The 121,915-nt window shown below is 36.0% G+C and overlaps 7 protein-coding genes across 9 annotated transcripts; 6 read left to right on the top strand and 1 right to left on the bottom strand.

The window, feature by feature from the left end:
- Positions 1–15,541: 15,541 nt before the first annotated feature.
- On the top strand, positions 15,542–26,156 carry LOC117332918. The gene is made up of 12 exons (XM_033891987.1): positions 15,542–15,666; positions 15,862–16,023; positions 16,120–16,191; positions 16,349–16,420; positions 16,529–16,597; positions 16,708–16,776; positions 17,106–17,162; positions 17,671–17,716; positions 18,749–19,170; positions 19,478–19,563; positions 20,360–20,487; positions 25,831–26,156. The coding sequence occupies exons 1-12, from the start codon at positions 15,562–15,564 to the stop codon at positions 26,154–26,156; spliced, it is 1,614 nt and encodes a 537-aa protein (XP_033747878.1). The 5' UTR covers positions 15,542–15,561.
- A 3,947-nt stretch (positions 26,157–30,103) lies between these two features.
- On the top strand, positions 30,104–65,664 carry LOC117333117 (oxysterol-binding protein 1-like). 3 transcript variants are annotated; one of them, XM_033892250.1, is made up of 13 exons: positions 30,104–30,293; positions 34,958–34,972; positions 37,646–37,845; positions 39,058–39,302; positions 44,822–45,008; positions 45,946–46,039; positions 48,081–48,216; positions 48,616–48,795; positions 53,687–54,050; positions 54,958–55,157; positions 56,240–56,409; positions 57,414–57,634; positions 58,583–65,664. In XM_033892250.1, exons 1-13 carry the CDS (start codon positions 30,169–30,171, stop codon positions 58,723–58,725), a joined length of 2,280 nt encoding a protein of 759 aa, XP_033748141.1. In that variant the 5' UTR covers positions 30,104–30,168; the 3' UTR covers positions 58,726–65,664. The 3 variants fall into 3 exon arrangements, with proteins under 3 accessions (XP_033748141.1, XP_033748140.1, XP_033748142.1); XM_033892249.1 differs by having other exon boundaries at positions 48,078–48,216; XM_033892251.1 differs by lacking the exon at positions 34,958–34,972 and having other exon boundaries at positions 48,078–48,216.
- A 3,094-nt stretch (positions 65,665–68,758) lies between these two features.
- On the bottom strand, positions 68,759–71,840 carry LOC117333118 (uncharacterized protein SPEM3-like). The gene has a single exon (XM_033892252.1). It carries the CDS (start codon positions 71,017–71,019, stop codon positions 68,818–68,820), a length of 2,202 nt encoding a protein of 733 aa, XP_033748143.1. The 5' UTR covers positions 71,020–71,840; the 3' UTR covers positions 68,759–68,817.
- LOC117332917 (UDP-3-O-acylglucosamine N-acyltransferase-like) lies at positions 71,063–71,479 on the top strand. Its single transcript, XM_033891986.1, has one exon. The coding sequence runs from the start codon at positions 71,063–71,065 to the stop codon at positions 71,477–71,479; it is 417 nt and encodes a 138-aa protein (XP_033747877.1).
- A 7,348-nt stretch (positions 71,841–79,188) lies between the features above and the next one.
- LOC117332916 lies at positions 79,189–80,232 on the top strand. Its single transcript, XM_033891984.1, has one exon. It carries the CDS (start codon positions 79,189–79,191, stop codon positions 80,230–80,232), a length of 1,044 nt encoding a protein of 347 aa, XP_033747875.1.
- Positions 80,233–94,363: 14,131 nt separating this feature from the next.
- On the top strand, positions 94,364–95,723 carry LOC117333122 (zinc finger protein 664-like). Its single transcript, XM_033892259.1, has one exon. The coding sequence runs from the start codon at positions 94,422–94,424 to the stop codon at positions 95,691–95,693; it is 1,272 nt and encodes a 423-aa protein (XP_033748150.1). The 5' UTR covers positions 94,364–94,421; the 3' UTR covers positions 95,694–95,723.
- Positions 95,724–110,145: 14,422 nt separating this feature from the next.
- On the top strand, positions 110,146–119,248 carry LOC117333115 (zinc finger protein 208-like). The gene is made up of 2 exons (XM_033892247.1): positions 110,146–110,235; positions 113,680–119,248. The coding sequence occupies exon 2, from the start codon at positions 113,812–113,814 to the stop codon at positions 116,710–116,712; it is 2,901 nt and encodes a 966-aa protein (XP_033748138.1). The 5' UTR covers positions 110,146–110,235; positions 113,680–113,811; the 3' UTR covers positions 116,713–119,248.
- Positions 119,249–121,915: the final 2,667 nt, after the last annotated feature.

Below are 121,915 nucleotides of genomic sequence, written 5' to 3'. Positions count from 1 at the left end.
CTTGTTGTCAATATTTCTAATATTCTACACAAACAAAGCATTTAACTGTTGTTGATATAATTGAATCTCCTTAATCACTTGTTAACGACCAATGAATAGAACAGTAAAATATAAGATCAACTACATTTTACTTCTTGGTTCAGTAACATTACAAAGATATGCCAAGCCATAGATTTACAGACACTTTCAGAAATTTCCAATTAATTGCCTTTTCAAAATCTTCATTGATGCTCGGTTTTAAACTTTTTTTTTCTTTACTGATTTTCCATTATTTTTATTACCTGCCCAACACGAAATATCATCATAACCTTTTATGTTTTTATTTTGGGACGAATATATCAAATCAATGTAAAATGCATACAGGATATCTACATTGTATTTGAATTCTTTGATCTTTCCTCTTACATTTACTGTAATGTCCTGATAGATAGAACATTAAAGTATTGTCAAACCGTAAAACCTCCCTGTATATTACAAAACCTGTCAATAAAGGCCACTTGTATATTACTAAACCTGTCTATAAATGCCACTTGTATATTACAAAAACTGTCCATAAAGGTCACTTGTATATAACAAAACCTGTCTATAAAGGCCACTTGTATATAACAAACCTGTCTATAAAGGCCACTTGTATATAACAAAACCTGTCTATAAAGGCCACTTGTATATTACAAGACCTGTCTATAAAGGCCACTTGTATATTACAAAACCTGTCTATAAATGCCACTTGTATATTACAAAACCTGTCTATAGAGGCCACTTGTATATTCCAAAACCTGTCTATAAAGGCCACTTGTATATTACAAAACCTGTCTATAAATGCCACTTGTATATTACAAGACCTGTCTATAAAAGCCACCTGTATATTACAAAACCTGTCTATAAAGGTCACTTGTATATAACAAAACCTGTCTATAAAGGCCACTTGTATATAACAAAACCTGTCTATAAAGACTACATATCCTGTGCCCCAATGTAACACAAGTCACAGTATATGACTCTTAACAGGTCCACTCACTGATAGATACTTGTGAGGAAACAGGAAATTGGCCAATGAAAATCTAGCAAACATTCCAGCCATATATAACACTATATATATATAAAGACCACCTGCCTATGAAGACCACTTTTCTTACTTTCCTGCATGGCCTATTTAGACAGGGTTGACTGTTTGTATTTCAGTTGTAGAAATCTCTCCCTTCCCTAGAGTGGCCTATTTAGATAGGGTTGACTGTGTGTATTTCAATTCAAGAAATATCTCCCCTCCCTAGAGTGGCCATTTTAGATAGGGTTGACTTTGTGTATTTCAGTTGTAGAAATCTCTCCTTTCTCTAGAGTGGCCTCTTTAGACAGGGTTGACTGTGTACAAACCACAAGTTAGGTGTAGAGAAACTGCTAAATTTTTGTTGTAAAAAAAAGATTTTCTAATTCATTTTCAGCTGTAGAAATATAATGCCTTTTCCTGTTTGCAGATTTGCCACATTCAATGTGTATTATATTAAGCTTGACTGAAGAAAGATGTTGGTGAAATGTTACTGTTATATATACAGTGTTCTCATTTACATTTTGTATACAGTACCTACACCAATGTAAAAACAATGATGTTTTATCCAGTGATAGTTACATTTCCATATCATTAATGCCAATATATCTTCTTCCATAACTTATTCCATCTGAATGTTGAAATGTTTTATTTATATTTTGTTAAAATCTGTTGGATCCGACTTCATTTTCATTCCTAAGATTTTTTTTTTGATTTTTTTTTGGGTTTTTTTCATGAATTTGATCAGTGGAGTGTCTGTGATTTCACTACCATATTTAACCCATTCCTCATAAATACAGTCAAACTATTTTTTTTTTATTTTAACAACTTTTCTCGATCACCAAGAGGGGTTAGATAAGCTTAAATCATTTCTCGATAGCCAAGAGACTCCGAGACCTGATATTAGGCCAATAGCATGTTGGAAAGAAGGGCTAGAAAATGTATTGACATGAAAATAAACCTAGTCTTCTCTCTGATATTTGAATAAAGTGGTAATCAACTTGGTATCTGCAGAAATTACCTAGATCAACTTCAAAGTTGATGTAAAATAAGGTGAGCGATGCAGGCCCATTGGACCTCTTGCTGTTTTTTTTGTTTTTTTTTTAGGTTTTTTATTTTTATTTGTTAATGTGAGATTCACCAACGCATAAACCAAGATAAAATGTTTAATAAAAACAATTGTAAGTTATAAATTGTTGTAAATTATTGAGAAAGTCAAAGAATAATTCAATATGCAATAACCTATGTGTTCATCTTTCATTTCATATGACTTGTATTATATAAACATTTATAGATTTAGCCAAATTGAAACATATCCTACGTTTGATGAATAATTGCAGCCTTTGTGAGATGCCTCAAAACATCTAAAACTGTTTTTATTTTGTTTCCAAGAAAATGTTGTTTTTTTCTATCAATGATTTAATATCCGCATAAATGTAAACTTGATTTATTTTACAACAATTGCAAAATAAGTTGTATCATTTTATATTAATCTTGTTAGCCTGGATGGAAGTGTGTGAGAGGTCTTACTGTGGGAGGAAACAGGATTACCCGGGGAAAACCCACTGTGGTCGGGCAGGTGACCCCATACCTTTTTACGTCCGATCGGGGGAATCAAACCCCGACTGCATAGGTGAAGTGCAAGTGGTTACCACCCGACCACCCACAAAATAAATGTGACTCTGTGATTGCTTTCTCTGTAAAATTTGTTTTAACTTTTTGTACCACTACGACAAAGCAATAAATTAATTGATGTAGTCTCCATGTTAAATCTTGATATTTTATAAGGTGCTGTTATGGATTTTATACTGCGATAGCACATATTTAAGTGGTAATCTCATTTTAGCGGTTTTTACACTGAAAGCCTTGTGCTAAATGCTGCTTGTGCTCATTACATTTCTGTACACTAGTACTATAGCGGATGCGCTAATTCTTCATTGCGCTAATCTTTTATTCTCTAATGCGTGGAAACTTGAGTGCAGGGAATGATATGTGCAGTAAGTTGACGGTATACTAATGATAAATCTTTTCAACTTTAGTTAAATTGTCATCTAGAAGTACCTGTAATTATGACCCTTTTTATGTGATATTTTGTGTTACAATCGAATCCATTGAAGATTTTAATCTGCTTGTATTTAGTATTGTTAACTATCAGAAAGGAATAGTGTTGATGTAATTTTACACTTGTAACAGATGAATATTGAATACTCTGATTATGATTTTCATTATTTTATATTTCTCCAATGTTTCACAGGGGAAACTTTTTGGTTTGGAAAAGACAAATCTGTATCTGTGGTTAAAGACAGTTGACACACACTATAATGTCATGATAATGACATGACATCATATTGTTTTAGTGATGTCATACAATTAAGTTGTGAATAGGGAGTCTTAACTCTTAAAATTTGTTTGTTTGTGTGTGTGTTGTTTTTTTTGGATGAAAAAGATTGATGTGTATTCCGATCTGAATTTGTTTATTTCTAAGTATTTGAGAAAAATAGCTAATATGCGTCCGTTCCGTTGACAGAGATATCTCAACTCATGTGTACGAAATTGGCCGGCAAGCACTTGGCAAACCTTCGAGTCAAGATTATATCTCTGTCCACGGAACAGACCCATGTAAGATTCTATAAGTCAAATGTGTTCCATCAAGATATTTTAAATGTATTTTTACATTCCCAAACCTTTTTATCTGAACATGTTTAATAGTGCTTTTTCATTGAAATAAAAACAATTGTTTATTGCTTTTATACTAGTCGAATATCAGAATTTATTGATTCGATAAAAAACTAACATCATTGCAGTAATTGTCACTTGTGATGATAATGCTTTTTTTGACCAATCAGAGCTGTGTTTTCTATTTACTGCATTGAAATTCACCCAAAATTTGGCCGACCGCTTACCCCCCAATTTTTGTTCTAGATGCAAATGAAACTGATTTTTATTCTGCATCTCCGCAGCATACAATGCAATTTTTAATCACATACAACAGTTCATGCAAACTTACCAGCTTACATGTACATGTATATCAGAAAACGCTAAAATTGATTTCCTTGTCAAGCATCATAAAAAACAAAACATTTAATTAAAATATTGTACATATCTTGAGAACCCCTCGACAGATCCGGTTCCTGATTACATAACATTATAATATCTTAAGTTCTTCACCTGATCACATTCTTGTGTCATTAGCCAAGGTCAGAATGGACAGGTAACACTCACTGTAGATCCCCAGGGTGTCAGAGTTGACAGGTAACTTACTGTAGATCCCCAGGGTGTCGGAGTACACAGGTAACTTACTGTAGATCCACAGGGTGTCGGAGTAGACAGGTGACTCACTGTAGACCCCCAGGGTGTCGGAGTTGACAGGTAACTTACTGTAGATCCCCAGGGTGTCGGAGTAGACAGGTAACTTACTGTAGATCCCCAGGGTGTCGGAGTAGGCAGGTAACTTACTGTAGACCCCAAGGGTGTCGGAGTTGACAGGTAACTCACTGTAGATCCCCAGGGTGTCGGAGTTGACAGGTAACTCACTGTAGACCCCCAGGGTGTCGGAGTAGACAGGTAACTCACTGTAGATCCCCAGGGTGTCAGAGTAGACAGGTAACTCACTGTAGATCCCCAGCGTGTCGGAGTAGACAGGTAACTCACTGTAGATCCCCGGGGTGTCGGAGTAGACAGGTAACTTACTGTAGATCCCCAGGGTGTCGGAGTAGACAGGTACACTCACTGTAGATCCCCAGGGTGTCGGAGTAGACAGGTAACTTACTGTAGATCCCCAGGGTGTCGGAGTAGACAGGTGACTCACTGTAGGTCCCCATGGTGTCGGAGTAGACAGGTAACTTACTGTAGATCCCCGGGGTGTCGGAGTAGACAGGTAACTCACTGTAGATCCCCAGGGTGTCGGAGTAGACATGTAACTCACTGTAGATCCCCAGGGTGTCGGAGTAGACAGGTAACTTACTGTAGATCCCCAGGGTGTCGGAGTAGACAGGTAACTCACTGTAGATCCCCAGGGTGTCGGAGTAGACAGGTAACTTACTGTAGATCCCCAGGGTGTCGGAGTTGACAGGTAACTCACTGTAGATCCCCAGGGTGTCGTAGTAGACATGAAACTCACTGTTGATCCCCAGGGTGTCGGAGTAGACAGGTAACTCACTGTAGATCCCCAGGGTGTCGGAGTAGACAGGTAACTCACTGTTGATCCCCGGGGTGTCGGAGTAGACTGGTAACTCAATGTTAGATCCCCAGGGTGTCGGAGTAGACAGGTGACTCACTGTAAATCTCCAGGGTGTCGTAGTAGACATGAAACTCACTGTTGATCCCCAGGGTGTCTGAGTCGACAGGTAACTTACTGTAGATCCCCAGGGTGTCTGAGTTGACAGGTAACTCACTGTAAATCTCCAGTGTGTCGGAGTATACAGGTAACTCACTGTAGATCCCCAGGGTGTCGGAGTAGACAGGTAACTCACTGTAGATCCCCAGGGTGTCGGAGTTGACAGGTAACTCACTGTAGATCCCCAGGGTGTCTGAGTCGACAGGTAACTCACTGTAGATCCCCAGGGTGTCGGAGTAGACAGGTAACTTACTGTAGACCCCAAGGGTGTCAGAGTTGACAGGTAACTCACTGTAGATCCCCGGGGTGTCGGAGTAGACAGGTAACTCACTGTAGATCCCCAGGGTGTCAGAGTTGACAGGTAACTCACTGTAGACCCCAAGGGTGTCGGAGTTGACAGGTAACTCACTGTAGATCCCAAGGGTGTCGGAGTAGACAGGTAACTCACTGTATATCCCAAGGGTGTCAGAGTAGACAGGTAACTTACTGTAGATCCCCAGGGTGTCGGAGTAGACAGGTAACTTACTGTAGATCCCCAGGGTGTCGGAGTAGACAGGTAACTTACTGTAGATCCCCAGGGTGTCAGAGTAGACATGTAACTCACTAGATCCCCAGGGTGTTGGAGTAGACAGGTAACTCACTGTAGATCCCAAGGGTGTCAGAGTAGACAGGTAACTTACTGTAGATCCCCAGGGTGTCAGAGTAGACAGGTAACTCACTAGATCCCCAGGGTGTTGGAGTAGACAGGTAACTCACTAGATCCCCAGGGTGTTGGAGTAGACAGGTAACTTACTGTAGATCCCCAGGGTGTCGGAGTAGACAGGTAACACTCACTGTAGATCCCCAGGGTGTTGGAGTAGACAGGTAACTTACTGTAGATCCCCAGGGTGTCGGAGTAGACAGGTAACTTACTGTAGATCCCCAGGGTGTCAGAGTAGACAGGTAGCTCACTAGATCCCCAGGGTGTTGGAGTAGACAGGTAACTCACTGTAGATCCCAAGGGTGTCAGAGTAGACAGGTAACTTACTGTAGATCCTCTTGGTGTCGGAGTAGACAGGTAACTCACTGTAGATCCCCAGGGTGTCGAAGTAGACAGGTAACTCACTGTAGACCCCAAGGGTGTCGGAGTAGACAGGTAACTCACTGTAGATCCCCAGGGTGTCGGAGTAGACAGGTAACTCACTGTAGACCCCCAGGGTGTCGGAGTAGACAGGTAACTCACTGTAAATCTCCAGGGTGTCAGAGTAGACAGGTAACTCACTGTAGATCCCCAGGGTGTCGGAGTTGACAGGTAACTCACTGTAGAGCCCCAGGGTGTCAGAGTAGACAGATAACTCACTGTAGATCCCCAGGGTGTCGGAGTAGACAGGTAACTCACTGTATCTCCAGGGTGTTGGAGTAGACAGGTAACTCACTGTAGATCCCAAGGGTGTCAGAGTAGACAGGTAACTTACTGTAGACCCCAAGGGTGTCTGAGTAGACAGGTAACTCACTGTAGATCCCCAGGGTGTCGGAGTAGACAGGTGACTCACTGTTGATCCCCAGGGTGTCGGAGTAGACAGGTAACTTTCTGTAGATCCCCAGGGTGTCGGGGTAGACAGGTGACTCACTGTAGATCCCCAGGGTGTCAGAGTAGACAGGTAACTCACTAGATCCCCAGGGTGTCTGAGTCGACAGGTAACTCACTGTTTATCCCCAGGGTGTCGGAGTAGACAGGTTACTCACTGTTGATCCCCATGGTGTCGAAGTACACAGGTTACTGGTTGTCGGAGTAGACAGGTTACTCACTGTAGATCCCCATGGTGTCGAAGTACACAGGTTACTCACTGTAGATCCCCAGGGTGTTGTAGTAGACAGGTAACACTCACTGTAGATCCCCGGGGTGTCGGGAGTAGACAGGTAACTCACTGTAGATCCCCAGGGTGTCGGAGTAGACAGGTGACTCACTGTTGATCCCCAGGGTGTCGGAGTAGACAGGTAACTTACTGTAGATCCCCAGGGTGTCGGAGTAGACAGGTGACTCACTGTAGATCCCCAGGGTGTCAGAGTAGACAGGTAACTCACTAGATCCCCAGGGTGTCTGAGTCGACAGGTAACTCACTGTTGATCCCCAGGGTGTCGGGAGTAGACAGGTTACTCACTGTTGATCCCCATGGTGTCGAAGTACACAGGTTACTGGTTGTCGGAGTAGACAGGTTACTCACTGTAGATCCCCATGGTGTCGAAGTACACAGGTTACTGATTGTCAGAGTAGACAGGTGACTCACTGTAGGTCTCCATGGTGTCGGAGTAGACAGGTAACTTACTGTAGACCCCCAGGGTGTCGGAGTTGACAGGTAACTCACTGTAGATCCCCGGGGTGTCGGAGTAGACAGGTAACTCACTAGATCCCCAGGGTGTCTGAGTCGACAGGTAACTCACTGTTTATCCCCAGGGTGTCGGAGTAGACAGGTTACTCACTGTTGATCCCCATGGTGTCGAAGTACACAGGTTACTGGTTGTCGGAGTAGACAGGTTACTCACTGTAGATCCCCATGGTGTCGAAGTACACAGGTTACTCACTGTAGATCCCCAGGGTGTCGTAGTAGACAGGTAACACTCACTGTAGATCCCCGGGGTGTCGGGAGTAGACAGGTAACTCACTGTAGATCCCCAGGGTGTCGGAGTAGACAGGTGACTCACTGTTGATCCCCAGGGTGTCGGAGTAGACAGGTAACTTACTGTAGATCCCCAGGGTGTCGGAGTAGACAGGTGACTCACTGTAGATCCCCAGGGTGTCAGAGTAGACAGGTAACTCACTAGATCCCCAGGGTGTCTGAGTCGACAGGTAACTCACTGTTGATCCCCAGGGTGTCGGAGTAGACAGGTTACTCACTGTTGATCCCCATGGTGTCGAAGTACACAGGTTACTGATTGTCAGAGTAGACAGGTGACTCACTGTAGGTCTCCATGGTGTCGGAGTAGACAGGTAACTTACTGTAGACCCCCAGGGTGTCGGAGTTGACAGGTAACTCACTGTAGATCCCCGGGGTGTCGGAGTAGACAGGTAACTCACTGTAGATCCCCAGGGTGTCGGAGTAAACAGGTAACACTCACTGTAGATCCCCAGGGTGTCGGAGTAGACAGGTAACACTCACTGTAGATCCCCAGGGTGTCGGAGTAGACAGGTAACTCACTGTAGACCCCAAGGGTGTCTGAGTAGACAGGTAACTCACTGTAGATCCCCAGGGTGTCGGAGTAGACAGGTTAACTCACTGTAGATCCCCGGGGTGTCGGAGTAGACAGGTGACTCACTGTAGGTCCCCATGGTGTCGGAGTAGACAGGTAACTCACTGTAGATCCCCAGGGTGTCGGAGTAGACAGGTAACTCACTGTTGATCCCCAGGGTGTCGGAGTAGACAGGTTACTCACTGTAGATCCCCAGGGTGTCGGAGTAGACAGGTTACTCACTGTAGATCCCCTTTATCCTATAGATTTTTCTTGACAATACAAACACATAGTTTTCTGTTATCACATTGAAAAAAATGGCCACTTTCTGTTATCACATTGAAAAAAAATGGCCACATTTTCCTCGCCGCTGATTGGTCAAATTTTGATATTTTTCAATTCTGATTGAAATAGGTATGCGTGTGATTCATCACACTGCAAGTTTTGAAAATAGATTGCGGTCGATGCTTCCACTACTGCTGAAATTGTTGTTACCACCCTGAATATCACCTTTACAAAAAAAATCACCTTTCGTCAGTCAAGCGTTTTACTGATGATGAAGACTTGTACCTCTACTGTTGTCACAACAAATATGAAATGATTCCTTTTTATGATTCCTGTTATTTTAAAGGTTGGTAAATCTTTGAATAAACATGTTAAAACTAAAATTGTGGTTGTTGTATTTTATTGTTGACTTCAGACTCAGAAAACGTGAAAAGCTATATTCATTTGTGGTTCGATGACCCGAGTGGTTAAGGTGTCCCGATACTTTATCACTAGCCCTCCACCTCTGGGTTGCGAGTTCGAAACCTACGCGGGGCAGTTGCAAGGTACTGACCGGAGGCCGGTGGTTTTTCTCTGGGTACTCCGGCTTTCCTCCACCTCCAAACCCTGGCAAGTCCTGAAATGACCCTGACTGTTAATAGGACGTTAAACAAAACAAACCAAGGTTCTAATTGACCGTCTTGTATGTGTGTGAATCTGGAAGTTCTGTTTAAGACCACTCTTCAAAAGGCCAATAAGGCATGTATTATACGGTAGCTACAACCCCGTGCAGCGGGAGAGTTTTCTCCTAAATTACACAAAACCTGTAAATAGGTACCATAACGGTGCATGTGCCTGATTTTCATAATAATGATAATTGACAACTTAAAGTTTTCTATACCGATATATCACAGAACATATATAACCTCGCACATGTCACGTGTTATTGGTTAGATTGAGGAAAATTAAAAGCATTATGGGTATTATTTTGCCATGTGATTATCTGGCCAGTAAGATTGACACGTGTCGGGGAGATTGTAATAAGTTCCTGGCAATCATGTAGAAAAACAGACAGTAATTCCTTAATGGTTCATCCATAAAAAAATAATATTATTTAAGTAAACAGCGATATAGTTTCGTCGAGCTTTCACTTTTTCACTTGAATATTAGAAGCGTTCGAAATAAATTAGAATATGTGGAAGATATAATCAGTGAATATGACGTAATATGTTTAAAGAGGCTTGCCCGCAGAGAGATCAGAAAAATTGGCTAATAGAAAAAGATTTTTTACACATGACAGATTGTTGGAATTGTTGAGTTTTTCATTTTATTTTCCTTATAAAACGCTGAAAAGTGATATTAAAACCTCATTTTTAGATATTATTTATTTAATCGCAACCCGCAATAAGTCTAATTTGATTGACACATCAAAGAAACAAGCACGTGCACAGTGCCGCACAGTGATAACTTCAAAGGCAGCGGCGATTTACAAAGAAGATTTGCCGTTATATTCCATACATTTCCCTCTCAGGGTTGAGTTTTAAAACGTCTTTTAAATACATATTCTGTAATTGTTTTCAAGAAATAAAGTCGGAAAGCCTCTAATTTTGTCACATAGAAACGTGTACTGAAGTTTATTTAGTGATCGGAGATGTGCCGTTTACCGGTCCGTCTGCGGGTAAGCCTCTTTAACCGAAACCCATCTTGATGACAGAATATCGTCTGACGATTTGACAATCGAAGGTTTTCATGCCCCTTTTAGACGTGATAGAAACTACGCGGGTGGGGGGATTCTTGTGTACGTTAAAAATTATTAAATGTTACTAGGTTACATCATCTAGAAAATCCAGAGGATGAAACAGTTTGAGTTCAGATTAATTAAAAAAATTACTCAATTATTGTATGTACCGCCTACAGACCAGAACATTCCACTGCGATATTTTGGGAACATCTTCGCGCTTCTTTAAGTAATGCTTTTGATCTGTCTTCAAACGTAATTGTAACTGGTGACCTAAATGTAGACTTATTAACTGTTCAACCCACTCACATTTTCTGTGACATCATTAATTCCTTCAGTCTCGTAAATGTTATAAATGAACCAACACGGTTTGAGCAGACAAGAAATACTCTACTTGACCCTATACTTTTATCTGATTCTCTTTCCAGTTCTATTTCTTCAACTGCTGCTATCGATAGGAATATTAGTGACCATGATGGCTGTATGACTAGCATCAAAGTACCCGGAATTATTTCTCCGAGTTATATACGTAAAGTTTGGATTCATAGAAGAGCTGACTTTTATCGTTTTAATAATCTGTTATCTGAGTATAATTGGGAAAATATGATTTCAAATTGCGATTCTGTAGATTTAGCTTGTGATCGTTTTACCGATTTATTTTTACAATTTGCTAATCAATGTATCCCCTCTAAAGAAGTTTCTATTAGACCTAATGATAAGCCGTGGATGAATTCGGAAATAAGGAAAAATATCAGATTCCGTGATAGGTTATATAAAAAGGCCAAAACGACAAAACGCGATCCGGATATTAGAAAATATAAAGACCAGAGAAATAAAGTTAATAACATGAAAAAAAAATGCACGCTTAATTTTTTATGAAAATGTTCATGGTCTTATTGACGAGTATTATAGTTCGGATCCTAAATCTTACTGGCGACTTGTTAAACGTCTTATGAAATCCAATATGTCAACTGAACAGATTCCAACTCTTATAGATACTGATTCTAATTCTCTAGCCACTACAGACTCCGAGAAAGCTAATCTATTAAATAAATACTTTTGTGGCATTAACAGTCGTGATGACAGTGAACATGTATTACCATTTTTTCCCTCTAGAACTAATAATACATTAAGTAATATAATAGTTACACAAAGTGAAGTTAAAGATGTTTTAAAAATACTGAAACTCGGCAAGGCATCTGGCCATGATGGAATCAGCCATCATATGTTGAAATATACTGTTGAGTCTGTTTGTATACCATTAACATTGTTATTTAACTTATCCTTATCAACATGTGTTTATCCAGATGTATGGAAAACTGCTAATGTTATGCCTCTATTCAAGAAAAATGATAGGTATTCTGTAACTAATTATAGACCAATTTCTCTTTTATCAACAGTAGGAAAAGTGTTCGAGAGAGTTGTGTACAAACATATGCATAATTTTATGTTAGAGAGTTCATTGTTTTATCAGTATCAGTCAGGTTTCATGCCAGGTCATTCCACTGTTTTTCAGTTAATTGAACTATACCACAAAATCTGTTTGGCCCTCGAAGAAAAAAACCACACGTGCATGATATTTTGCGACATTTCCAAAGCTTTTGATCGTGTATGGCATCGGGGACTTTTACTGGTGAACTTATAAAATGGCTTGAAAATTATCTTTCAAATCGTAAGCAGAAAGTCTTTATAAACAATTCATGTTCATCTCTTAGTACGATTAAAGCAGGGGTGCCTCAAGGCTCGATTCTAGGACCTCTTCTATTTCTGATATACATAAATGATATAGTCGATTTTCTTGAATCAGTTTCTAGACTCTTTGCAGATGATACTTCTCTTTTAGTTTCCTCCCACTCCTGTCAAGAGATAGAGCAAATACTTAACAGAGATCTTGAAGTATTGAACACCTGGGCTAAAACATGGTTAGTTACGTTTAACCCTAATAAAACCGAAATGATTTTCATATCTAATTCAAACGAAATTGAAGCAGATCTTGATATTGTTTTTGATGGAATTTTTGTAAATTTTACCGAGACTCATCGGCATCTTGGTGTATTAATCAGTTCATCTGCTAAATGGGGAGATCATGTTAATTCTATATATAAGTCCGCTATGAAAAAGATCAATATGTTAAGGAAATTGAAATTCATATTAAAACGAGATGCTCTACTTAGAATTTACAAAACTTTTATTTTACCTATTTTAGAATACGCATGTGAACTTTGGGACGGGTGTTCAATATCAGACTCTATAAAATTAGAATTAGTCCAACGTGAGGCAGCACGAATTATCACTGGTTTACCATCATATGTAAATGTTTCAGCTTTATACTCAGAAACGAGCCTTGAGACACTCTCTGAGAGACGAAAACGCAGAAAATTAAGTCTATTCTACAAAATGGATAGGAACTTAACTCCACATAATCTTAATTCTCTTCTTCCTCCAAATGTCGGCGATACTAACAACTACATCTTACGAACTAACAATAATTACAGAATTCCCCACTACAGACTCTCCCTTACTACCTCCTCCTTTATACCTTCATCTCTACACATGTGGAATGACCTGGATGAATCTACTAGATCATCTCCTTCCTTGGCAACTTTAAAAAAAAGTATATCCAGGTCTGATGAAGATAAATACTCAACATTTTATAATTTTGGTGACAGAAAGACAAATATTATCCATACTAAATTACGACATAGATGCAGTGCATTGAATTATGATTTGTTCCGTGTAAATCTCATAAATAGTCCAGATTGTAGTTGTGGAAATCGTTGCGAGAGTGCCTATCATTATTTCTTTGCATGTGAAAAGTATGTAAATTGCAGAGGCATTTTATTTGACAATTTAAGAAACTTAAATATTAATATAACATTGAATACTTTATTGTATGGTAACAATCTGTATGCCGATAATGTAAATCTAAATATTTTCAGACATGTGCATTATTTTATAAAGTCCAGCAAAAGATTTTAAGATATACATTCGTACTATATATACATGTATATAATGTGTTATATTTCATTAATATTGTCTAGGCCAATAAATATTATATTGTATTTAGGAGAGGGCGTCAATAAGTTGACATAACTTGTGCCTTATCCTTTTGTTCACTTAATTGACAATAAAATATGTTTAAACAAAATAGTTTCGTTAAAGGAATGTTAAGTATTTTACAGCTGCTGAAGTTATGTTACTGATGAGGCGAGATACAAATAAGCAGAGACATGTATGAAAAAAAAATTACAATATTTTCTAATTGTCCAAATAAGAATTGGTCTTACGAAACAGAAAGGAGAAAACGAAAGGAAAATACAGGAAGAAGCAGAAAGAAACGGAGAAACGGAAAATTATAAATACCGAATCCGAGGTCAGCCTTAGAAAGGAAAAATCTTGCTATTACTCAAGAAATAAAAATTATTATGAAACAGAAGATCTTTTTTTAAATACTTAGACAGAATTATAAGCCGTAACAGTTAAAATGGTTCAAGAATATCTGGTCAGGTAATTTGAGGATATAAAACAATTTATTTATCATTATTCAAGATATGGATATAGAGGCAAAGATTATCTACAGTCATGGATAGCTAAACTTAAGATATGGATGTAAACAGACAATCACGTGAAAATATTATATTTATAATGCATTTTCCCGATTCACTGAATCAAATGTGCATGTACGAAGTACTGTACACAAGCATAATTCATTTTATGCATTTACTGTATACACATACAACAATGAAGAAACTGCAATACCTGAAGAAAACTCGCACGGGTTGGGTGAGCCCTCATATAACGGTCCTTGTTCACGCCCCATCAGGGAATCGAACCCCGTCACCTTTGTGTACGGCGACCGTCTCCCCTAAATCAGTTGTCATTATGACTTTTCTAAAAACAAATAATTCCTACAGATACCACAAAACATTGTTTATTAGGAAAAACTAATGTTGAAAGTTGAAACGGCTCTATTCAAGCAAAATCCTTCAACTCGAACTTTTAATTTAATCATTTTGTATGTCCAGACATAATCGGGGTAGGTGCAGACTACGTCACAAAAGGAAAAAAAAATGTCAGATAAAAAATAACCCCTCCGAGTAAGACCCGTCCCACGACTAAACGCGGGAGTGTGTGTGCTTTTTTTAATCTGTCAATTTTTTTGTTTTTGTTTTTTTTTGTTTTTTGTTTTGACGTAGGTCCCCGCCTACCCTCTTTTCTTAAAATCTCTACTGCCTTGGTTTACTTCCTCTTTGTCATTTCGTGCGTCCCTTCACACGCCGTTAGCTGGGAAAGACTAGATAGAAATAAAAAAACAAAACTTTGATACAAATACATTTAAACCGTTATACGAGAGCTCGAGAGTAAGTGTCTTTTTGAGGAAATAATAAAATGCGGAGTGATTTCACTTATTGTTATATTCTACAGAAAAAATAACATGGACCTGTGACATAAACAATTACTTCTAAACAGTACATTCAGATCATGGTACAATTTTACTCTTTGCTAAATAATCATTACCTTAGAAGACGCGGTAGGCTATGCTTTATCAATCTGATAGACCTATTCAACTGTAAATTTCATTTTTTTTTTTAAACTGAATTTATTTTGTGAAATCAGATTCGTTTTTTGTATAATTATTTGGTTCTGGGCGAAATTTTGTTGAGTGAAAGAGGTCCAACAGCCTGAAACCCAATCGGAACCCCTCGTCATTTTCTCCGAAACTAGTCGCAGACGGAGGCGAGGTGTTCCGATTGCCTGAAACCCTGAAATGATTTGTTCCGAACGTTGACTGATGGTTTCCGAGTGATTATTTGGCGGGAAATAGAGTTGGGCGGAAACGCGTCACGAATCACATGATCCAATTGTCCATTCGGAAGTTTATTCATATAAAATTAGGAAAAAACAAAGAACTTCCGAACATCCTAGCAACAACTTTATTCAGGTTGAGAATGCGGCAAATTTAACGCGGACAAGATGAAGTATTTTACTCCATCTCACAGTAATTTTATCAGCGCTAACCAAAACAACATTAACTACATTAGTTATTTGAAGCGTGTATGGAATACTGACGTATTTTATGTAAGTATAATATAATGTAATGTGATATGCGATGACATACTGAGTCACATAGTCTATGTTGCTAGTTTCTTACATTGTCTTAACATTAGATTCTAATGATCCGCCAAACTTTTAATTTCATTGAGATTTTCATCTACAATGTCCTATGCCCTCGCCATCATATGTTAAATTTTATTTATGTTTGCTGAATTACAGAGCACATACGTCAATAGAAAATACGTTCCAGTATCTAAATCAAACCAAAAGCCAAGCCTACTTGCACAAAACGTAGGCCTTCAAGATGTCTTCAATGGCAAAGAGAAAAAGGAAAACTTCAGCATGCAGACAAAGGTCTCTCTTCGAGATTTTGTTAAAAAAGTAAGTCGTCATTAACTGCCTATTCCTCGATTATGTTTTGGCCAATTTTATGTGTTAGCCTAATGTTTAATACTATGTATTTTCCCACGTTTCCAGATTCCAGTAACTGGTTTCTTTCGAAGCACCGAAACACAAGCCACAGTCGTTACCAACGATATCGCCACTCAAGTAAGTTACCACTTTTTGTTTCATCCTTTAGATTTTTCCATAATATTAAACACTTATCTAATTAATGATAAAAAATGTGTCTATTTATATTGATACTCTATTTATATTTTTACTCTATTTATATTTATACATATGGTAAAATATCCCGACTTTTCAGAGCTCAGTACCAAGAGTTCTCCACAACAAAGCCACTGCAACACAGGCCATTACCCAAGATATTGCCACTCAGGTAAGTTGCCATTTTTTTTTGTCATCTTTCAGATTTGAAAAGAAAGAAAGAAAAACAAATAGACGAATAAATCTTGATATTTAATAATTGTTCTCACATTTTATTCAGATGTCAGTACCAGGGGTCCTTACCACCAAAGACTTTGCCACTGTCAATACTCAAGATAATGCCACTCAAGTAAGTTGCCATTTTCTTGCCACCTTTAAGATCTGAAAAGAAAGAAAGAGAAATAAATGTATAAATGTTAATAGGTTAATATTTAATAATTGTTCTCACATTTTATTCAGATGTCAGTACCAGGGGTCCTGAGCACCAAAGACTTTGCCACAGTCAATACTCAAGATGTTGCCACTCAAGTAAGTTGCCATTTTCTATTTCATTTGCTACTCGCACAAAATCATACACAAGATCCTAGTTTAATTCATGCATTTTATTCACTAACTCTTTCATCCAGTTGTCATTCAAATTGAGAAATATATACCTTAATTGAAAAGTTGAAGGAGGCATGTTTGTAATCTGGTCAATATCATTGCTGAGTAGCTTCAAATTTATAATATTTTAGTGTTATGAACCAGTATGTTAAAATTATTTGAAATCAATATGCATCCCTAGTTTATTAAGTCATACATTTTATTCATCGATTGGTATGTGGTGAAGTTTTGATATGTTTTCAATGCTATTCCAGATGTCCATACCAGCATCCGTCCTGAATGATGTTCATGAAGGTCGCCCAAATGAGCAGGTACATCTTTATTTGCTACAATAAAAAATTTGGTATATGTAGTTGTTTTCCTTGTATACACATGTCTTTCTCCGACATTGATGAAAACACAGATCAAAATCACAAGCCACATATTTTATACACAAAAAATTGATAGATGTTTTGAATATTAGAAATTTAAGCCATATTTAAAAATTAAGATTCTCAAAAATTCAAAAACTGTCTCAGTGTCTATTTTCCAACATCTCTAGGCCATATTGACAACGATAATTTGAACATTTCAAGTGTTCTTAGAATTCCTTTAGGAGTGAAACTTTGTTTGGAATTACTTATTGATGATAGCAAATTTTTAACTTTCTATGTAAACCTATTTTCAAATTAAAACTTTTTTTTCGAAATCACTGAATCACTGAAATTATTGGTCTTAAAGACATTACAGGAAACTGAAGAAATACTTGACTATGTTAAAATTGTTATTGGTATTACATTCATCAATCTTATTTTATAATTTTTTTTCTTTTTCTGAAAGGTACCAAGATATCAGATGGATGTGATGAATCACACTCCGGCCTATGGTGAGTAATTTCTCCAAAAATTATCTATTCTGACCTAGCTAATATTGACTTAATAAGTCATATAGTACTGCATAGATTTTAACTAAATTGAAACATCCTTGGGAAGAAAGAAAATGGGGCCCAATAGGGGAAATGAAAACGTTGAGATCCCCTCCCCCCCCCCCCCCCCTCCCCCTTCCCCCACCTACAAAATGATATAGGGGAAATAGAATTAAGTCCTTTAAATCTCTACATGTATTTTTGAAAATGTTGAGATCCCCACTCTACAAAACCATATAGGGGAAATGGATTTTTTTTTTAAATTGCTAATTGTATTTTTTAAAAACGTGGGGGTCCCCTCCCTACAAAACCATATATAGCATTGCATGCTAGACATCAAAAGATAAACACAATCCTGTTCCTGTGGTACAGATAGGCCCTGTTGTCTTTCCTACCCCTAGGGGACATAGTTTCCTGGTTATATCTTTGAAGCCGTTGAGATCCCCTGCCCATAACATATATATATATATAGCATTGTTGGGCATAAAGAGATAAACACAATTCCCTTGCTAGAATAGGTGTTGGATCTTTTCCTACCCCAAGGAACTTAGTTTCTTTAAACACAATCATGTGGTAAAAACAATCCCTGGGTTCTTTTCTCACCCCTAGGGATTCTGGACTTCATTTCTGGGTTATGTCTTTGAAGCAGTAGAGATCCCTACCCCATAACCATAATATATTGCATTGTTCAACATCAACAGATAAAGCTATTAACGAATTCAACATGGGCTATTCAGGCCCTCTGGGCCTCTTGTTAGAATTAATCAGAGAATTGTTTTTCTGTTTATTTTTTTTAAACAAGCTCAGTATATTTGGTTATGATCATATACTGAAGTTGTTTGCTAAAGTATATATATATTTGAAGAAAATTGAACAAAACAAAAACAAAACAAAAAAACAAAGAAAACTTTCAATATTCTAAAGTGTTCAACATCAAACCAGTTTTAGTTGATACAAGTTCCTCTTCACTTTTTGTTGTTTTTCTGTTAATAGACTACACAGTACAGCGGAATGAGATCCTCCAAAGGCACGCCAATCTCCCCCTGTTGAATCATCAGGAGTTTCAATTCCTAAATCTGTTAGGGAAAGGAGCAAAAGGATCTGTTTATCTAGCTATGGCTAACAACACTGTCCCAACAGCAGTAAAGGTGTACCATTCAGAATATTCCACAAAGCTCCAACAAGACATTTTAAATGAATCAAGCATTTTGTCAATTCTGCAGGACACTGGTTTTGTGCCGCGGGTTTATGGATTACTTCCCGACCAATCCGACGTAAGAAAACATATGCTTGTACAGGAGTTTTTCGGAAACGGGAGAACACTCTGGTCCATACTTAATGGAAGGGACGCAAATGTTGTTATCAACACTGCAATCAAAATCAATATTGCCTACCAGTTGGTGTTTGCACTCAAGGTAAAGAATTATTTCTGAAAAAATATTGCAAGTATAAATGCTTAAAATCACTCTGTAAGATATCCATAGTTTGCATGAAAATTATTTTCTTTTATTTGACAAGTTTTCTCATAGATGGCATGATGTACAATGTATTTGTGCAATTTAGGATAATGGGGTCGTCAAATGCATGTTTCCATCAGGTGTTTTTATCTGAAGTATTATTTATGGTAGGTTTAACAACATGATGATGATGATGATGATGATCAAAAAGAAATGTGTACATATTTCTGACTTCCTTTTTAACATTTTAACATTTTATTCACAGGCCATCCATGACAAAGACGTCCTGCTGAATGATATCAAATCTAACAACGTCCTTGTCGACACCAGTACCCCTGACTTCAGAATAAGGTATCTTAAATTTTTCAATACATTGTTTTCTTAAAGGTTAACTTTAGTAATTAATAATGAATTCCTATCTTTGTTTGGGAACAATTTTGATATTAACTGGTGTCTTTTATATAATTTAGTTATTAGATAGAAATAATTGAAAATCATCTTGATATCTTTATAAGTATGTATTTAATTATAGATGACTTTTAAGATTACTAACAAGCTTTAGCATCTAGATCTGACCGTGTAACTATCAAGACATCTTCGCTAGCCAAGGGTTCTGATTACGTTACACTCCAAGAACCCTTGGCAGATATAGCGGAGATTCAAAATTAACACCCTTTATGCATGAAATTTTCAACCAATCAAAACGAGCATTACCGATGTACTTCCTCTGTGATGTTTATAAACATAGAGGCTTGTGTCATTTTGATGAGATATGTCATCAATGATTTCTATCAATTGATCAAACACTGTGAATGTTTCCATGAAGATTGTATGTCTCTGTATTTAGATAAAATGCCATGACATAGTCGACAAGGTAGCTCTACGCTGCAATTTTTGTTTACTGCGAAACCAAGCTGAATGTAAAACACGTTTTGATTAGATGCCCTTGGGTTCCAGGGCACGATGGTTTAACACCACTATATCTGTGGAGTGTAACGTAATCAAAAACCTGGGCTAGCAAAATTATTTCTGCAGCAAAAAATGCAAATGCTTGACAAATAAGCTTAATATGAGGTACAAAATGTATATGATCAGTACAGTTGTATTGAGCAGCAGTTATATATATGAAATATTCTTTTCCTTTCAGATACATAGATTTTGATCTGGCCACATTCCAAGGCAGCTATCAATATTCGATCCAGGCAGGAAATGCCTTTGCAGCCATTTTTGGAGGGCAAACATTTTCCTGGCTTGCCCCAGAAGTGAGAATGGGTGGTCAGACCACACCTCAGTCAGACATATACAGTGTGGGATATTTGATATCCGAGTTGCAGTGCCCAGAACTGCAGGAAATGGTTTTTTTATGTACACAGGAAAAACCATACCATAGACCTGACCTCGGCGTAATTTTAAATATGGCAGAATTTATAATGAGCGTAAACTAGACATGAACTGTATGGAAGTGGCTTGTGGTTTCAAGCAGTGAGTTGGATTTTTGCATTTGCCTTCATTTTGGTGGTCTGTGATATTTTTATATGTTAAACCAATAAGCTTTATGCATTTTCAGCACACTTTTAAGTGCTTTTAGCTTTCATTTTGAAGGTGGATATTGATATTTTAAACCAATAAGCTTTTAAAGCTTTTTTCATTTTCAACACACTTTTCTGTGCTTTTTGCCTTCATTGGAGGTAGTCTGTGATATTTGTGATATTTTATACCAATAAGCTTTATACATTTTCAGCACACTTTTCTGTTCTTTTAGCCTTCATTTTGGAGGTGGTATGTCATATTTTCAGATTTCAAAACAATAAGTGTCATGCATTTTCAGCACACTTTTCTGTGCTTTTAGCCTTCATTTTGGAGGTGGTATATGATATTTTCAGATTTCAAAACAATAAGTGTTATGCATTTTCAGCACACTTTTCTGTGCTTTTAGCCTTCATTTTGGAGGTGGTCTCTGATATTTTAGATATTGTAACAAGCTTTATACATAGCCTTCATTTAGGAGGTGGTCTGTGATATTTTGATATTTCAAACTAAACAGCTTTGTGCATTTTCAGCACAATTTTGTACTCTGTACCTCCAATTTGAAGGTCTGCTATCATTTTGCTATCAATAGTTTTGTATGTTAAATGTCCTCCATTGTTTAAGACAATCTCTTGTGTTGTAATTACACTAAGCTTTGAGAATTTTCAGCAATATCTTTGAGTGCTACAGTCAAATTAATCCTACCTAAAATGTGTCTCATTAACATATTGAATTCTGTACACAGCTTTAAAAGTCTGCCACTTGTATTAATTTTGTAACCTTTAATAAGCATTTACGTTAATGTGTGCATGTATCTGGTATAAATTAACAATAACTCAAAATCTACAAATACATGTATATTGTTGTTAAAATTTTCATTAGAATCAATTCTCAAATGCACAAACAATAAAATGTCTGAAGATATTTTTTCAACCAATACAGTATATTTTATAATTTTTAGCACACTTGTGTGCTTCAAGTTTTTTAACCTTCATTTTGGAGATAACTTGTGATATTTCAATATTTTGAACTAATTTGCTGATGCATTTTCAGCACAATTTCTGTGCATTTTAACCTTCATTTTGGAGGTGGTCTGTGATATATTGATATTTTTAACCAATAAGCTTAACTTAGCATTTTCAGCACACTTATCTGTGCCTTTTAACCTTCATTATGGAGGTGGATTGTGATATTTTGGTATTTCAAAAAATAAGCTTTATGCATTTTCAGCACACTTTTCTGTGCATTTAGCCTTCATTTTGGAGGTGGTCTGTCATATTTTGATATTTTAAACCAATAAGCTTTATGCATTTTCAGCATACTTTTCTGTGCATTTAGCCCTCATTTTGGAGTTGGTCTGTGATATTGTAATCCAATAAGCTTTATACATTTTCAGCACACTTTTTTGTGCTTTTAGCCTTCATTTTTGAGGTGGTATGTGATATTTTTATATTTCAAAACAATAAGATTTATGCATTTTCAGCAGACTTTTCTGTGCTTTTAGCCTTCATTTAGGAGTTGGCCTGTGGTATTTGTGATATTGTAAAAAGCTTTATGCATTTTCAGCACACTTGTCTGTGCTTTTAAACTTCATTTTGGAGGTGGTATGTGATATTTTGATATTTCAAACCAATACGCTTTTTGCATTTTCAGCACAATCGTGTGCTCTGTACCTCCAAATTGAAGGCCTGCTGTCATTTTGCCATCAATAGTTTTGTATGTTAAATGCCCTCCATTGTTTAAGACAATCTCTTGTGTTGTAATTACACTAAGCTTTGAGCATTTTCAGCAATATCTTTGAGTGCTACAGTCAAATTAATCCTACCTAAAATGTGTCTCATCAACATATTGAATTCTGTACACAGCTTTATAAGTCTGCCACTTGTATTAATTTTGTAACCTTTAATAAGCATTTAAGCTAATGTGTACATGTATCTGGTATAAATTTAATATAAACCAAAATCTACAAATACATGACTTTTGTTGTTAAACTTTTAATTAGAATCAATTCTCAAATGTACAAACATAAAACTGTCTGTAGATGTATATTTAATGTCATCCTGAATACATATATTTTTTTGAAATAATTTGTAAAATATTTTGGAGTCAGGGTGGGGACAAAACATGGTTTACAGAACAGGATGCGAACCTCTGGCACACCGTGAAAAGTTGTAAGTTCGTAAGTCACTGGCGTGGATGGAATATGCCCGTAAACTTGGCCTGCTGTAAGTCAGACATTGTCAATATTAAAATCAACAATAATTAGTAAATGTATAATTATCCTTTTAAGTATTCAGGATGAACATTAATTATAATAAGATTTTTAAAGATTCGAAACTTAATATAACATTCCTGTTGGTTTTAAATTTTACTCCTAACATTACTGCACTCAGCAAAAGAAATAGCTTTTGTAAATGATAATTATACAATTAATCATTTATCTTAGCTATTTTGTAAGTTCTCAAATTAAATTACTTAGATTAAATTTGCAGACCTGATTAAAGTTTTTCATAAAGTCATGTGAACTCAGTTTAAACAAAAAACTGATTTCATTTGTTTTAAATATATTATTATGGACAATATTTTACTTTTGAGAAATGGGAATGGAGGTGGGAGACAGGACGTGATTTACAGAACAGGATGCGAACCTCTGGCACACCGTGAAAAGTTGTAAGTTCGTAAGTCACTGGCGTGGATGGAATATGTCCGTAAACTTGGCCTGCTGTAAATCAGACACTGTCAATATTAAAATCAATAATAGTCAGTAAATTTATAATTTAAACTGGGTTTTAATTGTTGTATCTCTCATATATTAGACACATAAACATATATATAGTAGTTTAACATTTGATATTTTTCCAAAATCTGCAATTTTTTCTTTAAGAATTTATATCATTTATATCAGAACATTTTTGAAATTACAATATTTTTCATTTTTGTGTTCAGTTTAGTCTGATAAATCTATATAGTAGCTATGCATTTGATTTTAGACACAACTTGTACACTTATTAATTTCCATTTAGTCTGATAAATCTTTATGGCAGCAATGTATTTTATTTAAGATACAATTTGTACACTTTTAATTTTCAAAACATCTAGTCTGATAAATCTTTATGGCAGCAATATATTTTATTTTAGATACAATTTGTACACTTATTAATATCCAAAAATTTAGTCTGATAAATCTTTATGGCAGCAATGTATTTCATTTTAGATACAATTTTTACACTTATCAATTTCCAAACATCTAGTCTGATCAATTAATCTACATGGCAGCTATGTATTTTACTTAGATATAATTTTTACAAATATACATTTTCAAATATCTAGTTTGATATAACTTTACAGATGGCAGCAATAATATGTTATTTTGTTTTAATTTGTTGAATGTTGAACATTAAATATGAAATAATTCATTAAGTTGTTGAAGTTTTCTTTAATCCTGGTGGTGATATACAGTGTACAAGTGATTTATGCTAGAGTCATTTCCCTTAAGGGTATATGCTACCTTCAGTTATCCTTCAGGGTATAACCTGTACACTCAGAACTCGTTGGACGAGCTTTATCCGATGGCTAACATGCTATGAAATAGGTGAGGCGTGAAAAACTTTTATTGACAATAACAGTAACATGTTTAAATTCTACAAAACCGTACAATGAATGACCAAACATTTTACAGATACATCTTGATCTGTGTCAAAGAAACTCTTGTAGAACATAAAATGTCTTAGTAATAAAGAATCACAAAGACATCAATGTCACAGACTCTTTCATATGACCAAGACAAATCAATGTCTCAGAGACTCTATATATGACAGAGACATTAACATCAGAGATTCTGTCACATGACATATTGACATCACAGACTCTGTCATATGACATATTGACATCAGAGATTCTGTCACATGACATATTGACATCACAGACTCTGTCATATGACATATTGACAACAGAGATTCTGTCACATGACATATTGACATCACAGACTCTGTCATATGACATATTGACATCAGAGATTCTGTCACATGACATATTGACATCACAGACTCTGTCATATGACATATTGACATCAGAGATTCTGTCATATGACATATTGACATCAGAGATTCTGTCACATGACATTGACATCACAGACTCTGTCATATGACATATTGACATCACAGATTCTGTCATATGACATATTGACATCACATATTCTATCATATGACATATTGACATCACAGATTCTATCATATAAGACATATTGACATCACAGATTCTCTCATATGACATATTGACATCACAGATTCTATCATGACATATTGACATCACAGACTCTGTCATATGACATATTGACATCACAGGCTCTGTCATATGACATATTGACATCACAGACTCTGTCATATACAAAGACAACAATGTCATCCGAGTCCCTTTTATCTAACAAAGGCAAATCAATATTACACAAAACTCTAATATACAAAGACACGTTGACATCACAGATTCTGTCATATGACAAAGACACGTTGACATCACAAATTCTGAAATATGACAAAGACAGGTTGACATCACAGACTCTTTCATATGACAAAGTGACATTGACATCACAGATTCTGTCATATGACAAAGACATGTTGACATCACAGATTCTGTAACATAAATAAAAAACATTTTCTGTATATAATATAATTAATAATTTCAGAATATGAATACTATATGATTATATGCATCAATGAACTGTATACTGATACAAAATGAGGTCGAACAATAAATAGGCCTACTTAAGTTGCTGGCCTTCAAAATGAAACAACAATACATGGACCGGGATCTTCATAACAGGTAAAAAATGATACTTGGATGTCCATAAAAAATCTCGTCCTGACAACTAGTACTTCCTAAAAAGAAATGTGGAAATCTGTTTCATTGTGTATGAGAATGATTCAATTAGTTTTGTTTCTATCAGAGCTCTCGTTTCTCTAAAATATAGTTCTAGTATGATGCTGGAATTCGAGGGAATTTCGCAGGATAATTCAATCACATATACTATTTACCTTAGCCTTTACAAACCATTTTATAGGCAGAAAATACTTGCCCAAACTTTCCCATTTTTAGTTAGTGTAACAGGAAAGAGAGAGAGAGAGAGAGAGAGAAAATACAACGACCAGATCGGGTCTCGAACCCTGGACCTCCGAACCCCAGACGGACGCTTAGATAACCTGAGCTACTTGGCCACCGATGCTGAGCCCAGTCCAGTTCCGCCACATTCTTCACTCCTTGAACGAAGTCTTCGACTCCGAAGACACACACGAGACCCTTTACCACCTTCTTTGGTATTAAGTTGGGCGTCTAAATGTAACAGGAGAGGAAAAATGCAACGACCAGTCCAGGACTCGAACATGGGACCTCCGAACTCTCGACGGACGCTCTTCACCATTTGAGCTACCTGGCAACCGGCTATCAGTCCAGTCCAGTCCAGTTCCGCAACTTCAGAAAAGGCTTTAGAAATAAACTTGTGCGTTTTAAGTATACAGCAAACAATTTCGAAAAAAAAAAAAAAAAAAAAAATTGCATCAAATGTAGCAAGCTTGTATAATGGAACTGATGGGTGGTGGTAATCTATACACTCAATATACATGTACATCCCTGTTGGAATTATGTTCATGCAATGTAAACTTTATTTATTTTACAACAATTGCGAAACAAGTTGTATCAACTTATAGTAATCACTCTTGTTGGCCCGGATGGAAGTGTGCAATAGGTCATACTGTGGGAGGAAACCGGAGTACCCGGGGAAAAAAACTTGGTCGGGCAGGTGACCCCATACCTTTTCACGTCCGATCGGGGAATCTAACCCCGGCCGCCAAGGTGAAAGGCTCAAGTTCTTTATTACTTTAAGCCTATACATATTATAACAAAATTATTGATCACTTTCGCACCACACACACACACCGACAAATGAACGTGATATATAACGTTTAGTGTAGAGAATGACCATAACATTATTATTATAGTAAATTAAAATACATATACATTAACAATTGCTGGCAAGTTGCAAAATTCACAGATTGTAAATACCAAGTAGACATCATGTAGGCATATTAATTATATCTTCCTCCAATACACACACATGTATGCCTGTTCACTCATATATACATATACAGCACTTGTATACATATATACCCTCCCACATATTCATATGTATTATATACATGTATATAACAATTCTTATAGATGATTCCTCTATTCCCATGGCAAGCTTGTTAGACTTGTAACACATAATTATTAATAAATTAACAAACACCAAATTGAATTGAAATAAGGCCGTTTTATTAACGACGTAAGGATATCAATAATGTATATATACATTTTACATACATTGTTACATCAAGTCTAAGATGGGGATATGCAAAACGCCACAGAGATAACCTAACCATGGGTAAATTCCACCCAAGGATAGGTTATCTCTCCCCCCTAACAATTAATTTACTACTGACATCATAAACAATATCATATCATAGATTTGTACTGGAATCGCCCATAGAGACATATCAACTACTAATAAAGTAATAAAACATATGTGTGAGACACATTATATCACTATACACCATTATTGGTTATTAAGCCCTACTAATCTTCTCTTCCTTGCAAACTTAAGATATTTAGCAAGATTTGAGATATCCTTTCTATTATTTGTTGTTAACAGCTCTATTAATTTGAACATGCTAGGATTTCTAATATAATGAGGTTTAATGTATTTCTTTCGTAATAAATCAAAATAAGGACACTTTAAGATGAAATGGAATTCATCTTCAATATCTTGCAACATACAAAGTGAGCACAACCTACGATTTCTTTCTATATTATGATATCTCCCAGTTTCAATACGTAACTCATGAGAAGACTAACGAATTCTACTAATTTCTTTTAAGCTCAAAGTATCGAGTGGCTTCGTTAAATATCTTGCATGCAAAAATTATTACAAAGAAATCTATACAAGCTACCTTTTGGCGAAGAATTTATTTTTTCAAAACACTCTTGACGAGAGATGTCAATTATCCTTTCTTTATAAACAGGATATATATTTTTGTCCACATGGTATAACTCCCATATATACCCTAATCCCAATCTATATAGCTCATTCTTAATACCAATTATCTAGATATCGTTATTTTTTTTACCATTTCTCTGTAACATGCTTGTAAAATACAATTTTCTGTGTTTTTTAAATTTTAGCCAGTATTTTATTATTCTACATTTACGTGTAATATATAAAGGATATCTACCAAGTTCGAAATACACCATACAATTAGGGGTACTTACGAACATTTAGTAATCTATGCAAAAACATAGATGAAATGTTTCTACTTCGGGTGCTTTATGCAGGCAAGTGTGTTATCACTGTGCCACCCGGCCACCTTAAATGTTATGCTCATGGTGTTGCCATCAAAACAGTCAGACATGTGGAATAATAGGAAACATCCGAGGAACTTGAAATCATAACATCGTACACAAACATCACAACATACAAACAATAATAATACAACATTCTGTCTTGTATATAAAACAACATATGTAGCCTTTTCTACTGAATTTCACGGCAGAAATATCTAATTCGCATGACATGACAGGATACAAAATGTACATCTCGGTATAGCTATTATTACGACAAAATATTTAAATAATTTAACCACCGACTTAGATATATACATATAGGTATCTGTCTGAGTTCGTGAATTAACATAGAAGTTGTCAAAATAATCCTTTTCTTAAAACTGCGTAAGAGATTACTGGTGTAAGTTTCAATGAAAAAATTGACGCAGCTAATAATTTTTTTTTCTTAAAATCTTATCTTTTTTTTCCTTTTTTTTTTATAACGAAATAATGTTAAAGCTTGTGATCAGAAGCATAAAGTCAATATGTTTGTTTTTCTTAAATGTATTTTTTATGGTACTGAATTGTGCGGGAATATGGGTCGAGTTAGAGAATGTACAGAGAATAAAAGACCGAGCTACGAAAACAGACTCCATGGGGGTTCTGAATTTACCTGCGTTGAAATATAGACCAGATATATATACAATTAACACACGGAAGGTGTGGTCGAGTGATCGTGGAAGGATATTTAATCGTAAATAATGACAAGAAAGAAAGAAAGAAACCAGGAAACGTTCTGACAGTAAATAAACTAAATTCGAGGAAATATGTTTTTCGGTGAGAGGATCGTTAACAATACTGTAATAACATATATATATATATATCACTGGTGTTGACTACTATATAAAAATAGCACTAATTAACTTTGTTGAAGCATTATTTGCATAATTTCAAATTATAAAATTTGGTTGGCTAGAGAACTACAATAAACATATTTTTATTGCCATAAATCAAAGCAAAATGGATTGGGCACAAGTTATAACAACACTAGATGATCCTTGTCTAGAGTCATAAATAAAGTACCATATTAAGATGGCATAGATGTCACAGTGGTGTAGCATGATCCTTTACAGACTTATAAAGCTACACGTACCCGGCCCCGGTGTCATAGTCAATGATTCCTATAAACTTATACATGAATATTAGTCAGTGACGTTAGGAACATAACGTAAGGAAATTCCTTAACTTAGATATTGCATAGGAAAGCATACGTGGAATCTAGGAAAGTCCCTTAACTTATATATATATACTCTTTCATCAAAATAGTTCTTAGGCCTACTAGAATCTAGATACAGTCACAGACGTCTGCATTTGATTAACATTTCTATTTATAGATTTATAGGATTTTTAGATTTTCATTCCAGCCTATTCATAGTTTCTGTGGCATTTTGGAATGTTTGTGGTAATAATATATCTTCTGCGCTAATATTCTTATAAAACAAAAACACTTGTGAGGTTGTTTTAACCAGAGATGCTCCTACTCGTCAAGACGACCCTGACGTTGGGGCAGAGACGTATACTGTATACCTGATATAAACGTCTCTGGTTGGGGTTAGTATTTTTCAATAAAAACTAAACAGATGAATACTCCTGAGTTTATATCAACGAACGGAAATGTTTGCAATATATATGTATATATTTTAAAATCTTCCCAATCTACACAAATTTTCGATAAATTATAGGTAGAGAGTGTTGAGAACGTAGGGGTTGGAACGGTTTTGGATCGATATACGTGTTTTGCACTTGTACATATCACATATTATTCATACGCTAAAAAATAGTTCCTAATATTCAATGACTTATTTCATTTATCACGAATATTATCAAATAATTATATTTATCTTGATATCTATAATTATACATGTCTGTTTACAAACGACGGTTTTAACAGTACGCGTATTTTTTTAATCAGGAAGTCGCAAGCATAATTAGAGGATGGTAGTGACGTGTCGCCGGCCATCTTCCGATGACTCGATAAGCAATGACAAGTGTCACAAGACTTAAGCTCTGAGCCTTAAAATGTCTGAATCTAGGCCCCAACATCAGTCCCAGTATCGAGGCTGGCTGTATAAATGGACCAACTATTTGAGGGGGTACCAGAAACGATGGTTTGTGCTTCAAAATGGTCTACTTTCGTACTACAGGTAAATAAAAAAGAGAGGTTAGCAGAAGAGATCTTTCAAAAAGCAATCATTTCAGATTTCTGCATATGGAATTAATGATAATGTTCCAGATGCAAGCATGCACATAATACCAGTACACACAATTACCTTATATATGGGTCCGTGAATAAATTTATAAAAATATGCTCCATATGTCAATAACCTTGCACCGGTGACCGTCATAACACGGGAGATACCGGGGTCAGGATTTTCTGAAATAAGAATTATATGTTTTAGGCCTGTTGTATTTAAGAATGTTTTGACATCTCTCAGAATTAATAAATGGGTTGAATAAGTTACAAAATCGCTTAAACCCCCTCGAAAAAATAACCTTCTGGACTTTTACCCATTTAATATACACTAGAGAATTTACAGACGTTCCACCCCAAAACATTTGCTCACAAATGTGATTCATAATATATGTTCCAATGTTTAACTATACACCACAAACTAGTGTAGCAGAGCGCATGATAAATTAAATTTAAATCACTGCCTCTGCTAGGGATCGAACCCGGGATCTCTGGCTTACTAGTCTTACGCTCAACCGATCGAGCTAAAGAGATCTCTCTAGCTGAGTGGTATATTGTGGCTAGTATTTACCAGGGTTACATACTCCCCCTCCAGGAAAGAACTCCTCCTCGAGGTTCCAGGGGTAACAGCGATGCTTGTGGGGCAAGGCTGAGTAATTTTCGCGGGTCCCTACATGGGCGCCAATGTAACAGAGCGCATGATAAATTAAATTTAAATCACTGCCTCTGCTAGGGATCGAACCCAGGATCGCTGGCTTACTAGTCTTACGCTAAACCGATCGAGCTAAAGAGATCTCTCTAGCTGAGTGGTATATTGTGGCTAGTATTTACCAGGGTTACATACTCCCCCTCCAGGAAAGAACTCCTCCTTGAGTTTCCAGGGGTAACAGCGATGCTTGTGGGGCAAGGCTGAGTAATTTTCGCGGGTCCCTACATGGGCGCCAATGTAACGGAGCGCATGATAAATTCAATTTAAATTACTGCCTCTGCTAGGGATCGAACCCGGGATCTCTGGCTTACTGGTCTTACGCTCAACCGATCGAGCTAAAGAGATCTCTCTAGCCGAGCGGTATATTGCGGCTAGTATTTACCAGGGTTAAATTAGCAACCATGTCACCACCGAATTGTCATTACACTCCAAAAAGTTTTTGCGTGTCAGAGCAATATGGTGGTATTTACATGCTTATTACAATATTGATTCTGCTATAGGATATATTTATTATACACTGTAATAGGAAAGAGAATGGAGTTTGTTGACAGCATGCTACATGCTTCTAGAACAAAATAGTATTTAGTTAGATATCCGGATCCTATACCCTTAATTTATGTCATTTCTAACCGTAGTTAAATGAACATCACCAAAGAAAATCAAGAGGAAAAAGTTGAGTTTTTTTTCATGGGATTGCAATATCGATTGGGCCTTTGAATTGGTCTAATTTTTGGAAGAAACTCATAAATTGGGAAAGTTTTTTTCCAGGCGTACTGTACTAGAAAACTACAAACATTGGAAATTTGGCTTCAATATGAAATAATTTCAATTGGGAATGAGGTCCAATAACGGCCCCAAAAAGACCTCAGAAAAAGCCCTGGAAAGTTAAAGATAGAATTCCCTCTTAAAATTTGTTCTAGGGATTTATACCTTATCAAAACTAAATTTTACTAGAGTGAGACCGTATGAATTTTCATCTGATGTGAATAGAGTATGTCGGACGCCAATTAGCATAAATTTGTACAAATTGATTTAACTGACTAGTAACATCATATGATTATAATATAATCATGATCAGTTGGCAAGTTTGTGTTTGCTTGGCTTTTTTAGGTCATCTGACCCAAAGGGTCAGGATGACCTATAGTCATCGTGCTTCGTCCGTCGCCGTGCGCCGTGCGCCGTGCGCCGTCCGTAAACTTTTTCTTTCAAAACGCTACTCCTCCTTAACGCTTGGGTGGATTACTTCCAAATTTGGTTTGAAGCATCATTGGGGGAGGGCAATCATATTTTATATAAATGAGGCTGGTCTGACCCCTGGGGCCAGAAGGGCGGGGCCCCAAAAAGGGAACTTAGGTGAATATTGCTATAAAATCCTACTCCTCCTTTACCCTTAGGTGGAGTACAACTAAATTTGGTGTGAAACATCATTGGGGGAGGGTGGTCATATTTTATATAAATGAAGTTGGTGTGACCCCTGGGGCCTGAGGGGCGGGGCCCCAAAAGGGGAACTTTGATGAAATTTTGCTATAAAATCCTACTCCTCCTTAACCCTTTAGTGGATTTCAACCAGATATGTTGTGAAACATCATTTGGGGAGGGCGGTCATATTTTATATAAATGAGGCTGGTGTGACCACTAGGGCCTGAGGGGCGGGGCCCCAAATGGGGAACTTTGATGAAATTTTGCTATAAAATCCTACTCCTCCTTAACCCTTTAGTGGATTTCAACCAGATATGTTGTGAAACATCATTTGGGGAGGGCGGTCATATTTTATATAAATGAGGCTAGTGTGACCCCTGGGGCCTGAGGGGTGGGGCCCCAAATGGGGAACTTTGATGAAATTTTGCTATAAAATCCTACTCCTCCTTAACCCTTTAGTGGATTTCAACCAGATATGTTGTGAAACATCATTTGGGGAGGGCGGTCATATTTTATATAAATGAGGCTAGTGTGACCCCTGGGGCCTGAGGGGTGGGGCCCCAAATGGGGAACTTTGATGAAATTTTGCTATAAAATCCTACTCCTCCTTAACCCTTTAGTAGATTTCAACCAGATATGTTGTGAAACATCATTGGGGGAGGGTGGTCATATTTTATATAAATGAGGCTGGTGTGAGCCCTGGGGCCAGAGTGACGGGCCCAAAAAAGGGAACTTTGATGAAATTTTGCTATAAAATCCTACTCGTCCTTAACCCTTTGGTGGATTTCAACCAGATATTGTGTGAAACATCATTGGTGGAGGGTGGTCATATTTTGTATAAATGAGGCTGGTGTGGCCCCTGGGGCCAGAGGGGCAGGGCCCCAAAAGGGGAACTTTGATGAAATTTTGCTGTAAAATCCTACTCCTCCTAACACCCATAGTGAATTATTACCAAATTTGGTGTGAAACATCATTGGAGGAGGACAATCATATTTTATATAAATGAGGCTGGTTTGACCCCTAGGGCCAGAGGGGCGGGGCCTCAAAAGGGGAACTTTGGTGAATTTTTGCTATAAATCCTACTTCTCTCTAACCGTTAGGTGGATTAATACGAAATATGGTGTGAAACATCCTTTGGGAAGGATGGTCATATTTTATATAAACGAGGCTAGTGTGACCCCTGGGGTCTGAGGGGCAGGGCCCCAAAAGGGGAACTTTGGTGAATATTTGCTGTTAAATCCTAATCCTCCCTAACCTTTTGGTGGATTACAACCAAATTTGATGTGAAACATAAGGTGACGGCAATCATAGTTTTTAATGAGACAGGTTTGACCCCTGGGGAAAAAAAGATGGGGCAAAAGGAGCGCTTAGGTTAAACATTTCTTAAAAATGCAATTCCTCCTTAATGCCTGAATTGATTACAACCATATTTAGTATGAAACATCATTGGGGAAAGGCAATCCTAATTGATATAAATGAGTCTTGTCTGACCCATTGGGACAGAGGGGCATGCCCCAAAAATGGGAACTTGGCTAAAATTTTGCTTTATGATGCTGCTCTTCCTGGACAAGCTAAATGGATAAAAACCAAATTTGATCTAAAACATAACTGGCTGCGATAAATAATTTATGGTAATAATGCTGGATTGGGGTGTGTGTCCCTGCTGTGAGTGTAAGTGTTTGTCAGATGACCGTTAAGGCCCATGGGCCTCTTGTTTTTTGTTAGAAATTTTGTATATATATGTTTGAACACCAGTTTGAAAGCAGTTGTCATTTTCACATTAGTATAAAAACAAAACTTTAGAAATATGCTAATTATAAGGTCATCTGACCTGAAGGGATATATATCCATCGATGTTTTGTCTGTCATTATCAGCAGTGCTCCCTCTGCTGTCCATGGCCAATCCCTGTAAACTTTTTACATTTCACATATATAAAGTTCCACCTATGGGATTTACCTTAAATTTGTTCAGAAGATGAGGCCAGCATAGTGACTATTATTATAAGTGTTGTTATTTTTGTATAATATTCTGTAACATGTTTGCACAATCACAGTTTTCCTTAATAACACCTTTTAAACTTCTTCTCAAGTTAATGTTCCAACAGTGGGATACAGCTTCGACTAAATGCAGGAATGATTGGTGAGGCTCAATACTGAAAACATAATTGGTTCTCTTATATATAGGAATGAAATTAAACAATCATTTGTCTGAAGATTCCTCAGGTAAAAGGAAAACGATATACTCAGTGTATACAGTTTGCTCTGAGATCAATATATTGCCAGCAGCCCCTCATCTCTTCTCCTTTCCGGGCCTCTTGTTGTTTTCTAGGCCTATTATAAGTTATATATGAAAAAAGAACTGAAGGGCTGAGTTACTTGTTAAACCTTGTTGTATATAAAATATTAAAGTTGACAAGATTTTCTATAGGTATATGTATGTCCATTATTTGGTACCTCTGTTCATGTTACTCTGTGAACCTTTCTCTTAGAGCATGGAGGCATAGGTGAGTAGTTGTCTTCCCTTGGATATTTTTGGTGATGAGTTATCTTCCCATTGGGGAATTTTGGTGAGCTATCTCTCCATTACTTAATTTTGATGATCTAATCTTCCCATTGATGAATTTTGATGTGTTATCTCCCAGTTGATTAATTTTGACAATTTATCTCCCCTTTGATGAATTTTGATAAATTTAATATCTCCCAATTGATTAATTTTTAATGTGCTATCTCTCTATTTATTAATTTTGATGATCTAATCTCCCTGTTGATTAATGTTGATGAGTTATCTCCCTTTTGATGAATTTGATGAGTTATCTCCCCTTTGATGAGTTATCTCCACATAAAAAAGAAATAGTGAGCTATCTGTCCATTTAAGTATTTTGATAATGATGAGCAGAGTTATTTCCCCTTTGATGAATTTTGATGAGCTATCTCCTAGTTGATGAATTCTCAGCATCAGTTTGTATCTCCCATTGTTGAATTTTGATAAGTTATCCGTATGGAAAGGAAATGATATCTATCTTTCGACTAATTAATTTTGATGAAGCTATGTCATAATTTATGAATTTAATTTCGTTGTGTTATCTCCATATTGATGAATTTTGATGAACTATCGCAGCATTGATAAATTTGAAGTGCAATTTCTGTATCACCAATTGTTGAATTTTGATGAGTTTTCACTCCATGGTAAAAATGATGAACTTTCTTTCCATTGATGGAGTTATAACTGTCTGCCCATTGATGAATTTTGATTAGCTACCCATTGATCAATTTAGGTTTTTATGATCTATCTTCCCATTGATGAAGTTTAATGGTGCTATCTCTTCATTGATGAATTTTGGTGTTATATATCTCCCCATCAATTAATGTTGATGACTTATCTCCCTATTGATTGATTTTGGATAGTTATCTCCCCTTTGATGACAAGGTCTCAAGTGACCTATATATAGGTATTGAAATTGCCTTTTGTTTGCATGCAGAAGTACTAGTACATAAGTATGCATATACGAACTCAGATGATTGTTCAGACTGATGGTCCTCTTGTAATGCATTTCCAATGAAGAATTTTCTCCCCACTGACAAGTTTTCATGAGTTATCCCCCATTGACGAGTTTTGAGGAATCTTCCTACTGATTAATTGCACTTGTAGTGTGCCTGTTCTATGTCAGTTTGATAAGCACTTCAGATTTGACCCTTTGTTCATGACTGTATGCATATTTTTTCTTCAAAAGATATGATTTTGTGTTTTTGTGATGGATAAAGGTTGCATGAAATACAAGTTTTGAATGCACTACATAAAATAATACCAGTACATGCAGCTATGATGGTAGAAAACAAAGTACTGTGATGTATATGGATGCATGATTATGTATATAAAAAACAAAATATATGTAAAAACAAGTCTAATACACTATATATTGGTCCATATATTATCTTTTATAGCACAATGGAAAATTGAAAATGATAGAAAATGAGAATTAATCACAGAAAATGAATATTAATGATATTCCTTCTGGCAATTTGTAATTTATCAAATTATGATCGAGTGAAAAAAAAATCAGGGGTCCATTTTAGGCCCACCATTATAGAGTTATGACACCACACCATGGAATTCTACACCTGATGAGATTTTGTATGTATCGGCTAAGGTCAAAGGCCAAAGGTCGAACTTGACTACTCTAAAAATCAAAATTTGAAGATATTTCATCCGAGGACAGATTTTTGACGAAGGAGATAGGGGTATACCTAAATGTAATTAGGTTCTCTGCACTTCTCAAACTTCACTGATTTAGACGGCACACAATGAAGAGGTACACATATATACCATTGCCTGTATAAGTGTATTCTATTTCTTGAATCTCTTCAAGACAACTCCTTCAACAGTTTTCATATAATTGCACATGTACAATTTTTTAAAATTTCACTGATTTAGTCTGCTTGTTGTGCATCTGTGCTTCCTATTTTGGTCTGCTGTTTGGCTTCTTTTATCCCAATCAACAAGTTTTTAGAACAGAATGGGAATCAGGGGTGGGGGGTGGGGTGGGGTTAACCAATCATCCTAGCGACAGATCTAGTTTATTAAAAACACACTTAGAATATTATATTGCAAGGTTGTCAGTCTCCATCTGTCTGTCTATATTAAGCTTGGATTTCGAGTCGCACACATTGTACATGTAGGTCCCTTTCTTAAATGTCAGTACTCAAGTTATAAATGTATTGGTATTGATAGCTGATAAGGAATATCAAAATACTACCACAGTTTTATGACATACATTTGAATCTCATTATCTTAAGGTCAGCAGCTGGATCATAAAAAAAATATTTTGAGATACGTATACCCTGAGTATTTGTGGTAACTGAGTATTTATTTATTTATAGAATTTTTACTCTCAGAGCAGAACTTTTTGTTCCAGTTAAGGAGATTCTTCAAATTATTGGAGTTTGAGATAACAGAGTTTGACTTTATGCTGTAACATAATGAAAAAAATAAACAAACTTGAATAAATTGTCTGTTAATCCTTTCGCCCCTACTGACCTTATTGAACTTTAAATGATGAATGAATGGCAGAGTCCACTTAAGTTTTGTGGGGTTGAAAGGGTTAAGTGGTCCTCACATGTCATAATTATGATCCTAAAATATTCTGTTATAAAAAAATTATTGTGTATTGTTTTAATAGATCACAGGCGGAAATGGCACACACTTGTCGAGGAACAATCAACTTGGCCAATGCCTTCATCCACACAGAGGATTCTAACACTATCGTCATCTCCAATGGAGGCACACAGACCTTCTATCTCAAGGCTACCTCTGAGGTGGAGAGACAGAAGTGGGTCACAGCCCTGGAGCTGGCTAAAAATGATGCCCATTCTGAACCAGGTACACGATTTCATATAGTTATCAACACAACCTATACTTCACAAGAGAGATAGAAAATGCAGTGTTTAATTGATTATAAAGTCAGATTAAGTGTTTGTGGTATTTTTCAGTGTCTGTTGTATTGTGAAACGGTTTTGTTTATGCCTCTGCTATTTTATTTAGGGAAAATCATTCTTTTTTTACATTTTTACCAGTGAAATATATATAAAAAAATTATTCATTCTCTGATATTTTTCACTTTTGAAAAATATCACTATATTTTTAGTAGTGAAAAATATCACTTTTTCATATTTGACCAATCAGAACACTGCTTACAAACGACAGTGGGGAAAATTAAGATTTGCATATAGCTCTGTCATGTTATTTGACGTCATAATGCAGGATAGAATACATAATGATTTGTCGTACATTTTTGAGCCGTTGACAGGGGACTGCAATGAATTCTGGGAGAGATTGAGCTTCCTTGGTGTATTTTGCAATAAAATGTAATAAACAGAATATCTTATACATTATCCTCAGTAATACCAAATATATTTCACTCGTGAAAAATATCAAAATATTAGCCACGCGAGTGAAATATATTGGGTATTTCTGAAGACACAGTTAGATATCATCTATACCTCTGTCAATCCGTCTCATTGTGTTGTGTTATGTTGTGCTCTTAATCAATGCCATATCTTGGGACCCCTTTGATTAATAGATTTGGTTGTTCATTATACCCTTGCAACAATACTGGTATTTGGTTGTTTGTACTTTGCTGAAAAAAATCCTTCAGTTTCATGAAAATTCTGTTGATGTAAAAAAAAGTTCAACTGTGATTTGCCTATTTGTATGGCAGTTATAACCCTTTAGTCAGACTTTTGTAGACTGATCAAATCTTATCCAGACAACTCCTTCAGTATTTATCAAAAAAGAAATTTTGTGAAACCACATATGTGATATAATAGTCATCACTGCACACTGACATTGAGCATCTGGGGTATTTTTTAGCTCATCTTGTCCGAAGTACTAGAAAGATTTTTCTCAAGCTTGAATAAAATACAACTAGGGACCTGCCAAGATTAACCTGCCCGGTACACATAAAGCCTTTCAGTGTGTCCTTAATGTGATATCACCCTTAGCAAAATCAGCAAGTCCCACACAAAATAGGTTTTAGGCAATACACCTTTATTACATTGATTCTGAATGTTTTTAATAATCTTTGATCAACAGACAGTGATGAGGAAGAGGCTCCCGAGCCAGATAAGAATGAGTTACAGAACATGCTTAAGACACTCTCCTCAAAACTAGAGGATATGAATACCTGTAACGATCTGATCTCCAAGCATGGCAGTGGTCTCCAGAGAGCTCTCACAGAACTAGAGACCCTCAACAATACTGATGATGCGGGAAGCAAATTGAAGGTTGTCAACGAGAGAGCAACTATGTTTCGGATAACATCAAATGCTATGATCAATGTAAGCTTTAAATACTTAGTGTTCAAGATGTTTGAATATTTTTTTCCAACTTCAATAATTGTTTTCATTATTTCTTGAAAAATATGTGAAGGATCTCTCTGAAATGTCATAGGTACTTCCCTCAGTCCCTAAGTGTGAATGTTCAGTTATAAGACTGATCAGAAAATTAAACAAGATTGCAGATGGGTGGCCATTTTGAATAAACGATTGTTATGGCTATTTTTCAGAACGTTCTTCATAGATCTTTCTCAGAACTTGTTTGTAGGTTCCCCAGGGATAACTTACAAATATTCTGTTCATCTTTTGATAAAATTTGCTAGATGAACAAGGTATATGCCAGCAGTCTATTTTTAGCCTACCATCTGATCTGTGGTCCATGGTCAGTCCATTATCTAATTTACTATTTTTTAAACGAACATTAATGTTCGGTTATTGCCATCAAGAACTGGACTGAGAAATATGACCATATTTGGTAGCCACATTCACCAATACGCCATCTACTGTCTGTTTCAATGAAATATGGCTGCCCCCATTGCCTTACGCTTCAAATAATTTACTTGCAAAATTATCTTCGTTTTATGTAGTAGTTTTACCGAAAATGTTGAAATGTATTCAGTAGATGTTTTCAAGATGCATACGATTTGAGAAATGCATAACGCTAGCGAAATGTGAAGACTAAATGAACCTGAACTTTGCGAATAACTCCAGGTCAATATATTTATGTAAACAAATATTGCGCAGGCGCATTCGTCTCCGGATGTTTAGAAAGTTTTGCTCTTCCGTGTTCATTCCAAAACGGCTGACATTATAGCATCGGTCTGCAAATATGTCCGCGATTTACTTAAATGTGTATTATATACATTCTAGAATGTTACATCATTATCAACTAGATGAGTATTTATATAATTTAGAGAAAGAAATATATCAATAACGGCATACGAGACGATACATTGTATCATACCAGTATAGGTTACTGTACAGTACATGTTTGCGAGAAAGGGTAGATACTAGGTGGCATTTGTGGTCAGGGTGACTGGTCATAGCGTTAACATTGTCATCGATTTCCATATTCCATTTTCCTTTGACGAAACGACCAATAAATCAAATGCAAATGATAATATCTTGTTGCCATGTGCACGGGATTGGTTGTTGTAGGCGATACTAAGAACGTATTTACTGTTGTAAGGGAGGTAACTGCAAGATTACGGAAATCAAACGTTAAACCAATTTGATTGGTCGATTCTTCCATGACTTTTGCAATGGGTTTACAATCGAAGTGACAGATAACTACGGCAATATTCAGATGATATCAACAATAACACTTTTAGATACGTGTGGTTGGCAGTTGTCATGTTTAAAATGAACAATTATATAGCTTGTTTTTATTTCGGCAAAGTCGAGAATATTTACTGAAACGGACCACAGGTGAAGCAGACTTGGAAATACCGAAACGAAGAAAAATTGGGCTTAATTATAATATAAATTGGCATTATTTTCAGAGAATTGACCCACATATATGTTTTTCAATGCCTAATTGTATCATATATAAAATATTAGAGGTTTACGAATTTTAAATTAATTTTTCATTTGCGAATCGTGGCCCGATTGTCGTTAGAGTTGAATTACCGAAATGGCCGATAGTGGACCCAAATTGATATTTTTACGAGAGAATGGACCCAATATAGGATCTATTAATCTTTGGTGTGTGTATAGAGACAATATGCTTTTTTTTTCTTTACCTGAAAGTATTTTGAAAGAATTTGCAAAATACCGAATTCACGATCAAATTTTCGATTGGGACGAACTACTGAGACGGTGTTAAGTTCATGTTAAGTCAATCTGATTGAAATCAGCTGTTACATATGTACACATGGCTACGTTTACTATGCAATACGCCTATGTAATTTTTTTTCAAAGACGGAAAACGGAAATCCGGATTATCTAAAAACAAGTGCAAAAAGACTTGTGATATTCACTTAATTTGACATTCAGCCATTAATTATTATTTGTAGATCTAGTTTTATAACTTCTGAAATAGTGTGATCGATTCTCTATATAATATTGCTGTGGAACTTGTGTTATTTTTCAAACAAATTCATTTTGAAAATTTGTTAATTTAGAACGTTCATCAAGTCATGATCAAGACTTGAAATTCTCGCTACACCATACTTCAAACACAGTAATCAATGAATTGATAAATTGAAAATTGAAGTCAAGCAAATGAGTTAATATTTACCTAAATAATTTTTCAATTATATATATACAACACATGTTCAGATGACTATTTGTGCCATGCTGTTACAAGATTTCAGTTACAATTCTAAAAGTCAAGCAAATGAGTTAATATTTACCTAAATAATTTTTCAATATACAACACATGTTCAGATGACTATTTGTGTCATGCTGTTACAAGATTTCAGTTATAATTCTAAAATTGAATTAGTATGTAAATATATGTTATACTGTCAATATCCACAAAGCGAGTGTTGTCTACTGTACTCAGTCATGCCGGTAGATAGCGGTACATATACGTACTGCTTACATCTCGTGCCTACTTGTGTGAACTATAAATCAATAACAAAAATGGTTCATATATTTCTATATATGACTTCACAAATTATGCGGTGTCTGAAGATCTGAATGAAGTGAATAAACGATGTATTAAATTATTTTTATGAAATATTCAAGTCATAGATTTTTTTTTTAGAAATACTGATTTTAGGTACATTTTGGTAATTCAACTATAACGGCAATTAAAATACTTCTCGTTTTTTTTTAAAGCCGGAAAACCGAAATCCGGATTATCTAAAAACAAATGCAAAAAAACTTGTGATATTCACTTTATTTGATATTCAGCCGTTAATTGTTATTTGTAGTTTTATAACTTTTGATATATTGTGATTGATTCTCTATATAATATTGCTGTGGAACTTGTGTTATTTTTCAAACAAATTCATTTTAATAATTTGTTAATTTAAAATTTTCATCAAGTCATGATCAAGACTTGAAATTCTCACTACACCATACTTCAAACACGGAGTAATCAATGAATTGATAAACTGAAAATTTACCTTAAATAATTTTTCAATATACAACACGTGTTCAGATGACTATTTGTGCCATGCTGTTACAAGATTTCAGTTACAATTCTAAAATTGAATTAGTATGTAAATATATGTTATCCTGTCAATATCCACAAAGCGAGTGTAGTTTACTGTACTCAAAGTCTTGCCAGTAGATAGCGGTACATATACTTACTGCTTACATCTAGTGCTTACTTGTGTGAACTATAAATAGTAACAAAATGGTTAATATATTTCTATATATGACTTCACAAATTATGTGGTGTCTGAAGATCTGAATGAAGTCAATAAACGATGTATTACATTATTTTTATGAAATATTCAAGTCATATATCATTCTCTTAAAAATATTGATTTCAAGTCCATTTTGGTAATTTTACTATGACGGCAATCAGGCCTAGAATGGCGAATAAACCCCAAATATTTTACATATGATTAATTTTGACATTGGAGAACATAAAATTGTGTCCATTCTCTAAGCACTGGTAGAATGTACAGAATAGAGCTTCATAGATATATTCTCAAAATTACTAATTACCCCGGTAAATATAACATTTTACATAAACCTCCCATGACTGATGGTGAACTTAAACTTGCAAATCTCCTGTGTCATTCCAATTTTGATATGTGTAAATATATACACGTACTGTTATATATATAGTTATAGATATGGAATGCTTCACAATTTGCATACAGTTATGAAATCTTTTAACACCCCCAAAAATGTTCTCACCACATAAAGGTGTGATTTGTGCAATTACATTGCTGAATTGTGTGGTTCAGTATGATTGGATGATCAACATTGGAAAAGGACAATAAATAGGGAATGTGTCGTCCAATCGAATGGACTGTAATCTTTGTGATCAAGTTTGAAGTTGAAAATGAATCTTGAAGTTTTCTTTTCCTGTTTGCTGAATTATTCAATGAAGATAGTCTTTATCTGGTTGTTATTCTTTATCACATTGTTTACAATACTGTAATTATAACAGAAGTTTATCTTCTCATATACAGATTTATTAACATCAAATGATTCCTGAACAAAAGGAGTCATTTTTTTTTTTTTTTGAAGTACCATAAATGCTTGAGTACAGTTTCAATAAGATACATTCCTAATTCGGGCCTTGATTAGCAGCTCTGGTTTTGGTTTTCAGTAATTCTTTATGTGTGTTTCATCATATTTAGTTGAAATACAACTATGTATGCCAAACTAACGATGGAACTAGCCTAAATTTAGTGCATATTAGAAGTTGGCATCATGAAGGTCACAGAGTCCTGTCTGTATTATAACTGATGATGCCTTCCCGAAAGAAAGAAGACATATTTTATTTTCATCGATCCAAGATAGATCAACAAACTTCCAATTTCAATTAGGACCTTACAGAAACATGCATGTGTACAATCAAATCAGAACAGCTGCAAACATTTCCTAATTCCTAAACCGATATCAGTAAATCTATCAACTTAAAACTAAGAAGATTACTGATTTTGCATTAAACAATAATGTTCGTTTACAGTACTTCCAGTACTTTGATTTTTAAAGTACTGGAGAGATATTTTTCATACTGCATATGCAGGTTTCTCTTTGTCCTTTGTTGTTCCCCTTTAATTTTGGGTGTGATTGTGACAACAAAAAGGTCAAAAGGTGGCCATCTTGGATTTTCAGAGTTGAAACGTGATTTCTTGAATTACTGGAAGGGTATACATATATCTCCAGCTTGACTGGTCTCTTTAGCTAGTTGTTTTACTGCCATTTCTAATTTGATAGTGATGGCGTACAGGAGTTTGACAGTTGAAGTTTGTTATTACTATTTCTCAGAAAATTTAGCTTAGATCTGTCTTAGATTTTATTTCTTGGTTCTCTTTTTTATCAAATGATAATTAAGATTTGAAGAAAAAGATAAGTCTTACATTTCAGGTGACTTATTTTAATGCATTTTCACATGAGTTTAGTTTTTCTTGTGGAGTACTTCCCTGGCTTCTGCAGACTTCAACCGTGCAATGTTCTGTATAATCAATTTATGTACTTTCAGATGCAACAGTGCTGAGAGAATAATCACTATATCTTCTCACAGAATACAGATAATAGCAAATATGGCATAGAAATAGGTCTAATTATAAATATGTAAATAACACCAACAAATGAAAAATATCAAGAACAGCATCCTAATATAGTGCTTATAAGAAATACAGCGGGGGATATGGAAGAATTTCTTTAAGATGTACTTAATTATCTATTCTCTTCAAAATTTAAAAGATGAGAAAAGAATCTCAAACTTTTGGAAGGAATGAGTGGAAAATATGTCACTTTTTGTATTGTATAAAAAATGAAAGTGAGTCTTATATTCTTGTATTCAACTGAGAGTACTTTTTATCGGTGATGTGTCAACTTTAAAGATATCCATCAAATAGTAAGTTCATTTTTTTGCCTTTTGTCAGGCATGTTCAGAATACCTGGAATCGGCACAAGGACAAGTAAAACGCCTGCAAAAGATCGTACACTTCGAACAGGAGCAGAGAATGAAATTGGAAGAAATGGTGGAACAATTGGCTAAGGACCAGGTTTCACTGGAAACGCAGGCCAAGCGATCCATGCACTCTAAGGTCTCAGACAATAAGGAGATGGGTAAGGGTAAAAAAAAACTTAATTAGAATTTTGTAGAATATTTTTTGTTATTGAATGATTTTATGGCTTGTTTTGATATTCCCTGTCCCTGGCCTGTAAAGATAGCTTTCAAAGTCACAGGGGTCAAATTTTTAAAATCTTATTTAAATGTTCTTGTTAACCAAAAAGCTCAGTCACATTTGGCCCTTAATTAGCCTAACAGAATTAAGAACTGATATCTTCATTCCAGTAACTGACCTTGACCTGCTTACAAGGTCAGGACTTAAATTCTATTGGGACAACTTTACAAAACAATGCAGAATGACAAAAATCATTGTTGATATTTGGTGACAATTTGGTTTTACACTAGAGCCCTGTATTGCAAGGTGGGTAGCGATAAGATTGGTATTGCGATACAGGGGTCACAATACGATACGATATCAAAAATATTAGAAGCTGATGACCAATCAGATAATGGTATTCCATTGTACAGTAGTCATGTTTTGTTTGTGGTATTTCTGGAATATTTGAGTGTTTGTCTACATTTGTTAGAAAAAACATAAGTTTTGTCTGTTTCCCACAAAGAGTTCTTGAATTTAGATAATTTGGATTTGAAAGAACTCCAACAGGTAGCTTTATAAGCCATTAGAACAGCCTTGTCAGCCATGTTCTTTACTACAAAACATAAGCTAAAGTTGGTCAAGGGAGATAACTACAAATTTTCAAGTATCGTGATACAATCAAGTATAGACCATGCATCAATGCACCACTCCGCGATCCAATAATCAATGCAATGGTGAATCGTTACATCACTATTTTACACCAATTACTCGTTATTCTTTTTGGGAAAAAATGAATATTGCCAAGTGACATTGGTTTTACATATATGATGTATATATCTTTTGTATGATGGTGTGTATTTTATGTATTTTATGTATGATGATCTTCTGTTGTTTAGTTCCTGGGTCAGATGAGGAAGATTTCTTTGATGCACTAGACTACCAGGCAAATGAGTTCGAAGTAGCTTTACCGAACAAACAACCTTCACACAGGTAAAGTACACTACATACAAACAACCTTCACACAGGTAAAGTATACTACATACAAACAACCTTCACACAGGTAAAGTATACCACATACAAACAACCTTCACACAGGTAAAGTATACTACATACAAACAACCTTCACACAGGTAAAGTATACTACATACAAACAACCTTCACACAGGTAAAGTATACTACATACAAACAACCTTCACACAGGTAAAGTATACTACATACAAACAACCTTCACACAGGTAAAGTATACTACATACAAACAACCTTCACACAGGTAAAGTATACTACATACAAACAACCTTCACACAGTTAAAGTATACTACATACAAACAACCTTCACACAGGTAAAGTATACTACATACAAATAACCTTCACACAGGTAAAGTATACTACATACAAACAACCTTCACACAGGTAAAGTATACTACATACAAACAACCTTCACACAGGTAAAGTATACTACATACAAACAGCCTTCACACAGGTAAAGTATACTACATACAAACAGCCTTCACACAGTTAAAGTATACTACATACAAACAGCCTTCACACAGGTAAAATATACTACATACAAACAACCTTCACACAGGTAAAGTATACTACATACAAACAACCTTCACACAGGTAAAGTATACTACATACAAACAACCTTCACACAGGTAAAGTATACTACATACAAACAGCCTTCACACAGGTAAAGTATACTACATACAAACAGCCTTCACACAGGTAAAGTATACTACATACAAACAGCCTTCACACAGGTAAAGTATACTACATACAAACAACCTTCACACAGGTAAAGTATACTACATACAAACAACCTTCACACAGGTAAAGTATACTACATACAAACAACCTTCACACAGATAAAGTATACTACATACAAACAACCTTCACACAGATAAAGTATACTAAATTAAAAATGAATATTGTGTGTTGTGTATGTGTATATGGGGAGAGGATGGTAGCTGCTTTCCATGTTTCCTTCTCACCTTTTGAAAGATCATTCAATGGTGGGTGCCAAGATCCCTCTAGGATTTCTTGTGTGAAAATATTTGTTTATCTGTATAAAATTTTGTAAAAGAATTTTGATCTAAAGTGATTTTTAGCATTAAATATTCTTTGGTGAAGAGAATCTAGTATTATAACTTAAAAATTTATCCTCTGCACCCCAGAGGCAGATAGTTGTGGTTCAGTTGAATGACATCTAAGTTGATTATGATCAGTAGAGTAGAGTGTTTGAGGGTCAGAAAGCTTTGTATATTAGTAAATGGAAAATATTGACTGTCATGTGTCGGGCTGATCCAAAATCAGGGAAAATAAATGAAATATAACTTTTGAGACTGTTTCACCAATAACACTGAAATGATGCATGGAAAGTGATGCAGGCCCTTTAGGCCTCTTGTTTGAAAATCCGATTTGATTTGTGTGTGTCTGGGGCTGGAAAGGCTTAGTCGGACAATACAAGCTTAAGAGAGGCTAAGTTTGGTTGCCTTCCTGATGTATGTATCGTTGACCTCTTATACAGACCATCCAGTGTTCTTGTGGCTGTTTCTTCAGGCAAAAAAACTGTATAAAAAAACCAGATATCCTTGATAGCAGCTGACCAGCCTCCTCTATGATGATCAGTGAGGTAGTGGCCGGCTACTTCATTCTTACTCTGTCACCTTACACAAAGGGCCGCGGTGGCCGAGTGGTTAAGGTGTCCAACACAAGGGGCCGCGGTGGCCGAGTGGTTAAGGTGTCCCGGCACTTTATCACTAGCCCTCCACCTCTGGGTTGCGAGTTCGAAACCTATTCGGGGCAGTGGCCAGGTACTGACCGTACGTAGGTCAGGGGTTTTTCTCTGGGTACTCCGGCTTTCCTCCACTTCCAAAACCTGGCACGTCCTTAAATTACCTAGGCTGTTATTCAGACGTTAAACAAAAACAAACAAACAAAAGTCACCTTACACCTTTGCTCTTCATATTGACATTATTAGACATGTCAGTTTGTCTTCCAACCTTTGACTCTGGTCTTTGTTTACTAGAAGGACCATCAGTGATATGAGTGTGGATAGCCAGATCATACCGGACGACCGCAGTAGTGTGAGCAGTGATAACGACGAAGACCGTGATACGCAGGAGGCACGAGTTTACTCTCACATCAACACGGACGGCGATACAGTGGTAAATCACTCTCCCTCTTTAACTGACATAAACAAGAACAAGTGCTCTTATTGATGGTATCAGGTGAACTGAACTTCACATAACAATGGTTGTCTGACTTTATTTCAACCTTAGTGTAAGTGCAAATGAAAGTAGAAATATGCTGGGGCTTGCATTGATGTGATCATGCCGATTAGATTATCCAAAATATCAACATCTAGGTAAAAAAAATCCATATTTTTTCATTTCCTTTCAACTGTTGATAACTATTTGTTCAATGCTGGTACATGTATTTCCTGAATTTTCCATTTCTTAGTGGTAGGTCTCATCATAGTTTTGGGTCTAACCTGTGCTTCACAGGGCCTGTGATTGCTTCCTCCGTTATATTCTGGCTGTAAATAAAATGTAATTTGTTTACAGAGTCAAGGTAATTCAAAGGCGGTGGCAAAAAAAGCTCCTGAGCGTCAGTTGACATCCGACTCCCAAGGGAGCCGAGGGTCTCGCCGACCTGTCATTCCATTGAAGCCAAACTATAGTCTAAATTTGTGGAGCATCATGAAGAATTGCATAGGAAAGGAACTCTCCAAAATACCCATGCCAGTGAGTAATTTCTGATAAACAGGTTTTTAAACGAACATTTTGAAATAACAACAATGGTAATTTAAAGTTCTTATATACTGCTATATCACAGTACTATAGCCATCTCGAAGGGATTCATGAATTATTATACACTGCCCTCCTAAAGTTCTGTTACACTTGGAACGTTTAAATTCGAATGGACTAGCCAACAAAATTTGAGAAAAAGTATTGTAATATCCGTAAGATAGTCCATTTGTAAGTGACGATTGCAAATTATTTGAAAAATACCTCACTTTCTTTGAAGTTGCAGGGAGAGGGAATGGAGGGTCCTATTTTCCATAATGTTCAAAAATTAATTAAAATGTGTTTTTTTTTTACTTATACAAATTAAAGTACAGTGGAACTTCGTTAACTCGAAGTCGACGGGACCACGAAAAAACTTCGAGTTATCCGAGTGTTCGAATTAAGCGAGTTATCGTTTTTGGTGAAAAGTTTGGTCAATATTTGTCAACATTATATAATCATAATAACTCAGCTCTGTCGCTGATCAGTTTAGTGTGAAGACTGATCAATGTAAATATATATGTAATGTTTCGTTATGTCACTTGTAATTTGGTGTAGTTTTGCCGATATACAGTCACGATAAAGTTTCTTTCACTTAGTCACTTCAATAACGATCTGATGTGCAAGTCATGTTTGCAAAAGGTAAACGATAAAACGGAATTCGACAAAATAACAAGTTATTAATGTCAAAACAAATAACCGTTTAAGTTTAACACAGATTGCATACAAAACGTAACAGAACCATTACCTTTTATTGGACATATATAAAATACTGTTTGATCGGCCTACTTACTTTTTATTGATAACCACGCCATTTCCATGTGTATTAGCACCGGAAGTTGGGCTGCGCATGTGCGTATAAAATGTTACTGTAACTGAGTTGGCGTTTTATCCGATTTAATAGACCGCACTGACCGTTACAGTTGTACTCTGAACACCTCGGCAGTAATTACGCTATTGTTTCAGCAGTTTAAAGATTTAATAGGCGCCGGTGACTGTGTCATTTCTACACCTGTAAAAACATCAGCCGGGTAGATCTACCGGTGTGTCAGAGATTAGTTCCGCTTGAGCGAACGGGTAGATGAGTTGTTGACTATCGTGTGTACTGATATCGGCGACCGCCTTGGGAAATTACCTGATGTAAGTAAAGCAGTACTTTTTATCACCAAGACTTGTTGTTATAAGATTCAACCGACAATTTCTTTTATGAATTTATGAAACACTTATAATAGCATGTAGGTTAGTAGTGCCGATATGTTCAGTATTACAAACGGAATTTAGCTCTTCAAAAATGTCGGCGTTTGCCACCGATCGACGAAAATTATACTTCGAGTTATTCGAACATTTCAAGTAGGATTTTTATTGTTGGGACCAAATTTTGACTTCGTATTATCCGAGTTTTTCGAGTTATCCGAATTCGAATTATCCGAGTTTTTTTTACTAAGATAAAGAGAGAATTCGGCCGGGACCGGCGAGGTACTTCGAGTTAAGCGGGGTATTCGAGTTATCCGAGTTCGAGTTAACGAAGTTCCACTGTAATTGTTTAACTGTTAACAGTAAAAAAAAAATGTAAGAAATGTATTTTTGAAATTTACATCCAACAAAGAGGGACATTTCCAGAATATTGCATTTTGAGGATTTCCATTGTAACAAAACATATGCACTGTTGAAAAATGAACATGAACATTTGAAATCATGAACAAAAACGTCCGAAGAAGTTATGATTCTAACAAATGGTAGTAAAGACTTCAAGATTAACTTTTTTTGGTATCTTAGGTAATAATTGTAACAGGACTTTTGGAGGGCAGTATATATATAGTTATTCAGATGTTAACGATCAGCCAATGTCTTTTTCAACTCTCTAGGAAGCATAAAGACAAAACTGCTATCTGAAAGCTAACAGCTTACATGCAACATTCCTTTTTGGTGGTCATCAAGTTAAAGGGAATTGGTCACACTTGACCACTTGTAGATATAGAAGCTTTATTTATATAAGATGCATGATGAACTCCTCCATCCATTAATTAAGTTGGCATTAGTTTCATAAAATCAAAATCATGTGTTGTAATATTTAGAGTATATTAGTATTAGTAGTAATTCAATATCAATGTAACACTCTGTCAAAGCTCAGTTTAAAGAGACAGACTCAATGCATGGAATCTCTCGTACATGTCGGTAATCTAGTTGTAATCGCGAGAAAATGACATTGTACATAAAACATTTGGTAAGTAAAAAACATATTGTAGAGTTAGTGTTAATCAGTACAAAAAAGGCCAAAAAAAAAAAAGAAGTCATATTTGTTCATTATGTAAAACAACGAAGACCAATCAGTTTAATTAACACAACTTATTATGATTTCAAATTATTTGGACCAGGATTGAATTAACCCCCATATGTATACCATGAAAACAACCATCTTTACTATAAAATTTCAACCAAGTTTGAAGCATCAAAATATTAAAAATCAAATTAAGCATTCTCAAAAGTGCAAAGTTTAGCCCTTAAGGGTAAATGCAAAGATGAACCATGAAATTCACATTTTGATAATAACACACATTAAGATCTTTCTGTTCATGAAGTGTATTTATACATCCTGCAACAAAGTTATGGGGTTATACATACATGTAGTTGTCCATTTGTCCATCTGTCCGGCCATCCATCTCTGTCAGGATTTTGTCGTTTCCATTCTATCCCAATTCTTGGCAAAATGTAATGTATCCCAAGTATTATGATTGATAAACATCTCCAGGTTGTAGCTAGATGTTACATTATTCTTATTACATGTGAAATTTAACAAGTTGCAGTCTTTGATTTGAACTTGTTTCATTCTATCAATTAGGCCATACCAATTTAATAAATTGTTCTTCGGATTTCGAGATTTCAAAATTGGAGCGAGCGAGCGAAATTTTTTTGTTGTTAAAATAATTTTGAAATCATGAAAATTTGGAGCGAGCGAATTATTTCAGAGGTCTCAATATCAGTAAATGTCTTTGACTGTGTAAATAATGTGAAAACATGTGTTAAACACTTCTTAACTGGTTAAATGTTGTAAAGTAACTTAACTGGTTAAATGTTGTAAAGTAACTTAACTGGTTAAATGTTGTAAAGAAATGACTTGCACAGCAGTGAGATAGTGTATAGAGCTACACAAGAGAGAAAGGCACTGTTTAATAGCGTTTTAAATAGAACTATCCATTGAAATTAAAAGATAAAGCCACAACAATATGGAGCAACCTTTTTGCAACCATATATTATTAATTTCAAATTTACTTGCATGAGCAAATCATTTCAACGATTAACTCTATCATTCATTAAGAATGCATATGTATAACAATAATAAATTTTATGTACCAGTATGGTGTCTCTATCAACCAAATACTGAAGTCTAGTGATATGAAAGATGTTTTGATGAAACAGACCAAGGTAATCGCTATTTCAAAATTATCAACAAACACATTGTTAAAACAAAATCAACAGTATTGTATTAATCAAAATTATGCACTGCTAGTACACTTCTGTAAACAAGATTCAAAATTATATAAAATACTTTCCTTGATTGGCAGGCACATTAAGTTACAAATGATTTCAATAAAATGACTAGAACCTAATACTTGATTGGCACATAAAAACAAATGATTTCAATAAAATGACTAGAACCTAATACTTATTCAACAAAATTACATACAGGAAACATGGAAATTAACCTACTGATAATTTGGAATGCAAAACAAACCTCTTGTCACCAATAATCACATTAAAATTCAGTCTTTCATGGACTGTCATATAAAAATAAGGAACAGATCGAATTGGAATGATTAGAGCCTATAAGATAGTAAAGATGCTGATAGATACAAGAATAATTTAAATACCAAAAATACAAAACAGACAAAACACTAACATGATTATCTTGTCCCTGGCTATCACCATGCCAACCTGCATCAAAAGTGGCAATCCAATCAATCAAATCGTTGTAAAGTTTTTGCGGACCGATAAGTTTACCAGTGTCTTTCGGCTTCTGTGGGAGAGAACGTTTTTTCTGTGATTCCATCAGTACAGAAAAGGCTGACGTTTTGTCAGGAGTCGCTATCACGCTTTCAGGCTTAACTAAAAACTCCACAAATCTCATGCCCAACTCTTGACACAAAGATAATGTCATCGTAAGCGATGACACAACAATGCTGTCTGCAGACGGGGGTCGACTGCTTGATATACATATCTCGACGAGAGAGTGTGTTTCGTTTACCTTGTTAAATAAATGTTCAAATGATGAAGCGTCGTCCACCTCCATAGCTGTATGTTGTAGTACATTGTGGCGGCCGCGTTCTGTCGTTACTGATACAACAAAAATACCCATGTTGACACAACTTTTCTTCAGGTAAACCCTCGTGCTTTCATTGTGTTTGACAGTTCACATCACTGTTAAAAAAGCGCTTCAGTTACTGTACTGTGACCTTCGTTTCAAACATTCAATTGATCCAGAAAGGCGCTTTCTAAATTTTGAAATCGCGAGAATTTTTTCCGGATTCGTCATTTTTCGTTGACGAAAAAATAGGAGCGGTAAATTTTTTTTTAAATTTTAATTTTGATTTTGATAAAACAGGAGCGGTAAATCCGACGAACAATAAATTAAATTGGTATGGCCTTATGTGATTATTATTTCTCTCCTTTCGTAGGTAAATTTTAGTTATGAACTTCACAAATTTTTCTCCCTTCGTAGGTAAATTTTAATTATAAACTTAACCAATTTCTCTCCCTTCGTAGGTAAATTTTAATTATAAACTTCACAAATTTCTCTCCCTTCGTAGCTAAATTTTAATTATAAACTTAACAAATTTCTCTCTCTTCGTAGGTAAATTTTAATGAACCGCTGTCGATGCTTCAAAGATTGACGGAAGAGTTTGAGTACTCCAGCATTCTCGACAAGGCAGGTGCATGCGAGGACTCGGCTGAACAACTAGTCCATGTAGCGGCATTCACAATCTCTTCCTTCTCCACCACCATAAATCGTAGCACCAAACCATTTAATCCGCTTCTTGGTGAAACGTACGAATGTGACCGCATGGACGACCTCGGCTGGCGCACGCTTGCAGAACAGGTGATGCATCATCCACCCACAGCTGCCCAGTACACAGAGGGCAAGGAATGGATACTGTGGCAAGAGTTTAGCATGACCAGCAAGTTTAGGGGCAAATACCTACAGATCATTCCGTTGGGTAAGAGAGGCATCACCCAGTATTCATAAATCACGAAATTGAAAATCTGATTAATGGTATGATTATCAAATCACAATACTGTAAGCGTACACAATTTAAGCAGATAAATCTTAATTTTTTTTGGGCGAAATGATTATTGTGTTAATTACGTTTTAATAATAAAGCAATTAATACATTGCATTAATTGATCATTGCACTTTACTTATTAAAGTTTTGTAAATTGATGAAATGCTAAAATTTGGGTGCCCTAAATCATTACAGTATGTTTACAGTATTTTCATCATTCAAGAAATCTGTTTTAACATGAGGTCAAATTTTGGGAGACTTATATTCATAATGAATAAACTTGAATTGGAGATCAATTTTTTTGAAGGGATTGAATTACATTTCAAAATACATGCAGGGGAATTTTTATACCACTCTCCAATAAGTTAGTAGGTTTTCTCCTGGTAATTCTAACTTAATGTTGCAAACTATGTGAAAGATTTGGATCAATCGCGCACACTTGACGTCTCCATAGGGGGTGTTTTACAGGGCAACGATAGGGAGGCATGTCTGAATAATAAGAATAAATACACAAGATGGTTTAATGTACACACACACACATGTATATATATATATCTTGTAAAATATATTTCTCTGATTAAAAGTTATGTATAATTATAATGTACCCGAAAAATTGATAATTCGACCTGAAAGTGAAATATTGAGATAACAAAGGTCATCATGACATGACCCCATATGTGATGTCATTAGATGTTCATGTAACAAATGAGCATCTATATTCTAATTAGATTGCTTCTGGAAATCAATTGCTTTATATATATATTGTATAATAAATTATATCAAATCCGTAAGAAATAGCTTGTGGTGAATTATTATGTACTTAATGGGTTTTACCTTTCAGGAATCGCACATCTGATGTTTAAGAAGTCTGGTAATCATTACACATGGAGGAAGGTGACGACCACGGTCCATAACATTATTGTCGGGAAACTCTGGGTTGATCACCACGGAGAGATGGACATCACCAACCACAGAAACAATGACAAATGCCATCTCAAGTATTCAGCTTATAGCTACTTCTCACGGGAGAAACCAAGAAAGGTAGGTTCTCTGTAGAAACCAAGGAAGGTAGGTTCTCTGTAGATACCAAGGAAGGTAGGTTCTCTGTAGATACCAAGGAAGGAAGATTCTCTGTAAAAACACAGAAAGTAGGTTCTCTGTAGAAACACAGAAAGGAAGGTTCTCTGTAGAAACCAAGGAAGATAGGTTCTCTGTATAGAAACACAGAAAGTAGGTTCTCTGTAGAAACACAGAAAGGTAGGTTCTCTGTAGAAACACAGAAAGGTAGGTTCTCTGTAGATACCAAGGAAGGAAGATTCTCTGTATAGAAACACAGAAAGTAGGTTCTCTGTATAGAAACACAGAAAGTAGGTTCTCTGTATAGAAACACAGAAAGTAGGTTCTCTGTAGATACACAGAAAGTAGGTTCTCTGTAGAAACACAGAAAGTAGGTTCTCTGTAGATACACAGAAAGTATGTTCTCTGTAGATACACAGAAAGTAGGTTCTCTGTAGATACACAGAAAGTAGGTTCTCTGTAGATACACAGAAAGTAGGTTCTCTGTAGAAACACAGAAAGTAGGTTCTCTGTAGATACACAGAAAGTAGGTTCTCTGTAGAAACACAGAAAGTAGGTTCTCTGTAGAAACTCAGGAAGGTAGATTCTCTCTAGAAATTCAGGAAGGAATGTTCTCCATAGAAAACTTGTATTTAACTGACAGGGTCAAATCCAATTTCAATAGCACATCCTTATGCCAAAGGTGAACAAATCGTGCAAAATCGGAGGGTTTTGTGTTGTTTTCTATTTAGGTGACAGGTGTTGTTAAGGATGCGGGAGGAAAGGCAAAGTGGGTGTTGTTTTCTATTTAGGTGACAGGTGTTGTTTTCTATTTAGGTGACAGGTGTTGTTACTGACGCAGGAGGAAAGGCTAAGTGGGCGTTGTTTTCTATTTAGGTGACAGGTGTTGTTACTGACACGAGAGGAAAGGCTAAGTGGGCGTTGTTTTCTATTTAGGTGACAGGTGTTGTTACTGACACGGGAGGAAAGGCTAAGTGTGTGTTGTTTTCTATTTAGGTAACAGGTGTTGTTTTCTATTTAGGTGACAGGTGTTGTTTTCTATTTAGGTGACAGGTGTTGTTACTGACGCGGGAGGAAAGGCTAAGTGGGTGTTGACTGGTACATGGGACCGTAAGATGGAGGGAGCCCAGGTCCTACACGTAGACGATTCCAATAAAGGCAAGCCCATGTTTGAGACGGGGGCACCTTTCGTCATCTGGGAACGGCGCCTCCTGCCGTAAGTATATTTTATATATCAGTGACAAGTTGTAGTGTCTCTTTACACAAACAATCCCCATATTTTTAGCTTGTGACTTTATGAAAGCTATACAGGTCTGGCCTTCTGCTTTTCTCCCTGGTAATAAGATCGAAATTCTAGTCCTATTTCCTTCTTTAAACTTGATTTATGTAATCATTCTTTGAAATTGAGATATTTCACAATGGATGATTTTAAAAAGGCTTTTCAATGCCATTCTTTATCATAACGATATTTAGTAGCATTTAAATCAGAGTATCAGATGATAATGGATATACTTTATCTGATACTATTTGAATGATTGCACATTAAATACAGACTTAGTTAGAAATATTTTCACAAGGTTAATGACAATGTTATTAGCCAGGGTTACACTTTCATGACACAAAAACCTCTGAATTTTTTAAAGATAGTTAATGTTGAGTTATGATAATGATTTTCCAAATATACACCTTCTTTGATTCACACATTCTGCATGTATATTTAAGTTATTACTGATGGTACTTTTTTCAACTTGTCTTGATGAATTTTGTCCCAATACATTTTTATTGATACAGAATAGGTGTTTCAGACATAGTGTGTTTCATTAAAGGGGCATTCCTTCGTTTGAATAAAGTTTAGGTCATCAAAATGAAACTTACAGGAAAATATGTATTTTTTTCCAAGTAGCAAAAGTTATAATCTTTACATTAATAAGGCAGTTTTACTCTCATGATAAACCAAAGTTCTTCGAGTGTTAAGTCCTGAAAATTCTTAATTCGACCTTAAGTATCACTAATTACCGCAAAGACATACAGTATTTGTCTAAAATATGCCTTTTTACTGTACATTTCGGCATTAATTTCTTGTAGGCACAAACACTCATTTATCGTTCAGACATATATTTCATCAATACAAATTATGCATGTTTCTGATGTCGAATGAAGGAATTTCTTTTTAATGTGGATGTCTGATTATCTCCCCTTAATGGGATTTTTCTCCCTTAGACCTGGATCTGAGAGAATGTACCACTTCACGCGCCTGGCCATAGAGTTAAATGAGTTTGAAGAGGGTGTAGCACCCACAGACTGTCGTCGACGTCCAGATCAAAGACTAATGGAAGATGGAAACTGGGACGAGGCAAATAAGTGCAAGCTGAGATTGGAGGAAAAACAGCGTGCAACGCGTAAACGGCGTGAAGCGGAGGCTGAAGAAGCTTTAAAGAAAGGTTAGTTAATGAAATATCAAAACTATCTAAGAATTAATCTGGTCATCACAAATGGAGGTGTGGTCATTGGGAAAAAAATAGGTTTTATTATGATATTGTGAATCAAGTTATTATGTAGAGTTATGGGATAGTTAGAGACTGTCAGGTATTGGCAGAAACAGGAAGTGACACAGGACAGGGTCGGGGGGAGGACATCTGAACTGCTTGGTGTCGCGGGTGATTCTCCTCGGCTGTCACAGTCCACACTTCCAGGGTTTCGGGGTCAACGCAGAATTTCTGGTACTCGGGGTCCTTCAGAGTTATTGACTGACAACAAGTCATAGAACTAAAAAAGAAGTTTTTGTAAAGCCCATCAGCTCTTAAATATTTTTTAATTGGTATTTGAGAATGAATATTTTTTCTGTAGAGAATAAGCAGTTATCAACTGTGCATTTTATTTGAGAATGAACATTATTTCTGTAAAGAATAAGTAGTTATCAACTGTGAATTTTATTTGAGAATGAACATTATTTCTGTAAAGAATAAGTAGTTATCAACTGTGAATTTTATTTGAGAATGAACATTATTTCTGTAAAGAATAAGTCGTTATCAACTGTGAATTTTATTTGAGAATGAACATTATTTCTGTAAAGAATAAGCAGTTATCAACTGTGCATTTTATTTGAGAATGAACATTATTTCTGTAAAGAATAAGCAGTTATCAACTGTGAATTTTATTTGAGAATGAACATTATTTCTGTAAAGAATAAGCAGTTATCAACTGTGCATTTTATTTGAGAATGAACATTATTTCTGTAAAGAATAAGCAGTTATCAACTGTGCATTTTATTTGAGAATGAACATTATTTCTGTAAAGAATAAGCAGTTATCAACTGTGCATTTTATTTGAGAATGAACATTATTTCTGTAAAGAATAAGTAGTTATCAACTGTGAATTTTATTTTTCAGGGGAGGAACCAGAAGTACATAAGCCTGTCTGGTTCGAGAAGAAAAAGGACGAATCGACGGGAAGTATGATTCACACTTTCAACAACAGATACTGGGAATGTAAAGACAGACAGGACTGGAGCATGTGTCCTGACATCTACTGACCCCCACAATGTGACCTCTGACCTCCCCAAGAGGTCAGGACATGACCTCTACCTGAGGACAGGATAGCACATTACGCATGGCTGTGCTCAACAGACAGCTGGTTTGTGATATGAAGAAGAAATCAATGAAGAGCATACAAGCCACAAAGTTTGAATTTGGCTGTGACTCTTAGCACCAGTTTGCCAATAGGCGCGTTTAGGACGTCTCTGACAGACCAGGTTCGCTGACATGGATCGTACAATGTGCAATGATATCACTTCGAACAACAATTAATTTTTTTCATGTTTAATTCAATCCACTGTTTCATTTAGTTTCTATCTGGCACAAGTCCCAACTGAACACCATTTTGGTATAATCTGCTATATCTGGTATCATAAGCCATATTTTGTATCATACACCATAAATGGTCCCATATGCCGTATTTGGTATTGTATGCCATATTTGGTATCATATGCCATATTTGGTATCATATGCCATATTTGGTCACATGTACCATCTGTGGTATTCTGAACCATTTTTGGTATACCTGTGATATATTTCAGAAAAAGGTAAGTGTACATGTGTCATATGGAAAAGTTGTCATGGTCACATGACAAGTTAAAAAGGTTAATATATTATTATGATTACTTACATAAATGGATTTACTTTTGGCCTGTCGAAGATCTATTCATTTGCATTTTGGCCGTGGACCATATGCATTGAACCATTTAAAACTAGCTGACATACTTGAATTCAAAACAGTTTGGGTGATGTTTTTTCGACCTAGACTGGATTGCTGGATCATGATCACATACCTATGTGAAAGGAGAAAAATGGTGATCTTTTGATTATATAACAATCCTTGGCAGATTCTGAAGGAAATCAATTGCGAAATACTTCATTGACATGATATTGTGATATTTTATAAACTATGACCCATAACCTGTGATTGGTTTGACCTTTGACCTGGTATGACAATGTTGTTTGTGACCTTGATGAGGAAGGCCGTGGAGGACTTGATCACTCTGTGATAAGAGGTTCATTATGAGAATTACGTTATTGAATCCACCATTTGAAACCCATTTGTGTTGTTGATGTGATGTTGATGGGGTCTGGCATATTTTAGTCCGATCATGAAAGACTTGGACATCAATTGCCAGATCATGTTGAATGTGATGATGTATAGCTTGATAGTGGCCAAGGCGGCCTATTGTAGCTTGATTCAGCTGAAATATTCATAGCCAGATCTTGTCATTCAGTATTTGTATCATGATGTTCAATTTTTGACTTCCAGATCCTACTTTTTTTCTTTTTTTTTTAAAATTTTACCTCTGCTCTCAGCTAATGACTGCTAATTATCATTCATTGTTTATTTCTCACCTGCCAAAAGGACACATGGGCTTATACCATGGTGCAACATGCCTCGTTTGTCTGGTGTCAACTTTTTCCTTTAAAAATGTTGATTACCAAGAAGTCCAAAGACCTGATAATGGGCCTTTATACAACAAGCTTGAATGAATGACTTTGACAAACTCAAGGTTTCGAGTTAGATGTGTTTAAATCTTTAAACAACTTCTTCTCGTTAACAAAAATAGGCCCAAGGACAAGATGTTTAGCAAGTAACATGCTGGGATGAAGAACAACCAAGTTTGTCTAAATGAAATACCTTGACCTACATTCGAGGTCACAGGGGTAAAATATGCTTTGATCTTTGGACAAGTTCTAGGGTCATGATATTGGGCCAGAAGCATGATAAGATGAAGAACTACCAATTTTCTTTTTTTTTAGTTGTCTTACTATAAGGGTCACAGGGGTTAGAGGTGTTAGAATCTTGAACCGACTTCTTAATAACAAAAATCAAGAGGCCTAGCTATATAGGGTTGTATTAAATTATGATTATTTATAATATTTGGCCATGCTGGACTGCCATGATAACCTTGACCTACTCTCAAGGTCACAGACTTGAAATGTCTGTAATTGTCAATTGTTCTTTCTGAATAAGCAAAAGAGCTAGGGCACAATATTAGGCCAGGAGTATGCAGGAATAAACGGATACAAAATCAGTTAAATGAATAAACTGTATTTAAATGAAGGTTGTAATCAGCCTGGTGTTCACATAGATGACGTAGATCAACTTTAAAGTTGCATTAAGGGCAGGTGAGCAGTACAGTCCCATTGGGCCATTGGTGTTGCTAGTTCATTCAGAGATTAATTTCTCATATTCATTTGTGATCAAAATCATTTTCCCCCGATTGTATTGACTTAAGCTTCGTCTATGCAGTCATTAAAAATCTTTTGCACATCGCTTAAAACTTCCATTAATATTCATTTTGAAATAATGTAAATATCGATCCGCTTCTGCAATGAATGTAAAAGTATGCTGTGTATGTATGTATGTATATATGTATGTATGTATGTATGCATACCACTAGCTCGGCATGTTACATGTAAAAGAAGTCGAACACCCTTGTATACTGTCATCTTGAGTACTGTAAATCACTTGAATTTCGCGTGTGATGTATTTTCGCGTTACTGCGAGAGGAAAGTCAATTGAGATTCAAATCCTTAGCGATTATTTGTACGAAAATCACCTTTGGATGATGGATGATTGCCAAGCTATCAGTTACTGATAACACAGCCCATAACTCTAATAGCTCATCTCTAGCAAATTTAAAGTCATTTCTACTTCAGTGGTCACGAAATCGTGTACATGTATTCTCTAATTTGTCTGTAAAGGAATTAGCTCGTGAAATAAAGTATTCCGCGAAATCTAAGTGATTTACAGCAGTCTGTTACAGCAAGATAATAAACTTCCTTTAGAAAAATACCGAATAAGTATTTCAATATCCTAATCATCAAACCTGTATCGTCTTTACCACATGGTGTTGGATTAGACAGGCTCACTGTAAAATTTGGAACACTGGCAATTTTAATAATTAGATTGATCAATCAAAATCATTTGGTAAATATACACGTAATTTTAATTTCTATTGTCATGATTCATAGGTTATGTGATTTTATAGAATGTCAAATTGAATTTGACATTCTTGTAAAAAACAAAACTTTTTTAAGAATCTGTTTGTCTATTTGACTCCCTGTGTCAGAACAAGCCAACAAAATATTCCTCTAAATCTGTGTCTGATTATATTAAAGGACATTCAGACTTTGCAAAATGCTCCTTGTTTCCTTATCATAAGTGCACGGTATTTGAGATAGTTCGTTTTACACTCTTGACATACTTCAAAAATATTTGATAAAAATTAATCTGTTGGACAAGGGTATGTCAGACTGTCACTGGATTCTTACACACTAGTATAGAACCAGATTTGTTTTTCCTTCCACATAATTGATGCATAATGATAGTAATCGTGACAAGGAATGTATTTATATACTAGTAGGTATCTTAGCTTACCCTGTAGTTTGTATGTGAAGTTGGCATCCTGAAGCATGAATGTAATTTTGATGTCTATAACTGTCTGGAGACACGTGCACTAGGATCATGGGACAAATATGATTGATGATGAGGCTGTGTAAAGAAATTCTTGGATTTGATGACGACCATTTGATATTTGATAAATTCAAAGAGTATCACATGACAAAGAAAATACATTATGTAGATATTTCATGTACGGAAGCAAACCTAGATAATGTAAACATGGTTATTTTCGCGGATGGTTAATTTTGAGAATTCGATATGTAAACTATACAGGTGGTTGTAATTTTCGCGATCGATCCACCTTCGTTTGTAGTTCGAGATTAAGCAAATTGATATCAAAATAATACATGTGGGGGAAATTTCATGATCAATAGAACTCTGTGTAATTATCGTAAATTTCCATCTTGCGTAAATTTCCACGTTTACAGTTCAATTTAAGTAAAATTGTATCATTTTAGTCTACATGGTGTTAAGTACGATGTTATATAATTACATTTTACTTGTGAATTTGAAGTGTGTTATACACATACAAACTTTATGGTGACACACTCATCTGTTGATGTCTATGGACGAAACTAGCCTATTTCAAATGCAGTCATGTCAGGATGAGATATAACAAGTGATATGCTCCTATAAAAATTATATATTGGTCAGTTAATCCGACATTTGTCCTAACAGGAAAATAACATTGTGTCGACCATCAAAATTTGTAATGAAATTTGGGTATAAGGTAGTACATCTGGGTAAAAAAGTGAATTTCCTATGTTCTAATAGTGGAAAATTATATTGTGTTGATCATCAAAATTTTTAATGCGATTTGGGTATAAGGTAGTACATCTGAGAAAAAAAGTGAATTATGTGATGTTCTAACATGGGAAAATATTATTGCGTTGATCATCAAAATTTTTAATGAAATTTGGGTATAAGAGAATACATCCGTCATATGGAGGGCTATTCAAATCTCTCTTCATCTATTGTCCGTTTTTGCAACTGCAAGCAATCCTTATCAATATTTATTGAGAAGTATTTGAAGGATATTTCTCATACCTCTATATAGGTTCCCCTCGATCTCTATAGTTGTGCCCATTATTTCGAGTCTGATCATGAAAACAAAATGGTCGATATGTATGTGAGGTGGCCATCTTAGATGGCATGCACCAAGATCCCTCTGGGATATCCTGTTGCAGTATGCGTTTTGAGTTTGACATAAAGGACCCAAAATCAAAAATCCCAAATGCCAATTAAGAGAAATCTATCTTTGAAGTGCTAAGCTTTAAGTTTACTTTGAATCTGGTTGATGTTGACAAAAACCAGCAGGAAGTGTATGCCGTTTATTTATTTATTCCTGAACTGTTGTTTTCTAACATTCAGACAAAAAACTTATTGATGCTTACCATTTAATACACTCTTAAGTCTGGCATTTAAATTCTTAATGTTGTAATTAGGAAATAAATAATGAGGAAATCCGAATATATCTATTAATACATTGTTTATTTCAGACAATGTGTAATACTTCAAAGATAGATAACAGTCAATGACATTAGTAGATTTGTCATTTAGCTCAGACTATTAACCCTTTCACCCCTACTGACCATAATGGACTTCAACTTATGAAAGAATGGCAGAGTCCACTAAAGTTGAAAGGGTTAAGTGATAATTTTAGGGTATATGACAGTAATGATATCATGAGAAGTAGCTAAGACACTAAGAACTCTAGTTGTATATTCTGTCGATTGATATCACCATATTTATGGTTAACCAACAGCCCTAATGAAATAATTTGGTCTCGAAGAAGCAAGTTTGAAGGCAGAGAAAAGCATTTCTGTATGATATATTGTGTCTAGTATACAATATTAGATTGTATTGTTTGAAATTTATAGAGAATAAAAAATGACTTAATCATTGATTTACAATAGTTGTACTGTCAATTCATAATATTTCAACAGAATGCTGTAATAAGATAATAGGAGATATCATATTTAATGACCTGCTGAAGTAACAATAAAACATTACTGGATTTATGATCTCAACCATTCAAGGGAAACTGCTTCTTGTCATTTTTGTACCTCCTTCCAGGAGAGTTCCTCATCAATAAATGAAGCATGAAAAGTATAACTGTCAGCAACTTTAAAGTTATCAATATGAAGTTGACATTTAATTTGAATGATTTAATAATTACAAATATTTCTTCAATGATGCGTTTTCGCTTTTCGCTTCAGTGATGAGTTTTTGTACCTCCTTCCAGGAGAGTTCCTCATCAATAAATGAAGCATGAAAAGAATAACTGTAATTAAAAAGTTATCAATATGAAGTTGACATTTAATTTGAATGATTTGATAATTATAAATATTTCTTCAGTGATTAGTTTTCGCCGAGTTCAGTGTTAAGATGACTGATAAGGATGTAAGTTATTTTCAATGTTTGAACAAAAATGCCAATATTGTGTTGTGTACTGATTTAGTATATTGTTAATTAAGTTACCATAACGACGTATTTATGCTTGATGTGAATATGCATCTGTGGCAAGGTCATGACCTTATTATTACTGCATTATTTCTTAACTGAATCAAAATTGTATAATTAGGCCCCTGCATAATGATAATTTGTTACCATGTACGGGGCTGTGATGGCTGAGTTGTTAAGGTGTCCTGACACTTAATCACTAACCCTCCACCTCTGGGTGGCGAGTTCGAAACCCAAGTGGGGCAGTTGCCTGGTACTGACCGTAGGCCGGTGGTATTTCTCCAGGTACTTCAGCTTTCCTCCACCTCCAAAACCTGGTACATCCTTAAATGACCCTGGCACTTAATAGGATGGTTTAATATAATAAACCCCAAAAAAACATGTACTAATCAGGTTGTCTGTCTGTCCATTTTTTTGTTTCTGCAAAATATCAAAGTTCTATTTGGTAGATTACACGCAGACATAATCCTGGAGTCCAAAGGTCAAGGTCAATATTACTATAAATAAAAAATTAGTTTATGCGCCATATGTTGAGTTCCGCGGATTTTATCTAGTGTTTTCTCAGATGTTTGTGATATAAATGTTGAAGGTTTACTGTGATCACCGAAATATCCAGGTGAATAATGCAGGCCCTGTGGGCCACTTACTAGACCTCTTTTATGTAATTTGCCACTAGCAGGTCACTTGAGAATATATTCCACTTTTCTAAATTCCTGACTCCATATTTATATATATACAGGTACGCATGTATGTTGTCTCAATGTTACTATGGAAGATGTCAGAGAAGAAATGTTTCCTTCAAATCCAATATTCATAAGCTTATTCTTAAGATTTAAAAAGTAAGGTGTTATTTCCATGTTAAATTTTTTGACATGTACAAAGTCATATGATTGGTTGAATTTTGGGGTCATGACCTTGAATGATTGTATGAATTCATGGTGCTTTGTGTATGTGCGAGAATATGTGAGATATGTATGTGTCGACTGATGTTATGTATATGTACACCCAAAACTGGCAATAAAACACAGCTGAGGTGCCCTCGGTGAAATTTCAAGTACAACAGTATCATTTTGTGTTTTATACTCCCATAGATCAAATGTGTGATGAAAATGGGATTTGTGTTGGAGTTATCTCCCTTTGAACAATGTTGCTTGAAGATCCAGATTTTAAAAAGATATAAAATTTGGTATGGAATATTGTTGGACAAAGGGGATTCAATGTTGTGTAAGTTGATGGCATTTCTCCATTTGATTCTGAGAAGCTATGCAGATAAAACAGCGATTAGCTATACTACCCCCCCCCCCCCCCCCATTTCACTAAAATTGAATGATGATAAATTTGCATAACTAAATACATGTTTTTAAAGAATCGATCAAAGTACTGGAAGTACTGAAATGCTTAGACATGAGTGATAAAAAACTATTTTAATATTAATTCTGTGTTTTGATCAAGCTTTACTGGGGCAGTTAGGATGCATAATTAAAACCCTATTCCAAACAAAATCAAAGGAAATCAAGGGATAGCAAACATGTTTGACTTCCAGAATCCAAGTGATCACAAGATGATTCCTTTTCCCCCCTCATCAATATGACTTGGGTCTTGGCTTAAAATAATCCATTGCGATACTTCATCTACTGTGTACTTAGTATTAGATATTTTTCAGCATTTTGTTTAACAATTAAACGATTGTTAGATTGCATTTATTGACCATATAAATAGGCGCCATGAATATTTATGTAACTCACATTGCATTTATATTGACAATAAATACAATCTAACAAGCGTTTGATTGTTTATACTTACATTTACTTATGTTAAACTCAGTTTTTCTTAAATAAATACGTTTATTTTCATCCATTTCCTTGTATGGTCATTTGAAAGAATAGCATTTTAAAATAAACTTCCTTTCTGTAATTGAATTGCAAACAATCTGACACAGTAGAAAGCGTTGCCGTGACGATGATCAACATAGCGCCACAATGACGTCATAGTAACGCAATTGTTCTCAATCGTTATCCTCACTGCGTTTGATTCATTCGTTGCGCATGGCGAAGCATTGCCATGGTGTTGATCAAAATGACGTAGCAATCACGTCATGAAATCTTCATATGAGCTCATAGATGCACCCATGATCAACACCGAGACAATGGGAGACTAGTGCCAAATGTAAATACATGTATGATAAATTGAACGTTATCGACTTTATAATAAATATTTTGTTTGTTTCCTGGATTTACCAACCCGCGAACAGCCAGGGTCATTTTGAGGCGGGGTCTTCTTGTAGTAGTTGATAACAGTGAACAACATACGAGAGGCCCGTCGCATGCCATCAAGATCAATTAGAGTAAAGTGTCTTGTTCGAAGACATAGCCACGACAGCACAGTCCAGCCCGTTCCTCAGCTTCCCGACATGGGCAAGGAGCGTCGAACCACGCACCTCGTATCTTCTCCAGAGGTTATGTGGTCAGCGCTCTAACCAATTCAGCGATCGCTATACTACTTAATGTTAATGATATTCAAGTAACAATAGTATCATCATACTTGCCAACTTTTTAAAATTCTCATGGGGGAGAAAGTGCGTGAGCGACATTTTTGACCGGAAAACACATTTCACGCGCGACAATTTAACAAACAAAAACTAAGGGGAGATAATTTGCTATTGGAAAATAAATTCCTTGCATGATCATGCACTTAAGCTTCCTTCCCTCACTGAAAAAAAGGGGAAAAAAATTTATTTCAAGCTTGGCCAATGATCTTTTTTATTCAAGTTTGGAAAGATAATTATATAAGCAACAAGTTACAAAAAAATAGCAACAAAATTACATCATTTTTAATTATTTCTGGAAATTATTTAACTCACTGTCCACTCTAAATAAAAGTATTTACTTAGATATGTTATGAAAATTATGTTGTTAGATAGATGTCAGTCAATTAAATGCAAATTATCACAATGATATCACTTTCTATCAAGCTTTCTCTCCAGCAGTAAACTTCAAAAGAAAATACCTTAAATGTCACGATAAATATCTAGAGTACAATATAATATCTGAATGAAATTTCAAATGTTTCCTTTGGATTACAACAAAGGCAATAATACAAAAAAAAATAAAAAGGGCTGTACTAGCAGTTGTAATCACTATAGGCTTACAACTCCGTGCTTTGTAGACCTGTGGTGACTAATACTTAAATTCAAAGTTTTAACATGACAGTATTTAGTTTAAGAAAGTGAGTATTTGTGGACATGTTTTGGCTGCCAAAATAAGTCTCTGCTTATTGACACTAAGTATGCTGATGATACGGTGATGGAAACGACGTTACCTACCGGCAATCAGGCCTTCGGTCTATATGGTCGTTATTGTGAATTTATTTCCTTGTGCTAATTATCTTAAGATCAGCCAATGTTTAAATGTAGTTAACATTTCAATAAGTAATCTGTCAAATTTGATACTCCGTTGATAACATTGCCAGTGTTGTTTTCACTTTTTTCTGTCCGAGATATACTGTCAAGTAGAGGTCGTTTATGCGCTTGACATCAAAGGCAGTATACGAAGCCATTTACAAGCGTTTAATCAACCATGACTGATCTGCTACAAAACCATCACCACGCGTCCTCAGCTTAATTGGTTTTAATTAATTGTTTATTTATCGGGGTATTGTCACCCTTGCGGTCAGTGAAGTGTCAGAATTTCGTTACGGTCTGTGAGCAGGTCATTTAACTGACCAATGCCCCACACATATGTCTTTCACCAGCCAGCAAGCGTTACCTGTCATAGGCCTAACAAGATGAATAGGGGCTCCATACGGGGTTATCAAGACATATTCTCCAAAATCGGGAGAATACACTATGTTTTATCTATACGATCGGGAGACGGGGCAGGGAGTCTGGAATCGGGAAATTCCCGACTAAATCGGGAAAGTTGGCAAGTATGTATCATACAGCATTAGAAGAAATCTGACTCGCTGGTCTATATCGCTGAAAACCTTATTTCCCTAAAGTCGTCTGATTTCTTGTTTCAGAAGGAACCCGGACTAAAATGAAACACAATTTGGCAGACTTTCAAACATAGAAGAGAATGGAAATCAGTCACGTGTTCGTTTGTTTGGTTTATGAAGAGTTGATACATCCAGCTTCAATTTTACACAAAAACAAACTGCACAGTGTGAATGATTTTATTTCCTTTTGCACAAACCTTAATCTTTGTGACCTTGTATTTTACCATGGTCCCATGGGACGTTTATCCGCCTTGAATATGATAACAAGTACACCGTCATCGGACTTAAACATTTTCGTGTCGGAGAAACCGATATCAAATTGATAACTGGAAGTAGTTCCGCTAACACCACTGATCTTTTTAACTCCATTGATCTCTCTAACTGCAGTAATCTCACTAACTCCATTAATCTTACTAATTGCAGTAATCTTACTAACTCCAGTAATCTCACTAACTCCAGTAATCTCACTTATTCCGTTAATCTCACTAACTCCATTAATCTCACTTATTCCGTTAATCTTACTAACTCCAGTAATCTCACTAACTCCGTTAATCTCTATGACGCCAGTAGTCTCACAAATGCCACATGTGCCGTTAAGAGAAGTCGTCACACTGACACAGGTTATATCGCACGTGTCGCTGATTTGTACAACTTTCGTTTGCTCAGTTACAGAGGCTGGCTCGATAACTATCTCACTAACATCAGTGTGTTTACTAACGCCGTCAATTTCTCTAACAATGCCAGAATCGCCAACACCAAATTTCTCAGTTACAATACAATTCGTACTAATATCAGTTGTCTCAAAAACTCTTAAACTCTCATCAACAGCGGTTCTACAAAACTCAGTAAACTCTCTCGCTCCAATAACCTCATTTAGACCGGTTATTTCAATAACGCTAGGCATCGTATTCAAACCAGTGACATCATTACCAGTCTGACTAACACCAGTATTCTCACTAACACCAGTATTCTCACTAAAACCAGTATTCTCACTAACACCAGTATTCTCACTAACACCAGTTTTCTCACTAACACCAGTATTCTCACTAACACCAGTATTCTCACTAACACCAGTATTCTCACTAACACCAGTTTTCTCACTAACACCAGTATTCTCACTAAAACCAGTATTCTCACTAAAACCAGTATTCTCACTAACACCAGTATTCTCACTAACACAAACAGTATTACTGATGGTCTCATTAACACCAATAATTTCACGAACACCAACAGTCTCGCTAACAAGAAGAGACTCGCTAACATCAGTTAGCGCACTTTCACCAACAGTCTCACCAATAGTCTCACCAATAGTCCCACCAACAGTCCCACCCAGCTCGGTGATATGCATCATGCCTGAATTCTCACTAACCAGCTCTCTGGAGTTATAACACACAGTCGGTGGTAGATAGATTGTCTGTATGTTTATAATGGGCGAGATCTGGGGTCTATATATTATTGTCGGTTGCATATTCTCTCGTATATTTTGCATATTACACGACACACAGTCGGTCCTGCCACAGAAACCACAGTCGGATGGATTCCTCCTGGCATGTTTGAGCTGTGTGTGTCGCTGTAAGTTCCTTAACACGCCGAAGGACTTTCCACAGATGTCGCACGTGAACAGTTTCTCTCCTGTATCCGTCACGTGCTGTCGCTGTAAATCCGAGAGAGAGCTGTACTCTTTACTACATATTGGACACCTGCATGCCTCCACTCCTGTACCGACACTTGGAGCAAGCTGTAATATATGTGACAACCTGACAGCCGTTCCACATTCCTCACAAGAATAATATTGTCCAGCATGGGTCATGGAATGCACGCGGAGAAAAGACATCTGACTAAACCGTTTATCACAGATATCACACTTGAAAGGCCTCTCTTTCACGTGTATAACTCGATGTCGTCGTACTTTAGATGATGAAATAAAACCTTTACCACATATTTCGCACGTGAAAGGCTTCTCTCCTGTATGAATCTTTGTGTGTTCTTTCAAGTTACAAGGTCGTCGAAATCCTGCCCCGCATATTTCACACTTGAATCTCCTTTCGCCGGCATGAGTTAAACTTCGCTTTTGTTGGATATATGGTGTTTTCTTACTAAGTTTCTCTCTGTTACCCCTAATGGTTTTCTGTCCGTTACTCCTAATGGGTTTCTGACCGTTACTTCTAATGGTTCTGTGTTGTACCTGGAAGTGTAATGGTTTCCTGTCAGGTCCGTTAGGAGGTTTGAGTGAAGGAGCCGTTTGATGTAACTTCCGGTAGTCGAATGACGTAGTAATATTACAGATATCACATTTACAAGGCGGCTCTGCTTTGCACACTTCCTCTCTGTTATGTTTCAACAGATCTGAAAGTCGACTGAATTCCTTACCACATATGTTACATTCATACGGATTCCCGACAGTAAGTGCTACGGAATTCATCTGTAAAGACTGGTCGGGAGTTTCTTTTTAGTAACCCTTCTTCATGTGTGTCGCCGGAAGTGTCGCCGGAAGTGTCGCCGGGGGTGTCATTAGATGTGTCGCAAGGTGTGTCGCCGGGAGTATAGCCAGGAGTGTCGCTAGGTGTGTCGTCGTGTGTCGCCAGTGTGCCGACTGTGTGCATCTCCGGGTGTCACCAAGCTTGTCTCCAGGAGTATCACCAGAAGCGTCGCAAGGTGTGATGCCTAGTGTGCCGCCGGGAGTGTCGCAAGGTGTGACGCTAGGAGCGTCGTTGGCAGTGTCGCAAGGTGTGACGCTAGGAGCGTCGTTGGCAGTGTCGCAAGGTGTGACGCTAGGAGCGTCGTTGGCAGTGTCGCAAGGTGTGACGCTAGGAGCGTCGTTGGCAGTGTCGCAAGGTGTGACGCTAGAAGCGTCATTGGCAGTGTCGCATGGCGTGACCTAGGAGCGTCGTTGGCAGTGTCTTCAGGTGTGAATACTGAATTGTTTCATCTATATTAAAGATTTATTTACTTTCCTTTTCTACTCTGAATCCCTTTTCAATCGACAGTAGAGGTACATTCGTAACGTTATTAATAAGGGTGCATTCGTTACGTTATTACTTAAGCATCAAGCGCTAACTCATTCCTAAATTTCTGTTGAACTGTTTGTTTCTTGGGAAATTGACTCCTTTTGATGAGACTGTGGAATGATTAGTTGTTGACCTGAAACAAAATGCAAGATCATTAAATATTCTGCAACGATTCTTTCTTCTCATGTAGATCAACAGATGATATAGACATAAAAAAGAATACAATGCGTATCTATATAAAAGTTGTTTCATCATTAAGATGTGTTGTCATTAAGATAAATTGCCATTAAGATTTATTGTCATTAACATGTATAACCATTAAGATGTGTCGTCATTGAGATGTGTCGTCATTAAGATGTGTCGTCATTAAGATGTATTGTCATTAAGATGTGTTCTCATTAAGATGTGTCGTCATTAAGATGTGTCGTCATTAAGATGTGTCGTCATTAAGATGTATTGTCATTAAGATGTGTCGTTATTAAGATGTGTCGTCATTAAGATGTGTCGTCATTAAGATGTATTGTCATTAAGATGTGTTGTCATTAAGATGTGTTGTCATTAAGATGTATTGTCATTAAGATGAATTGTCATTAAGATGTGTCGTTATTAAGATGTGTCGTCATTAAGATGTGTCGTCATTAAGATGTATTGTCATTAAGATGTGTCGTCATTAAGATGTGTCGTCATTAAGATGTATTGTCATTCAGATGTATTGTCATTAAGATGTATTGTCATTAAGATGTGTTGTCATTAAGATGTGTCGTCATTAAGATGTGTCGTCATTAAGATGTGTCGTCATTAAGATGTATTGTCATTAAGATGTGTCGTCATTAAGATGTGCCGTCATTAAGATGTGTCGTCATTGAGATGTGTCGTCATTAAAATGTGTCGTTATTAAGATGTGTCGTCATTAAGATGTGTCGTCATTAAGATGTATTGTCATTAAGATGTATTGTCATTAAGATGTGTTGTCATTAAGATGTGCCGTCATTAAGATGTGTCGTCATTGAAATGTGTCGGCATTAAGATGTGTTGTCATTAAGATGTAGTGTCATTAAGATGTGTCGTCATTGAGATGTGTCGTCTTTAAGATGTGTCGTTATTGAAATGTGTCGTCATTAAGATGTGTCGTTATTAAGATCTATAGTCATTAAGATGTGTCGTCATTGAGATGTGTTGTCATTAAGATGTATTGTCATTAAGATGTGTCGTTATTAAGATGTGTCGTTATTAAGATGTGTCGTCATTAAGATGTGTCGTTATTAAGATGTGTCGTCATTGAAATGTGTCGTCATTAAGATGTGTCGTTATTAAGATGTGTCGTCATTAAGATGTGTCGTCATTAAGATGTATTGTCATTAAGATGTATTGTCATTAAGATGTGTTGTCATTAAGATGTGCCGTCATTGAGATGTGTCGTCATTAAGATGTGTCGTTATTGAAATGTGTCGTCATTAAGATGTGTCGTTATTAAGATGTATTGTCATTAAGATGTGTCGTCATTGAGATGTGTTGTCATTAAGATGTATTGTCATTAAGATGTATCGTTATTAAGATGTGTCGTTATTAAGATGTGTCGTCATTAAGATGTGTCGTCATTAAGATGTATTGTCATTAAGATGTATTGTCATTAAGATGTGTTGTCATTAAGATGTGCCGTCATTAAGATGTGTCGTCATTAAGATGTATTGTCATTAAGATGTGTCGTCATTGAAATGTGTCGGCATTAAGATGTGTTGTCATTAAGATGTGTTGTCATTAAGATGTGTCGTCATTGAGATGTGTCGTCATTAAGATGTGTCGTTATTGAAATGTGTCGTCATTAAGATGTGTCGTTATTAAGATGTATTGTCATTAAGATGTGTCGTCATTGAGATGTGTTGTCATTAAGATGTATTGTTATTAAGATGTGTCGTTATTAAGATGTGTCGTTATTAAGATGTGTCGTCATTAAGATGTGTTGTCATTAAGATGTGTTGTCATTAAGATGTATTGTTATTATGTGTCGTTATTAAGATGTGTCGTTATTAAGATGTGTCGTCATTAAGATGTGTCGTCATTAAGATGTATTGTCATTAAGATGTGTTGTCATTAAGATGTATTGTCATTAAGATGTATTGCCATTAAGATTTATTGTCATTAAGATGTGTTGTCATTAAGATTTATTACCATTAAGATTGATTGTCATTAAGATGTGTTGTCATTAAGATTTATTACCATTAAGATGTATTGTCATTAAGATGTATTGTCATTAAGATGTGTCGTCGTTAAGATGTGTCGTTATTAAGATGTGTCGTCATTAAGATGTATTGTCATTAAGATGTATTGTCATTAAGATGTGTTCTAATTAAGATGTGTCGTCATTAAGATGTGTTGTCATTAAGATGTGTCGTCATTAAGATGTATCGTCATTAAGATGTGTCGTCATTGAAATGTGTCGGCATTAAGATGTGTTGTCATTAAGATGTGTCGTCATTAAGATGTGTTGTCATTAAGATGTGTCGTTATTAAGATGTGTCGTTATTAAGATGTGTCGTCATTAAGATTTATTACCATTAAGATGTATTGTCATTAAGATGTGACGTCATTAAGATGTGTCGTCATTAAGATGTATTGTCATTAAGATGTGTCGTCATTAAGATGTGTCGTCATTAAGATGTGTTGTCATTAAGATGTGTCGTTATTAAGATGTGTCGTTATTAAGATGTGTCGTCATTAAGATTTATTACCATTAAGATGTATTGTCATTAAGATGTATTGTCATTAAGATGTGTCGTCATTAAGATGTCTCGTCATTAAGATGTGTCGTCATTAAAATGTATTGTCATTAAGATGTGCCGTCATTAAGATGTGTCGTCATTAAGATGTGTTGTCAGTCAGAGATGTAATGTTGACGGGTTGTTGTGGAGATGTAATGGTGACGGGTTGTTGTAGAGATGTAATGTTGACGGGTTGTTGTAGAGATGTAATGTTGACGGATTGTTATGGAGATGTAATGTTGACGGGTTGTTATGGAGATGTAATGTTGACGGGTTGTTATGGAGATGTAATGTTGACGGGTTGTTGTGGATATGTAATGTTGACGGGTTGTTGTGGAGATGTAATGGTGACGGGTTGTTGTGGAGATGTAATGTTGACGGGTTGCTGTGGAGATGTAATGTTGACGGTTTGTTGTGGATATGTGATGTTGACGGGTTGTTATGGAGATGTAATGTTGACGGGCTGTTGTAGAGATGTAATGGTGACGGGTTGTTGTGGAGATGTAATGGTGACGGGTTGTTGTGGAGATGTGATGTTGACGGGTTGTTGTGGAGATGTGATGTTGACGGGTTGTTGTGGAGATGTAATGTTGACGGTTTGTTGTTGAGATGGAATGTTGACAGGTTATTTGTTGATATCAAACAAATAAAATGACATGGTGTGTAGATATAAATTTGATATATATAACTGAAATGCTCTATTGTATTTCGCAACTACTGACATGACCAACTTTACATGTCATTGGGTTGGGGGAGGTAAACGGAGAACCCATGAAAATCCCACGTGGTTGGGCAGGTGACTCCATACCTTACCGGCGGCCGCCAGAGTGAAAGGCCAGCGTTACCACTGTACCACTCGACCACCAAAGGGCAAAGACAATATACTAGTCACAGGAAATATCGAACGATTAATTGATACTATGTATACAGGGCGCAGGCCTCCTGTTTAGACTGGCCCCTTGTCTCTAGAATATTAAAATTATAAATAAAATTGAGCTTTATGATTTTGATCCCTAGGATATGTCTGATTCTAGACCTAAGTTTCAAACTAGGGGCAGATAATCTGGTATTAGAATTTAGCTTGGCAATTCTTAAAAAAAAAAAACTTAGGGTCTGGTGGCCAGTCTAGCCTCCTGTTCAACATGACACCATTTAGAAACATCTGCCTGTCAGCGAAAACAATACCTACCTATTGCTGTAATGAAATAGAAATAACATGTTAGACCAGTGACGTATGTAGACGTATATATACGTATGTCCCTTATAAAACTAATGTCATTCTTTAATACTTCCCTATACATGACACAATCTCGGAATATAACGAAATATGTATAGGAACACTGTTGGACATGTCATGTGACTTCCCATGTACTACAAACGTTAAATGTATTTCACTTACATATCGGGAGAATATGTATAGTAACAGAGCTGGCTTCTTCAAAATCTGGGAAGCATCTGTTTCACCACTGAGAAACTGACCAGTCACATGATCGCCAACCTTACGGAAGTACCCTTCTGTTGGCTAGATAGCGTAAGGTCGTATGTACTGAACCAGATGCTGACCACTTGGGGAGTCATATTACAGAAACTGGTAGCTAAGTAAGCACACGGTCCAAATTAAAGGGTTCTTAAATATTGAGGTTTTTTTTCACCTTGGCTTGCCATTGTTAAGTAAAGAGGCAAAACTGACATGTATAATCTAAATTTATTTTTTATCTGAAGCTTGAATACATAATGTTTGGAACGACCAAATACTACAAATGATTATTACATAGAAATACCTGTAATTACATTAATTATGTTAGTGACAGACGCAGGTATGTACGAAATCACGTTATTGTACAATCACAGGGGTACAACCAGGCCCCCCGATTCATCAAAGTTCCTAAGGATGGTTAATCGTGAAAAGCCACCGTAAAGTCGTAGTGAATCTTCTCAGTATTTGATGAACAAACCCGTGGTTTTCTGTTTAACATCCGGGAATGTAACAACGGCTCGCGCAGGTTTGTTTCCCGTTCTATTTTTAGAGGTTTATTATATATGTACTTTACTTATGAATTGTTGACGTAAGTGAACATATTTGACGGAAAATAAATGAAGATCAATCCATAAGGGGTTATGAAGCTTAATTAACATAATAACGTTTTATATTTATACAGACAAAAACATAAAGGTTAGAAGTTTTAAAAAGTTGGTGAAACTGAGGCCGGGACATATACTGGAACTCTGTATATGAACTCGCTATATTTTACGAAACTCGCCATACATACTGTATTTCATTTTAGGCAGCTATGGGGTTCCATACACATACATGTCGATTATTAATCATTTAAACATGTCAGTCTTTAAATATATATATGTAGCGTGGAAATATATTTCACGCTTATGTTTATTAAATTAGAAATGTAGTTTAATTGTATTATTGTTTAGGGTAATATAGTAGTGGGCTATGTATATGTATTACATAGGGTGTGTGTAGGGTCTATATATGTGTGTGTGTATATACGGGGCAGCAGGGAGCTAGTTTTCCTTATAAGGAGTTGTTTACGTTCTGTAGCATCGTGGAGCTGTGTATTAGGGCCCAACCTGATTGACAGGTTGCATAAGGCCCGTGTAAATTTAGTAACAGGTCCTATTTATAACTAGTGTTTAACCAATCAGAGAGAGTGAGGAGCGAGCTGTAAGTAGGTCGGAGGAGCGAGAGGAGCAGGTCTTAACCAATCAGCGTGAGTGAGGAGCGACAGAGGAGCCAAATATAGGTCGGAGGAGCAGATGTTAGCCAATGAAAATGCAGTATGAAAGTGGTATATAAGGGGTGAAAGTGACGAAAACAAGGAGATAAAGTTTTGCTTTGGGAAATACTCCACGCAACTTGTGATAAGATATTGATACTTGGATTTAACTTACACTTTTATGGGATGTACTAAGTGTGTTAGTCTCACTATGGAATACATAAGACTACTGGAAGTTATCACCCGTGGATATTATGTGAAACAGTGTATATTCGATGCGAAGTGTGTACATGTGTACGTCTGAATGGGATTTATGTGAACCTAATGTATGATATGTTGAACTTCATAGATGTGTAAATAAAATTATGTGAATTTTAGTCTGGTGTCATAGTTGTCCCTGCCGTAGTCAGCTTCCATCTCGAACTTTTATTAATAGCGTCTCGTGTATACCCGAGTGGAACGCTACAATTGGTGGCAGCGGTGGGATGGAATGTTTTATGACTACGGTAGCTGGACTTTCACATTATAAGACTATTTGGATTTTACATCTGTGATAATTTTCGACAATGGATATTCCGGACACACCAAGGAGACCATCTCAGCGTGGGCTTACTTCATCGCGTGTGCGTCGAAATTTAAGTTTTGATTTCGATGAGAGTGAAGTCGGGAATAGCGATGGGTCAAGTAGCCCGGCTCGGACTTTAAGAAGTCCAGATGTGGATACACTGGATGTGAACGATATTCCGCATGTGGGGCAAAGGACTCCGGGGAGTAGTTATGGATGTGAGACTACTTCACAGGCGAGAACCACTAATTCACGCATAACGGGGAATCAAAACAAAGGATTTATTTTGAAATGGATTCTTGTGTTGGTGTGTTTGGGAAGTTGTGTTGGTATTCTGTACCACAGATACCCCAACCACGTCATCGTCTGTTTCACTAAGGAGTTTATAGTTTTGGGAACTCTTGTGATACTCCTGTTAATCACATGTTCGCTCGTAGTGAAGTTGTTACGGAATCCCATGATGATAGACATGGTGCAAAATATGTCTCAGGGATTAGATGTATTGGAGACGCCCAGTCGTGAATATGGAGAGCAGTCCACCCGGAACGATATCAGTTTAAGGGGTCAACAAGTTCCGTTGAAGCGGACATTCAGTGGTACCGGTAAAGATATATGGAGTGAATATATCCGGTATTTCGAAAATGTAGCTGACCTGAATGGCTGGACACCTGCCCGGACTTTGCGTATATTTTTCACTGTACTGCGTGGTCAAGCCGAGGTGTATGCTTACGGTCTGAATAATACCGTTAAGCAGGACTGGGATACATTAAAGAATAAAATGGACGACCGGTTTGGACACAGATCCATGAAAGAAAGTTATGTAGCGGAGGCTAAATTAAGGAAACGGAAAACAGACGAATCGTACAGAGATTTCGCACAGACTATGGAAGACTTGTACAGACGAGCATACCCCAACAACAGAGAATATGTGGAGGAGAGCAGTTTAAAAACTTTCCTTAATAACTGTCATTCTTCCGATAATTTCCGTTTAGCGGTTAAACGCATGCGCCCCAAGACATTACAGGAGGCGGTGACATTTGCCATGCAGGAGGAATGTATTCTGTTGGGAGAAAAACGGAACGCTAAGGACCAGAAGCGCTCAGTGTACAATGTGCAAAATATGTCGTCAGCCAAGCAACCCGGAAACGGAAGTACCGGGAAACGTACCACCAAACCGCCGAAACCACTGAAGTGCTTTGAGTGTGGTAGTGAAGAACATCTGAGAAATAAGTGCCCGGATGTTAAGAGAAATTCGACCTCCAATCAAACAAATGAACTGTCGTTAAACGAGTCCCGGCTGGAGCAGTAGGCCGTGCGCCCGCCGAGCAGGAACAGAGGCCTAATACAGGAGTGAAACAAAATTCAACTGTACCCAGCGGAACCTTGAGACAAAAAGAAATTGTACTAAGTGACGCCGAAAACAGGGATACAGAAACAGAGTTTTGTAGTGCTATTTCTTCCGCGGGAAACTGCAGACAGGGAGAGATTAATAACTTACTCGAAGTGAGAGTAAAGTGCGATGCTGCTATGAAAGTGCGTGGTATGGTGGAAGGTACGCCTTTAATCTGGAAAGTCGACACCGGAGCGAGACGGACTTTTATCACCGAAGATACCTACTATAGCATTTATGGAAAGGATCGTCCTATATTGGAGCCTGCTCGTTCCAAGTTCGAGACAGCCGATGGAAACGAGTTGTCGGTGTTAGGGACTACTATTATGTGTTTGACTTTTGGAGATATTAGTGTAAACTTTAGAGTTTTTGTGGCCAATATTAAAACAAATTTATTGGGCCAGGACTTCATAACTCAATTTAAATGTCAATGGGACTATGACAACTGGATGTTTATCATCACGGACAGAAAACCTAAAGATGAATCTGTCAACGAAAACGGATTTAAAAGCAGCAGAGTGGTCAGTATGGACACTGTAACTATACCTGCTAAACACGAAATGGTGGTGAGATCAAGACTGACCAGAACAACTAACTCACATGTTGGAGTTCTCGTACCTGAGAAAGTGTTTATTCATTCTCACGGATTAGCCTTAGCGAATGTTCTTGTTGATACTTCACACAAATCGCTATATACGAGATTATTTAACCCTGGTGACGAGCCAGTCACAGTGAAGAAAGAGACCAACATGGCTGTTTTTGTACCGGTGAAAGATATCGGCAGGACGGTTTCAGACGTTGATAACATTGCCGAGCACGATGACATGTTACCGGAATATTTGATGGAAATGTACGAACGTGGATGTACTAACCTGAATTCTGAGGAACGTGCGCAGTTCAGGCAGTTCTTGATAAAACACCAGACCACATTTGCGGATCCTAAGGGAAAGATGGGAAGAACTACGTTGGGCGAGCATACTATAAAATTAAAGGATCCCGTACCATTTAAGGAGGCACCACGGAGAGTGCCTATATACAAACGTAAAATCTTGGATGAAGAAATAGCCAAGTTAGAACAACAAGGATTGATAGAGCGATCGGAGAGTCCATGGAGTTCACAACTTGTTTTGGTCCAAAAGCGGGACAATTCCTGGAGAGTGTGTGGATTACCGGCGACTTAATGAGAAAACTATTAAGGATTACAGTGGAACATTGCAGTGCTTTATCTGGATGATATTATTGTGTACGGAAAGGATTTCGGACAACATTTGGACAACTTGACGGCAGTCTTGGAAAGGCTTGACGGTGCCAATTTAAAGTTGAAGGCCAAAAAGTGTCACTTTTTCTGCAGAGAAGTGACGTTCCTGGGGCATGTGGTGTCACAGGATGGCGTCCGAACTGACCCTTCAAAAATAGAGGCAATATCGAAGATGAAAGCGCCAGAGACCGTTTCAGAGTTAAGAACTTTCCTAGGATTAGCGTCCTATTACAGGAAGTTTGTTAAAAACTTCGCATTAATAGCGAAGTGTCTACACGACCTTACCAAGAAAGGTAAATCATGGATGTGGACGGAAGAACACTCTACAGCTTTTAATGAGCTGAAGGAACGGTTAACATCAACTCCTATTTTGAGCTATCCAGACGTAAACGGGGGTAATTAAATTCATACTTGACACGGATGCCAGCAATTACGCTATAGGAGCAGTGTTGTCACAAGTCCAGGAAGGCCAGGAAGTGGTTATTGCGTACGCCAGTAGGTCTCTAAGTAAAGCTGAGCGTAATTATTGTGTGACCCGGAAAGAGATGTTGGCCGTTGTTTTCTTTGTGAAATACTTCCGGCATTATCTGATTGGACGTGAATTCTTGCTACGGACGGATCATGGATCGTTGACTTGGCTGTACAAATTCAAGGAACCAGATGGGCAGATTTGCAGGTGGATACAGCGACTGAGTCCATTTGATTTTAAGATCCAACACTCGCCTACATCAAAGCCTGTTGTGTTACACGCGGACAACTTAAAGCCATACCGGGGAAGTGAAACTCGCCCGAGGGTGGACACCCCCGAACCAGTGATGCGTGACGATGAAACGCCCGACCCTTCTTTAGCGTTACCTGAGGAGTCAGATAGCGACGAATCAGAGAGCGAGAGCCCGACTCCATCCGTTACCAAGATGACAAAAAGGGGTCAACCCACATTAGACTCTTCCAAACCGGGGGATGGAGACCTGTCAACCCCGGTTGTCAAGGTGACTCGACTTGGCAGGGCCATACGAAAACCAGCTCGACTTATTGAGACATAGTGTTCAACTGTATACTGATTCCAACTATGGACAATCACGAACACATATGCAGATACTGCGGGGTTTATTTCCGAGAATCCAGGAATCTATCCAGACATGTACGTGAGAAACATGAAGAGAACACCAAATCTTTGAAAGTATGTGAAGACTGTGGGAAAACATTTTCCAGAGGCAGCAACCTGAAGAGGCACCAGAGAAATCACTGTTGTGGTCCCACACGCCAACCCTGCTTTGACGAAAGGAATGATTGGGATATTGAGGAACTGTGGAACTGATTTAGCGTGCCTACCTGTACCATGCCAACAGAACAATGTTTTTTCTGGTGATGGTATGCCGGAATGTCCGGACCGTAGTTGGCCGGCTGATTAACTACATGCAGATCTAGGGTACAGTGACGTCAGCGAAGAAGAGGTGGAGGTAAAGCAGACGGCAGAGCGAGCCCCAGCATACAGTGACGTCAGCGAGGACGAGGTGGAACATGAACCTATGACCGGAACCAGTAATGTGTTTGTGTGCAATGTCAGTACACAAACCATCATGATATCCATGACTCTGACCACCACCACATTTACAGATGGAGTCCAGGAAGTCCGACGGGATACATCTATTGGTTACTCGGAAGGTGTGGACCCTGAGTTCGTCGACTTTCCGAGATTGGTACGGGAGACATTGGAGGAAATACCACAACATTTTGCCAATATGGGGACGCGCCAATACACAGAATTCGATGTCTGAATGGATTTATTAATGAGACTTTTAGATGCTGAAAAGACATTCTGTGATTTTTGAATAATGTGACATTCAATGGATTTTATTGTGTGACCATTTAAAGGACCCTGGATAATGAACTTTATTTGGATAACGGTACGTTCTCCGATATTTGGTCCGGATATGATAAACACTGTGTTAACGATTGACTTTAACCATAAAAGCAAACATTACGTTATCATCATGTGGAACATTTTTCTACTAGTTGTAATATTTTCTCACTGGATTTACTTCGTGTTTTGTGTTCATAACATTATGATTGACGCTGTATTTTATTTGAATCATTTGTGATTGAAATATTATTGTGCGAGTGAGTTGATAATGTAAACCGTTTTCAATGCTTATACATGTATATTGAACATTTTTCTGAAATAGACAGGATTTGATTGTTATCTCTTTAACTTTTGTCGGAGACAAAACTTAGTAAGTTGGGGGTAGTGTAGCGTGGAAATATATTTCACGCTTATGTTTATTAAATTAGAAATGTAGTTTAATTGTATTATTGTTTAGGGTAATATAGTAGTGGGCTATGTATATGTATTACATAGGGTGTGTGTAGGGTCTATATATGTGTGTGTGTATATACGGGGCAGCAGGGAGCTAGTTTTCCTTATAAGGAGTTGTTTACGTTCTGTAGCATCGTGGAGCTGTGTATTAGGGCCCAACCTGATTGACAGGTTGCATAAGGCCCGTGTAAATTTAGTAACAGGTCCTATTTATAACTAGTGTTTAACCAATCAGAGAGAGTGAGGAGCGAGCTGTAAGTAGGTCGGAGGAGCGAGAGGAGCAGGTCTTAACCAATCAGCGTGAGTGAGGAGCGACAGAGGAGCCAAATATAGGTCAGAGGAGCAGATGTTAGCCAATGAAAATGCAGTATGAAAGTGGTATATAAGGGGTGAAAGTGACGAAAACAAGGAGATAAAGTTTTACTTTGGGAAATACTCCACGCAACTTGTGATAAGATATTGATACTTGGATTTAACTTACATTTTTATGGGATGTACTAAGTGTGTTAGTCTCACTATGGAATACATAAGACTACTGGAAGTTATCACCCGTGGATATTATGTGAAACAGTGTATATTCGATGCGAAGTGTGTACATGTGTACGTCTGAATGGGATTTATGTGAACCTAATGTATGATATGTTGAACTTCATAGATGTGTAAATAAAATTATGTGAATTTTAGTCTGGTGTCATAGTTGTCCCTGCCGTAGTCAGCTTCCATCTCGAACTTTTATTAATAGCGTCTCGTGTATACCCGAGTGGAACGCTACATATAAATGCATAAATAATCGATATATACTCACAGATCTATAAATGGGCACACCTTTTAACGGACTGTGTATGAAGCCGTCAACACGTGTTCCCATTGCCTGTTGACCTCCGAGCACTTGACTTATATATGTTGGTCAGCTCAAAACAAAGAGCTACTGAGACTGGCGTGAACACCGGCGACTGTTTTACAGTCGAGAGTTGTATGGTAGTTCATCCGGGCCACATGATAACAATTCTAGTATCGGTATAATGTAATTAAGTCAACTGGCCTTGATAAATAAGTATATAATGTAAGTCAATTAACCCTGACAAGATTTTAGTAAAACCATTTATATATAATAATACTTGGTAGATATCTCTTTAATGACGTCGTGTCATATATGTTAGCGTCATGCTGGGGAAACCCGTCCGTGCACCCGTAGCCACATTTCCGGTTGACTGACCACGTGCACGACCTGGAGCTAATCACCTACATGTAAAAGTCAAACATATGCATGTTCCCACGTGCGTTGTCCTACCTTTACTTTGATTACAACAGATTTTAAAACATTTATATTTTTTATGAAACTATATATAATGATATGCTTACATGTATACTTGGAGAGATTTACGCGAAGAGTATTTTTTAACTCTAGCTAGCTTGAGATCGAGAAACCCACTAATATCCACGTGCATTGTAGACGCCACAAACGTGTAAAATGAAAACGAGGTTTTGGGACACACAGCCAACCACATCACTTCAGACGGTCTTAACGTCTTTGTACAATTAATTAAAAATCAATCACGATAGCTCATACAGGTATTCCGTCTTTAATTTACCTTAGTATTTCAGGCGTTTCTGCAACAGTTTTCCAATAAATGAATTAATGAAAATAACTAATTTTGTTTAAAATTAAAATTACTGTATTATAATAGTTTGTAACATTTGCGGAGAATTTAATTTCTCGGTCATATTAAATAATGCGCAAGTATAAATACAAACATGTACACAGCAAATGTTAAGATTAACAAGAAATATCTTTAAAAAAGATAAACGGCATAGTTTTAATGCTGTGGTTATAATGTAAAACTGCAGGTGAAATAAGTTAATGAACTACATTTTAATTAATAAATGCGCAGTTTCAGGACGGACAACAAAATTATATCAGTTTGAATCATTTTTGGTGATAATAGGACTGCAAATGTGTCATTTGAATAGATGCATCCACTTATTCAGCTTGCATTCAATTTAAAAGGGACACCACGGTAAAAACGTTGCTTGACCAATCGATTTAGTTGGGAATCCCCCTCTTAATTTAGCGCGGAAATTATTTTTAAATCATTACGTGACTGTTTTGAAATCGTGGCAACACAAACAGACGATAGTTTACAAGGCGATATCTATATTCCATCTGGGTTAGTTGGATAACGATATTATACAGTGGTTTAAATGTTAAATTACACGTTCTGTATATATTACGGCACACATATTTATGTGTAAATAAGTGTAAACACTGTTCATATAGTATAGTGACAGTAGCGATGTACTGGTACAGACTGTGTAAATATTACCGAGCTTGTGGAACTATTACCGAGTTTGTGTTAATATTACCGAGTTTGTGTAAATATTACCGAGATTGTCATGACCTACTATCAAACAATCAAGCAGAATACGAGCGGCGTCCGTATTACTGCTGTTTTCATGTTTGAACTGTTACAATCTATTGTACTGCTTCCCAAGTTTAATTCTAGGATTGTGTTTGACCCATTTTCCTATTATTCTCTTCATTGCGGAGGCTGTTATCGTTTCCAACCGCAGTCGATTCACATTGGAAGCCATTTTTGATTCCATGTGTTTTAGTTTGTTGTTCGCATGCGTTTATCGTCACAAAATGTCACAAAATTTGCATATTCAGAGTGATAACATTTTAAAAATTGATAATTTATGTTTTTATGTACATACATCATCAAATTCGAATGGTTATTGTTCAGAAGGTTATTTTTTTAAAAGATATACCCAATAATATGATAGAAAATACAAAATAAATATTGGTTTACCGTGAGGTCCCTTTAACTTTGCTTCGTTTTTAACTGTATATCTGCATTTTGCATTGACCGCTACATTGACCAATCACGTACTTCATCTTGACCAGAAACGCCACCTGTCGCGTCATATCCGGGGCCAAAACAAAATTAGACGGCTATGCCGAAAAAAAGAAACAAAACAAATGTAAATAGCTAGAGTCTTTGCCGGCAGAATTTCTAAATTGCGAGGTTAGGCAAAATTTAATACACCCCACCCCTCCCTCCCCCTTCCCGAATCTGTGACAACCGCAAAATTGTATAACCGTAAGCCACTATACAATATAATGATATATAAGTTTGGTGATATACTATTGCGACTGGTTTTTACAACAGACATCACTAAATGACTGGATGGTCAAATGAAATTACGTCTTTCATATTAAGTCCGTGTTATAAGATCTAGGTATAATTGGTATATTGGGGCATACGTATCAATCAAAATAACATTATCATCATAATATAGTATGTTTGAAACTGTTTTCTTATCAACATTACGCGACCTAGCATTTTGGTGGCTCACTCGATGCCATTCCACGTTTATTAGTCACCTACCGGTGAAACATTTTACTAGTTTTCCTTCTCAACAGTCTGCTGCTGTCTGTCCGTCCGTCTACTCAGTCTACTTAGTTTTCTGCACATTCCTCAGCCATGCATTAGTATATGTTGGTACAAGTTAGTATGTAACTTCAGTATGAGCATCTCTAAATGAAGTTCGAGTTTCAGGGTTTTTGGGTCAAGATCACCATTACTTTTTTGGCGGGGCCGGTAGAGGTCTATTCGGCTAACCTCGGCCGATTCCGGTACCCTTCATCGTCAATCAGATAACCTCGGGCCTTTCCGGCAAGCTAGGAAAAACACCTCGGAACGCGAAAAAAACCCCATTATTTTCTTCTACGAAAATGGTCCCAACCGGCTTTCGTAATATATGTCTAATATTCCATGTACATAAAAAAATAGTTGTCTTGTACGTACAACTTACTATCTTAAAAATCTTTAATGAATATGATAATTATCAATAATATACATACACATATAAGTATAAATTGTACGTACAACCAGAGACCTATATACTATAGGTCTCTGATATAGGTCTCTGGTACAACAGACATGGTGTAATTATAAATGTTTAAGTAATTACCTACGACCATAAACATATATAACATGTTTCTGCTACAATACATTTGATCAGGTAGTTGAATGTTATGTGTAACAAATGATTAAAGGTTGTTTTTAATCATAGTGTCATTATAAAAATGTGGGGAAATGATTATAAAGAAAAAGAAAATACATAAGATTATCATTATATATTTACATTCCTAATGTAGTTTGCTGATATGAACATACCAAGTGAAAACAACAAACATATGACCATGAATACACTATGGAAACCGTATGAAAACATTGTCTCTCGTGCAAATCGCCTGATTAATCCGATCATATTAATACGCCATCGACAGTAAGACAGGAAGAGTAGCTTCCCTTGGATCGATAACGTTGGTACGAGATAAGTGTTAAAAATATTGAGAGAGCATATACATTTTATTTAATTATACCATAATTCAAGAATTAAATAATAAATAAATATTATACAAAATTAAACAAAAAAGACCGGAAATGCGGAACGACATTAAAACAATGGCGTGGTGCATAGGCGGGATATGTAGCTAGCTACTGGTATTCATAGCCGCAATGAAAATTAAAAAAATCTATTCAATCCATATATATTATTCACAAATACTCTTTCTATATATATATCATACTTTCCATTCTTGACTAATAACCAGATACTAATTATTTGAAATAAATGTAATATATTATGGAGAGAACTTTAATATATGCTTAGCCTGATGTTCAATCCATTTCATTTCCAATGAAATATGTTGAAATGAAATATTAATGTGGGACGAAGTCTGGTGAAGCTTTCATGGGAAAAATCTGTGATTTTTTTTATGATATATGAAAGTTTATTCAAGCAAAAAAATGGTTTTATTTTATATATAAAATTTTTTTAATATTACGAAAGAAACAAATTGTCTGTGAAGTCTATTACTTTGTATATTTATCCGTGAATTGTTTGAAACTGGATTTACTTATCTTTTCCAATCTGCTTGTACTGACGATGTGAAAATTCCAAAAGGTTTAGATCTATAAAGTAAATAACTCTCTCTAATCAGAACAAATCATTTATCTACATGTATTTGAAAAAGCCATCATTCATTTAACTAATTGCTCAGAGAAAATTTTGTTTATGATTCTCATCGGGCCTGTCACTTTTTACATGAGCCAGAAGTACTTCAGGAAATATACTTAGATTAAATTATGTCACGGTCAAATTATGTCACGGTCTTTGGATTAGGGTTCAAGGTGTCAAACCACGCGGCGGCCGTTTCAGTGATTTCAGCCGCACTGATGACCTGACCAAGAGTTATTAACTCCGCCTGCCCGTGTTGTGAAAGGAGGATCTACTAATCTAGAGTAGCGAGGAGAGGTCATGACTTTCATCGAGACTGCAAGAAAAATACACGTTCCCGTCAGATGCCTTCACGCTTACCGGGACGCCGAATAAAACCTAGATCTTAATGAAGATGTTTACGTGTTATTTCAGGTGAGAACATTTTTTTTTTCGTATATCGTTTTAGATCTAAATTTCACGCACTTTGTTTGAAAATAGCTATTGTCGTTGTCTGTACATTTCTGTTTTTATATCATTTCAATATATGTTGCTTTTTCTCAACTAAGTATTCTAGTATTATATAAGTTATATAAATGGAAATCCCTCAAGTCACATTTCGAAGTGTATTATAATAAGTCTTTATCATATAAATCTGTGCATTCACATTCCATCGTTGAAGATAGATATATAAACATATATGTACTGATTTTCCTACAATATCCCTATGATATAAAATATCACCAGCACTATATTTATATATATGGGAGTAGAATTCCCCCAAAAGTATTATGAACATTGATATTTGAAAGTATCGAGGACACTAGCCCGGGTTTCCTCTGGCCCTGACAGACCTGGTGTCAGGGCCAGAGGAAACTCGGGCTACGAGGACACATATTGGTGTTAAGCCACGCCCGATTTTATTGTGTTTGTACAGAAAGCTTGGCGACATCAAACGGTGTCAAGTTCAAGTTCAATTTATTCCAAGGACCTATCGGCCCATAAGTGAAAATAACAACATGGTAATGCATAGGTATACAATAAAACAGTTACATGGTCGGAGAGTGTTCAACATAATATTGTAAGCTTATACATCTCATTAGTTTAACAAAATAATATTTAACTATTAACTTTTTCTGCCCTTTTGCTAAAAGCTACATGGATAAATTTACCAGTTTTATTTAGTTCTGTTACATTATTCACGCTTAATAATTTGACTAATTTGAAAACACTTGGCTTTCTGTAATAATAATTTTTAATATATTTTTGACGAAGATCAGAGCAGAGGCCTATTAAATATTTAGTATATAGGTCTCTGTCAGAGTAAAATCGGAGAATTCCACGTTTTCATATGCAAATGTAGTATTACGCTGTAACTCTACACCATGGTGTCCGGGTCAGAGGAAGCTCGGGCTATAGATTCCACTGAGAAGCTCGCGCCATATATGACCAGGTGTGATTACCGTAAAGTCGCTTTGTAAGAAGTTTACAGGTAAAATAAATCTGAACAGAGATTTTATGTCAGAATTAAGTGATCCGTAATTTTATAATGAATTTAATGAAATAAGTGACGATAGAAACATTTATTGGACATTTTGCATTTTTCATAATTTTGGATTTCTTCGCCGTCTAATTTCGCTTCGTAAAATGTTTTATTTGAAAATTATTTGATTTCATCTCAGTCAGCTGTCTGTCTTTTGAAAGTGATATGTTTAATTGCTGTTCCTCATTGTTATCGGGTTAAACCACACAATATGTATGTACATTTAAATTTGATGTTTATTGAGTTGTTTAACTAGTCTGACCAGGTATGACACCTAGCCTCTAACAAAGGCAATTAAGGTAATTATCTCACCTGTCTGAAATATGACCAACTGAGTACTAAAATGCCACCTGTCAATCATTTGTATTGATCGAATGGTCATGAGAGGATAATTAGACAGGTAGGTAGGTATACTTGGATGTAGCATATTGTACATAAAAAGAAGTTTATGTTTTTCGGCATAGTCGTATAATTTTCTTTTGGCCCCGAATATGACGCGACAGGTGGCGTTACTGATCAAGATTAAGTATGTGATTGGTCAATGTAGCGGTCAATGCAAAATGCAGATACATGTATGCAGTTAAAAACGAAACAATGTTAAGATTGAATGCAAGCTAAATAAGTGGATGTATCTTTTCAAATGACACATTAATAAAATCCTATTCCTGATTCAAATACAGTCTTATTATTACCAAAAATGATTCAAACTGATCTAATTTTGTTATCCGTGCTGAAACGCATTAGTTCGTTGATTTATTTCACCAGCAGTATCACATTATAACCACCAGTATTAAAACTATGCCGTTTATCTTTTTTAAAGACATTTCTTGTTTATCTCTATTCTCAAGCTTTTCCCATCCAAATTCTTGATAGATTACATTATGAGGTGTATACCCTTTCAAAGTCTATAAGTCAAATACATGTAGTTTGGTTGCAGGATGTGTATTTATAAGCAGTATATGTTAACTGTATACGAATTGGAGAATGGTCACTTCAGATGTATTTTAAAATTATATTGCAGTTATTTGTAAAGACTGCATCAATAGATGTTGAAGTATTCTCAGTAATTCTTGTTGGTTGTTTAACTATACTTTTTAAGTTAAATTTTGTTAGCAATCGAGAGAGGTGTGAGTTTGGCTGTATAGTCAGCATATCAATATTAATATCACCAGTGATGAGAATATCTAGATTGGTATCAGTTACTGTAGTTACGTTATCATCAAGTTTATTCCAGTAATCCATTGTTGATTCTGGCCTATAAATACATCCTAATACAAAATTAGGACATTCAACCATAACGTTTTTTTGAATTAATAGTGCCATTTTATGAGTCCCAAGAGGTCACTAGTGCTGTATATGTACATTATATAACTATGTTTTATTATGTCATTATGATTATGTAGTACCTATAGTATCACTAGGTCCCATTACATCTCTCTCTCTCTCCTCCCCCTCTATCTCTCTCTCTCTCTATCATAAATAGTTTTGTTTTTAAGTTATACTATTTGACTAATAAATGGCTATACAGTGTTGTCACCCGCCAATCTGTTATTTAAGGAGACAGATTTAAAGTATTTTTATACTTTTTTTTCTGAATCCTTTTATTATTATGTACATGACATGTAAATATTGAATAAAATATTGTTTAAACTAACCATTACTTCGAGCCAAAGTATTTCAATATCAACATTTTCCAGATCTATTCTCCTTAATATTTTACTGTATTTTTGCAGTAAACTGTTAGACCATCACCACAACCAGTTATTCTGTCTTTACAATAGCATTCATAAGATATCATTTTAATGTCTTCATCTGAGGACCAGGGTTTTGCTCACTAAGTTAACTGTTATATATCCATGGTCCGGATATCAATAGCAAGACTTTAACCACATTTAGATTAAATTCGTTATTTGACATATTAAAATTCGATTTGAAGTATGATTATGAAAACATGTCATGCATAGCCGTGATCCGACCAAGTACATGCGACCCCTCACTGGCGTAACTAACCATTATCAAATGCATTTACACAGCCAAATCACTGCTAACAATGTAGTTATACAATATGATAGGCCTACAGTGTATATAAACATTGGGTGAGCTATGGTGACTTGCAGAGTTAATCAAAGACATATAAGAACATAAAAACAAAATCATAAATATAACACGTAGTATATACATACGTATAATGTTTTCTATTTCTTTGAATACAGAGTACTGTATATAAACTAGGTAGACATACATTCACACGCTTTGAAATAGTAGAGAGATACGCATAAATAACAAACATCGATGTGACTAGGAGTGAATGAAAGGTCAAGGATTTGATATGGCAGTGCGGAGCACGGTATTAGGTCTACACGGGAGAAGAGTATATATAATATGTTGGAATTTAAATGGTATGATATCGAGAGTATGTGGATGTGATTAACACACGAAAATATTAAACTGTGCGAGCTGATACTCATTACATTGTATTATATTGTTGATGGGAATTGAAAATAAGAGAGTATTTTGGAAACTTATATAAATCCGCAGTCCGCACTTCCTTAGTAAAACACGTGGAGTTCTAGATGTAAACATTCGATCAGACGACATTTGATAGTAATATTTCTGTGGGATTCGGAGATAAAGAATACTGAATTTATATTACATAGTGAAATACATCAGGAACAGACTGTATCAATTGATCATTATGCCACGTGGTGTTCAGTGTTACGAACATTCGATCAAACGGCCTTGGATCCAGATCCAGGTCAGGTAAAAGCATAATCCCTGAAGCTACACCAACGCATGGAGATCTAGATAGGTAAGGTATGTCACTGGACTCACTGCTAGATACGTAACGACGTAATTCATGTGATTCCAAGCACAGGCGCTTGCATAGAAAATATGACTTTAATTTTTTTTTTGATATGACAGTGGTATGTGTAATCTATTAAGTACAGATTACACATACCACTGTCAAAAAAAAAACAAAAAAAAAACGAAAATAACATTTTCTATGCAAGCGCCTGTGATTCCAAGCAGTGGCTAGATATTTGAAAGATAATTAAGTGTACTATTTACAACAATACAAATCAACAAAACCATCATTTTAGTCAGTTTTCACTCAGTGTAAGGCATTCGTTGTACATACACTGTAACATATGCATTTACACGGACGAGAACCTACACATTGTAATTGTACCTTACTATTGTCTGCATTACTACTTAAATAATGAGTTGCAGGTATTGCTGTTTTAGTAGGTAAAATAACACATGTAAATTCTAGTCTATTATTTGGTAAGTCATATTTTTTTTGCATTACGGAGATTGTGTTGAGAGTTTTAATAATTTGCAACAAGATTAGGAAGTAGGGCATTAAGATAGTTGGGTAATATGATTATATGTATCTTATAAAAAAAAGAGAATTTTTCGACAAGATCATCAATGTAATGTGATTGTCTACTGGTGTAGGAAGATAGACCAGTGACAATGCGACCGTCTTCGAGTTGTAATTTTTCTAATCTATCTGCATCTGATAAGGTGCAACCATACCAGAGCTCGCAACAATATTCTAAGATTGGAAGGATGAAGGATCTATAAATTCTATTTAGCGTTTTTCGCGACAGAATATATTTTAGTTTGTGAATGACACCTACATATTGTAGTTTTGTTAAGATACAATGTACATATAATTACATATGCATTCTATATGAGGGTTCCACTTGCCATTTGAGTCGATGTATACTCTATTAAAGATGCTTATGACAACGGACAAATTCAATATTGACACCATTAAAACTTATATCGATTATATGATCCAATTCTGTATGAGAGAAAAACAAAGCCTCTGTTTTTGAAGGATTAGATTAATCAACCAATTATCAGCCCAAGATTGAATTTTTAACAGATCATTATTAATGTTTTGTTCAATCAGATGTGGGGATTTATCAGAGTACAAAAGTGATGAATCATCTGCAAAAAGTTTTGACAGACTGTCTCAATTATCGGTTTAAGGACCGACCCTTGAGGTACACCAGCATTAGTATATTTTACCAAAGATTTACTATTTCGAAAAAAAACTTGTTTTCTATCTGACACATAATTAATCAACCAGGCTAACACTTTGCCAGATATACCATGACTCTTTAGTTTCACTTCCAAAACCCTATGCCACACTCTGTAGAATGCCTTAGAAATGTCACAAAAGACTAGACAGTTCTACTTAATGATTCAGATAACTAAATTGCAATCTTATATTCAGATATTCAAAAAACATTTAATACAGGAAAGATATTTGTAATGAACATTTGTACATTATCGTTCAACATGATTACGTTCTAGTCTAAAGCATCGCGTTGTTATGCTGTTTACATGGGTGATATATTACAGCTCTTACGTAAAGGATCATTTCTTGCAATCAATTTTGACTCGTCCCACATATGAACAAAAATGTTGTATTAATCATCGATCATACATCAACCAATACATAACCTCGACATAATAATAATAATATTTCGAAAAATCGACATTTATGGAGGGAATTGTATACGCATTACCTTACAATTTAAATTTTGTGTATTTACTACATTTTAAGTGAGAAAAACGTGTTGTTACTCAATATCAAAAATCTGATATGGGGAAAAAAAACCCAAAAACCCCCCAGAGATAATTGGTTTAAAGAAAAATAAAATTGAAAAGTCTTTATTTTAGATCTGAGCATATATTTGTCCTGATCTGTTGACATAGTACTGAAAACACTTTCAGAACGTGTACTGTTATATGCTATATATCTTAATAAAACGTGACGTAACAGAGTAAAACATTCAGTTGAAAAGATTTTCATCGTTATGATTTCCCCCCCAGGAATATGCTTTGTCGAAAATCTCATTTTTTGATCTTGAAACATTTGACAAGATTCTGATTGCAAAAATTACATGATATATGTGCTGATCCATGAAAATATGCAAATTGTTCATTGCCGTTATTTGTTATAACTTAAAAACCCGTGTAAAATTGAGTGCGTCAAATATATGTGTTTACAGAATATGGTTTATCATTATATGTCATGTTTACGCTCAATATCTTTTTCAGATAAACATGCTTTTCGCTCAGGCATCTAATTGGTCCGAAAACTGAAGATTATTTATGAATTTACGTGATCAAAAGGGGCGATTGACAAACAGCACATTTTCCAGGAAAAGGAGCCTAACACGTGGTCGGATCTCTGATAGGAACTTCCGGTTCAATTACCTTCCCGATGGAATCGCACGCAGGAGAGAAACTATACGAATGTAATGATCGTGGTAAAGAATTAAGTGAATCATCCAACTACAATGGCCATGTATCTACAAAGTGTGATATTTGTGGTAAGGTATCCAGTACTTTAACTGTCCATAGGATTCATATCAGAAGTCATACCGGAGAGAAGCCCTATAAATGTGGTATTTGTTGTAAGGAATTTAGGACTTCGTCCCATCCGAAGGCACATATCAGAACACATACCGGGGAAAAACCTTACAAGTGTGATATTTGTGGTAAGGAAATGAGTACTTCATCTCATCTGAAGATACATATGAGATCACATACCGGAGAGAAGCCTTACAAATGTAATATTTGTGGTATGGAATTTAGTGTTTCGTCAAATCTGAATAAACATATCAGATATCATACCGGAGAGAAGCCGTACAAGTGTAATATTTGTGGAAAGGAATTCAACCAGTCTGTTCCGCTAAAATTGCATGTTAGAACTCATACCGGAGAAAAGCCGTACAAGTGCGATATTTGTGGTAGGGAATCAAGTACTTCATCTCATCTGAAGACACATATGAGAACTCATACTGGAGAAAAGCCGTACAAGTGCGATATTTGTGGTAAGGAATTTAATGTTACATCAAGTCTAAAGATACACATGAGAACCCATACCGGAGAGAAGCCTTACACATGTGATATTTGTGGTAAAGATTTTAGTGCTTCAACACCTCTCAAGGCACATATACGAACTCATACTGGAGAAAAGCCTTACAAGTGTGATAGTTGTTATAAGGAATTTACCGACTCATCAAGTCTAAAAACACATATGCGAACTCATACCGGAGAAAAGCCGTATAAGTGTGATATTTGTGGTAGGGATTTTAGTGTTTCTTCACGTCTAAAGACACATACACGAATGCATACTGGGGAGAAGCCTTATAAGTGTGATTTTTGTTTTAAGGAATTTTATGATTCATCAAGTCTAAAGTTACATATCAGAAATCATACTGGAGAGAAGCCCTACAAGTGTGATATTTGTGGTAAAGCATTTAGAACTTCACCACGTCTGAAAATACATATAAGAAATCATACTGGAGAGAAGCCTTACAAGTGTGATATTTGTATTAAGGAATTTAGTGACTCATCAATTCTGAAGAAACATATCAGAACTCATACCAGAAAGAAGCCATACAAGCTTAAGTGTGAGACAATAGGTTTTAGTGAGACAATTGGTTTTAGTGAGACAATTGGTTTTAGTGAGACAATTGGTTTTAGTTAGACTGGTGTTAGCGAGCCAACTGGTGTTAGTGAGACAATTGGTGTTAATGAGACAATTGATGTTAGTGAGACAACTGGTGTTAGTGAGACAATTGATGTTAGTGAGACAATTGGTGTTAGTGAGACAATTGATGTTAGTGAGACAATTGGTGTTAGTGAGACAATTGATGTTAGTGAGACAATTGGTGTTAGTGAGACAATTGGTGTTAGTGAGACAATTGATGTTAGTGAGACAATTGGTGTTAGTGAGACAACTGGTGTTAGTGAGACAATTGATGTTAGTGAGACAATTGGTGTTAGTGAGACAATTGGTGTTAGTGAGACAATTGGTGTTAGTGAGAAAATTGGTTTTAGTGAGACAATTGGTTTCAGTGAGACAATTGGTGTTAGTGAGACAATTGGTGTTAGTGAGACAATCGATGTTAGTGAGACAATTGGTTTCAGTGAGACAATTGATGTTAGTGAGACAATTGATGTTAGTGAGACAATTGATGTTAGTGAGACAATTGGTGTTAGTGAGACAACTGGTGTTAGTGAGACAATTGGTGTTAGTGAGACAATTGGTGTTAGTGAGACAATTGGTGTTAGTGAGACAATTGGTGTTAGTGAGACAATTGGTGTTAGTGAGACAATTGGTGTTAGTGAGAAAATTGGCTTGAGTCAACCGTCGAGTCAACAAGTGTTGATGAGGCAAAGGGCGCTATTACTGGTGATTTAAGTAGAAATACAAGTAAATACGCATACAATAGTAAGGTTGATGTTATTTATCCTGGAATGAAGATCATCAAGACAGGAGGATGATCCAGTGTTTACATATAGCGTGGAGAACATGCTACAACATTACTATCAGATAAACGGGATCCAAGCTTTACAAGGACAAAATAACTTTGTATTGTGGCAAAACTATACATACTCTGGAATTCGACAACTATTTAGTCTAGTAACATTTAAAATCAAACAAATAACCCGCAATGATTATTTTAAGCTTAAATGCAAGAAGCATATATATATACAATGTATGTGTCAAATTTTATAACAAGAGATTATCAATGAACAGTTTTAGTAGTACATAATTAGTATCCAGATATCATTATCTCATTTCATGTAGCTCTCAATGCCATCTTATTTTAAACATATGGCATAACACTCATGTGTCGCATGTTTTTATACAAATTTTATAGCATCTATCATAAAACTTTTATCTATACATTTCTTTGTGTTCAGCTGCTTGTTTCTTACAACATCAGTCACGCTGCCAGCTTTTCATTTGTCAATACACAACTTAACAAACATGTATAGATCGAAATGGCCATGTATTACAATGACATTTATAATCTTGTTCCTTTAAACCTTATATACATAATATCAGGTCATAACATAACTACTACCTAATTCCATCATGTTACATATTTTTGTAAGGTAAACAATTATAATTGACGTATACGTAGGTGAGGGGAGAACTGTCCCTTAACATAATAACAAAGTACATAATATATGTAGCGAGACAAACCTAAGGACAAAAGAGACTCAATGATACATACAAATTGAAAAAAAACTCAATGATGCATACAAATTGCAAAAAGAGACTCAATGATACAAATCGAAAAAAAGAAATTCAATGATACATGCAAATTGAAAAAATCTCAATGATGCATGCAAATTGCAAAAAGAGACTCAATGATACATGCAAATTGCAAAAAGAGACTCAATGATTCATACAAGTTGAAAAAAAGACTCAATGATACATACAAATTGCAAAAAGAGACTCAATGATGCACACAAATTGAAAAAAAGACTCAATGATGCATACAAATTGCAAAAAAAGACTCCATGATACATACACATTGAAAAAAAGACTCAATGATACATACAAATTGAAAAAGAAATTCAATGATACATACACATTGAAAAAGAAACTCAATGATACATACAAATTGCAAAAAGAGACTCAATGATGCATACAAATTGAAAAAAAGACTCAATGATGCATACAAATTGCAAAAAAAGACTCCATGATACATACACATTGAAAAAAAGACTCCATGATACATACAAATTGAAAAAGAAATTCAATGATACATACACATTGAAAAAGAAACTCAATGATACATGCAAATTGCAAAAAGAGACTCAATGATACAAGTTGAAAAAAAGACTCAATGATGCATACACATTGAAAAAGAAACTCCATGATACATACAAGTTGAAAAAAGACTTTACGATACATTATGCACCATATAAGTAGTGATACCCAAGTTTTCGAGAAATAACGGTAGTTGCTTAAAATATGAACGTGTTCAGTCTCAGTTTAACGAGATATTTATACCAGAAAAAAAAACTAATTATAATTCACTAATGTAAGTGAAGGGGACCTGGCCATAATGCAGACTGTGATAACAGTGATCCAATTCTAACCTTGTAACTTCGAATGGGTCACACACATTACAGCCTGCATCCCCCACCCGCAACAGTATGACGTAAATGAGAACTATAATTTCAAATGAACTTAAATAAAAATTGCATAAATTTTCCAACGTCTACAATCTTAACATATATACGCTAGGTACAGTTATCATCAGGTATATATAGAGAGAGCAGAGATGCATCATCCCGTGTTCCTACTGAAGTCACAAATAACCATCGACTGAACTATATATGAGAGCAAACATACATCATCTCTCGTGTCACTGTAATCTGTCCCTCTAAAGTCTTCTGTGTATGACGAAATACAGTTCAAGCTGTAAGGAAGGCTTTGGGTTCTGTTTAGTAGCCGTGACATACCAGAGTCTTTAAAATGGTAGTTGGTGCTTCAGCATATTAGGAGTGGGAAGACTGGTTCGCCCGTTGTCAGTATAATGTGACCGGGTGGGGTGTGCTGCTGGGTGTCTTCAGCAGTATGCTTTAGTGAGGTAGCACTAAAATTCTGCAAAAGTTCGGACTATCACAAGAAGACTTAACACGATCATACCGCAGGCCTTAACTGTTAATAGGACGTTAAACAAAACATGCACAGAAGTGCATCACTCCCAGCGCCCATATCCTAACTCGGTAATGTCCCAAATGTCCAAAACATCAGATAGCACAGTATGGCACATGTACACGCACAATATCGTAAGTCCAGACGTATGTTGACACAGTTGTAGGAACACAATATTCCTGATAGACCGACATGTGCATAGCGGAAAGGCAGAGATGCATCACCCTAGGCCTGACCGGCATGGAATATTGTAGTTACGGAGGTCAACAATACTAAATAAAGTGCTCAAGAATACCCCTTGAGTACCATTATGATATGATGAAAACCCTAACTAAAACTATATTCTAAGAATACAGACTTTAAATATAAGTAGGAGGCAGGCAAACAAGCACAATTAACAAATATTAAATCCGTATACGAATATACCATGCATCCAACATATAGGATTAAGTAGCTGCATGTGTTGGTAAAACTAACAGGGAACATTTCATTGTTTTACAAGATAGGCATACGAAACCGTTTCCCCCCAGAAAATATAAATATATGGCCCAACGACGAACCCTGCATCTGTGAAAAGCGATACTATGTATTGTATACACTGGACAATTTGTACAATCGGAGTGATTTGCGGTAATGAGTCATGGGTCATTGTGAAAATGACTTTTGTACGATTAAAACGTGATTTATGATCTTGTGGAAATATTAGAACCAGAATAAAAGAACTGAATATCATCAAAAGCCGACATGATGTGCTGGCCTTGGCCTGCAGCCATTTCGCCTACTCGTAAGAAGGTATGAAAAACCATTAAACACTTTGCCTTAATTGTTAATTGCTCATAAGGTATTACACCAATATTTGCTCATTTAAACATCAACATGTAAATGTGTGAAATCAACTTTGTAATTGGGAGACGAGTAACGGGAGTTTTTCCATGCTTTTGTAGCTCTGCCAACATATTTTTTATAGCGAAAAACCGAGTTTGATTTTCTAGGTTCAACCGTTTATGCACACAGCAATGGCGGATAAATAAGATATAAGCGTAGAAGTCGCAAGACTAGACTGAACCCGATGTGCTATAAATAAGGCCAAATGTTCAGAGCTACTATGTAAGAGACTTGGTACAAGTAAAATCAACTAACAAATGATGAAGAAGATGGAAAGCTCTTCGATATAACTGTTTAGAACTCTCAATGAGAACAACATCTCTCAGGAAATGGACGTTCTGGGTCAGATTCGCGACAACTGAGGAGGAACTGACAGTGGATATTTGTCCATGTTCAGTATATGCTGTCGAAAAGCTGGGACTTGTTTACGAGACAAGAAATTAGCTGTGACATTCAATATCTAGAACTATCCCGAGCCATAACAGAACTATGTTGACCCATAAATCAAATATCAAAACAAGACAAGAAATCAGCTGCCACATTCAATATCCAGAATTATCCCGAGCCATAAATCAAATATCAAAACTATTAATGTGGCTGCAACTAAATTACGCAACGGTTTCATCATAGTGAGATCAGTAGAAGACCGGTTATTTATAATGTGAACCACGGATAAATTGTCAGAATAGAATAAAATGCATGGATTCTTAAGATCATGACCTCAGAGTTGCAGGTCAACAGTAATTGGGAACAGCTCTTTAATACTGACATGGTGCACTTTCAGCTCTTCCGGCCATGCACCGTAGAACCAACGTGTACAAAAACAGCCCATAACCTAAAGTGCGGCCATTAGTAAACATTGTTACGGTATCCGATGATTGTTACTCCGTACTCCAGTACCATTAAAATTTTGAAGAAAAGCCGCCATTTGGATTTCAAGGTCAAAAGAGAATCGACGTTTAAAGTAAAAGCTGGTCAAACAAGCGCTCGCACTACCTGCTATAGGCATTTGTGACCATGGAAACACGGTTATTTTCTGCAATATGTCTGATCAACACGAGCTTTATTGTTCTCCTGAAACTTACAATTTACCCTTGTACGCCGAAATTAACAGGTAGCTTAATAAACCAAATGTCAAAATCAAGATCCATGGATAACAATGGCACATATTAATAATTAGTCAAGTTAGTTCTGATAAATTGCAACAAAATAGTGATTTTTAATCTGGATACATATCACTTGATTTACTCTTTACTTGAACCTTAAGCTTTAAGAAAATAATATGCGACGTTCCGACGAATTTTGTCATCTTTATCAACCCATAACCTAGCCACCATTGTCATGGTATCGAGCTCTGTATCTAAGAATGTAAGGCACTGCATGCTGGCTTAGAAACAAAACATCGTCCAGCATGTGAACTATGCGTGATGCTTGAAAATTGTTCTCCATTATCCAATGTAACATCGTACTAAATTTCTCAAAATGTTGAAAATATTATCTACTTTCATTTCCAACAGTTTATAGTCCTCAGGGTAAACTGGAAGTATCTGAAATGCCAACTCGAAGTCTGTTTTAGCTAATACCGTACCATGACCAAAATGACTGTTTTTTGTTGTTTTTGTTTTGCTTTGTTTTTGTTTTGACAGAAATGGAGGCTTTTACAAATTTTACGGGCGGCTGAAAGTTACAGATGCCTTTGTTACAAAAACTATTTTTGCGAAAGGCATAGCAAATTTTGCTCAGAGACCAAGACTGACACGAAAAGTATTAACCAGAAGAGTTTTGCCACTTATCATTAACTGTAGATGATGTCCAGGCATCAAGAAATAACTCAGACACCACCTGGTCCCAAGGGAGACTATCAGGGAGTGCCTGCTTCTATTTTTAGAAACGTGGAATCGTAACCAATAGCAGCGGCATAACTTTTGATGGTCTGAATAGTATGTGCATACTTCCTAAGTGTGCTCTTTCCCAATGACACTAGATGGTTAAGTCACGTGATCTATACATCTTCAGACTACACTGTGCAATATCGGAAAAATTAAGGAGGGCTTGCATAGGCTATGCATGTTGCCTAATTCCCATTGTAAAGATATGCACAATGAAGTATTCTGAAATGAAAAGAAAATAGGAAAATCACGTGACATACCACATTAACATAAAGTATTTACATAGAGAGTAAATATATCTTTGCATAACCCAAATAATTATAATACTTAAATACTATGAAATGTGCCAACAATCACAAATCGTAAATGCAATTTAATAACTGATATTTGATTGTTTATTTGCTTTACCTTAATGTGATATCAATGTTAGGATGTGCTGCTTTACGTTTACATGTTGTAAATATTGTACATAAAAATGTCGACCACTTGGAAGAAGGGTGTTGCGACTCAAAGCGTCCTCAACCCTATTCTATTATTATTATGATCTAGTTCGTTTTCAGAAACACGATTTATTACATTTTTACCAGTGAAATATCAAAAATTATTCATTCTATAAAAGTGATATTTTTCATTATCATATTTTCTAGTGAAAAATATCACTTTTGCTGATTTGACCAATCAAATTAATGATTACAAAATACCAAAATAATTGACCAATCAGAAAGCCCGACATATATGTCAGCACCTGGACAGGGGAAACTACTTTTATTGTTTACAAATTATCGCTGTAGGCCTAGTTAGCATACGGGGTTGGTTGCTGCGCACTCGTGAAAAATATCAAAATATTAGCCCCACTCGTGAAATATATTTGGTATTACTGAAGACACTGTTAGATATCCTCTGTATACTGCATAATGAAAATAAAACTTCATATTACAACCCTAATAGTAATAAAAAATGAAAGTTAACTGAAACAGGTTATATTTAATTCTTATTATCATTCTTGATATACAATGTTTTCTTATAGATTAGTTTTCATGCAATAATTGATTTTCCTTCCAAATGTTGTTCTATAATGATAACTATAATTATCCCCTCGCGCGACGAGTCGCTGGGGGATATAGGGATGTGTCCGTACGTAAGTACATAGACTTAAGTATTTAAGTACGTACGTACGTAATATATTTATCCGGAGCATGACAATTTCATCAAATTTTATACACATCAAGACCACATCGAGGCGGAATGCAGTGTGCAAGAACCGTAACTCTTGCTTCCGTTTTTACAGTTAATCCCCTTTAAAAAAAGATTTACCTTGTCCGGAGCATAACTTTCAAACCATGCATAATTTCATCAAACTTCATACACATCAAGACCACATCGAGGCGAAGTACAGTGTGCAAAAACCGTAACTCTTGCTTCCATTTTTTACAGAGTTATTCCCCTTTAAAAAAAGAGTTACCTTGTCCGGAGCATAACCTTCAAACCATGCATGATAATTTCATCAAACTTCCACATCGAGGCGGAGTGCAGTGTGCAAGAACCGTAACTATTGCTTCCGTTTCACACTGTTTCCCCCCCCCCCCCCCCCTTTTTTTTAAAAGAAAAATTACCTTGTCCGGAGAATAACTTTCAAACCATGAATAATAATTTCATCAAACTTCTCTAAGGTAATAAGTAAATTGATGAATATATTATCTTACTATATCACACTTCATACACATCAAGACCACATCAAGGCGGAGTGTAGTGTCCAAGAACCGTAACTCTTGCCTCCGATTTCACAGTCATTTCTCTTGAAAAAATTATTATTATTCTAAACAACCACTGCAATGCAATATTTTCATTTGTATAGCAGTTTTTGACATTACTTTAAAAACTACTCCGCATTATGATGACAATTAAGGTACATCACTTCAAAACCAATATAACACAGCAGCGGTATTAATAATACAATTTATTTATTAAACATTGAAAAGTGATAATATTTCAGACACCTAAAACTTTTTTATAATAAAAAACCTTCTTTTAAGTCAGAGTTCCAATTTTGATAAAAAATGATAGTTACATTAATTAATTGTTCAAATTGAAATTGAAGATGTATTTGTTTCGTATTTTTATATGAAAATACTGAACATTTGAAATAAAAAGAATACACTCATTTTCTATAACAAATAATTGCTAATATGTATTCTATTTGGTCTTTAATATTTAAACATCATTAATTTTCTGAATTTTTGCTTCCTTGCCGTTCTTAAATTCTTAAGTCAAAACGTCAAATGACAACATCAGCAATACAGGCATATGCGTTTACAATGATTATAATATCTTGCCTTTGCACGAGACATTAGCTGACCTGGCAGTACTCTATAATTTGAAATATTGTATTACAAGACTTAGCTTATCATGTTCGCCATGTAACTTTTGGTAGAGTGTAAAAATACGACAGCCTAATCTTGTTTAAGTAGAACTCTGTAAGTCGTCTGTTAGCGATGATGAAGCATTTTTATGTTTTACATTAACAAAAGGGACTAAAAAGTGATATACTGTCCAGATGTAGTTGTTTCATGTTCATAAATGCAGTGACGTATTTAGCTATAGAGTATGTACGGTGTGTCCCTGATAGATGTCAGTTGAATGTTTCGAGTATTTTCGCCACCAGATCCCATGCCCAGAGTAGAAGCAGGTGGACTTCATTTTTTTAAAAACTTTAAACCGCTAAAGCTCTTTTTTTTGTAACTTTAAAAAATACTTACTCGAGTGAAATAAATTCCATATCTTACAACCGCTCGTTGTGTAACCTCTATATCTGTAAAATCTCAATTCAATATAGCAAGCAGGATATACATGTGCAGCTGTAATGCTTTTAACTGGGTACAAATCGGACATCTACAGGGTTTTTGAAACTTACTCCGCACAGGGAAATTGTAATATTAGTTGGCTGACCAAAATAAACATACAATGATCCAATTACTTATCTATACCGAGAGTTGCTTCTATAAAGATATAAATTTAACATTATATATCCATTTAAACTATTAACATGTAGGTAATAACGGCAGTACAGACACGTCAATTGTCGAATTTTCGAGGCAATCTGTCCCTTTATCAAGACACAGGTAAATTACAAACGATCACATATAGACATAGAACATGGAATAAACAACAATACAATATTGAAATTAATAAGCAATTCTATATGTGTAAAAAGATAAGGATATACAGTATACATGTATATGAACAGCAAGAGTCACGTGGGCTTTGATAGTCATCTGATTAGAGATGCGCAAAACGGCCCCCAACACCCTGGAAGCAATTACAATTAAGCTAGCAATAGACCCTGAAGCAAATCCTGGGGATACAGTGATTTCAGCGTACATTCATTTTGTTTATTGGGAAATTATAAGTTTCTAAGTCATTGTCCAAGGACTACATTGAACTTTGACCTTTGAGTACCACTTCAGCTGGATTACGTTAGATATGAATTTCAATTCAAAGCTGTCAATTTAGAAGAAGAAGAAAAAGAAGAAGAAGAAGATATTTTGGACCGAGTCCCTCAGCTGGAAGCCTTGAACACTATCAATACCGTATATTTATCCTGTAGAGAGGCTTCAGATGCTGCAAATATGGTCAACCTGGAGAAGTTCACAATCAGAAAAGAAATAAAAATAAAAAAATAAAATGTGAAACCGTTTGTAGAAAATGGACAGGCGGATACATGATCAATGACTTGACATTTATAGGTCTCCAAGAGTCTTCGGCTCAAATTACCAAAATATTTTCAAATGTGTGCTAAAGTAGTATATTGGATTCCCCAGCCGCTATTGCCATCGATATTGTCAACATCTATATATACTGTATATATCATAAATCCACACATATCTTTATACGTAATGACATCGTGTTTAATGGTGATCTGTATTCAGATTGCAATTAAACTGTTCAACTACAGTAGACTACATGTCTAAAAACATTGTTGAAATAGCTAAAACCCGCAATATACAATGTAGTTTTTATTATAAAGCTATAATTTACATCATATGCCCTTTATGAGATGAACAATTGTCTCTATTCATCCGTCTTCATCTCAATTCTATTTAAATAGCAGTGGTGATATCCGGAATAATACAACCATAATACAGTGTCTTGTTTAATTTAGTATACAAATCTTCCAGGTCGTTTAGATGCTTACCTATAGCAGCAACCCAGTATTTTTGTAACAAGCTCTCCATTTACATTGACCATTAGTTTAAAACCAAGACGCGAAAATAGCCTAAAGGCTAATGACAAACGTATCCACACCGCCATCCAGCTGTATGAAGGTAACATAACGTAAATAGTTCAAGTTGTGTACGCATTTTTGTCCATTTTATCTTTACCGTGTGCATAAGCCTTCCACCTAAGCTTAGTATCGATATGTATAACAAGATCTCTTGACGTTGATGTTGTCTGCGGGTGTTCGCTCGCGATCGGGTTCTGATAAAACACACGATAAATATTAAATAATTATCAGGCTGGGAAAAACCACCAACAATACGCAAACTTGCGTTTGAGTATGGATTTGTTATTCAAAAACGAAAAAAAAATCCACTGAACTGTAAATTTTGCAATATCTTTTATTTAATGACTCATTAACTTGATGAGCTGCGATAACGTAGCTCTGGACGACGGACGGACAATTTCTGACAGATGGTCGGTGCCGTAGAGCAGTGTAGGCAGGTATGAATATTCGTTCTCTAACTTGATAAGTACTGCATAGCATAGCCCTAGTTTCCTTTGGCCCTGACACCATGTCTGGTGTAGGGCTACTCCTATACGTATATTTGAGGTCTTATTCCATCTGATTACATTGATGGCAATTGTTACATGATAGCCTGTCAAAAATTTCCTGGCGTGTAAACCTCTAATATTATTGGAGTAGTGTAGGGCGAGAGCACACTAAGCCTACTATATGAAAATGTGAAATTCTCCGACACCGTTTGGTGTCGCTAAGATTTCGGTGTAAACACAATGAAATTGGGCGTGACATAACACCTACCTTACTTTTTTGGATAAGGGAGATATTTATATGGAATGCCAAATTAACATATATTCAATTAATTGAACCTAGGTTCAGTTCAATTGAAGATAGGTCCAATTATTTGTACCTATCTTTAATCATTTAAAGATGGGTACAATTGAATTGAACCTATATTTAATTTGATAATAATTGAACCTATCTTTAATTGAATTGAATCCATCTTAAATTCAATTGAACCTATCATCAATATGTCTCTTTTCCCTATTTGTTCGTAATTGAAGAAATGTTCAATTCAATTAGAGATAGGTTTAAATCAATTGAAGATAGGTTCAATTAGTCTTATTTAGACCTATCTTTTATTCAATGTACCTATCTCTAATTGAATTGAACCTATCTCTAATTGAGTTAAACTTATCTTCAATTATTTAAAGATAGGTTCAATTAATAGAATATATGGTAATTTGGCGTTCCATATATTTTTTTTACCACAGAACACACATTTAGTCCCAAATCGATATTCTATTCCATTCGTAGATAACCCTCGCTTTATATAATTATTACACTGGTCAAAATTTCACATATATCATTGTTTGACATCAACAAATATAGATATTAACAAATTAAAAACAAACATTATTTTGACGTTTGGTCAAATCCAACAAGTTGAGCAATACAGGCCCTCTGGGCCTCTTGTTTGTTTACAGGTTTTAATTCTTGGTGGTTGCTCTTGCTCAGGCGATGCGAGGGAGTTGGTGGTCGTCGTTAGTGCCCAGGTGCCTGTATCCCACTCAGGTGAGTCATGTCCTATCCATCTGGGACATCCAAAAGGCTGGATAGCTCGCTGGAACAGACCTGGACGCGATTAGGTGGCCCATCTCAGTCCGGTGTCAAACTCCATATGTGGTGTGTGGGGGAAAATGACCATATAAGTCATTCAACAGTGGTTAAGATATATCTGAATTTCAGATTATTTGCTTTGCGGGTTCATCATCTTCAGGTGTTTACCTTTGTAAATAAATGTTCTTCCTAGGCAAGCAATGGGCACTGACCTGCTGTCAGCTAAGTTTTCTTATTTAATACAGCAACTGCTATGCAAAGGGAGATAACTCTTACCCTTCTGTTTGTTTGTAAAATCCATAAACATATAGGTAAATATATCTGTGTGAGCTACCAAATATATTGCGTTTTGCATAATATCAGGGTTTTATAATGTTTAAATATCACCCTGTCATTTCCATACATGTGTGAATTTCGGATTTTTCTTCAATCAGCATTATTTCATTATAAGTCATTCTAGCTCATGGACACATGTCAAGCCCCTGTGTCAATATTTAATTGCCATCGTGAGAAATATTGCACCAGCATCAATTAGCATTATTTCAGTATAATTTAGTTTTTTGGCAAATTAAATCTATTTTCATGTGATTTTCAATTCTTTATTTTGTAATGTAGTGAGAAATTGTCATAAGGAAATTTGATCCTATTTTGTGAAGGCCTTGATACATCACTGAAGTCCTCTAAAATACATTACTTTAGTCCTCTGAATTACATTCTTTGAGTCCTTAGAAATGCATTATTTGAGTTCTCTGAAATACATTACACAAGTCTTCTGAATTACATTACTTGAGTCCACTGAATTACATTATTGGAGTCCTCTGAAATACATTACTTGAGTCCTCTGAAATACATTATTTGAGTCCTCTGAAATACATTATTTGAGTTCTAATACATTACTTGAGTCCTCTGAAATACATTATTTGAGTTCTAATACATTACTTGAGTCCACTGAATTACATTATTGGAGTCCTCTGAAATACATTACTTGAATCCTCTGAAATACATTATTTGAGTCCTCTGAAATACATTGCTTGAGTCCTCTGAATTACATTATTGGAGTCCTCTGAAATACATTACTGGAGTCCTCTGAAATACATTACTTGAGTCCTCTGAATTACATTATTTGATCCTCTGAAATACATTACTTGAGTCCTCTGAATTACATTATTGGAGTACTCTGAATTACATTATTGGAGTCCTCTGAATTACATTATTTGAGTCCTCTGAAATACATTACTTGAGTCCTCTGAAATACATTACTGGAGTCCTCTGAAATACATTATTTGAGTTCTAATACATTACTTGAGTCCTCTGAATTACATAATTGGAGTCCTCTGAAATACATTATTTGAGTCCTCTGAAATATGTTATCAAAGTCCTCTGAAACACATAATTTGAGTCCTCTGAAAGGGGCCGCGGTGACCGAGTGGTAAAGGTGTCCCGACACTTTATCACTAGCCCTCCACCTCTGGGTTGCGTGTTCAAAACCTACGTGGGGCAGTTGCCAGGTACTGACTGTAGGCTGGTGGTTTTCTCCGGGTACTCCGGCTTTCCTCCACCTCCAAACCTAGCACGTCCTTAAATGACCCTGGCTGTTAATAGGACGTACGTTAAACAAAATAAACCAGACCAATAAACCAAAGTCCTCTGAAATACATTACTTGAGTCCTCTAAATTATATAATTGAAGTTCTCTGAAATACATTATTTGACTCCTCTCACTACTGAAGATATCTATGGCAAACATGTACATTAAATTTTACTAAATATCGGTTTTAGTTCAGTTGATATTAAGCAGAAATTCAAGTCAGTTTACAATATGGAAAAGATATATCACGGGAAAGTTATAAGAATAACAGTCAATTTCCATTGGTCATAAACCATATTGTCCCAAGTTCTACAAGTTTTCTGCAGCTGAAAAAAATAAGCTAAAATTGAGATAAACTTGTTTGCAGTTGATAGCCATCTTCACATTTTATATAAATATATGAATTAAGTAACAATATCCGGCCTGTAATGGTATGATCGGACATGAAACCTGGTTATTATACTTTTTTTCCTGTCCGCATTTATCCAAGTTTCCAAACATTTCGTGGCCATATTTGTTTGCAATCATTTGACCAGACGAGATCTTGCTTGACAGGGAAAATAGTTTCTGATGAGACTTTTAATCACACAAGTCGCATGATAAATATATTTACAAAACATTAAGAAACTCCCGAGTTGGATTATGAAATATTTGGTTGACCTGTTCACATATGTCGACATGCATATGCCGAAAGGTCAGGTATGTCGAAAAAATGTTTGATATTTTTGGTTTATGCATGTATACACAAATATACACAGAAGTGACGACTCAAGGGCTTTTACTCCTGTATTCACTATAGCAGGAGTTCTGATTTCAGGTTTTTAAGAGGCCAATAAAACATCAGAAGCCTTTGGACTACCTTTCCTGTTGCTATGGTTACCCTTTCTCTAGTCTGATAGGTATATTTTTGTGTGGTATGAATATATCATTCATTATGAGTTATTGCTCCACCCCCATGGGCTTGAGGAGCAGGCCAAATAGGGAGATATAAAACCTTCTTCAAGGGCTTTTTCTGAGGGCTTTCTGGGGCCGTTAATGGGCCCCATTCCCATTCGAATTATTTCATTTTAAATCCAAATTCCCCAAATTTGCAGTTTACTCCTGAAAAAATTCAGCAATTTTCTTCCCCAAAATGAGACAAAAAAAGACCCTTCCCAATCAAGTGAGAAAAATCCCTGTCTTCTGTAGTAATGAAAGGATATGGGTCATAGTTTGTGTGGATTAATATTGTAATAACTCATAAGTATTGTCCTTGCTTTCAGGGGTCATGGTAGCTCAGTCGGTTGGAGAAGGTCTGAAGACACTTTACCAGCAAAAATTTCTCTGGATAGCATGCGAATGGCTGCAGGTATATTGTTTAGTGAGGTAGTCACTAACTACTACAAAATGACCCTGCCTCAATATGACTGTGGCTGTTCACAGGGCAATAAACCCAGCAAACAAACAAAACTTGCTCCCAACACAAACTCCTATATAATGATATATTTGAATGTCAACTATTTCATACATATATCATATTATATACCATACATATTGGGATTACTGGCAGTGAGGGTTAACAGTCATTTAACTGATATTCTTTAAACAACTAGTGGGAATGTGGGGTTTGGGGGAGGGGGTTGGGTAGGAGGGAGAGGGTGACATTCTTCTATCTGGTGTTTTACCAAAAAAAAAAAAAAAAAAAATAGTGTGAGAGAGAGGATAAATGAGGTTATTATTCCCCTATTTTGTGTTTTACAAACAAATAGTTGGAGCATTGGGATGGATGATGCTATAAATAATGATGATCAAAGTTTTATTTGCCGTTCTACAACAGACTAGAACTGTCTCCAGGATGGCTGACTAATACCCCCGCAATCTGCACGAGTCAATAGTGAATTGGAACTGATAATTAGATTATAACCCAGTAATATAATGACCAGTTGCCATAGCAACCATAATTTTGAGAAAAAGAAAGTGGCATGCACATCTACACATGGTACTCTTTATTTGTGTGAAGTTTCATTGAAATCGGCCCTTCGGTTTTAGTTGTGCGGACAAACTTAATGTTATGGTCCTTATCAGAAAACCTGTTTATAGTGACCAATTGGCATAGCAGCCATAGTTTTGAGAAAAAGAAAGTGGCATGCACATCTACACATGGTCCTCTATATTTGTGTGAAGTTTGATTGAAATAGGCCCTTCGGTTTAGGAGGAGTTGTCCGGACAAACTTAAAGTTAAGGTTCTTATCAGAAAACCTCTTTATAGTGACCAGTTGCCATAGCAACCATAATTTTGAGAAAAAGAAAATGGCATGCACATCTACACATAGTCCTCTATATTTGTGTGAGGTCGACGGGCAGACAACCTGATTCCAGTATACCCCCCTAACTTCGTTGGGAGGTATAAATATGTTTCTGAAAACCACATTTTATTAGCCCACCATCATCAGATGGTCAGATGGCGGGCTATTCAAATCGCCCTGCGTCCCTGGTCTGTGGTCCGTCCGTCCCTCCGTCCGTCCCTCCGTCCCTCCGTCCGTAAACAATTCTTGTTATTGCTATTTCTGAGAAAGTACTGAAGGGATCTTTCTCAAATTTCATATATAGGTTCCCCTTGGTGCCTAGTTATGCATATTGCGTTTTGAGACCAATCGGATAACAACATGGCCGACAGGCAGCCATCTTGGATTTTGACAATTGAAGATTGTTATCGCTATTTCTGAGAAAGTACTGAAGGGATCTTTCTCAAATTTCATACGTAGGTTCCCCATGGTGCCTAGTTATGCATATTGCGTTTTGAGACCAATCTGATAACAACATGGCCGACAGGCAGCCATCTTGGATTTTGACAATTGAAGTTTGTTATCGCTATTTCTGAGAAAGTACTGAAGGGATCTTTCTCAAATTTCATACGTAGGTTCCCCTTGGTGCCTAGTTATGCATATTGCGTTTTGAGACCAATCTGAAAACAACATGGCCGACAGGCAGCCATCTTGGATTTTGACAATTGAAGTTTATTATCGCTATTTCTGAGAAAGTACTGAAGGGATCTTTCTCAAATTTGATACGTAGGTTTCCCTTGGTGCCTTGTTATGCATATTGCGTTTTGAGACCAATCTGAAAACAACATGGCCGACAGGTAGCCATCTTGGATTTTGACAATTGTAGTTTGTTATCGCTATTTCTGAGAAAGTATTGAAGGGATCTTTCTCAACTTTCATATGTAGGTTTCCATTGGTGGCTAGTTATGCATATTGCATTTTGAGACTAATCTAAAACCAACATGACCGACAGGCAGCCATCTTGGATTTTGACAATTTAAGTTTGTTATCGCTATTTCTGAGAAAGTACTGAAGGGATCTTTCTCAAATTTCATATGTAAGTTTCCCATGGTGCCTAGTTATGCATAATGCATTTTGAGACCAATCGGAAAACAACATGGCCGACAGACAGCCATCTTGGATTTTGATAATTGAAGTTTGTTATCGCTATTTCTGAGAAAGTATTGAAGGGATCTTTCTCAAATTTCATATGTAGGTTCCCCTTGGTGCCTAGTTATGCATATTGCGTTTTGAGACCAATCTGAAAACAACATGGCCGATAGGCAGCCATCTTGAATTTTGACAATTGAAGATTGTTATCGCTATTTCTGAGAAAGTATTGAAGGGATCTTTCTCAAATTTCATATGTAGGTTTCCCTTGGTGGCTAGTTATGCATATTGCATTTTGAGACCAATCTGAAACCAACATGGCCGACAGGCAGCCATCTTGAATTTTGACAATTGAAGTTTGTTATCGCTATTTCTGAGAAAGTATTGAAGGGATCTTTCTCAAATTTCATATGTAGGTTCCCCTTGGTGCCTAGTTATGCATATTGCGTTTTGAGACCAATCTGAAACCAACATGGCCGACAGGCAGCCATCTTGGATTTTGACAATTGAAGTTTGTTATTGCTATTTCTGAGAAAGTATTGAAGGGATCTTTCTCAAATTTCATATGTAGGTTTCCCTTGGTGGCTAGTTATGCATATTGCATTTTGAGACCAATCTGAAACCAACATGGCCGACAGGCAGCCATCTTGAATTTTGACAATTGAAGTTTGTTATCGCTATTTCTGAGAAAGTACTGAAGGGATCTTTCTCAAATTTCATATGTAGGTTCCCCTTGGTGCCTTGTTATGCATATTGCATTTTGAGACCAATCTAAAAGTAACATGGCCGACAGGCAGCCATCTTGGATTATGACAATTGAAGTTTGTTATCGCTAATTCTAAGAAAGTACTGAATTGATCTTTTTCAAATTTCATATGGAGGTTCCCCTTGGTGCCTCGTTATGTATATTGCATTTTGAGACCAATTGGAGAACAACATGGCCGACAGACCTCCATCTTGGATTTTGACAATTGAAGTTTGTTATCGCTATTTCTCATAGTACTGAAGGGATCTTTCTCAAATTTCATAAGTAGGTTTCCCTTGGTCCCTTGTATTGCATTTTGGGACCAGGCTGTCCTGAAAACAACCTTGCAAACAAACAGCCATTATGGCTAAATCTCAAATTTCTTATATAGCTAGGATTACCTTGTTTGAAAAGTACTGGATTTGCACAGATTACTAAAATGAAGGGAAAAGTAGAGAGAAGATCAATCTGACATAGAACCTATAAAGATCATTCAATGGTGGACGGCAAGATCCCTCTGGGATCTCTTGTTATAGTGTCAGTTTGTATTATTTTCAATTTGTATTATTTTCTGATCAATTATTATTACAGTCATAATACTTTACATTTATTTTCATCTTTGTTTTCTTTTCAGATGTCAATGACACTCCGGAGAGAAGCCATTTTCCCTGACGGAACATCTCATAACACATTAGAGAGACGTCTCACAAGTGTTATGTTTGTATAAAGGAATTAAGTTCTTTATCACTCCTAAAACACTATCAGAATGCATTCCACAGAAAATTCTTACATATGTGATGTTTGTGGTAAGGAGTGTATTCATTTTTCAGGACTAAAAGCTCATATAAGAACACATACCGGAGAAAAGCTATTTAAGTGTGAAGTCTGCGATAAGGAATGTGTATCTCACTCAGCGCTAAAAACACATGTAAGAACTCATACGGGAGAGAAGCCTTACATTTGTGATATTTGTGGTAAAGGATTCAGTATTGCAGACACCTTAAAGAAACATGTAAGAATACATACTGGAGAAAAGCCTTACAAATGTGATATTTGTGGCAAAGAATTCAGTAGTGTAACAGGTCGGAACAAACATGTAAAAACGCATTCCTCAAAAAATAAACCTTACAAATGTGAAGTCTGTGGTAAGGGATGTAAATCTTCCTCAGAGCTAAAAGTGCATATCTGGAGGGTACATAATGGAGAAAAACCCTACAAGTGTGAATTCTGTGGCAAGGGATGTACAACCCCTTCCGAGCTAAAAATCCATATCACGGTTCATACAGGAGAAAAGCCTTACACGTGTGAAGTCTGTGGTAAGGCATTTAGCACGACAGGTAGTATGAAGTCACACAGCAGAACGCATACAGGAGAAAAACCTTACATTTGTGATATTTGTGGTAAAGGATTCAGTATTGCAGACACATTAAAGAAACATATCAGAACACATACTGGAGAGAAGCCTTACAAATGTGATATTTGTGGCAAAGAATTCAGTAGAGTAACTGGTCGGAACAAACACATCAGAACGCATTCCTTAACAAATGAACTTTACAAATGTGAAGTCTGTGGTAAGGGATGTATATCTTCCTCAGAGTTAAAAGTGCATATCTGGAGAGTACATAATGGGGAAAAACCCTACAAGTGTGAATTCTGTGGCAAGGGATGTACAACCACTTCCGAGCTAAAAATCCATATCACCGTTCATACAGGGGAAAAACCTTACAAGTGTGAAGTCTGTGGCAAGGCATTTAGCACGCGAGGTAGTATGAAGTCACACAGCAGAACGCATACAGGAGAAAAACCTTACATTTGTGATATTTGTGGTAAAGGATTCAGTATTGCAGACACATTAAAGAAACATATCAGAACACATACTGGAGAGAAACCTTACAAATGTGATATTTGTGGCAAAGAATTCAGTAGAGTAACAGGTCGGAACAAACACATCAGAACGCATTCCTTAACGAATGAACTTTACAAATGTGAAGTCTGTGGTAAGGGATGTATATCTTCCTCAGAGTTAAAAGTGCATATCTGGAGAGTACATAATGGGGAAAAACCCTACAAGTGTGAAGTCTGTGGCAAGGGATGTACAACCCCTTCCGAGCTAAAAATCCATATCACCGTTCATACAGGGGAAAAGCCCTACAAGTGTGAAGTCTGTGGTAAGGCATTTCGTACGCCAAGTAGTATGAAGTCACACAGCAGAACGCATACAGGAGAAAAACCTTACATTTGTGATTTTTGTGGTAAAGGATTCAGTATTGCAGACACCTTAAAGAAGCACATCAAAACTCATACTGGAGAGAAGCCTTACAAATGTGATATCTGTGGCAAAGAATTCAGTAGTGCAGCATGTCGGACGAGACATGTAAGAACACATTCCTCAAGAATTAAACCTTACAAATGTGAAGTCTGTGGTAAGGGATGTATATCCCCTTCCGAGCTTAAAGTGCATATCAGGGTTCATACAGGGGAAAAGCCCTACAAGTGTGAAGTCTGTGGTAAGGGATTTCGCACTTCATTCAGACTGAAGTTGCATAGCAGAACCAACACTAACGGGAAACCATGTATATGTGCTATTTGTGGTAAAACATTATCCAACTTATGTACCTTAAATCTCCATAGGAAAACACACATATTAGATAATCCGTACAAGTGTGATGTTTGTGACAAAGGATTTAGCACTTCAGCTATTCTGAAGTTACATGTTAGAACGCATTGCGTAGAGAAACCTTACACATGTCATGTTTGTGGGAAAGAATATGCAAATCACTCGGAGCTGAAAAAGCATATCGGAGCACATACAGGAGAAACACTCTACAAGTGTGAAGTCTGTGGTAAGGGTTTTTGTACTTTATCAAGCCTTAATATACATTCCAGAACACATACCGGAGAGAAACCTTACATATGTGATATTTGTGTCACAGGATTCAGTACTGCTGATGTCCTAAAGTTACACATGAGGACACATACTGGGGAGAAACCTCACAAATGTCAGACTTGTGGGAAGGAATTTAGATCTTCACAAAAACTTAAGTCACATATGAGAACACATACCGGAGAAAAGCATTTCATGTGTCATATATGTGGAAAGAGATTCGGTCGGTCATCTGAACGAAATGTACATATGAGAATTCATACTGGAGAGAAACCTTACAAATGTGATGTTTGTGATAAAAGATTCAGTAGCGGATCCATCCTGAAAATACATACAAGAATACATAGCGGAGAAAAACCTTACAAGTGTGTTATTTGTAGTAAGGCATTTATTTGTGTATCAACCCTAAAGCACCATACCAGAGCGCATTCCGGAGAAAAACCTCTTAAATGTGATGTCTGCGGTAAGGGGTGTACGTTTCCATCAGAGCTAAAAGTGCATTTGCGAACTCATACAGGAGAAACGCCCTTCAATTGTGAAGTCTGTGGTAAGGCATTTAGTACAAGATCTACTCTCAAGTTACATGGCAGAACGCATACGGGAGAAAAACCTTACATTTGTGATATTTGTGGTAAAGGATTCAGTATTTCAGACAGCTTAAAGGACCATATCAGAATACATACTGGGGAGAAGCCTTATCAATGTCATCACTGTGGGAAGGAATTCATAACTTCAAGAAGGCTCAATATACATATGAGAACACATACCGGGGAAAAAGTGTGATGTTTGTGGGAAGAGATTTGGGCAGTCAGCTCACCGAAATGCAAATATGAGAATTCATACTGGAGAGAGACCTTACAAATGTGATGTTTGAGATAAAGCATTCAGTAGTGGATCTATCCTGAAGATACATGCAAGAATACGTAGCGGAGAAAAACCTTACAAATGTGTTTTTTGTTGTAAGGCATATATTTGTGTATCAACCCTAAAGCAACATATCAGAACGCATTCCAAAGACAAACCTTACAAATGTGATGTCTGTGGAAAGGGATGTACGTTTTCTTCAGAGCTAAAGGTTCCTATAAGATCACACACAGAAGAAACAGCCTTTAAGTGTGAAGTATGTGGTAAGGCATTTAGTACTTTGTACGGCCTGAAGTCTCATAGTAGAAACCTTACAAATGTGTTTTTTGTGGTAAAGGATTTCGTCTGTCATCTGTCCGAAATGATCATATTAGAACACATACCCGAGAGAAGCCTTACAAATGTGATATTTGTGATACAGAATTGAGTAGATCGTCAAATCTGAGTAAACATACTAGAACGCATACAGCAAAATATAATTGGTGGTTAGGATTGGAAGCCATGTATATGTGATATTTGTTGTAAAGCATTATCTCACTTATGTATCTAAAATGTAACATATAGTCTCATGTTGTCAGGGCTAGCATATAGATATTATCATAATAATAATGTAACCTTGGTAAAATACTGATAATAATGTAACCTTGGTAAAATACTGATAATAATGTAACCTTGGTAAAATACTGATAATAATGTAACCTTGGTAAAATACTAATAATAATGTAACCTTGGTAAAATACTACTAATAATGTAACCTTGGTCAAATAATGATAATAATGTAACCTTGGTAAAATAATGATAATAATGTTAACTTGGTAAAATACTAATAATAATGTAACCTTGGTAAAATACTGATAATAATGTAACCTTGGTAAAATACTGATAATAATGTAAACTTGGTAAAATACTAATAATAATGTAAACTTGGTAAAATACTAATAATAATGTAACCTTGGTAAAATACTGATAATAATGTAACCTTGGTAAAATACTAATAATAATGTAACCTTGGTAAAATACTGATAATAATGTAACCTTGGTAAAATACTGATAATAATGTAACCTTGGTAAAATACTGATAATAATGTAACCTTGGTAAAATACTGATAATAATGTAACCTTGGTAAAATACTGATAATAATGTTAACTTGGTAAAGTACTGATAATAATTTAACCTTGGTAAAATACTAATAATAATGTAAATTGGTAAAATACTGATAATAATGTAACCTTGGTAAAATACTGATACTAATTTAACCTTGGTAAAATACTAATAATAATGTAACCTTGGTAAAATACTGATAATAATGTAAATTGGTAAAATACTAATAATAATGTAAACTTGGTAAAATACTAGTCGCTCGACCTCTCTGCTGGAGACAATTTTCCTTTAGTTCGATCAGTTTAGTGTAAGACTAGTAATCTGGAAGTCTTCAGCTCGATTCCTAGCAGAGGCAATTCTTTATATTTGACTAATCATGATTCCTGGTATATTGATGTACTATTACATATTTATGTTTTATTCAGTTCCATAGTTCTGTAGTTATATACCATTTTATATAAATCTACAATTTCATTTTTATGTCAAATTTTAAAAATTGTGATTACATTCTTAATTGATATACAATTGATTATTTTGGATATATTGAAAGTAACATCAACTAACCCACATAAGAAGTTATGACATTATAAGTGATATTAACTGACTCACAACTCCCCCACATAAACAGTTATGACATTGTTAGTGATATTAACTGACCCACAACTCCCCCACATAAAAAGTTATGACATTGTAAGTGATATCAGCTGACCCATTATTCCCCCACATAAACAGTTATGACATCATAAGTAATATTAACTGACCAATTATATAATTATTCCCCCACATAAACAGTTATGACATTGTAAGTAATATTAACTGACCCACAACCAATCAAAATGAAGAGTAGTGTGACAATAAATATCGATGACATTCCACTCCAGCTAGACGTTAGATGTTACAGATTTTATTCAAAAAGAGAGTAGACTTCTAGTGAGTGGTAATTATTATTTATTGTTAACTTATAAACCATGATTGTTTTCATTGGAATTAATCAAAATATATGTAGGTTTGTCGGTTGAATGACTTCAACTTCTTGCATAATCTGAACTCATATTCAGTACACATATAGATCCCAATCATGTTTTATAATCTCTTGTATAGTTGACACTTTCAATTAAGGTTTTACATTCCTTTATATTTGTCTCCAATGACACAATTTGTTGGAGCGATTGTCCTAGATTTATTTTCTGATTTTATTGTTCATGTATCCCTTTATTGCTAATGATGGCGTATCTAAAATGCAAATTTATTTAAATATGTTTTTTTATATGAAAAAACTATTTTAATATAAAATGACGGTATCTGTGTGTAAATAATTTAAGTAAGATTATAAATAAAGAGTTAGTACCAATATGCGATTGTATATTTATTAATGCTACAACGGTGATGGGTAGGTTGAGCTTTCAATTGTGTGTGATTTTTGTTTCATATCTATCGATCTCATGAAACCGGGTGAGCGATACAGGCTCTCTGGGCCTCTTGTCTTTTAATATGCGACTTTATGCGTGACCAGTGATGATACGCTTGAGGTTGACATACCAATGATGGTGACGGATTGTTGCATTTTGAATACACTACCATGATACTACACGTTTTCCGAATCTAAGATTGTCTATTGCCTTAAATATAAATATACATGTATGTGGATTAGCTAAGGACATTCTATGTTTTCGTCATGTTTCATTAAAACATCGTAATTAGAATATAAAAGGGCAATTAGAAGGAGTACACCGTACGAGAAATACAGTGAGTACATATATAGTGTAGCAGTTTGGTTTGGGTGTCATCCTCACTGTTCCATTAGCATGAACGTTGTATGATATTACCACTTCTGTTATACAGGAAAACATTAATATGAGAGTCAACACTTGCGTACCTTTATCGGGTACGTACCAGTTGTACCGGTACTAGATTTGAAATCGCCATATTGTATGAAAGGCACTTTAAATGCACCTAGAAATAAATATTAGATTGATGAGATATTATGTCCTCTCTATTTGACAGCGTACGCCATAGATCCTAGCGATGGTAGTAGAATCTACCTGTCGTAATTGTAAGTATACCCGAGTAGTTTTGTAGATCTACGGCATTAATTGTGAACAAACTTTTTGCACCGAAGATGTAACATATTACGTACATAGAAATATGACCAGAGAACAGATCAAATTATTTTTTGTCTCATTATTTGTAATAACCTGTCTGACCAGATATAGATTCCACATTGTGTGTCACACACACTCAGCAAACCTTCTAATGGCCCAGTAGTAATGACTATGGTGATCATGAGGCTGAGGCGAAGAGAAAAAAAAAATACACAAACAGTTACTGTTACTTTTTACCAGATTTATGTTCTTTTTAAGGCATTTAACATCGCTTTGCTCCGATCATGTACAGGAAGTGCAGTAACTTGTATAGCGAGGCTAAATAACTAGTTTAGCGGGGCTAAAAAACTAGTATTGCGAGGGTAAATAATTAGTATGGCAAGACTAAAAAAGGATATAGAGAGGCTAAATAACTAGTATAGCGAGGCTAAATAACTAGTATAGCGGGACTAAATAACTAGTTTAGCGAGGCTATAAAACTAGTATAGCGAGGGTAAATAATTAGTATGGCGAGGCTAAAAAAGAAATATAGAGAGGCTAAATAACTAGTATAGCTAGGCTAAATAACTAGTATAGCGAGGCTAAATAGCTAGTATAGCGAGGCTAAATAGCTAGTATAGCGGGACTAAATAACTAGTATAGCGAGGGTAAATAATTAGTATGGAGAGGCTAAATAACTTGTTTAGCAAGGCTAAAAAACTAGTAAAGCGAGGGTAAATAGCTAGTATAGCGAGGCTCAATAACTAGTATAGCGGGATTAAATAACTAGTATAGCGAGGCTAAATAATTAGTTTAGCGAGGCTAAAAAACTAGTATAGCGGGACTAAATAAGTAGTATAGCGAAACTAAATAACTAGTATAGCTAGGCTAAATAACTAGTTTAACGAGGCTAAAAAACTAGTATAGCGAGGCGAAATAACTAGTATAGCTAGGCTAAATAACTAGTTTAGCGAGGATAAATAGCTAGTATAGCGAGGGTAAATAACTAGTATAGCGAGACTAAATAACTAGTTTAGCGAGGCTAAATAGCCAGTATAGCGAGGATAAATAGCCAGTATAGCGAGGCTAAATAAATAGTATAGCGAGACTAAAAAACTAGTATAGCGAGGGTAAATAATTAGTATGGCGAGGCTAAAAAACTAGTATAGCGAGGGTAAATAAGTAGTGTGGCGAGGCTAAAAAAGAAATATAGCGAGGCTAAATAGCTAGTATAGCTAGGCTAAATAACTAGTATTGCGGGACTAAATAACTAGTATAGCGAGGATAAATAACTACAGTTTAGCGAGGCTAAAAAATAAGTATAGCGGGGATAAATAATTAGTATGGCAAGGCTAAAAAAGAAATATAGCGGGGCTAAATAACTAGTATAGCTAGGCTAAATAACTAGTATAGCGGGACTAAATAACTAGTTTAGCGAGGCTAAAAAACTAGTATAGCGAGGGTAAATAACTAGTATAGCGAGGCTAAAAAACTAGTATAGCGGGACTAAATAAGTAGTATAGCGAAGCTAAATAACTAGTATAGATAGGCTAAATAACTAGTTTAACGAGGCTAAATAACTAGTATAACGAGGCGAAATAACTAGTGTAGCGGGGCTAAATAACTAATATAGCGGGGCTAAATAACTAGTATAGTGAGGCTAAATAACTAGTATAGCGGAACTAAATAACTAGTTAGCCTCGCTATACTAGCTATTTAGCCCCGCTATACTAGTTATTTAGCCCCGCTATACTAGTTATTTAGCCTAGTTATACTAGTTAATTAGCCCCGCTTTACTAGTTATTTATCCCCCTATATTAGATATTTCTGCTGGCTTTGTTTGATAATTTTTCACCAGTATTATTTATTTCGCCCCACAGGACGGCAGAAAGAGGCGAATCGACAACATGACACGTATGACCCACAATAGTCTGGACAT

This window comes from Pecten maximus, chromosome 8 (genome assembly GCF_902652985.1).
Source record: "Pecten maximus chromosome 8, xPecMax1.1, whole genome shotgun sequence".
Lineage (NCBI taxonomy): Eukaryota > Metazoa > Mollusca > Bivalvia > Pectinida > Pectinidae > Pecten > Pecten maximus.
This window is presented reverse-complemented; position numbering and strand designations above follow the sequence as displayed.

What these genes read in the sequence shown, in the direction of transcription:
- LOC117333117 (XM_033892249.1), top strand. Translation starts at nt 30,169, where the DNA reads ATGTCTGAATCTAGGCCCCAACATCAGTCCCAGTATCGAGGCTGGCTG. An exon ending in CATCAAATGCTATGATCAAT is followed by an intron (nt 39,303 to 44,821) that starts GTAAGCTTTAAA and finishes GCCTTTTGTCAG; the next exon opens with GCATGTTCAGAATACCTGGA. An exon ending in ACACGGACGGCGATACAGTG is followed by an intron (nt 48,217 to 48,615) that starts GTAAATCACTCT and finishes ATTTGTTTACAG; the next exon opens with AGTCAAGGTAATTCAAAGGC.
- LOC117333122 (XM_033892259.1), top strand. Translation starts at nt 94,422, where the DNA reads ATGGAATCGCACGCAGGAGAGAAACTATACGAATGTAATGATCGTGGT.
- LOC117332917 (XM_033891986.1), top strand. Translation starts at nt 71,063, where the DNA reads ATGTGTGTCGCCGGAAGTGTCGCCGGAAGTGTCGCCGGGGGTGTCATT.
- LOC117333115 (XM_033892247.1), top strand. Translation starts at nt 113,812, where the DNA reads ATGCATTCCACAGAAAATTCTTACATATGTGATGTTTGTGGTAAGGAG.
- LOC117333118 (XM_033892252.1), bottom strand. Translation starts at nt 71,019, where the DNA reads ATGAATTCCGTAGCACTTACTGTCGGGAATCCGTATGAATGTAACATA.
- LOC117332916 (XM_033891984.1), top strand. Translation starts at nt 79,189, where the DNA reads ATGAAAGTGCGTGGTATGGTGGAAGGTACGCCTTTAATCTGGAAAGTC.
- LOC117332918 (XM_033891987.1), top strand. Translation starts at nt 15,562, where the DNA reads ATGAAGTATTTTACTCCATCTCACAGTAATTTTATCAGCGCTAACCAA. An exon ending in CCAACGATATCGCCACTCAA is followed by an intron (nt 16,192 to 16,348) that starts GTAAGTTACCAC and finishes CCGACTTTTCAG; the next exon opens with AGCTCAGTACCAAGAGTTCT. An exon ending in CCCAGAAGTGAGAATGGGTG is followed by an intron (nt 20,488 to 25,830) that starts GTCAGACCACAC and finishes TCCCATTTTTAG; the next exon opens with TTAGTGTAACAGGAAAGAGA.